We start from the raw sequence: 144,179 nt of genomic DNA, 5'->3' as shown, positions 1-144,179 counted from the left end.
GGGCATAACTCATCATTCCATATCTTTGTGATCAGAGGTAGGAATGCCTCAGCAGATGTATCTAGGTCTGCTTTTATGACCTCAGCTGGGATGTTATCAGGTCCAGCGGCCTTGTTATTTTTCAAACTTTTAATGGCCTCCTTGATTTCCAATAGATTTGGCGCTCGACAGTCAATGTCAAGTGCATCTGAGGGTGGAATCTCAGTATCTTCCTCTGGAACTGGAAGATTCAGCAGTTCAGTGAAGTGCTCTGCCCATCTATTTAGAATATCTTCATCAGTTTTAAGGAGTGAACCATCCTTGTCCCTGATGTGTGATCCTGATTTGTGTACTTTACCTGCAATGCTCTTAGTAATCTCATAGACATCTTTCATTCTATTTTGATTAAAAGCATTTTCTGCTTGCATAGCAAGGTTTTCCAAGTGTTCTTTTTTGTCAATTCTGACACTTCTTTGGATTTCCCTGCTGAGCATCTTATACAGGTCTTTATCTTCTGGAGAGTTTCTGGAGAGTGTCTTTTGTCTTACCTCTCTTCTTTGATCCATGAGATCAATGGATCTTTGAGTGATCCACGGCTTTTGGTTAGCCTTTTTAAAACCTAATTTTTCTTGGCTAGTATCATTATAAACTTTTTTGATACCTTGCCAAATATCTTCAACTCCATCATCCTCTTGAAGAGTCAACAACTCAAATCTGTTCTTTAGAGTGAGCTTAAACTCTTGTAGCTTTTCAGAGTTTTGAAGGGTTGTTAAATTATACTTTTTCCTGGGGTTAGGCTTTGTGTCCTGCTTTTTAAATCTAAGCCGAACTTTAGAAGATAGAAGATAATGGTCTGAATTAACATCAGGTCCTCTTTCAACCCTGACATCAAGGAGAGAACCTTTAAAACGTCTAGATATACAGATGTGATCTATCTGATTAAAGGTTCTTTGATCTGGTGATCTCCAGGTGGCAGTATGAATCTTCTTGTGTTTAAAGATGGTTCCACCAATGACAAGTTTGTTTTCAGTACAAAAACTTACAAGTCTATCACCATTGTCATTTTCCTTGCCATTACTTAAGCCTAGGCCATATCTGCCCATGACTTCTTCTAAATTCTCATTATTACTCCCCACTTGAGCATTGAAATCACCTAGGAGCATGGTCAGGTCCTTTTCTTTATGACCATTCTTAAATACAGAGTCAAGCTGGTCATAAAATTCGTTTTTGACCTCTGTATCTGCTTGTTCTGTAGGAGCATATGATACTATTATTCTCAGATTGATGTTTTTATCTGAGGATTAGAAGTAAGCCTCCATGATTCTTGGACCATGGGGTTGCCAACTGATCATGGCCTGCTCTGCTTGCTTGGTCAGCATAAGAGCCACCCCTTGGTTATGTCCTAGATCCTCATTCATATGGCCTGAGTAAAGTATTTTCAAGCCAGAATGATGTTTAAACTCTCCATTATTTGTCCACCTTGATTCGGTGATAGCCAGGATATCAACCTTGGCTTTAAGCATTTCTCGGCAAATGTTTTCTGTCTGGCCTGACTGAAACATTGTCCGAACATTCCAGGTGCAAATTTTTGCTGGTCTGCGGGAATTCAGAATCATCCGCCTGACTGGTCCTTTAGCGGTTTCCCAGCCAAACATCATATTGTTGTTTCCAACCTCTACTTCGTTCCCGAGCCAAAGAATAAGAAAACGTTATTATAAAACTTTGGGGACTAGTGTAATAAACAGCCCATATTACCCTTCCTTCCTGTGAAAAGGAGCATTTGATTGAAAGATAAAATAAGCAGTTTAGCACATAATAGCTATAATACAAAGTAGAACGATGTCTGTCTGTTTGTTTGTCTGTCTGTTTGTTTGTCTGTCTGTTTGTTTGTCTGTCTGTTTGTTTGTCTGTCTGTTTGTTTGTCTGTCTGTTTGTTTGTCTGTCTGTTTGTTTGTCTGTCTGTTTGTTTGTAGCGAAGGATCTCGCTAACCGCTGAACCGATCGGGTTCTCCTTTACAGGGTAGCTTCTCATAGGTCCAGGGAAGGTTTATAACTATTTTCTTGGGGGTTTGAGACACCCCCAACCCCCCTAAAAATGAATAATAAATGAAACTTTTTTACATTCTTATTTTAAATCTAAAATACGAAAATATGGTTTTATCAAACCTCTTGGGGCCCAAGCCCCTAGAGGCTAGGAGCGAAGCCGCTAGTTACTAAAAAAAGGAGCATACAGACGGATTTAGTAAGCTCAAGCGTAGATGGTTAAGGTCAAGATTTTTCGGTTTTTATCCTTTAATATAAAGTAGTAAGGTGTTTTTTGTCTTAAGGCCATTTTAAATCTTCGAACATATAGCCCCTCTATGGGGGGGGGGGGCAGGTGCTAGTTTTAAAAAAGCAGCTGATTTAGCTTCATTTTCCCTTCGTTATTCATAGCATTCCAGATGCTCTCAAGTCAAAAGGAGAATCTTCATACAAAAAATAAAGATAATACTAAATGATTATTAGATACGTATCAGGTACTTTACTGAGGACATGTTTCACCCTACGCTAAATAGGCTAAAACCAAGCTTTCTTATAGCCTATCAGATGAAGTGACCAATCAGTTAAAAGGTCATATACGACAAATACGCAAACATCCACGATTCCACATGCTTATCATTTAAAATAAATATATGAAATCTCCTTTATCTAATATGCATACAAGAGCTCTTTAGAAACGTATTAAGATAAGTAGAGAGGTTAACCATAAGATATCAGGAATCCAGTGAGGGGTCATTGGATGATAAGTTTACCATTAACTAATTCTGTGTAATATTCAGCGTTTTTAAAAAATTGAGGGCTCTCTGTCAAACGTCAATACATACAATGCATACAATTTAAATTGGTGTATATTAACTAAATGGTATTCTTATGATAAAGTAACAGGATATCTGTTTAGCTGAACCGAATAATCTCGCTAACCGCTGAACCGATCAGGTTCTCTTTTGTAGGGTAGCTCCGCATAGGTCCCGGGAAGGTTTATAACTTTTTTGGGGTAGGGTACCACCACCCTCCCCAGAGAAATCACAAAAAAATCGAAAACTTTAAAAATATTCTCGCCTTTAGTAGAGACTTGAACGCAACATAGACAAGTATTTATCAAATTAGATATTTGAAATAAAAAACAAGCATTTTAAGTGACACTAGAGGCATCTAGGGGCTTACCCGCTGGTTACATATAAGTTGGCATACTTAATATTTATCAAGATGTTATTAATCTTTAATACAAAGTAGAATGATGTCTGTCCGTCAATCCCTTAAGATCTCGGTAACCACTGAACCATTGTTTTTTGTCAACTTTGTGGCATTTAATAAAAGTGGTCACAGCTGACATATAATTGATTCGTAGTCCCTTAATTCCTGAAATAAAATATGCAATAAATATAATGGACAATTTTCCTGCATATCATACCTTTATAGAGTATGAATCCTCTAATATTTAATGGACCAATCATAACCCCCTCTAAACCCATTAAAAAACGTCAAACCCTGGTTAATATATTTTGAAGGAAGGTAGAAATATAGAAATGTGCCTAGTCTAACAACATTGGTTAATGGGTTGTCTAACGCCACCACCCATAACCTTCGCTATACCATTTTCATCATCTTTTTAAAAATTTGGGGGAGGGGAGTGTCGAGTGTCATTTTGTGTTAGGATAGATATTGCCCTCTAATACCTCTTTCAATTATATCTTGCCTTTTCCTTATTCTTTAGCATAAAAATGTACCAATTATGGAAATAAACTGTCTTACCTATACAATCCTTATAATAAAGTAACAGGATGTTTGTTTGTCTGGGTGTCTGTGTGTTTTTCTGTATGTTTGTATCGAAGGATCTCGCAAACCACTCAACCGATAGGGGTTCTCCTTAACAGGGTAGCTTCTCATAGGTCCCGGGAAGGTTTATAACTATTTTCTTGGGGGGTGGGACAACCCCAACCCCCCAAAAAAATGAAAAATCCCCCCCCCAAAAAAAAATTTAATTTTTTTTGCTAAAATCAAAAATGAGGAGGAGGCACGCACCCCCTCCCCCTAAAAAAAAATTTCGCCTCCCAAATTTTTTTTCTCACTTTTTCTTTCAAAATCTAAAATAAGAAATTGGGTTATTAAATTCGACTCTCACCTCCTCAAGTGCCCATAGAGGCCTCTAATGGCGTAGCCGCTAGTAGGTATAAAAGACATAAAGAATAATTAAATTGTGACAAGGATGAAAATATTATAAAAGGCTGATTACAGCCCCTACAATTAATTTTGAAGGGTTCGTTACTATAGGATATCAATTTTTATTCTATAATGTCTAGTATGCATGCATTATCAATTAGAGATTATTATAGTTTAAGCTAAATAATATTACCTATAGTTGAAGTAATATATTTAATTGATTTATAAATGATAATTCCTGGTTTCATTCAAATCAGATCATTCTTTTATGCACATCTAACTCTAACTCCCCCCCACCCCTAACCATACTTTAAGGAGCGGTTGGGATACATCTCCAGCCACTGACTAATACTAAACTCTCCTGAAAATAGGTGAATCTTTGGTCTATCTGTTTTTGAGATCTTATTTGACATAAAGCTACACATACGCACAGCTTACTACTTTAAAAACAAGGATGACAACATCCATAAGTAGCGAAGCACAAAAAATCGTCGATTGGAATACGTAGATTTAAAAGGTTTTTACTAAAATCAAGAATAGATTTATTGGATAAAATAAACATGAAACCTTGAAAAATTATTTTGATACAGATATCCCATAAAAGTTTGAAAATTGCATCAAAATATACAAAGATATGGGGAAATATGTAAAAAAACATATAAAAATAGCCAAAAACCTGATAAAAGGCAGTCTGGCCATCATGGTTGTTTTATTAAAACGACAAAAAATTTAATTTTTAAATCCTTAACTTAAAAAATTTGAAAAATCGGACCAAATACACTGAAGATATGGAAATAAGTGTTAAATATATAAAAATAGCCTAAAACCTGCTAAAAAGGCAGTCTGGCCGTCATTGTTATTTTGTTTAAAAGACGGGAAATTTAATTTTGATATATATAACTGAAAAATTTTGAAATTTGGACTATAAACACTGAAGATATGGAAAAAATGTTAAATATACAAAAAAAAACAGCCTAAAACCGGCTAAAAAGGCAGTCTGGCCGTCATGGTTGTTTTCTTTAAAAGACGGAAAATTTAATTTTGATATCTATAACTGAAAAAATTTTGAAAATCGGACCATAAACACTGAAGATATGGAGAAAAATGTGAAAAATATAAAAATAGCCTAAAACCTGCTGAAAAGGCAGTCTGGCCTTCATGGTTGTTCCTTTAAACGACGGGAAATTTAATTTTGATATCTGTAACTGAAAAAATTTTGAAAATCGGACCATAAACACTGAAGATATGGAGAAAAATGTGAAAAATATAAAAATAGCCTAAAACCTGCTAAAAATCGGTCCGAACGCCAATGATGTATTATAGTCAATTGTGCTCCTTAATGATGGGAATGTTGTCAAAAAATTTCAGCATTCCATCTTTTATAGGAGCTGAGTAAATCCCATTTCCCCCATAGCGTTACGGACTGACGGACTGACTGACGGACTGACTGACGGACTGACGGACGGACAAAGTGAATTATAGAGTAGCTTCGCTACTAAAAAACTTCTTTAATTACATAAATTACATCGATAATGAATGTTATATACAACAGAAACTTAAGAATGAGCAATTATTCTTTTCATTAACATTTATATTAAGCTTGACAAAAGCTGAATTACATTATTAACAGCGAAGCCATCCCTACACTTATTTGTGTCAGTCCCCTCTATAACGTTAAGTGTACTTTTTTACATTTGAAAAGCTTTTCTTTTATGCAAATGCTTGTACTTTTTACAACAGATCTACAGTATATATGTATATACAGATAACTACCTGCCTCTTTTTTCCAAGGACCTTTTTCATCTACTAGCAAATTGTTTTCTGCTACTTGGCTGTGTTAATATTCCCGAAACTATAAGTTGATCTTCAAAGAACCAATTGAGAGTCACCACAAGGTCCTTGGGATGGGGACATACAGCTATTTAACCCTTTTCCTCTCTAGTGGTTTACTCTAATTTGTAAATCAATTAAAATCTTATAATTTGCAAGTTTTTTTACGTAAATACATCATAACTGTGTACCAAATTGCTGTTCTTTTCTCATCTAAACCATATTTAGCTTACTTGTTATTGCTGCGCTACTTGAATCATGCATAATTGTCCTTGTTAACACACTGCAAGAGAATATAAATTAATCTTAATCATGTTAAGTAAAGAATATTAATTTCTCCTACTGATGCATGAAATATAAATATATTTTCTCATAATATTAAAGTCGTAGCTACTCTGCAAGAAAGATTTGTTAATATTTATATAATACTCATATTTTCTATAATTAGAGCCGGTCCGTCAATCCGTCAGTCCGTCCTTCATTCTGTCCGTAACGATTTGCTCTTTTCGGTAAATTAGACATGTTAGAATTTTCCTATTGATTCCAAACTTTGCACGATGATTCCTTTAACAGTTAGGTATAATTTAGAAAGCGTAGCAACTCTATAATCGTTTCCAGAATGTCCATACGTCCATTTAAAACATGTTTGTTTAACCTTTTTGACAACAATTTTTTATGTAATATTCATCTAATTTTTTATAATTCTGATTCCTATTACAATACGGCATAATGTTATAATCAAGTCTTACAAATGTAAGTACTAAGTATATACTTTATCATCTATATAAGCAGTTTTGCAACAAATTCACTTACAATTTTAATCATACTTATACATATATATACCTTGCGTATTCAGTTCTGACACTCTACAAGTGTTAATGATTTTTCGTTCTTTTGTTTCAAAGCTTCGCTGCTATTGAATACAATTGTCCTTGTTTAATGTTTGGTGTGGTTGGTTAAAGTTATTATGTTTTAACATGCTTCATTAACATTTAATTTTCTATGTATTGCAAAATTCAAATGTACTAGTATATTTAAAATTACATAGAATTTAAAAATGTTTCATTTGTGAATGTATTTTATTTCAAAGAAATTTTGCAAAACTTTTTTTTGCAATTGAAGAACCATTACCCCCCTTCTTTCTTTCTTCCTTTTAGTTTTCAAAAAAAGGAGGGGGTTATTGCTGAAATTTTTTTTTAATTCAAGAACGGTGTCCTAAAGACATTTCGGGAAGATATGCGTTTTTTATTAGTACAGTATCTTTCAAAGCTAAGCTATTCTATAACTAGGGTATATCTGTAAGTCCGATCTTCTGTAACTAAAATGTATTTTACTAGCAGATTCGACCCTAGCTTCCCCCCCCCCCCCCACAAAAAAATAGCTTAAAACCATCACAGGTCCAGTAGGTATATTCTCTGATGAGCAGAGCCCAATCGGTTCAGCGGTTACCGATATCATACAAAAAAGGAATACAAAATTACAGTGGGGGGGAGGGGGGTGTCCCAACCCCTAATAAAATAGCTTAAAACTACCACTGGACTAGTAGGTATATTTTCTTAATTATAGTTCCTAATCAGTTCAAGAGGTTACCGAGATTTTAAGCTTAAGACAGACAGACTTCATATTCTTTATGCTTTCTGTTGCTGCGCTACTTATGAACAAAAATCCTTGTTACAAATGTGAACGAGACTGACAGACTTTTTTGAATTTGCTGAAATAAGCAAAAATTGGAAATTTGTAATTATCAGATCTGAAAAAAAAATAAGCCATGTTTAGTTAAGTGTAGGTCAGGCATATTAAGACACACTCGATATATTAAAATTGTGAAAAAAATCAAATTATATAAACCTATTCAACTTTTACAAAAGTAATGCAAGCAGGGATATTTAGAAGTTACAATTTATAACAGGGCTAGCAGCCACGAATAAGCCGTCAATTTAACCAAGGCGCAGCTGACAAGCTTTGATTAAAAGAATTTAAATCAATAAATTACGACATTGACTTTTATTTATAATTAGATTTAAAAATATGAAAACATTAAGTTTTAGCAATTTTTATAATTTTAAATTTTAATGTAGATGATATATGACTTTATTTTTACTTTTGTTCAATAAACAGATCTATACTATAGATTGTATATACAGACAACTACCTCCCTTCCTTTTTCAAAGACCCATTTCTAAATTATTTTCTGCTACTTGGCTGATTTAATATTAGCGACACCATTTGTTGATTTTTAATGACCCAATAGGAAAGTTGCACAAGACGGTTGAGATGGGGAGATACAGTTATTTAACCCTTTTTTCCTCTAGTGTTTACTCTAATGTTCAATAAACTACTAAAATATATATAATAGCCAATATCTAAGTTACTTTTAACGGTTCAATTTCTATATTTATGGTTATATCTATCATTATGAGAATAAAGTTAAATTTATCATTGTGAGTTGTGCTAAAGAATTTTAAAATTACAGAAATGGAATGGTTGTATATAATATGTAACTAATTATAAAGACCTGATTTTTGGAATCTGAATTTATAATTAGAATGTACTCTACTACCACCATCCTCCCCACAACAACAATGTCTTTGTCATACATCAGTTTACTCCAGTTTGTAATAATTCATAACTTGAGTCATGGCGGCGGTTTTTGTGACGCGGCAGCGGGGGCCGCCTCTGGTGGTGGTGGGGAGAGGGAGGAGATCTGCCCCTTTCAAGATATTCCGGACGAAATCAAGAAATATCCGACGCTGCAGCTTGTAAGTTTTACAAGGATAAGTATGTTCAATTACTTTGAGTAGGGGAGGTAAAATTGCTCTCAATGTTGGACGTGTCTTTCTTCTTTAATGCCAAATTGGCAAAGATTTAGTTAGAAATATGGTTAAGGTGTCCATAGAAAGGTTTTTACATCAAAAACTCTAAACATTACATGGTCTATCTCCAAGATTTGAAGTACTTAGAGGGTTCAAATTTTGAGTGATTGGTTTTTTTTGGAACCCCCGTTAACATAATGTCAATATATAATTCATTCATTATAAAAAAAAACGTTGTCTTGGCTTTACATTGTATAAATTTTTATACATTTTCAACACACACACACACACGACCACAAAAAACAGGGATTTGAAATCATTCTTCCTCCAAGAAAATTTTATTGATTATTTTTTATTTTACTTTTTACATTATTTGATGTTTTTCTAACTTTTAAATATTTTACTTTATATATTTTGTATGAAGGTAGAAGGAGGGTATATTTACCCCTGATTAATTCCCGAAACCTTTTTCTCATTTATTTGTACTGCAAAATAACAACAGTATTTAGGCACGCATCCTGTTGTGAATATGGGTATTTGAATATGTTAGGGAACCACTCCTCTGACGTCACAAATTAGCCCAATTGGCTAGGTTTTTAGCTATAACGGCCTTATCCAATGGAATATCTTTATTTGCTTGAGTTATTCATAATGTATATACTTGCACCTTTGATATAAGCTCATATCATATCCAACCTATATTCGCCCATTAATATCTCATCCATACTTACACATTCTGTTTTAACATAAAGGGGGATACACATTCTACATGAATTAGAATCGACAAATATTATTCTCAAATCTCTTAAACATTCTTTAAAGATCAAGAAAGAACTTTTATCCAACCTCTTTTTATAAATAACACTATCAAAGAATGAACTATTCAGAAATTTTCAGCCTAGTTAAATCTCCCTAAAAAATAGGTAGGTTGGTTCAAAGGACAATCAAATTTTACAGGGAAATTGCCTAAAATTTAGTTGACTATAGAAAGGGACGGAAATCAATCAGGGATCTAAAGGGATAAGACAATCACCGATAAATTGAGGTACATACCTAATGATGATGCACAAAATTACCCCTTCTGTACGTTCTGGACATTCAACTGAATGAACCAACCAATTAAAATTGAATAAAGGTCCAAAAAAATTGCTAAGCCAACGATTAAGAAAAGGTTATTATTAAACTTTAGGTACTAGTATAATAAACAGCCCATTGTCCCCTCTATCTCACTCTCTGGAAATTAATGCTGAAATTGTCAATCTTCCTACATAGTACACAAGTCCAGGTCAGGTTTTACAAGATTCTGTCATCTTTATCACACACAGGGAAAAGGGAATGTGATTCTGACAAACAATTCTAAAGGAAAATTTCCCCACAACCCCCTATTTTTTTTCTCCCTTCTTTCCCACTCCCTTTCAGTTACATAAAAAAAAAGTTTTACTCCAACTTTACTCCAACAAAATATCAAATTTTGCGGCATTTTCAATTGGAATTAATTGGCTGAATAGCAGCACCTGATCACATGCATCTCATTTAAATATTTCATTGACAGCTAGTAGAGTGAGGTTTTTAATTCAATTGGTTAATTCCTTTAATCTGCAATCAGAGGTTAGGTTAGGAGAGCCCAATAGGAAATCTGCGAAAATCTATTTGACCTTTTTTCATTAATCAACAATAATAGGGCCTGATTTTTCATCTTGGATTGACTTGCTGGTAACCTTATTAAGAAACTTTTTAGCTGTCTTTATGACCTTACCTTTTTATATGAACAAGGACTTCCTGGCGACCTTACTCTTATTACTAATCTTTTTGTCTTTGTTTTGGCTAGTTACTACAGAATTAAAACAACCCCCCCTCACCCGGGTTTTAAATTATTTCCTTATCCCCCCCCCCCCCATCTCCATCCACCTTTATTTTCAATTTTGTTCCAAACTAAGGAGGGGTTGGCAGTGCTCCAGAATTGAGTTACAAGAAAGTACCCATTAGTCGAATAACACACAATTCAACTATTTTAAAATTCCAGAAAATTATTATTTAGACGCCATACTGTTCAACAGTGAGCATACCTGAAAAGCTGGAGATACCTGACAACCTGGCCTCCCAGTCCTCCATTGTATCCATCCGTCCAACTATTCTTAATGTTTCCAGGTAAAATGTTATCATAAAGAAGAATAATTTTATTATGACTTATATTATTTCAATTTTTTCCGTTAAAGGAAGCCTGCAGGAAAGAAACCGCTTAAACTATTGCAAGACTGTCACAAGTAGTCATAATACCCCAATTTTTTTATTTTGGGCACAAATTCAGAATGCCAGTAACTGATTGAATTTTTACAACAAAATCATTCTAATGTAAAATTAGTTTTTATTATTCCTTTATATCTATGTAAGGCTAAGATAACCCAAGCTCCAAGACTAGCCTATGAAATTTTATATTATTTGTTCCAAAGTTTGACTCTTAGTTAACTTATATTGAACTCACTCTCTATTATACTAGATGCAAATTTATTGAAGTAATTGTAAATCTAGAGATTAAATTTTAAAGTAGATTACAAAACAAGAATTACCAGGTTTTAGATTCTTACAAAATATAAAGTCAAATTTAAATTTATCTTTAAATGCATGTTTTCTAGGTTGTTAATTTAATAATTGTAGTTAAAATGGATTTATTATTACTTGGATCTTACACCAGATTATCAAGTTCTCGAATAAAGTGAAACTTGTTGCTGGCTAAAACTAAGATTTCTTCCTTCAACCCAATCCCCTCCCCCTCCTACTTTATAAGCGAACTGAGCAATATATAATGTCAATGTTAGCAACATAAATTGACGACAATTTTCCCCCTACCATAATATTCACATGTGTTCTACATCCATTAGGTCATTATTAGACGTCTTCAACTTACTTAATACAATAAAATTGTCTACAGTTTTTCTAACAGATCTATAGTATAGATGTATATACAGACAACTACCTCCCGTCCTTTTCAAAGACCTCTTTCGTCTGCTTCTAAAATATTTTCTGCTACTTGGCTGTGTAAAAAATATAAAATTTTAAGAAATATGAATAAAAACGTTTGATGAAAAAGTTTCATAATAAAGTATTATATATATATATACATTATAACTGTGAAAACATATGCTATGATTAATTGAACTTCTATTTCAAAATTCTTGTGCGCTCCTAGCATCAAGGGGACAATCTCCAACCCCTCCACCATAACCCAAACAATCAAAAAGATTAAATTTAAAAAAGACCAAAACAGAGCTTCCCTGTAAATTGAGGAAATATCTTTTCATTTGTTGACACTCGTACATTCGTCCTTCTACTTTATCCTTATAATAAAGTAACAGGTTGCCTGTCTGTGTGTCTGTCCCGAAGGATCTCATTAACCGCTAAACCAGTATGGTTCTCTTTTACAATGTAGCTTTTCATAAGTCCTTGGTAGATTTATAACAATTTTTTTGCTAGGGTTGGGTAGTTTGGTGCCACCACCCTCCGAAGAGAAATTGCCCCAAAAACTACTTTTATTCCCTTTTCTTTAAAAACTAAAATTAAAAATGGGGTAATCGACGCTCCCCCTTATCCCGTACCTCAAATGCTCCTAGAAATATCAAGGGGGCGTAGCTGTTAGTTGTTATAATAATGCTAATTATTATAGTTGATGTTTTTTTTCAGATTTTTTTCTTTTATTATTTATGATATAATTTTTACAGTGTATTTATGATAATTTATTACAGGTGTGTGGGATTTTGCCGTATTTCAACACGCTATTCATGTCAGCCTAAATATACTTACTATAGGTAGATTTATTATTGGTAGCGCTGCTACTCTATAACTAGGGATGTTACGTCTGTATATTTCAACACGCTATTCATTTCAGCCTAAATATACTTACTATAGGTAAATTTATTATTGGTAGCGCTGCTACTCTATAACTATGTATGTTAGTTTGTATGCTTGTACACGCTATTCATGTCAGCCTAAATATACTTACTATAGGTAAATTAATTATTGGGTGCGCTGCTACTCTTTAACTAGGGATGTTACGTCTGTATGTTAGTTTGTATTGAGCAATCATTAAGAACAAATTATGTTAAAGTCAATATTTCGATTAAAATCTGAAACAGGCATTTCTTTGGCGTTTAGGTAAATTTTTAGGTATCCTATTATATAAAACATCAAGCTTTTCTTTCTCTGTAGCGAAGGATCTCGCTAACAGCGGAACCGATATGGTTCTCCTTTACAATGTAGCTTTTTATAGATCCTATAGGTTTATAAGTAGAGGCCTCTAGGTTCGTAGCTGCTATTACTAAATAAAGCATCTTTCAATTCATGTAAACTATATGCTAAAATAACATACCCGTAGCTACCCTGTATTTGTTCATGTTTGATTGTTCTAGTACCTGATTTGTTTTATGGATGTTGTTATCCTTGTTTTTATATAATATTTTTTTCTTCAATTTATCAAGATAAAAGTACTCTAATGAATGTAAAATTTGATAAATTAAATTTAAAAAATTAATCAATTTTTAAATTGGGCCGTCCATGTATCATTTTTGAAATATTTTGTCATTAAATCAAAAACGAATACGTCCAAAATTAAAATAAAACTTGTACGAAGACAAAGAAAGTCGCTCAATGACGTCATAAAAATGAGGGATGAGGAGAGTAGGAGTGAGAAAGATAAAAAAGAGATAGATAATCCCTCGTTTTTCTACGTAACATGTTGATTTTTTTTAGGGATTTTATTCGTCTTCAACTTGTACCCGTAACCAGCAAGCATCCACTCTATAACTCAATTAATCCGCCAGTCTATCGGTGCTGCTCGTATTTCTTTAATATGTATCTTTCTCACTAGTCTCTTCTTATGACCACTGAGCATCTACTTAAATATCCGTCGGTCTGTCTGTGATTCACAATTTTTCTTCTCATCTGCTAGGCTGTTCTTCTTTCCTTTTATATTTAAGCGCTTTACTGCTTATGAATGTTTTTATCCTTGTTTAAATTATTTTTTGAATTTTGATTTTGTTTTTTATTTAGGAATATAACCATCCTAGTTCATTATGAAGATGGACATTGTGTTGAAGCCATTCATCCAGTCAGGTTCGAGTACATTCTAAGCAATGAGATAGGGGACATTGGAATGTAAAATATACTGGTTCCCAAAGTTTTATACGAAGTTATTCGTTGGAGACTTAAATTTAATCTTAATTGATTGATACAAACTATCATTGTCCTAACTATTCCAACGTTCATTTTTAAGAGGGGTTATTTTGTTGATCATTGTCTTATCTCTTGAGATTCCTGATTTTTTAAAAATTTTAAAGTTAAATTTTTCTTAGTGATAGTAATTTTAGTTAGATCAGTTAATGGGTTAAACATTATAATTCTGTAAAAGTGCTCTTTAGAAAAACCGCTAAAGTGCATAATGCTTTAGATCAAAGTTTTCAATAATATTAGTTTTTTCTTTGTTCAGGATGGAAGAGGAATGTGGTTGTTCTTGTTCTACCGTTTGTCCAGAAAATGCTTTTCTAAATACTACCTCATGTTTGTGTCATTGTCAGGTTATAAGCCAAATATTGAAACTTTATAAAGCCTATAAAAATTAGGGATAAAATTTAAAAACTTTTGACCGAAACATCCCGAAAGACGTCATATTAGAATAGTCCATCAATCTAATATGGCGTCATTCGAAATACGTCGTTCAAAACTTTTAAATTTACCCCCTTTTTTTATAGACAAATTTCTGTGTCAGTTTTTCAGAGCAAACCATATGGAGCAACAATTACGAAAAGGAAGGACATTTTTACATCATATAAAGTAATGATTTGATCAAAAATAAATCCATTTAAGTTTCATTAATATTCTAGGACTCGGAGTGCCCTGTAGGAAAAGAATTGAATCCAGGTAATAGATATTTATCATATCGTATCATAGACAGCTTTCCATGATTATTAAAATGAAAAATATAAGATTAAAACCAGTTTTGTTAGCTCCGAGAAGCCGAAGGCCTGGGCTAACATAACTATTATTAATTTTATGATTTTTATTTTTATATTTGTGGAAAATTGTCTGTAATTAGATGCTATGTATGATTTTTTTTGTATATCTGAGAACTGGTTCTAATCCTGCGGATATTAATCGGTTTCAAAGCCATACTGGAAAACATTATTAATCACTGTTCTTAATCTTTATTTTTATTTAAAAAGATTAGTTCTAAAAGAAAACAAATAATATAGAAGAAAATCATCAGCTAAAATTAATTCAAAAGGTTTCGTGATTTTAGCAGTTTTGTGGGGGTTATACCAAAATTTTTTTTCTTTTTACCTATTTCTGCATGCTAATGAAAATCGACAAACTTTACTTTCCATTAATTTGAAATACACACAATTTAAAATTAACTCTAGAAGTTTAAAAAATGAAAGAAATTAATGATATTCATTTTTTTTAAAAATAAAATATATAATATTATTTTAGAAAGTTGTGAATGTGACTGCATAAACAGGTATAAATAACAAAAATTAGGGATTTAGTAACTGAAGAAAAAACAAACAATGCAAAAAGATTACGTTTTTTTATCAACATATTGCTCAAAGAAGATTATAATCATCTTGTATTCTAAAAATATTTTAACCTAAATAACTTAAAACATATTCATATAACGATGAAGCCCAACCTGTCCTACTTTTGATTCCTGTGCGTCATAAAAAGGAGGGAGATGAGAGTGGGAAAAAAACCCTAAAAAATATATGGATAATCCCTCATTTTTTATGACGTCACAGGAATCAAAAATAGGACATAATGGGCTTCGTCTCATTAACCATTTCGGAACTTGGTTTGATTTAGGCATATGCTAAAATATATTCTTTTAATGAAATTTTAATGGTAAATTGGTGTTTTATACATGCTATATATTTATGTGTGTTTTTCATAAATTCTAAATTATTATTTCTCAATATTTCTATTTCATTCTTTCTATATTATTTCTATTTCTATTTTAAAATCCCTTCTTTTGGCATTTTAAGCGGAAGGTATGACACCTCCAAAATGTTATCTTGTTTTAAAGTTTCGGATCTACTGCAGTTCACGGTAAAATATTGCTGGTAACGAATATTGCCAAAAATCTATGAATTTTAAAGGCTGCTAGCTGCCAAACGGCTGAACGTACAGATAATGCTCACTGTTTTAAGCAGCATAAGAAGGCCTACAAATAATGCATAATTATCTCGAAGTGCAGAGAAATGCGCGAAAAATGCCTATTTTACGCGTTTTTTCTTCAGTGAAGCTTTCCCTGTGCATCATTGGATCTTGGCTATTTCATATTATTTGTAGGCCTTCTTATACCGCTTAAAATGGTGTGCGGGTATGATCTGTACGTTCAGCCGTTTGGCAGCTAGCAGCCTGTAAAACTCATAGATTTTTGGCAATATTCGTTACTAGCAATATTTTACCGCGAACTGCAGTAGATCCAAAGTTTCTGATCAAATGTATTGAAACGCAAATATTTTCAGCAAACTATTTGCAAATTCTCTTCTTTCAAACTTGAAAATTAAATTTTCATATTTTTACCACGAAATAAAAAACAACTTTAAAGTGAATATAGAACTTTACAATTTGTGTTTTTATGAAATGTAGATTTTGGCAAAATTCATTTAAAAGTTTGGAATGTATGTAAGATAAAGTTTTATACAGGGCTTGGTAGCTGACATTTTTTTGGGTAGCTGCGGCTTTTAAAAAACAAAATTGGAGGAATTATTATTATATATCAGTACTAGCGATTACGCCCCCAGAGGCGATTAGGTGCCCTTGAGTTGGGGGGTTGTCGACAATTTTTTCAAGGGGCGATCTTTTGGGAGGGTGGTGGTACCCTCCCCCCAAAAAGTTATTAACCTTTCCAGGACCTATGAGAAGCTCTCGTGTAAAGGAGAACAATGTCTGCTCAGTAGTTAGCGAGATCCGTCGGTACACACACACACAGATCCTGTAACTTGCAAAATAAACAAAGTTGGCAACATCCATAAATGCGAAGCACTGAAACGGTATGACAAACGGACATTAACACTTGTATAGTGTCAGAACTGAATAATCATAATATAAATGTATAAGAGTCAAAGCAAAATTGTAAGTAAATTTGTTGAAAAACTGCTTGATTCAGGATAATATTTATGGACATACTTACATGTTTAGGACTTGATTATAGAGTTGCTTCGCTGATTACATTATACTTTGTTGTCCAAGGAATCAATATACCAAAAATCAGATAAATCGGATGATTAGATCACATAAAAATTTGTTGTTAAAAAAAGTAATAAAAAATCAACATGTTTAAAATGGACGTACGGACATTTTGGTGATGATTATAGATTTGCTACGCTTTCTAAATCGTACCTAACTATTAAAGGAATCACCATGCAAAATTTGAAATCGATAGGACAATTCTAACATGCCTAAATTAACGAAAAAAGCTATCCGTTACGGACGTACGGACGGACCGACCCTAATTATAGAAAAGCTTCGCTTTCAAAAATTCTGGCTTTAAACTAGGGTTGGGCCAGATGTCCGGCCGGATATCCGGCCATTTTCAATATCTGGCCGGATACCGGATATTAAAACTATCCGTTTACAGGATATCCAGCTGTTTTTTGACGCCGGATAGCCAGTTATCTGGCCTGATATACGGTAATTTGCCGGATATCGAACGTTGGCCAGATATCCGGCCGGAACCGGATATCCGGTATTGTAAATCAGCCGGATATCTGGTATCCAGCCAAAAAAAGTATCCGACCCAACCCTACTTTAAACTGCATTTTTTTTGGCGGAAATTAATCATCATATAGCGGCTAATTGCGGTTGAATATAGCTGCGGCTGTTGAGCCTTTTTACAACATGTCGAATGAAAAGTTTATTGTTGATTTCAATCAAGGAGCTTTTTCTCTGTCTATAGTGTGTTGGTATGAAAAAGCGAATATTTTGATTGGACAAATTAGAAAAAATATGATATATAAATACATACTATATTTATTGACCTAATTATCTCTTATTTTCAAATAATTTAAAACATGTGTGTAGTAACGTATTTTGAAAGCGAGGCTACTATAAAATTCACTTCATCTGTCCGTCCGTAACGCTGTGGGGGATATTTTTCGGAGGCCATTTATGATAGAAGCTGCTGATTTTTCTGTTCATAGAAACTCTTTCCAAAGAGCATATAGCATACAACTTAATTGGTCCGTCAGTCTGACGGTTACGCTACAAAATTGATTTATTGAAATTTCTTATCCTTCTTTTCCCTCTTTTGTGACTACTAATTATCTGATCTATAACTCACAATTTCCGTTTGTACATGCATGTTTTTTATTCATTGCTACTTATGAATGTTTTGATTCTTGTTTTACCTAGCCGTGTGAGCTGTGGACCAATAACGTCCTGGTCAACAGACTACTGCCAATGTACATTCGATATTTACAGGTAAATTTTCTTCAAATTATAAAAAAAAAATTTAATTTTGTCTGTGAAATTCTGATTTTGAATAAGCTTTTATGGTTTTTTTTTGTTAAAGGCCAATTCGAATTGAGTATAAAAAATAATAATATAAAAAATACTTTAACCAACTAACATGGCTGAAACATTGTCGCTTTTACAATATTTTTTGATAATTATTAATCTCTATGCTAAAAATCACCAAACCTGTTTAGCATATCTCTTAACGTAGCTACTCTATAATTGAAGTAAGTGCATACTTCCTTTCAGCTGTGATCAATCTTAAAAATTTAAGAACATAGATCGCATAATTTGATATTTAACAATAATATCATATTCAGTGATTTATTTACAATACCTGCCAAAAACCTAAAATTGAATTAATAAAATTTCCTGTTGTTAATATAAAATATCATTATAAGCAACACATGTTAGTGGGAGAAAATAAAGAAATATTTTGCAATCTTAGTTGGATTTAGCGAAGTTAGTCTTGAGTTAACTCAGGTAGGATGAAGACAATGGAGAGAAATAATGAAGTTCTTTATAGTGCAAATAAAAATGGGGATAAATTTATAAACGTTTGGACAAAGTATTCCGTATGACGTCTTATTAGAATAGTCAATTATTTTAATATGACGATTAGAGTAAAACACTAGAGGGAGAAAGGGTTAAATAATTGTATCTCCCTATCGCAACCGCCTTGTGCAACCTTTCTATTGGGTCATTGAAAATCAACAAATGGTGTCGCCTATATTAACACAGCCAAGTAGCAGATAATAATTTAGAAGCAGACGAAAGAGGTCTTTGAAAAAGGAAGGGAGGTAGTTGTCTGTATATAGATCTATACTATAGATCTGATATGACGTTCCTCGGGATTTTTAAAAAGTTTTTAAATGTATCCCTTTTTTATAGGCACTATAAAGAGCTTCTTGGGGTTTAGTTTTTTCCTATCCCTAAATCCCTGAGTTAACCACATATTGCAATTAATCCTTTGCTAACTTAATTATACAAGAGCAAGGTAGAGGAAAATCAGATTTAGAAGAATAAAGAATAAAACAAATAGAAAAATATTTGAGTTTTTAAAAATCTTATAATGCTTAAATACATAAAATCTTCACTTTCCTTAAATAAAACAAGAATGACAACATCCAAAAAAGCAAAGCACTGAAGCGGTAGGACAAACGGACATTAACACTTATATAGTGTCAGAACTGAATAATCAGAATATAAATGTATAGGAGTCGAAGCAAAATTGTAAGTAAATTTGTTGAAAAACTGCTTGATACAGGATAATGTGTATGGACATATTTACTTTAGGACTTGATTACAGAGTTGCTTCGCTTATAACATTATACTTTGTTGTCCCAGGAATCAGTATACTAAACATCAGATCAATCGGATGATTAGATCACATAAAAATTTGTTGTTAAAAAAGTAAAAATTAACATGTTAAAATGAACATACGGACATTCTTGTAATAATTACAGAGTTGCTACGCTTTCTAAATCGTACCTAACTACTAAAGGAATTACCATGCAAAGTTTGAAATTGATGGGACAATTCTAACATGCCTAAATTAACGAAAAAAGCTATCCGTTTGTGACGGATCTGTGTATTTCTTTCTGTGTGTACATAAGGATCAAGCAAATCGCTAAACTAAGGTTCACCTTTACAGTGTAGCTTATCATAGGTCCTGAAAAGGTTAATAAATATTTTGGGGAGGGTACAAACACCCTTCCAAGAGTAATCACCCCCTAGAAAAAATTAACCCAACCCCCACAATATTCTTTTGAACTTTCAAATAAACTAGAATTGAACTCGATATTTATTTTTAGTTTGCATGCTGGAGTTTTTGTGAGCATTGGATTTGCCTTGTTCTTGGTTATTTCTCTGTATTATAATTTTATGGGATACAGATACAGAGTACATCTCCAGAAAACTATTGGTAAGTATTATTTTGTGGAGCGTAGACACTCTATAACTTGCTATGTACGTCTTTGTGACCTTTTTCTTTGAACTCATTTTGATCAATATCATAATTAGTTCAAAATTTCAACAATAAATTATTATTATTATTATTAGATATTGTATGTTAGTTTCTTTTTAAAACAAATCTTTTTTAAAATGGAGTGTGATGCACTCTTCCCCCCTCCCCTTCAGAAAAATAGTTCCCCACAACAATTTTTTTCAATTTTTCTTTTTAAATCTAAATTAAAAATTTGGTTAAAATTCAACCACCTCCTCTATCGTCCTCGAGTGCCCCTAGAGGCCACTAGGGGCGTATCCGCTAGTTATTGTTCATGGAACTATTATTTAATATTATTTTAGATGAGAATACTATGGCGGGTATGAGTAAAGAAAAATTAAAGTAAGTTTTAACCTTAAAATATTTAAAGCACAAAGCGTTATTGATAAAGCTCTGACTATTGATTTAAAGGATTAAGAATAACAAAACTTTTCTCGTGTCAAGTGTTAAAAAATTATCATTTTTTATATACTGCTATTAAGCTATTGTTTTTAGTAGCGAAGCTAATCTATAATTACAAATATCCGTCCGTCCATTAGAGACAAAGTAAGGGAAACATGATTTTCTCAGCTCCTATTCAAGATACACGGCTGAAACTTGTTGTCAACATTTCCATCATAATCAACTTTTAAACATCCATGGCGGTCGGACTGCTTTTTGGTTATTTTATATTTTTCATATATTTCTTTATATGTTTGGTGTTTTTGGTAAATTATTAAGTCTATTCTTTATTTTAACAAATGCTCTTTGAATCTCCGTGTCCGTATTGCTTTGTTGGTTATGGATGTTGGCATCCTTGTTTGTTTTGTATTCTCAATAGAATACAACAAGCACAGACAATGTATATTGTAAAGTTTACACACAAAAATATACAAATATGAGCTGGTAATATTCATTTTCTTGCGCAATTTTGAATACAAAAGAAAATAATTTCGTGTTCAATTGTTCGAAAAGTGCTTTACATTTCTCATAAAGGAATCATTCCAAAGGAGGCCTATGAACAAATTGTGAATATAAGATAAGACAAATAAGCAAATTTTCGATTCACCATTTAAATAAAAAAATTTAAATACATACAGTATAAGCAGTAAATAATGATAATGAATATAGAATATACATGGATATGTTAAATGGAAAAAATTTTCGTCAATTTGGGTTACTAACATGGACATTATTTATTGGTCTGTTCGTCATTTATTAGGAGGGGAGGAGATGGAGTAAAGGGGATGGATGGGGGATCGTTATATTAGCAAGCTTTAAATATAGTTATTATCGATTTTGATTGATTTTAATCCTGCAATGTTTTTCCTTTTCAGGGAATATGTGATTATCAAGAAGCGACCAAACCATCTTCGCCAAGATTATGAATTCCTCAATCCGTATTAAAAGTGTTTTAAAGCGGAGCTTTTCTACAAATACGGCATGCACGTCACATGAGAAAACAATGAGGTCTTTGACTTATTTACAATAATCTCTAAATAATAGTTGAATCATTTTGACACTAAATACGTTGTTCTGAAATGATATCATAAAAGCTTTTATGTCGATCATACAATATCTAATACTTAATTTGCTTCGTTTTTATGGATGCTTTCATACTTGTTGAAATTAATCTTTTTTTCTTGTTGAATTTATTATTGTTTTACAAATAAAGAAAAATTAGATTTAGTCACTTTCAGAAGATTTAAAACAGAAAGATGACTTCTTAGGTCCAAAGACTAAGAAACAATGGCTATATACACACACACACCACAGACACATACACACAGAATGGTTCTAGAATTTTAAGAGTACTTTTAAATATAAAGAAAAGAAAAATATTCGTTTTATCTTAATAAACTCTAATGTGAGTGTTTTCATTTTGTGTTCAGAATTTCTTTTTATTTTATAACCTTCTTCTATTTTCTATAAGAACAAGGATGACAACATCCATAAGTAGCGAAGCACAAGTAATTTTTTGTGAAAACAACAGACGGACAGAGTATGTTACAGAGTAAATGGACATAAATCAGGAGGATTCTCTAAATGAATTTCAGAACCCAATCTTATTATGCAGCCGAAATAAAATTCTGAATAGAGATGAAAATCCCTCTTTTGCAATAATTACATTACGACGGGTAAAGTGATTTATAGAGTTCTAGCAGATTCGCCCCTAACCTCTAGAGGTAAATTTTAAAAAATAAGAACCTCTGGTGCTGCAACCACTACATTTAAATTAACTGCCTAAAAAAATTTAGGGTGATTTTTTTGGAGGAGGGGGTTTGGGGTATCTTACCCTCCCATAAAATAGCTTATAACTACCACAGGACCAGTAGATATATTACCTGAAGAGTAGAATCCAATCGGTTCAGTGGTTATTGTTACCGAAATCTTAAGGGACGGGCAGACGGAATTACAGACGGACGCACAGACATCAATCTACTTTGTATTATAAGATATACTCATTGACCAGATAAGTCTTCACCAAAATTGAGCTATCAAAAGTTATTAAGAAAATCTCTTCAAAAGAGATGGGGAAAACCCCCTTTTCTCCCATCTCTTTTTTCTTCCCCCCTTCCCTTTTTTTTCTTTCCCCCTTCCCTTTACCGGGAAAGAAAAATATGACGTAACTGGAACATGTTCCGCAAAAGTTATACAAAATTGGGACAGTTTCCATGGTGTCGTCATAAGTATGTAGGGTAATCTTATTTTCACTATATCAATTTTATTATCAAATTGCTTTTTATCCTTATAATAAAGTAACAGGATGTTTGTTTGTCTGTGTGTTTGTACCGAAGGACCTCACTAACACAGAAAACTGATCGGGTTCCCCCTAACAGGGAAGCTTGTCATGGGTCCCGGGAAGGTATATAACTATTTTGGGGGAGGGTACCACCACACTTCCAAGAGAAATCACAAAAAATCTAATTTCTTTTAAATATTCTCGCTTTTGCGTAGAGACTTGAACGCAACATAGACAAATTATTTTTTTAAACCATTTAAAGTGCCACTAGAGGCCTCTAAGGGCGTAGCTGCTATTCTCTATATTGTTAATTTAAGCTTTGTATAGGTACCAAGAAGGTTTTCATCAATTTTGGGTTAGCGTACCTACACCCTCCCAAGAGAAATCACCTCTAGAAAATTACTATCCAACCCCTCTCCAAGTTTGTTTTTATTTTTTCTCGTAAATCTAAAATTTGAGGTGGTAGGTTGATCTTTTAGTTGCCCCTGGAGAAAGCTTTTGTATAATCCCTGTAAAACAAGGATGACAACATCCATAAAAGCGAAGCACTGAAACGGTAGGACAAACGGACATTAACACTTGTATGGTATCTGAACTGAATAATCAGAATTTAAAAGTATTTGAGTCGAAGCAAAATTGTAAGTAAATTTGTTGAAAAAACTGCTTGAAGCAGGATAATGTTTATGGACATACTTACATTTTTGGACTTGATTATAGAGTTGCTTCGCTTATAATATAGTTCGTTGTTGTCCCAGGAATCAATATACCAAAAATCAGATCAAACGGATAATAAGAACACTTGAAAATTTGTTGTTAAAAAAGTAGAAAAATCAACATTTTTAAAATGGACGTACGGACATTCTGGTAATGATAATAGAGTTGCTACGCTTTCTAAATCGTGCCCAACTACTACAGGAATCATCATGCAAAGTTTGAAATCGATAGGACAATTCTAACATGCCCAAATTGACGAATAAAAGCTATCTATCTCGGACGGACGGACGGACGGACGGACCGACCCTAACCGACCCTATATAATCATTTTTAAAAGCGAAGCTTTTAAAAATGACATTATACTGACCTAACCTACAATTGGTCAATTAAAATTTTTACTGGGCTACCTTTGGAAATTTAGTCTGTGTTTTGACCTTCATTGGTAATTTGTATTGTATGACGTCATTTTTTATAGGCACAAAGCTTGAGTCATTTACGGAGAGTCTAATGAGGGGAGAGGAGGGAAGAACACCAACCACATCATGCTCTGGTTAAAAAAAATATTATTGTTGAACATATGTCTTAATTGCTGGAATCTGGACAGGTAGAATTGATAGCCAGCCGTGATTCCACCATTCCCGTTGATTAAAATGGCGCGCTTTTTATTAAAAGAACACAGATTATCATCAAACCACGAGAGAGAAAAAAATGAGAAGATTATGTGTAAAAAAAGCTTTTTTGTAATTCCGGAAACCCTTAACGTTAAAACTGTTAAAGTGTACAAAAATAATCATTATTCCTAACCCTCAAAATATATGCATTCAATTCGTATTTACATTTAAACTGTAAGCTAACAAAAGTTGTAAAAAAAACTTTATGTTTATTTTGTCATTATGTAGCTCTATGTCAACATTTTTTTCTTTTATTAAAGAAAGTTGGGTGGATGAAAAAAAGTTTGTGTTTAAAAAGATTATCTAAGGTTATCATTTTATACTTCTAGCATGTTTTAAATGACTTTTACTGTTTTCCTGCCTATTCTTTTTAAATAACTGAAGCTATTTATAGTGCCTAAAAAAAGTGACGTCATGCAATACAAATTACCAATGAGAGGCCTATACACATACTAAATTACTAATGGCAGGCCAGCCTACATTTGAATTGACCAATAATGACCAGAATGGCGTCATTTTTTCAATTGAATATTTATAGGCTAAGCATTTATCTAACTCTCGGTAGACAAAGCTCCGATCGCAGCTGGTTTTCGCCAAAAAAGAGTTCGCTCTGCCGTCGCGGTTTATAGAGTCAAAGCAGAAAAATTATCAGCTTTAGTCTCCAAATCCGATATTTTTCGCACCCGTTAAGCTAGCATAAAAGTATATTGACTTAGCTTTTAAAAGGACAAAATATTTCATTCTACCAACTTATTTAATATATTTTAATAACATTGCATAAAAAGCTTTTGTAATCTACCTTTCTAAAATAAAAGGATTTTAGGATTTCAGATTCTTTTTATTAAACTTTTTATTTACAATTTATCACAGAGTTTTTTTAGGTACATACATTTTTTATAAGCATAGAATTTTAGTAGCGAAGCTACTCTTTAATTTACATAATTTAAATATGACTTTAAAGCAAGTTTGTAATATGATTTCTAGTATGGCTTCGAAATCGATTGATATCCGCCTGATTAGAACCGGTTTTTCAGCCATACTAAAAATTTTTGTACATCATTGTAATACAGACAATTTTCCACGAATATAAGAATTTAAAATTAAATCCAGTTCTGTTCACCCGGGCCTTCGGCCCCTCGGGGCTTACAAAACTGACTTAAATCTTATAATATTTCATTTCAATATCAGCGAAATACTGTCTACAATACGATGCGATAAATATCTATTAGAACAATTAAAATATTTTAGATTTTTCTGTGTATAATTTTAAAAAATTATTTGAATTTTTAAAAATTGAGTCGCAGGAAAATACTAAAAATTGTGTAATTAAGCTTGTTTGAAATATTGCTCTTTAGCCTTTTACAAATTTACATGTTATTACATTATATAACTACTAGCGGCTACGAACTCCTAGAAGCCTCTAGGGGGACTTAAGGTGGATGAGGGAAAATTCGCCTCCTCCCATTTTTAATTTGAGTTTTAGAAAGAAAAAGTAAAATATTTTTTTTATGTCGGCATCATTTTTATTGGGATGGTGAGGATACCTTCCCCCAAAATAGTTAAAAAACCTTCCCTGGACCTATAAGAAGCTTCACTGTAAATGAGAACCATATCGGTTCAGTGGTTTGCGAGATCCTTCTTAATTACTTTATATAATAGGATGTATTTTTTTAAATAATGAAATAATTTACATAAGAAAAGACAGAGAAGAAACACAAGAGATCAAAAGTTTATGCAATTTTTGACAATTCGTGAGAAATAACAAGGACATTTGTGTTCATAAGAAGCGCAGCAATAAAAAGTTTTAGATCAACTGCAGTTCACGGTAAAATATTCCTGGTAACGAATATTTCCAATCTATGAATTTTAAAGGCTGCTAGCTGCCAAAAGGCTGAACGTACTGATCATACCCGCTCACCATTTTAAGCGGCATGAGAAGGCCTACAAATAATCTGAAATAGCCAAGATCCAATGATACACAGGGAAAGCTTCACTAAAGATTTGTAGGCCTATTTATGACGCTTAAAACAGTGTGCGGGCATGATCTTACGTTCTGCCGTTTGGCAGCTAGCCGCCTTCAAAATTCATAGATTTTTGGAAATATTCATTAACATGAATATTTTACCGTGAACTGCAGTTGATCCAAAGTTTTTAAATTATCATTTTTAGAACATAAGCTATATAAATATGCATATATTTACAAAGAAGTTTGACATTAATTGATGGAAATATTTTGCTATAAAAGCCGGACAGACATACTTTAGAGCTTTAGATATAGAGTAGCCTTACTGTTATAAAATAATTATAAAATACATTAATGCTAAAACACTCACTATAAAAAATAATAATTATGAAAGCAGTAACAGTTTATAAGATACTCAGGTAACCTTTTTCAATATATTGCAGTTCACTTTTTTTCTAAACTGAGAATAAATCTATATGATAATAAATATTCTGGGACTGAAAGCATATCAAATATCACTTTTTTGATCAAATAACAAAAAGACTCCAAATCACTTATGCCTTTTAACAGCTATATAGTAAATAGGCATACCTATTAAAGGTTCCAGCTTATTTCATTTATTGATAACCATATCCATATCTAAGATCCTGGCCGTAAAGGGAACTGGAGGCCGGGGGATGGGCATAGCATTCATCTATCTGCGGTTGGCCTGGATGAATGGCCATGCTGGGACTCCAAACGGGCGCAGACTGGCCGCCATAGTAGCCAGGATTGTTGTCCATAAAGGTTTCCTGTTTCAGCGGACTGAACTGTTCCGGGCTTGCCGGGGACATTGGGCTGTGCATCATGCCCTGGTTGTTACCGGTAGCGGCTCCGCCGGCCGCCCCGGCTGTCAGCCCCAACGAGCCGCCATGATGGTTGGGACTCATTGTGTTCATCAAATGGGGTGTCGTGCTTGAGACCGCGCCCCTGGCAGGACTCATTGTAGGGCTCATCATGTGGGGGTGGTGGCCTCCTGGTGAAAATTGTTGAGGACTATGGGGATACTTTATAGGACTGTTTTCTAGGGAATAAGGCAGCTGGGTTTGATGATAATAACCTCCCTGCCCTCCAAACTGCATATGATGCTGTTGACCCCTCACAGGACTGCTTGAAGGAGGACTTGACATCTGTTGCGACATCAAAGACTGGGCTATGATAGCACAATGCTGCAACTGGTCTCTAGGACCATTAGAATCAAACATTCCCTCCCATCCGGTCAAGGGGAGGTTTGGTGATGTTCCAGTGTCAATAGATGAAATAGTTTCCTTTAGTGCAAAAATATAATTGTTTGCAAATCGTAGAGTTTCTATTTTTGTAAGTTTAGTTTCATCAGGAAAGGCTGGGAGGGCTGTTCTTAATTTTTCTAAGGCACTGTTCAAGGTTTGCATTCGCACTCGTTCTCGATCATTTGCCTGGAAAAAATAGAATTATAATTTGATGTCAATTTGTAATTTTTTTTCTGTATTGCTTTAAACCCTTCTTTAATTTTTTTAATTGTTTATCTTTGGAGGGTTAATGTCCCTTTTCCTATATCCTAGTTAAATTATATGATTATTTGGGTATAGTCCCTTCCGTGGCAACGCACCTTAAGGGGCGATTCTTCGTATTTTTCACAGTAGGTTTTCTCCTTTTTCTAGCCCCTGCGGGCGGCTCTAACCCTGCGGGGCCAATTGGCTACCCTGTGGAACATTCACCTAACCCAATATAACCTAACCTAACCTAAAATAATCTATGAAAGGCCATTTTAAAAATACGACGAATTGCCCCTTAAAGGGCGTTGCCACAAAATGGACTATTCCCGATTATTTTATTATTTTCAAAGAAGATACTCTATCTTCTTTGATTGTTTAGCGAAAAAAAATCTTTACTCTAAAGCAAAAGCAATGAGTGGATTTTATCCATGTATTTAAAATACTGTCATACTATATGAAAGGAAAGCTGATTATTGCTCTTAGGAAATGCACAAATTAATGATGAGTGTATTGGTAGAAAAACATATCTGACAAGTGATCAAGTGATTTTCCCCCTTTTCGGTGTATTATTACAAAAAAATTGGTAGTTCCCAAAAAATGCCAAAAACGAAATTTATTTTAGGATCAAAAGAGCCAAGCAAATATTGTCATACTAGGGATAGGGTCCGAAAGGATTTGATCTCTCGCATGGGCTAAAAAAAACATGTTTTTTTTTAATTATTGAAAGAAGGGGTATTAGTGGTCCATTTATTTAGTTAGGGATGAATGAAAGCATAAAATATTCCTTACGGACATATGGACAGACAATCAGAAGTAGAGACATGTCCATTCGTCGGGAGAATCTTCACAATAATATTTAAAAATATACATCATTTAGCTACCAAGCAAATTACACGTAGAAAATCAATTATATCTAAAGCGATATTGTCAGACCAACCGATAAAAAAGTACATAACGAATTATATCAGGACTGAAAGACATTTGGAATTATAGAATTGTACAAAATCTAACCATCTAGGAATGGGGGAAGGGGGGTTGGTACACTTGCAAAAAAAATGTGTTTTCCGTCGTATTTAGTGCACACTTGATTAAATCATTCATTGGAATACATAGATTTTAGTGCATCAGTAATCTAATTCATCTGATAAAAGTTCATTTCAATGTACATCAAATAAATCGTAAAAGCGTAAAAACTATTTATTACTTAATAAAAAAACAAGGATGACAACATCCATAAGAAGCTAAGCACTTAAACATGTCCTTTCCTATAAAGAAAATGAATATACTTTCAACTTGCTATTTAAAATTTTATCTCAGAACTAAATTTGCAAAAAGTAATTGAAGGGCGTACAAATTTTATTAAAGAGAAAATGCTCTTTGTTTTGCAGAATTATGACGTACAGATAGTCAAATAGAGCTACAGCATAAAAAGAACAGCTTCGCTACACGGACTAAATTTACCTTTGCTCTCCTAACTTTCTTAACTTTGCTAAGCTCTGTTGGAGATCTGTGCGCCATCTTGTATTTAGAGCCTCGTCGAATTGACCTCCGGTGAAATTTTCCTGTAAACCTAAAACATTAAGAACTTGTTATTAAGGTCAAAATCATAATTTTGTTTAGTTTTAAATTCAGCTGTGCCATAAAGTAGCTATTATTTTCCTCTCTTAAACGACATTACTTTTGTGTACTGCAGCCGAGCAAAATTAAGCTACTCTCAGCCTCTATAAGCTGCATCATTCAGCTGCAAATCATCCGTAACTGCTTTGCTTTTAGAGGGGTAAGACGTGTATAATTATAAAAAGTATGGACTATCTTGACTAATTTCTGGTCCCAGAGAGTCAGAATCAAATATATTTACCTGGAACTAGAGTCTGGACTATCTCTATCATCATGTTTTCCTGTATCTTGACTAATTTCTGGTCCAACACAGTCAGAATCAAAAGCTTTCAGCCGCAAGGACAAAACCTGAAAAAGAAAATTAATTAAAATGTGTAAACGATAAAAGTTTCCGTTAGAAGCGAAGATTAGAAGATTGAAAGGTATATAAAAGGAAAGGCTGTTCAGTATTATTAATGCATTGTTAATAGAACTCGAAATTATCACTAGTGACTTAAACAAGTATGTTTTATATAGACAGCTTGGAAATTTAGCATTTAATTTTATTCCTTTGTAGTCGTTTTAAAATTAATTTTGGAGAACAAATCCCCAAAAAGGGTTACGAATAAGATATTATTATAATATTTTTAAAAATAATAAATTTTGTTGTATTTAATGATTAATCAGATCAAAAGAGTTATTATTAAACCGAATATGCTTTAAAATCACGAAACCTCTCATTGCGCGCGCTGTATTTACTGTATTAAGTACTTAAACAGAATGTGTAACTGTTTGTGCGCTAAGATCATGGAAAGAAAACGAAGTTGCGGGTTTCGTCGTATTTTCACAGTAGCTTTTCTCGTTTTTCTAATCCTGCGGGGCAATCATTAACATTTACTAAACCTAACCTAACCTAAAATAACCTTTCCAAATCTACTGTGAAAATACGATGAAACCCTCAACTTTGTTTTCTTTTCATGACCCAAAAAACATTCCAAAAATATTCGAAAACAGTAACACTAGTTTATCAAATAATTAATATCATTAAATAGACCATTTGTTTTACGTTTTTGCTAAAACCAAATTTTACACATATACTATTAAAAATGCTAATTAGATTAAAATATGCTTAATTAGTAAAATTCATACCAATTTGCTAAATTCACACTTATAATCGAAACATAGAGATTTAAACACTCATTCCTGTACCTACTTCTTAACAACTTTTTAAAATTATTTAAAGCGTAGCTTTTCAATACATGATTTTTTACACGAAAATTTAAAATGCTTGAAACTTAACAGCTTTTTAGAACTGTTAGGATGCTTTGAGGGATTTAAATATACTGCTGTGTTTTTTTTTATAAAATTTAATTATTGTATAATTTTTTTTAAAGTACAATAAAGGGTGTTAAACTAAATTTAATTTTAAAATGTGTAGGGAAAGAACTCGCTAACCGTTGAACCGATATGGTTCTCCTGGCAAGGAACTTTTTTGGGCGTAGGTACCATCCATAATATGCAACCCCTTAATTTTTCTTTTTAAAGGTAACATCGATTTTCCCCCTCCCCCTTCACCCAAAAACCTATAGGCCTCTAGGGGTGTAGCCGATAGTTGTTGGAATATAGAAGCGGTAGATATTGTTTATCTTTAATAAATTTTTTGTTTATAATGTTTCTGTTTAGTTACTGATCTATTATGAGATAATAATAAATATTATACTCCCCATTGATCCCAATACTTACAACATAAAGGATTTAAATATCGACCCAGAACCTATAATAACTATTTCTTCTATTGTGTGCTCAGAAATCGATATCGACCATTTATACAGAAAACTTTTACCACAAATAATTTTTGATACATTAAATAATTTTATTGGTCTATAAAACCGGGAGATTAATTAATTTTTCATATCTTATCCTATTATACCTATAAAGTAGTAGGGTTTCATATCGTATCCTATTTTATAGAGTAGTGTGGTTTTTGTTTGTCCGTAAAGATTGGGAAGCTACATATAGTTACTTGGATAGTTTAAGGCTATTTTATTTATAAATATGCCTTGGGAAGGTTTTATGCTATTTACTGCTTGCCTGTCTATCTCCCCCCCCCCCCTTCTTTTACTTCTATATGTTTAAGGAGAAATTTTGTGTTCTTTAATATAGTTTGGGTTAAGTAGTGTGCATGTGCAAGGATTGCCATACAGCCTGCATGGCTAGTACGTCATATTGAAGAGTAAAACCTTCCCTAATTATTTAAAAGCTGTTCTGTAAAATATACTATATTTTTGTTTGCAAATTTTTCCATTATTGCATCAAATAGATTCACAATTTCGCAGTGCTGAAGAATAATTAGATTACTTATGTTAATTAGCAATGATTAATGAAATACCAATATTGGATCTAAACTTAAAAGCAATGCTTTAGTTTCAATATTGATGACAGGAATTATTTAAATTTGTACTGTACAATAAGGAAAAATTTATCTAAAAGCAAAAGATCTTTTTAATGTCTTAACAGATTCAAGAGACGTGACTTTAGGTAGGTGTAAAAACTCTCTTGTCACAAAGGCTAGTGAAAAATCCCCCGGTTTATCATGTAAAGCAAAACTGCTCTATAAAATGTTTGTGTTTTTTTCTGTCAAAAGTTCCATTGTCTATCTATTCGCTTACCCTAAAAGAGAATAAAAAACGTTATAGCAAAAAAAATATTAAAAGGCATTATTGAAGTAATACAATGCAAGAAAAAACGAGCAAAGACAGTAATTATTTTGCAATACAGATAGACAGACAGACAAACACAGTTGCTTATAGAAAAGCTGCACTAAAATAATGTTGATTCTTCGAGGGAATCACAAACATCATTGAAAACAATATATCTTTCTATATTCTAAGATTTATAAATTTATTTTGAAGTAAGCTAGTCAAAAAGTAGAAAAAAATTTAAGGTTGTAGCCTTTGACTTTTGACACTCCCAAATGGCAGTAAAAACACATACAAACATTAAACATAAAATGTTGATTTATGTACAACTTCAATACAGTTTATGTTGTAAGCTGACACGCAGAGTAAATTAAAATTTGCCAAAACTCAATTTGTTTAATAGCTTTAAAGATTAAGTTACAAACAGGGGCCGCGGAATTATAAATTCTTTTTATTTGTCATTTTAAATTAAATTCTATTATAGGTGTAATTTAATTTAATTTTTGTAATTCCACCTTTGTATATTTATGAAATTCATTTCTAAGTAATTTCTAAAAATGAGAGAAAATTCTGGAAAAAAAATATTTGTATTTAATGATATATTTGTACACTAGTGGCTTCGCCCCTAGCCTCTAGGGGCTTTGCCCCAACAGGTATAATTACATCTTCTATTACTTACCCAGCAGAACGGATCACAAATTTTCGCACCTACCCAGCAGGAAAACATTTTGCGATTAAATTCGCAAAATTCGTAAAATTCGTAAATTTCGTAAAATTCGTAAAATTCATAAAATTCGTAAAAAAAATGGGGGGGGAATTTTTTTGTTTTTTGGGGGGTTGGGGGTGTCCCACCCCCCAAGAAAATAGCTTAAAACCACCGCAGGACCAATAGGTATATACCCTGAAGAGTAGAATCCGATCGGTTCAGTGGTTACTGAGATCTTAAGCTTCAGACGGACGGACGGACAGACAGACAGACATTGTTCTACTTTGTATTATAGATAATTCTTTGATTTGTTTAATAATAATATTTTTGGCCAGTTTGAGTTTAATGTTCATCAGATGATTCTTTCAATGGCTTAAAGTAAATTTAACGCTGCATCTATCATTTCTCCCCTCTCAATCTAACCTTCTTTTATTTTATCAATTTTAATTTATTGCGAATAATAACATTTTTTATTAGCTGTACATAGTAAATATTAATATAGGGTTGTGGTAGAAATACTTATTTTTTGTCATACGTTCGATTTAAATATCCAACAAAATAGACCATCATCTAGTGAACCCAAGAGCATTTGACAGACAGCCAATCCTTTAATTGCATGACCTTTGTTACATCAATGTTGTCATAATTAATTCTGTTTACTAGTAGAACGTAAAGGCCATAATTATATACATCTTCGCTTTTAAACATTATTTAAAATTACCTCTGGTTCGCCTTTACTTGACATTTTCAATGCTTTTCTAAACACCAAGATGTATTGATATTATTTGAAGGATAACTAGACTCAAATAGTAGCTGCACTCAATTTCATATCACTAAATCATATTTTCACAGAGTTGTCATCATTTTAACGAGTTTTTACATCTTAACATTTCAAAATTAATAACACTTTATAATGTTCAAGATGCTTTAATTATAACTTTTATTTCTCTATATTCTCTCTGATAATACAAATGTTTTAACTGAGTTTTATTTTCTTTTTTTTGAATGGGCTGCTGGACTTTAACCCGGAAGTAGTAGAATAGAAATAAAAGCTGGGCAGTCAGTTAGTCTGTCTGTACTGCAGGCAGGGGTTGGGAGGAGCGCTGGGGCTAGCAGGGCTGCTTCAAAAATATCGGTTAGAGAACTTTGGAAATATAACTGACTGATGGGTTACTTATTTTCCCCAGCCCTTCCCCGTTTACCAGCCCCCCCCCCCCTTGTCCCTCCCTACAAGGGGGGGTTGTTCGTCGCATCTGCCAATAGTTCCAGGTGGTATTCCTCCTCATATAGGAGAATATTATTATATGGGGGAAGAGGGGGGGGGGGGAATAAGGGGATTTGGTGGAGGGTTGGGGTATTTAACAAAAAAGGGGTTGCATTGAGTAGGGGTGCAGTATGTATTTACACCAGTGATAAAGGGATGAGACAAGCGAAGAAAAACTAATCTACCCCACATTCCAGATATAGAATATTTAGTGTGTGAAACTAATCTTCCACAATTTCAAAATGATGAATTAATCCTAATTTGAAAAGTATAAAGTTTTTTTAGAATTATATTTTTTTGTTGCTCTAATACAAGTAATTTACAAGGCAAGTATAATACTAGTGGCTGCTGCCTCAGCATCTAGTGGCTCTGTATTCAAAGGGGTAGCCTAAAATCATCCTAAGGATTAAATCTAAAAACAAAATATCCTAAAACCACGCTGAGACCATGTGAAATATCCTTTAAAAAACGATCCCAATTAGTTCAAACGTTATTGAAATCAATTAAGCTTGCAGACGTATAAAACCTTACTACTTTGTATAATAGGATTATAAATATATATAACCTAATTTGGGTCATGTGAAGGAAACAAAGTTGTGGGTTTCGTCGTATTTTCACAGTTGCTTTTTAAAGGTTATTTTAGGTTAGGTTAGGTTATTTTAGGTTAGGTGTCGCCCCGTAAACTTAGTTTCCTTGGTCAATGGTCAAAACATAACTTTGAAAAAAAGAAACATAATACAACAATATAAAATTTAAACATAGATAGAATATTTTAACCCATCCCTCAAACCCTGGTATGTGCACACACGCATATATAGGGGGAAATTTTCACAAGGGCTGTTGTTACATTAGAAATAAGCCAGAGGGGCTCTAGGGGGCAGATGGATGGATGAAGCAAATACTTTTCAGATGAGAATTGTTAAAACAAGGATGACCATGTCCATATGCAGCGAGGCTCTTAAGAATATACAAAATATATAAAAATACTGACTGACGAAGTTTATATAATGCAAATGGTAATGGGAATATTTACGTGAAATATCAAACTTAGTTAGCTGCTGAAATCACAATAATAATTTACAATATCCATCAAAAATAAGAGTTCAATGGACGAATTCAAACAAATAAGTAAAAGCCTAGACGAAGACGAAAAAAGTCCCTCAAAAAATCAGCATGTTACGTCATAAATACGAGGGATTATCCATCTTTTTTTTAGGGGTTTTCTTTCCTTCTCCTCCTCTCCTCATCCCTCATTTTTATGACGTCATTGAGGGACTTTCTTCTTCTTCCCTTTGACTTTTTTAGTTTATGGAAATCATCACAAAAAAAGATTTAAAATGTTTCAAAATATCTCTTTATCAGCAGCTGAGAAATATACGTTTTCTTATGTTTTCATATCTATTTAGAATTTTAACAAAGCTTACAGACGATTATAGATTTGATGCATATGAGTGAGGCTTCATAAGAATTTAAAGACATACAGACAGACGAGCATATGCACAACGGACATGAGGATTTATAGAGTAGCCCCATTACTCCAATAGTAGGACGGGGGGGGGGAGGGGTGGAGTATCGGAGTATGTATGAAGAGGGGAGTGGGTGAAGGAGGGAGGTGGGAGGAGAGTGAAAATTGAATACACTAGTGGGAAAAATAGCCCAACTGGGAATTAACATCTAAAAAATTGTTTAACTTAAAAAAAAAGAAAAAAGAAAGGGGGAGAAGGGGAGGGGTCGTGACGAAAAGGAAGCAGTTACAAATTTTTCAAAACCAGACCCACAACCAGAGGCGTGCAGAAGGGGTGTTTCACCCCTTCCCCATCCTAATGAATATTAAAGGGGTGGATACACAACAAAATTACACATCCAATGTTGACTTTATTACAATCCACCAAAGCTCACTCTCTCCCAATTTTGGTTTAAGGGGGGTGTCAAGGATATTAGAAAAGTGTAAAATTTGAAGGGTGCACTTCATACATCCCCCCCCCCTGACAAAACGCTGTGCACGCCACTGCTGTCACAACACATAAAAATCCTACTTCATGTATCTAACTTAGCCACATTGATATTTCAAGAATTTCCAAAGGAATTTACTACTTTCTTATTTCTTTTTTTTACACCGTTTCCTGTCGTTGATTACTTTAATATATTTGTTCTTTTTTAAAAGCAAAGCTTTTCTATATATTATATAGTCGGTCCGTCCGTTAGTAACGGATAGCTCACAATGTACAATGTTGAAAACAAAGCTTCTCTATAATCAAGTCCTAAAAACGTTAGTAAGTCCTTTAACAGCATCCTGTATTTAAGCAGTTTTTCAACAAATTTATATAAAGTTTTTTATACCTAAACATTTATATTCTGCTTATTCAGTTCTAACACTCTACAAGTGTTAATGTTCGTTGGTTCTACCGTTTTAGAGCTTCGCTTTTATGTAGCTTTTCTACAATTAGAAATTAGGATATATCTTTATGACAGTCCTTTAGTCTTGTCGTTACAAAAAGCTCTAAATAAGTTTAAATATATTAGAATCGCCCTTTCAATTTTAAACTTTGTATTATGGATAAGGTATAATCTTGGAAGAGTAGCAACTCTATAATTATTCTCTATAAGCCAGTGGGTCCATTTAGAGGTGTTCTTTGGCATTTAATTCCAATTTATGACATGATAATCAATTTGACATTTAAGATTTTAATTCCAAGGACGATATGGTATAATGTTAAAGAATTGTCATTTCTGCAATCACAACCCAAAATTGTTAATGTTCGTTTGTTGGTCATCCTGGCTTACACAACCTTAACTGAAGATATTTATTTAAAATTTTCCTAAAATGATATATTAATTTTGAACTAATGAAATTTGATAAATGATGTTGAATATTTTTATCCAATATTAGAATTGACAGCCAGCTTCTTCATGGAGGGATTATATCTAGGGATCTAAAGGGATAAAACAATGGCCGTTAAAGTGATTTACATCCCCGATGATGATACACAAAATCACTTCTTCTAAAGATTACAATAAGTGGTTGAAACGTTTGGCACTCAACTGAATGAACCAACCAATCTTAATTTTTAAAAAGTCCCCAAGGTTGTTAAGCCAAAGAATAATAAAACGTTGTAAGACTTTGTGGACTAGTAAAATTAGCAGTCAAATGTCCACTCCCTCCCTTGATTTTAACAAAATCTTTAAAGTATAAACGTAGCTCCTCTGAAACTAATTGCTGAAATCACATAAAAATATGATGCATGTTTTTTTAAGAAGGTAGATTTAATCTGCATAATAACTAGTTTGCCAATAATATTGCAGCCAGTCCTTAAATATATCCATATATTGATAAAAAAATATATATCATACATAAATAACTATAACTTTTCTTTCAATGAAATATCATCCAAGCAAAAGATTCAAAGTAAAGATTTTAAATACTCATAACATCTTTGATATGATTAATTAAAGAAGGATTTTTGTGGTTACTAGGCTATTTAATTTATTTTAAATTTTATGAAATTAGAGAACATTTCAAACTTTTAGTAGGGGAAGAAATTAAATAAAGACATATTAGCAGCGGTGTGTTAGATTTGGAAAATCTTCAGCTGCAGCCATTAATCACTCAACAATATTTGGATTATAAAAGAAATGGCGATTGGCAGCTACTAAAACTTAAAAATTAGACCTTAGCCGCCAGTTTTTTTGATAATCAGCATCAATTTAGGAAAAACTATTCAAAAATATCCACTTTTCAAAAACAATTAGCAGCCGTGCCTCTTATAGTTTGGCTGCTGCCGAGCCTTGGACAAAATAAATGATTTCCGGGATAATATCTAGAACAGACCCATTTTTATATAAAAACAATTACTCCATCATGATGGATCATTTATTATATTTCATTTCAAAATTGAATTCTAAAATCATTAATTAATCTTTTTACTTTGGCCATATACTTTAAGTGCTTCTGGTTTTTACAATAACTCCCCCCCCCCCCCTATCCCCTAAATATTTTCTCTTCCGTTATCTTATCTCTTTGGAAGCGCAGCTTATCTTTAATTCGCCATATTTTCGTTCTTGTGATACAAGCATTATTTTAATGCTTTTTTACAGAAGAAAAAACTCTTTCATTTTTTAATCCAATGACAATGTCATTATGGCCAATATTAATTCTTTCTAAGAAGTAAAATATACAGGTTAACGCTATTTTGATAATATTATTAACAGCACAAAATATTCGCCGTTTGTTAATTCTAATTGTTTATTTATATTCATAGCATCTTTTACCTAAAATTTAATAAACACAGCTGCGCCACAGAGAGGACGTTGTCATCCTTGTTCCACTCTCTGTATTCATCTTTATTGTTGAGATGTGCCATTAACCACCTGGTATTTTGTTTAGGGGGTGTGTATTCACTTCCGCATGAAGCATCACATTCGCATAATCTTTTATATTCGCAATAATAAAAAATAAGAGGATTAGTTTTCATCATGAGATTAAAATGATACTAGGAACGCTCAGTTTTTGCTGTTGTAATAATTTGTGGTTGCGGTGATTTAAAAATGCGTTGCATTTGCGGAATTGAAGGAACACCGCGCGCGTGCATGCACACAATTTAAATGCCTATTGTGCCAAATAGAAATTGATTGCTTTGGGCCAGATATAATTTTAAACACACCATTTTTACCAATTTGGGAGGTTGAATCTATTTCTCCTTCCTTTAAAAGATATAAACTAATATTTCAATTTTGCTGTTTCATTTAAAACTATTTAATTTATCATAAAATGAGTCGGAAAGGGGTGACTGTCCCCAAAGTATTGTAAAGACTTTCTTTTATTAGTTAGCTTAAAATCTTTGGGTACTTTTAATGTACCTTGATTGGGTTTTACAAACAAGTTGTGACCATTATTTTGGACGGGACAAAGTGTCTCGAAAATCATCCATGTGACGTCATAAAAATGGTGGATTATCCATCTCTTTTTTGGGGGTTTTCTTTCCCACTTCGCCTCTTCTCTCCCACATTTTTATGACGTCACGTAGCTGATTTTTGAGACACTATGTCCCACAACATTATTTTCTTATAGTAATTTAATCTCCAGAAGGGATAATTTTGTTTATGATAACAATAACAGTGATGATTCGTTAAGAATTTTATTGAATAAAATGTAAGTTTATCGTAAGAGAAGAAAAATATGATCAACCTTCCAACTTTTTACAGTTTACCTAACCTCTCTGCTTCTGCTTGTCATATATCATACCTATTTTTTCCGCTCCTATTGTAAGTAGTTATTATTGTTTAAATGCCCGTCTGGTAGTTCTTTGTGAGGTGATTAATTTGATTTGCAGCCAAAACCTTGCCTTAACTTAAGAAATTAAAAAGACACCATGGAAACTGTCCCAATTTTGTATAACTTTTGCGGAACATGTTCCAGTTACGTCATATTTTTCATTCCCGAAAAAGGGAAGGGGGAAAGAAAAAAAAGGGAAGGGGGGAAGAAAAAAGAGATGGGAGAAAAGGGGGTTTTCCCCATCTCTTTTGAGGAGATTTTCTTCCCCCCTTCTCTTTTTCGGGAAAGAAAAATATGACGTAACTGGAACATGTTCCGCAAAAGTTATACAAAATTGGGACAGTTTCCATTTTGTCAATTAAAAATTACTGTTATGCTCGGGTTCGGATCTAAGAAGTTCATAAATCATACTATATTTTGGATAACCTCTGAAGTAAGGAATACACCAGGTTTTGTTTATGTGTATCTCTGAACCAAATCTTGCTAATGAAGTGCATTACTGAGCGACCAACATATCTAAAGACAACCAAGCTTTTTATTATGCCTTGAATGGACTGTAATTCTAACCACTCACAACCCCGACAACTTTTAAACTGTTTTTAACCTATTTTTAAAACGTATATAAAAAATATACTATGACACCAGTAGAATCAGACTGCAGAGCCTAAATTTGAATAAAATCCCCAATAAACTTTTTTGGGGGGATTTAAATATTAATTTTTACTGTTGCCGTGATCATTTTGACCGAAGCAAAAGGTTTTTTTTTATTTGGGTAAAATTCGTAGCTTTTAGAGTGTTTTGCTTCATAAATATTGTATTCTGGTATAGAGTAAAATTAGGCCTTATGATTTTACTATAAAAATTCACTAAAAAGTTAATTCTTTATAATATATCAACGAATTAACATTAACATGTTTGTGTTCTCTCACTTATTTTAAAAACATAAAAAATGGCTGTAAAGGGTTAAATGACAACAAATGTTTATGCAATACAACAAATTTATTTTTGTCACATATACAAATGCGTTATAAAATAAGATTATTCAAACTTATTTTTAAAATAATTTTAAAAAGAATATATCTTTTATGTGTATGGTTTTCATTCTTTCCATTTTAATTAAATAAAAATTATTTAACTACATTGGAAATAAGTCACTTTGTGAAAACACTCTTTTTTTGAATTGTTAGGAATTGAAATAAAACAAGGCTTCTTATTGGTTAGATTTCAGAATTATTTGTTTTATTGTAAATGTTAGATTTTTCAATGAAATTAATTGTTTTGGAAAAAAAATTATTTCCAATGAACAGAGTAATGTTTTTTTTATTGTATCAATATAAAGTGAATTATATAAAAATGTTCTGTAAGCCACAATATTACCCGAAGTAAAAAAAGAGCTTTTGCTCCGGTCAATATGATTACAGCAACACTAAAAATTAATTTATAAATCCCCCAAAAAAAGTTTATTGGGGACTTAATTCAAATTTGGGCTCTGCAGTCTGATTCTATAGGTGTCCTAGTATATTTTTGACCCCCCATTCAAAAATAGGTTAAAAACAGTTTAAAAAGCGAAGCTTTTCTATAATTAGGTTCGGTCCGTACGTCCGTCCGAGATAGATAGCTTTTATTCGTTAATTTAGGCATGTTAGAATTGTCCTATCGATTTCAAACTTTGCATGATGATTCCTCTAGTAGTTAGGTACAATTTAGAAAGCGTAGCAACTCTATAATCATTACCAGAATATCCGTACGTCCATTTTAAACATGTTGTTTTTTCTACTTTTTTAACAACAAATTTTTATGTGATCTAAATATCCGTTTAATCTGATTTTTTGTATACTGATTCCTGGGACAATATTATAAGCAAAGCAACTCTATAACCAAGTCCTAAAAATATGAGTATGTCCATAAATATTATCCTGTATCAAGCAGTTTTTCAACAAATTTACTTACAATTTTGCTTCGTCTATTATACTTTTATATTCTGATTATATTATTCAGTTCAGACACTATACAAGTGTTAATGTCCGTTTGTCCTACCGTTTCAGTGCTTCGCATTTATGGATGTTGTCATCCTTGTTTCTTTAATAGATATACTTGAAATCTATGAAAACCAATATAATCTTTATTTTTTTCTGTAGAAATTAATTTACGTTGCTATAAAAATATTATTCTTCTTTCATCAGAAGAGTTTATTAAGTTTAACAAGGATGAAAACATCCATAAAAGCGTAGCTCTGAAATCAAACGACAGAACAAACGAACCTGAACATTTGAAGAGTGTCAAAATCAGCATTTCAAGGAGCTGCTTCAGTTTCTTAATCGCACCTAAATGTTACATGATTTATCATGCAAATCTTGAAACTTATTGTACAAATCTAACATACCTAAATTGAAGAAAATAACTAACCGTTACACACACAAATTATAGAAAATCCCTCGCTTTTAATAATAAAAAGGAAAAATGGAAAATATATTTAATTGTTGTTCAGTTATATGGAATAAACACAAAATATAAATATTTTACAGAGAGATTGTAATTCTTTAATGCTAAACTGTACATGAATTTTCATAACAGCTCAGAACTGGTTTGTATCCATAGGAAATTAATCCTATTCTAAACATAAAGGTAAATATAGGTCACAGACATTTTTAAAATTTTGATTGGAGGGGGGGGGGGGGGTTAGGAACATGCTAAACCTTAAAGTTTTTCAATTATGATATAATGGCATTTTAAAAAAATTTAGAAATTTTATAATGTAATTTAAGGATTTATGTTATTAATACAATATCATTACAGGATTTATACTGAAATAAAAGATTTACTATTGTAAAAAACCGTTTTTTTATTTGCATGGTTCAGTAGTTTTCTAGACTAGGACAAATTTTCTCTGGCAGCCTGTGGATGTTTAAGCCTATTAGAAACAAGGATAATCATAATCATTTACTTGATTAGCGCAGCAATAACAAGCCAACTACATTCTTTATGACCAGCGGCTAGGGCTCTGGGAACACGTAAAAATGTTTCTTTTCAATTTACCAGCTATTTACCAAAAAATACTTTTCGCCGATAGATGGTGTTAGTTATGGTTTTAGCTAATTGCAAATTAGTCCGCAGGGCGGCGTTTTTTTATTTTTGTCGATTTCTCTGGGGAGGGTGGTTGTACCCTCACAAAAATAAACCTTCCCGGGACCTATGAGAAGCTACCCTGTCAATTAGAACACGATCGGTTTAGCGGAAGCGAGGTCCTTCGGTACAGATTAACAAACACACATCCTGTTACTTTATTATAAGGATTAAAGGAAATTGGTCAGCAAAAATGTTATAGGTTTGAAATAAACGTTCTAACCTTCGTAATATAATTATAGTGTTGTTTTGCTTTAAAGATTAGAAAAACTCACTACAATTATAAATCACAGCTGACGTATAAACATGAAGACATACAAACCCTAATTAAAGAAAAGCTTCGCTTTTCATACATATGATGATTATATCCTTCCCCCCAATTAAAGTATTTGATATGGTTTAGGCAGTCAATAGGATATAAGCAATGTTTTTATATCAAAGTTATAAACTTTAAACTTTATATGACTAGCGAATCTTCTTAATACCTACTTACGTCCGTATGTCTGTCCAATAAAAGACCATTAGTAGTATAATGTAAAATTAAAACTGACAGAAGAAACGTTAATTGCAATACGGTAATAATGTAGTAAATCTAATGGCATGTTTAGTAAATGTAATGTCTAAATGAGAGTTATTCAAATGATAGCAAACCTTCTCTTTTGTCCATGAATGCATATATACTTCTTTATGTGACTGGCGAACCATATGGTCCATGACTGTCTAACATACGCACGGGCATTTCATATTTATAGCTAAGCTTTTTAAAAATTAACAACCACAAAAAAATTGATCAAACAAAACCAAAATGGAGCGGTGCGCATTCCTTGCTTACATGACTAAAATTGAAATACTTTAATTTCATCAACTTTGATTAATAAAGTAGCTTAACCGGATGTATCTATTAGCCGGGGACACGCGAGATCTTTATGTTATATCTCTGCTTGCTTTATCCTTTTCGGGGGTGAAGCTACTCTATGATATATGTCCGTTTTTACGTTTTAACCTTTTACGTTTTTAAAATGTCAGTAATTTTGGAAAATGTTATAAAATAAGAGAAATCAACAATAAAATCAACTATATATTGTAAAAGTGAATATTATAATTTATTGACAATACCCAGGGATGTAAAGAGATAAGACAGCGGCCGATAGATTGATGTACATACCCATTGATGTAGGTTACAATTAGAGTTGACACTCAACTTCATGAACCATCCGATTAAAAATTCAATAAAGCCCCCAAAGTTTTTAAGTTTTTAAGAAAACGTTATTATAAAACTTTGGAGACTAAATATCCCCTCCCTGCCTCGACGTGGACAATACCTGAAATATTTAATGAAATAGCTTGCCTGATGTTTCCTGTACCCAGGACATGCTAGATGTATGATATATATTAGAACACTTTAAGCTTTTCAGGGGCAAAGCTACTTTTGTACATGATATGTGACGTCAGATTGTTCGTCAGTTAAATTTAATCAAGAAAAACAACTGCGTCTTTCTTGTTTATTGTTGAATTTCCATAATAGTTGCTAACTACTAAACCGATTGAGTTCTCCCTTTTATGGCAGCTTCACTTAGGTCACAATATAAATTTAAGCTATTTTTCTTCTCTTCCCTGAAGACAAAGAAAGTCCCTCAAAAAATCTGCGTGTTACGTCATAAAAACGAGTTATTATCCATCTTTTTTTAGCGGTTTTCTTTCTCACTCCTCCTCTCCTCATCCTTCATTTTTATGACGTCATTGAGGGACTTTCTTACGTCTTCCTCTTCCCTACATTCTCAAATAGAGAAATCCTAAAGGCTAGGAGAGTAGCCTCTATTTTTCTAGAAAGTGACCTCTGTAATTGAAACGCTTCTTATTTTTAGTTTTATAGACAAAATTTTAATATCTAGATAAGAAACATAGACAAAGATCTTTTTGGTACTTAACTAACTGGGAGGATGGCAGATGCCTGTTTGAGGTGTGTATTCACTTCCGCATAGTATTTTATTCACATTGTGTTTCTTTTCGCGAAAAGATACATAAGCAAATGGATTATATTGTTGAATATTTTTTTTAAAGGAGAGAGACAGTTTGTGCTGTAATCAGAGGCGTGGGGAAAAGGTTTTTTTTCACCTGGCAAAATTGGGGGAGTAGGTACATCCCTTGATTCCTATCCCCTAAAAAAGTCACGCGTCCCTTATATTCAAGATGAGTTTGCAAAAAAAATTTGCTCGCTTTGCGCATCAATATAAAAGTTAAAGTATGTTGATTGTATCCACCCCCCCCACCCTCCCATAACAATTAAATAGCACCCCTTTCATTGTCTGTATTACATACCCCTAAAGCTCACAAACACTGTGATTCTGGATAAAGGTGATAAAGGTGGATAAATTTGGGTTATACTTTAAACACTCACCTGACAAAAATTTGTGCACGCCATTGGCTTCAATGATATGCGGTTCTGATGATTTTATATTTTGGTGCATGTGTGCGAAAGTGTAGGGACACCCTCCGTTCGCAAATTAATTAGGAACGGTTAAAAGATAGTAAGTAAAACAGAGAAAGGGAGTGGGAAATAAAATTAGATGCGTGCATACAAATCAGCAGATTTTTTGCTCCTTTTTTAATCCTGGAATTGTACGGCATATACACAGAAATTATCAAAAATAAGACTCGAAATGAATATGGATAACAAAAAAAGTTTTTTGAAAATGTATCTATATTTCTGATACTGATAGGTTAGGTTAATAAAGGGTTATTAGAGCCAGGATTATTTAGAGCTCCCGCAGGGACTAGAAAAGATTATTAATGTCGAAAGTAAGGGTTGTAGAGTTTATTTGGTCAACTTTTTAAAGCTACAAAGTTTTATACATTAATATTGGAATAATTAATTATTGTATTTTCTCTGGAACCCAAAAAATTTTACACCTTACTTTTCTTACTTATGTGTTTTTTTTTAAATGTAAGCTTTTCGGCATGAACACTGGAATTAAGAGCTTAGCGTTGGTTACTCGCTGAGTTATCCAAATTTTTCACGGGTTATCCAAAATTAGTTCACATATTTTAACATATTTGTTAGAAGGGAAAATAATAAACATTTCATTTTTTTACTGCAAAATTTGCATACAAAATTTTAGTTCTAATTAAACAGTGTTTAAAGGATAAATTTTCAAATTTCTACACCAGAATTACAAATTTTAAGTAATGTAAGACATTTTCCTAAAAAATAACATTTACGAATATGCTATAATTGAAAAGTAGCTGCACTAAAACAGATTATAAAGTGTAGTATAGATACTCAACTAAAATTGCTAAAAATTTAATTATAGATGTAATCATTATATTGTTACTAGCGACTACGCCTCTAGAGTCCTCTATATGCAATTAAGGGAAATGGGAGAGGTAATTCCACCCTTACCTTTTGATTTAAGTTTTTAAAGAAATGTAAAATAAACTTCAGTGGGGGGGGGAGGATTATTTTTTCTAGGATTGATTTTTCTTGGAATGTTAAAGGTACTCTCCTCAAAAAGATTTAAAACCTTTCCTGGACCTATAAGAAGCCTCCCTGTTAGGGAAGTCCATAATAGTTAATCAGTTACCGAGATCCTACGCTACAGACAAAAAATACCTTACTACTTTCTATTATAGGATAAATATTAAGCCTAAGAAATGTCTTGGCTATAACTAGGAATTCAATTGGTAATAGCTAATGTAGATTTTAGTGTCACAGTTATGGAGAAGCTTTCTTCATCATGGTTTACATAAAAACTTTTGCAATAGTATTTAAAATTAGTCAGCCATTTATAAATCAGTTGATTTTTTTGTTAAAAACATTTTTATGTATTTTTTAAAATTAAAGCGGAAAGGCTTTAAAGTTTGCTAGCGGGTGACCTTTCAACTATACGTGTCAAGTTATTTACAATATATTATGATGTAAATATAATATACTCTATTTTTGTAGATAATTTACAGTATAGATCGGACATTTTCAGTCAGTGATTCTACAAATCTGAAAAAGGCATGTTTGATACTTCAAACGTACTTACTTTTCAAGATATAATTTAAAAGATGCTACGATCATAACATCATTTCTTATCATCTAAGGAATCGACTTTACAAAAAAAAAGTTAAAAGGACAATCACAATTAATTATTTATAAAATCAACCTAATACGACGAACAGACGAAAAGACTCGAATGTAGAAAAGCTTCGCTTTAAAAAATAATATTAACCAACGAAGCTTTACAAATTGGCTCAAAAAATCAGCTATGTGACGTCATAAGAATAGGGGATGAGAGTAGAAGTGGGAAAGAAAACCCCTGAAAAAGAGATGGATAATCCCTAATTTTTATGACGTCACATGACTGATTTTTGAGACTCTTTGTAAAGCCAACAAATAGAAATTTTCATAATTTATGAAAGCTAAAATTAAAAATAAGATGATATCCTATCCATAAAGATATTTTATCTATTGTAAGAAGGAAGTATTGGATGATTAACTGTCTAGCGGTCAACCTATCCCAGCCCAGCTGATCATCAGCCCAATTTAAATTGAAATAAGAGCACAGAGAAAAACAGGATATCCCCCCCCCCCCCTCCGTCCCTCCCCCGTCGTAATCCTATTTATTTTGCCCCTTCTCTTTTTATAATTGATTCTATTTTACTATTTTACATAATATTTCCTATGTCTATTTTTTCTCATGCTTGCAACTTTCCCCTTGATAACTCTTCCAATAAATACGTTAAATAGCCTAAAACCTCCCCTGATTTAGGATATTTCATGATAAACCAATGTAAACTTTCAGAAAATAAAAGATTGGCGACCAAAAGTTTTTCGTTTGGGTAAAATATACTACCCTGTTTATCATCTATTCATCCCTTGAAATAATCTATATTATATTATTGTATTAACCCTATTCTCGGATTAAATTGCATAAAACTTTGTGCATCAACTACAACAATAGAATGGTAGACCCAGTTTAGTTCATCATAACAATCAGAATAATAATATAAAAGCAAAGGATTTACAATATACATCCTTCTTTATACTTAAAAAAAAAGAAAAACACCGTTTGAAATTTGAATAAATTGTTGAGATTTTGTTTCTAAAAAGATTTTACAACACATTTTAATAGCGAAGCTTTTCTATAATTAGGTTCGGTCCGTCCGTCCGTCCGCCCGTGACATTTTTTCGTTGATTTAGGCATGTTGGAATTGTTCTATCGATTTCAAACTTTGTATGGTGATTCCTGTTGTAGTTAGGTACGATTTAGAATGCGTAGCAACTCTATAATCATTACCAGAATGTCCGTACGTACATTTTAAACATGTTGATTTTTCTACTTTTTTAACAACAAATTTTTATGTGATCTAATGTGATCTAATGATCTGAAACATCAAAGTACAATATTACAACGAAGTGTTAATGTGTGTTTGTCCTACCGTTTCAGTGATTCACTTTTATGGATGTTGTCATCCTTGTTTTAGGAAACTTCAATGCCTTTAAGAACAATACTGTAACTTACTGTATCTTCTCTGAAAAGTACAGATATGTAGAGCTATGAAATACGCACTAATAAAATGATTAAATTTGCAGTATTACCTAGAAACCGATTAATATCCGCCGGATTAGAACCTATAATGAACCAAATTGTATTACATCATAATAGAGACAATTTTTCTACGAATACTTAAATAAAATCATAAAATTAACATAAATTATTTTTTATTTTTTAGGCCCCTCAGTCCAACAAAGCTAGACTAAATCATGTAATTTTTTATTTACTATCCGTGAAAAGCTGTCTATAATACGATGCGATAAATGACTGGAATATTGTTCTTATTTTGTTGTGTTTCTTTTGTGTTTTTTGCCGTTGGCAGTCTTATTGTATTTTTTAAAAATTAATTTTGAACATAATTTCTCCTTTCCCCAAACTCATATGTTCAATGTATAATGTATTTATAGGCAGAAAAAAGAAGTAAATTTAAAGGTCCTATGGACGGGCAGATGGTCTTTGCAGGCAAGCACTCCAGGAGTTTAGGCAGATACCAGATCTGGGGAGGGGATATAGGGGGGGGGGGGATTAAGGCATTTAAATTGTAATGGGGAAGGGGGAGAAAAAAGGAAACCTCCCAGGAAAAGGGAGGGGTCCAAGTTGATAAGGAAGGAACTGTAAATTTAGAAACCATATACAAACACATTATAATAATTATTAACTCTAAATTTAAATGACTTCCCCATTAATTAAATTATTAAAATATGTCTAATATAAAATCTCGTAAATGGATTTGTCTTTAAATAGGTATTTAACTTTTAAAAAATATTTATTTGTTACAAATCATATCAATCTACTACAAAATAATTTCTTTAAAACATATAAGCATTTTTTTTATTTTTAATAATTACAAAAATAAGAATTTTTTAAAATTAGTTTTAAATTAACTTTAGACTTTTTTCCCATTAAAATCTATCTAAAATAAGTGGAAAAGAAATTAAATGGAACTTTTTTGTTTTTATAATAAAAATTTCAAGAGCGTGTCTGAATGAGTATGAGTAAAAATCAATAAAAATCATAAACTCCATCAACTTTATCTAGTATTTTTATCTGAAAGATTTTTAGTAGCGCAGCTACTTTATACTTTGTCCGCACATAACTTTAAAACATTTCATTTTCCTAATATAAACCTCTTTATATGCTTACTAGCGACTAACTTCCTAGCATCTAGGGCCATGTAGTCGAAGGGGTAAGGAGATAACAGAAATAGCCTAAACCCATCCCAGGACCTATATAAAGCTTTTCTAATATGGAAAACTCTGTCAGTTCAGTCGTTTACGAGATCTTAGCCGACAAAAAGACATACTACTTCAAACAAGATATGCTTATTGATAAAATCTTTTCCAGGACGGCTTCGAAACCTTTAGTATCCGCAGGATTAGAACCGGTTCTCAGCCATTCTGAAAAATCATGTACTGCATCGTATTTTATCAATGCAGTACATTTTTTTAGAACATCTATAATACAACGATAAATTCTCAGTTTTTATTGTTAAATCTGTTTAAGTTCTTTGTGTACTCCTGGGGACAAAATTATCCTTGTTATTAGAAAAGGAGCTAGGGAAATCATAATGTTATGAAAGAAAAGGGGGAAAATATTTAGGACCCCGTGGCGAAAGAGTGTAGATAAGGGAAGACAAAGGGGGGTGGAACGTATTTGAACTCATGTATATAAATGAGAAACCGGCAAATTAGCTAAAAAATTCAAAATAACAGTTTGATTTATGTATAATGACTATTCCAGTATGGCTTCGAAATCGATTGATATCTGTTGGATTGGAACCGGTTCTCAGCCATACTGAAAAATCGTGCATGGCATATCGTAATACAGACATTTTTAAGAAATATTAAAATAAAGGTTTAGATGACCGAAATTACTGATGTATTTTTTTAGTTAAACCTAAATCTTTACCCAATCTATCGGGGAAAAATATTTTAGTTTTTCTTATGTTTTTCCATAAGAAAATGTCTTTTTCAGCCTTACAGAATTAAATATAGTACCTAAAAGTCGCAATAATTTTCATTTACTGTATCCCTGAACCCCTGATTCAAGGGGCAGATGATAGTTTATTTGGTATTCACTCCATTCTATAGCCAAACTAACTCTATAAAAAGGAAAGGGGGGGGGGAAATTGAGAGAAAGGGACTTGAAAATAAGGGGTGGGGGAAATTTCCCAATATAGGGGGAAGGGGGTAATCATAATAGGAAGCGGGAATTTCAAACTCATAGTTAGGCCTGACAGAATATATATTGAATACTTACATTATAAATATTTTATAACTTATTTATATTTTCATAGATATCAAACATATATTACTCATTTACTCATTTAAGCGTTGTGTTTTATAAATCCTGAAGGAGAATAGAGGATTTATATATCAATCATGAAACAAAAATCACGTTTAAGGTAAAACTTTTTTAACAAAGGCAATTAAACAAAAAAAACTACATACTTTTATATGAAAACTTTTGCCATAATCAAATATTCATAAACTTTTGAAAGGAAAATGTAACGCGTTTCTTATGCCTTTTTTTCCGTTTTCTGAATCATGCAGCAAACCCCAAACAATTGTTGATACTTTTTCGTTTCAAAACTTCGCTTTTATGAATGTTGTCATTCTTGTATGCCTTTAGAATACATTTAATCAAGTAAAATTGCGGTTTCAATTATATTTCCAAAAATAAAACAGTTTTAAAATTTGAATTCAAAGAGAATTATTTTTTTTGCTCAATGTAAGGTTTTTTAAGGGCTCGGCATCCGCTCACGGATTCATATTATATTCTGCATATCTAACAATAACATGGCAATCCTTTAAGCTAAACCAGCAGCTAAATGTTATAAAGATCACTTAGTCGATACTTGAAATTTTAGCTGGAAGTACAAAATCTTGATTTTTATGCTATTTTTTATAAACTAGACCGATTTTACCAATTTAAAAATCAGCTGAGAACGCAGATGGTTTAAAATGTTCTGCTGTAAAATTAGGTACTGGCTGCAACCGCCAAATACATTACTTCTGCCACATAATATACAATAATTTAACCGTCTTATTTTAAAATCTTTTGCGGCTGCCGAGCTTATTTTAAAATCTTTTGCGGCTGCCGAGTATTGTTTTTTTTTAATTTAAATTTAAAAGAGCGAGAAGAAATATTACCATGAATTAGTTGTGTAAATAAATTAAACTGTGAAATTAAATACAGAGGCGTGCTTGAAGGTTGAAGGTGGGGGGGGGGGGGGGGTGGATCGTCTTTTTCCCTTAAACCGATTCTATGAATAACTTGTAGAGTAGCTTTACTGGGGAAAAATCCAACCCATACTTTAAATTATGTATTTATTCTAATGAAAATAAAAGACCATAAAAATATTATCAAAATTAGACAAATTTAAAACAATTTAATATAATTTTTAAGTAAAAAAGCATGTATAAAGACCTATTTATTAAAATAGAGAAATAAGATTTATAAAACGAAGACCCTAAAATGTAATGTTAGAGACAATAACCCTTTTAATAGAATGGTCATAGTACAGCTAAAAAATTATTAGCAAATATTGTCAGTACAAATTAACATTAGTAAAACAACACAAGAATCATAAAATTAGAGGTTTCGTGATAAAAAAACTAAATTAAAAGAGTGAAAATTTGTAAAAATTAAAGAGGACATTGAAAAAACATTACTAGAAAAACTAATTTGAAACCAATAGTTTAATGTATTCTTGATGTAAAATAAAATAAAATGTGATCTTACTAATTTATGAAATGAATATTGTAATTTAGTTGAGATATACACACACTATTAAATGCAAAATCTTAAAAATCAGGTCGCCAATTCCTAATAAAACATAAAAATCAACATAAAAATCAAAGTCATCCTTTTTGCCTCTCTTTTTTCCTTAGGCTTCAGGCCTATAAAAGTAAACCTGGAAGAGAGAAACAGTCAGTCGTTATATGGAATTACTATATCACACTGACTCTTTTCAAAAATTCTAAAATTTAAGGGAAGACTCCCTTCTCTTGCTTTGGAATTTTCTGGAGGGTCCTGGCGGCTCAAACTTAGGATTTTTCATTTAAAACATACCTAAAAAATAAAAAGTTTTGTTAGATAAAATTCATAATATCTTGTTAAATAAATTATAGAATATCATTTTGATGTTGGTCAATTGAGATAAATTTAAGGGTAAGGCCTTCTTAGGGCCTAAAAGCTTAGGCATCCGGACGGATAGTTGTCTCCAAGTTTTGTTCTGAAGAGAACTCCTATAAGCGCGGTACGACCATAAGTCGCAAGCCACTACGGGGCTAAATAGGGATAACATAGGGAGATACGGTGGTGGCTCGGCTACCAACGGTTGATTATAGCTTGCTATCTGACGGCCGATACTAACAACCGGATCCTCCCCATGCTTCTGAAGTCCAGGAAAGTTGGAGATCGTTATCTATTCGGACAATTTAACATTTTCGGATTAGAACTCTGAATAAGTTCACGTCTTAAAGGTAGTTTTACTTTGTTAATACTCTGGAAGATCGGTTCGGAGCTAGCCTAGTGATTTTCTTACCTGACAAAGGTACCTAACAAAGAACTTCACGCCTCACGGGGATACAGGCAGCAGAACGGAATATTGTAGTCATGTTCGCATGACTCTAGTAATCACAGTAGATACTTTCAGTCCAAAAGTGTTGGCAAAGTTAGTTACCTAGGAATAAAAAATTCTTAGACTAAATAACAGTATAAAGTTATCAGTAATGTCTTAGTACCATTTTCGGAATAGGGCTTATAAACAAAAGACTATCTCTTAAGTGTATTTGGGTTTAGGATCGGTGTAAAATAATACCACCATTCTAAGGTTAGATATACTTGTCAAACAGGGATTAATGCGTCGCTGATCTGGAAAGGAGACATTGGTGAGAGATTGTAGTCCTGTGAAGTAGTGATAAAGGATTACATTTGTCCCTGGAACCCGGAGGTGACCCATAAAATTGGTTCCGTTACCGGATAAACCCAGGTAAGATTTAACTTTTCCTTTTAGGAGGGAGAGGGCTTCAAAGCCACTAAATAAGTCTTACCGCTAGATATCCATAGTCAGAATTAACATCGTATTCTTCTAGCCTCGAATATATGTCCTGAAAATGGAAGATAATATTATTGATAATATAGACGAGGATGTATTAAATCCTCCACCATATAACCCTGATTATCAACCTAACTTAGATAATACTGAAGATCAGTATTTACACTTAGAAAATATAAATGATCAAATCGAGGAAATACCTCGAATTCAAACTGAGCCTGAGGTTCACACTATACCAGCCATGTTTGTTTTAAATAACAGACGCAGAAATAGAATCTTGCATAGGCCACAATTACATTTCAACCCCCAAAATGAGATAGAGCATAATATACAAACAATAAAACAAGAACAAACAGGCACAAAGCCTAAAATTAAAAAAGAAAATAAACCATCATCAGATCCACCAGAATATGAATCTGAATCTAGCGACTACTCAGAAAAACGAAAAAATAAAAAACATACAAATAAAAAATATAGACACTATGATCCTCTCAATCCTCATGGCTTTGAGGATAGGCGACATCATAAACATCATGAACACCGTCACAAACAAAAAGACAAACAAAGCGACAGCGACAAAGAGGACAGAAGGAAAGACGATAAAAACTTCTCAATGCCAAAGAGAATGAATAAACGCAGAGACAGTAGTAGTCCAACATCAAGTTCAAGTTCCAGTTCATCTGATACGGAATCAGATTGGGACAGACGAACATCCTCTAACAATAGAGATAATAGAAATAGAGAGGAAATGATCGAAATGAACTTATTAGAAAATAAACTAACCTCTGAACAGATGGATAAGTTGAGGCTCCTCCTCCAAGACTCGCCCAGCCATACAGATCTAAATATTAAAAAAATTATGAAACTTATCCCAAACAATCTAGTATGGGGTACCGCTGAGCATGAGCGCATTTTCCGCCAAATAAAATATCTTGGCAAAATACCTAACCTATACGGGGAGCAAACCAATCCTTATACCTTTTTCAACACTTTTAAATATTTAGAACAATATATAAAACCATTCACCCATAGTTCCTACAACAACATAATAATCCACTATTTTAACCCAGAATCAAGGAACAAATTGGACATGCTAGAAATAGATCCTAATGTGCTAAGTGCACAGGATTTTGTAAAAGCCATCCTAACTACCATAGGTGCCGAAATACTTGGGCCACAGGACTATGAAAGGCGTTTCCACACCTATAGGATAACGACAGAGGACGAAGACAGACCAAACAAAGCTGTTATAAACCTAGCCGCAATGTTGCAAAAAACGGGAAATTCCCACGAGAATCAAATGGCTAAACTTAGAGAAAAAGTGTGTTTTTATCTGGTACCGCAATATTTGCAATCTGCATTTTTGGCAACAACTAATGTACCAAATTGCACTAAAGAAACCATACTAAACTGGTTTAGCAACAATCGCAGCTATTATCATGCAGCTGTGGACAGAAAAAGAAGGATGGAAAAACAGAAAAACGGGAATGTTAATCAATTAGGAAAAAATCGTCTAAATTCCCTAACAGCCAAAAAAGAGACACCAAAAGATAATGGCAAAAACAAAGGACAACAGAATGATAAAAATGCCAAAGATGTATCTACAAAACCTAAACCTGTTTGCGAACATTGCAAAAAAGGACATTATAGCAAACACTGTCTTAAACACCCAGACCCAGCTATAAGGAAAGCTAATGGGGAATGGTGGGACAAAAAGAAAAAAGAGAAGGAATTAGCCAACCGCATAGTTTGCCTGCTATGTAATTCTGACACCCATGGTAGTGCCGACTGTCACTGGTATCCCAATGTGACACCGGCCCAAGAACAATGCCCTAGATGCCTACATTATGGGATACCGAGACGTCATCATCCCCTGGCAGCGTGCACATTACCACTGCCAGCGGAAAAAAACGGCTAAGGCCGCCGGGTACTTCTCAAGAAATCAATAAAATACATAATACGGATTCTTGGGAAATACCCGGCGCCCCTGACAAAGGGAAAAACTCACCTGCTATAAACAAACATCAAATATCCATTCCAGTGGCGGTTACACTCACTCTAAAAACAGAAATAAATAATGAAAATCAAGAAATTAAACTACTGGAATGTTCAACCAATAATGACAAACAAAATAACCCTGTAAATATTCCACTTGATTATGATATTCAAGATGAATTTGTAAATAATAAATCAGCAGCCCCTGGCAGCTTAAACGAAGGTGACCACTGTGATATTGTAAATAATAATAGTATAAGTAATGACCAAATATTAGATATCAATTTGACAGAAACCATACCTGTCAAAGAAATTGTAAAAAAGGGTATATCCGAAAAACTACAAGAACTTAAAGAATCAGAAAACGAACCAATTAATGACAGCAATAGTAGCAACTTACCCATTCCGAGCGAAGATAAAGCCGATAGCACCATACTTGAACACTCAACACTATATCCTAAAATAGAAATAAAAAATGTTAGTAGTAATTCTGATGATACCCAATCTATTGAAGAAAATGACTTAAAAATTCTTTCCGAAGAAAACCCTTCAATGGAAGATACCCCTGAATATGATATAGATGAAAACGATCTATTAACAGATATTACAGGATTAACTAGGGCTGAAATCATGGCCGAAATCGAAAAAATTGAATTAGACAGTGACAAAGACTCTATATCAGACTTAAGTGACTTAGATAGTAGCGATTTTAGCTCAGATGAGGATGAAAAAAATCCCCCATCAATCTCCGAATCCGGATTGGAAAAAATTTTTGAAAATTTCGAGTACCGGGGAGAAAAATCTGTAGAGGAACATTTATTGAATATCAATCAAACCATAGCTAACGTAGATATTGCAAACAAAATAAACACAGATGAACAGACTGAAGTTGAAACTATCGCTACCGGCTGTATTTACCTGGACGAATTTGATAATGCAGAATCTGCCAGGGAACAACACAAAGCCGAAAAAATAGAGCGGTCATTTTTAGAACCTGATGATGAGTCTGAAAGCAGAATAAAACATAAGAAACATTATTTTAAAAATGAATTATCATTGGAGAATTGTGCTAAAATAGCAAAAACAATATCGTTTTTGAGTTATTTACACGAATACCCAAACCAAAATAAACTTATGACAATTATTATGATTGTGCTCACAGCCATGTTATTGGGGAATTATCTTGCTCCATATGGGCTATTGACGATAATTTTCCTGTATGTCAATATACCCAATGGGAGATATTTCCTGCAACTGCTGGCTGAGAGGACAACCGATATAATTGACATAGACAAATTAGAAACAAATTTGGAAATAAAAACAATCCAAAGCCACCTAGGCGTGCTGGACAAGATCCAAATTCCCGTGGCAATTAATGGCAGCAAAATAATTTTTGAACTAGACACTGGGGCCGCAGTAAACTGCGTATCAGAAAATATTTTACTAAAAGTGCTGCCTAATTACCACGAGATGGAGCTTTGTTCAGCCTACCGTTTGTCTTCAGTGGAAGGCAAAGCAATTAGCGTCATTGATGCCCGACGCCTAGGTTGCGAGTTTGAAGGGGTGGGAAAAGTGTTCTTGGACTTCCATGTACTTAAAGAAAAGAATATTTGCCTATTAGGACGCCCATTTTTGATTACTTGCAATATAGGCATGCAAGTAAAAGGGCAAAAGGTCTACATAGAAATAAATCCTAACAGAAGGAAGGTAAAAAATCCTTTTGCAGTCAATATCAAAAAATTAGAATTAGCAAAGGGAGAAGAAAAATTAATAGAACTGGAAGTCAAAGATAAAGACCCAAAACAAGAACACTTTATCCCACACCTTTCAAACATGTATACTCAAATTAAGATAAAATACAAAATGTATTCAATAACCAGGACAGGGGAAAATAAACTCGCGGTGTACGTTGAAAACGTTGGAGAAAATCCATTGATAATCAAACCAGGCGGGTTTCTGATCTCTCTCCTGCCTTGCCAACCTGAAAAAGATAAAAATTTAGAATTAAAAGGTTTTAAAGCACCTAAAATGGGTTCAATTAAATCAATCGCTGTCTTGAGAGGAAACAATGGAATCAAAGAGCAGCTTAATAAAATAAAAAAAGGTTCCAATATTCTGTCAAAGACGCGCGATTATCTAATTAAGCCCATCCTAAATAAAATAAAATATGTTAAGAATAAAGTAAAAAATATTGTAAATAAATTATTGGATAAAATACCATTTAAAATAGTACTAAAAAACGTATAAAGCCCCGCTCTAATGTTGATGTTTTTAAGAAAAATAAAACATATGTTAACATAGATAAGATTATTAAAATAAATAGTGTAAATACAATACAACCAGAAAATGAATTAAGTCTTGAAGAAATAGCAGATATTTTTGGGGATAATAAAGAGGGAATTGAGTTGACTGCGCCACTACCCCCACCGCCGCTAACCTTAGAACAAATATTAGGAAAATTAAGTTACATAGAGGACCAAAATGTAAAACATAGAGTAGCTAATCTTTTATTTAAATTTGAAAGTGGGGCGTCCCACAACTTCGATATTGGGGAAAGCATTGAAGAAATGGATTTCCCTTGCCCTGAAAATTATGATAAGAATACTAAAATATATAATCTCTCCCTAACCGATACGCTTCATCTTAGATATTTCATAGACCTATGCTTAAAAATGGACATAATTGAATGCTCCCCACCCAGCCAGCAGTTTGGGTCACCTGTTTTCCTTACAAGCCGTAAGGATAAACAGGCGCCACCACGCATAATCATTGACTCTAGGGGGGTAAATGCTAGTATTCCTTACAGCGTATCATCGATCACAATGGATCCGATGAATACGCTAAAAAATCTGCTACCTAAAGTAAGATATGGGACTTTTGTAGATATTAAAAATGCATTTTATAATCTTAAACTATCTCAAAAAGTTCTTGATTCGGGAGTGTCCTGCATTGTGACTAGTTTTGGGTGTTTCAGGTTTAAGAGAGCCATTACAGGCTATGCAGGAACACCCAGCCTATTGTTGCATTATATATTATCAAATATTCATTTAAATGATTTAAAAATTAATGACATAATAGAATTGTTACTAGTTTGGTTCGATGACCTCTCAATCTTCTCATGGTATGAAGAAGACATCGAAGAACACCTCGCCAAACTAGAAACTTTTCTGTCCCGCCTTAATAGGCTAAATCTAAAATTAAATTTGGACAAATGCACTTTCTGTACAGACTTAAGCAAAGATAAAGTAGTTGTATTGGGCTATGAAATAGGCCAGGGACGGATTACCGTCCCGGACAAAAAGGTCAAATATATAATGCAACTAAAAGCTCCAAAATCATTAAAAGAACTTCAATCATTTATAGGAAATCTTCAATATTATAGGTCACTTTTACCCCTACCTATCCATGGACATATGAATGCTTTGTTCCCCCAAGTAAGGAACTTTGACTGGAATCCTGAGGCGGATTTCCACTTCAATAAAATCAAAGAAATACTTGCGTCTGATAATCTCAGCAATGAATCAGCAAGAAATATAGATTTTCAGTTGTTATACACAGATGCCAGCAAGCATGCCATAGGATCCAGCTTGCTAGGATTCGAACTTAAAGACCTTTTTCAATCCGAGCTGCCTAACTTTATGGACATGCCTGCTGAATTAAAAGCATATTTTAATGGCCATGAAGAGATAGGGGTACTTTTTAAAGAATCAGATTATCTAAACTTATTTTATCAGATAACTATCTTTTTAAAACTAGATTTTTCAAATTCATATGAAAATTGGTATAAAATTTTTTCAAACAATTTTACAATGTATTCACAATTAAGCTATCTCTTGGAAGTCACCTCTGACGATGTTGTAAGGACTAAACAAGAAATGAATAAAATATTTGTAGAAAAAATAAACCAACTTAGAGCAGGGGCGCTACCATTGAACAATCCATACGTACAAACATTCCTATTTTATTCTTTTTCAATTTTTTCGAAACATAAACTTCGAATAATCTACCTGTCAAGCAAAGACGGATCCATCCTCGAGAACTTGCTCTACCAGCGGTTCACCGAATCCTCCAACTCTGAAATTATAATATTTGTTAATAATGACAATTTTTATTATTTGGGAGTAAAAGAAAATGTTGAAATAAAACAGAGAAAATACAAAAAGACAGTTCAGAATCTAGACGTCAGTGACAGAGAAGTTTATACGTTCCTCGAAAAAAGCATGAAAAATAATTTAAATGATATTAATGTGAGAGGAAAGATATTAGGGTTTTTCTCAAAAACTGTGGCCCCCAAAGTTATGGAGACCACAGGTATAGTATATCTAGAGATCCTGGCCATCTATGAAGGCCTCACCTTCTTTGAGGTGGAGATCAAAGGTACAAGGACCTTAATACTGACAGACAATGTGGCCTGTTATAAGATCCTTAGAAACAAGAAAATTGAAAATCGTAAGAGTAAACTTGATTACTTAAGTCAAAAAATTCTCTATTGGTTTGGAAAAATGGTTTCCTTTCTATCTATTCGGACAGACGAACAGCTGGCTGATTTTAATAGCCGCCTAATGCCCCATGCTACTGAAAGGCTTGACTTTCAGGTGGAGGAAATAAAGCCTGTATATCAAGGGGAGAATTTTGCTATTTTTGATGCAGCACCCATTATACGGGACAAAGAAAACTTTATAAACAAGGACACGGATGTACAAATTTTAGCAGTAACTAGAGGCAAAGCTGACGAAGTCCTTAAGAAATATGAGGAATTAACAACCCGCAATAAAAGGATAAAACCAAAAAACCTAGTAAAAAGGAATTGCAAGAATCAAAAGATCTAGCAGAAAAATTATTAGAACAAGTTTTACCTCCTGTCCCTGCTAAAAATCCGTCCGAAGAAAATATTAACGTGCAGCAGGAAAGTACAAGTAAATCTATCCCTGTCCCCGAGACATCAGATAATATGACACATGTTGAAAAGAGTTCAAATAAAATTGATGACCAAAATGTTAATTTTGATTCAGGGGTTAAAGATACAAATTTAGATAAAAATCAACAACTTTTTAATGACCCAATTCCTATAACAATTGAGGATAATAATCCAATAGATATTGTGCCCGTAGATGAACAATTTATTATTAGTGATCCTATTCCAATTTTTCCCGACGAAGAACAAAAAATAATAGAAGATCCAATAAATAGTCTTCCAGATAACGAACAAATAAAATTTGATAATATAGATCCCTTGACTCCTGACCCTATTGAACAAAATGTTAACACGAGCTCAAAAATAAATTTAAATATTGAAACTACTGAGGATTTAGGGATAAGCATAGATACAAAAAAATCATTTTCTGAAGTCTTATTAAATACACAAGAACATAGTACAGTAGGACATAGCTCAAATAAAGCTATGTCAGATCAAATGGCACATTTTGAACAACAACTTAATAAAAAACCTGACAGGGAAGAAAGGGAAAAAATGAGAAAAGAAATAGTAAATGAATTTCTAAATCAACCCCATGACAATGAACAAAATTTGTCAAATAAAACTAAAAGTCACACCGAATATGAAGAAAGCATAATATTATTACCAAATGCAAATGCTACTTTTGAAAGGCTGCGAATTTTTGAAAAATCTACCTTTATACAATTACAAATAAAGGAAAATTTGTCAAATGACGTCAATCCAGCGACATTAAAATATAAGCAAAATTTATTAATCCTACCCTACCCTCTTTACGGCTATATTGCTGGAAGCATGCACCGTGATATGGTACATGCAGGGATGAAAAGGGTTCGTGATAATATAACATCCACATTTTATGTACAATATAAATCAAAATTGCGGAAAATAATTGAAGCCCATATAAGTTTATGTTGTACATGTATAAAATCCAAAAACAATCATTTAAGATTAAAAAGATTGACCTCAATTAATAGAAATAATAAATTTAGAAATACAGTAGTGGCTATGGATATACTGGAATTTAGTAAGAAATCAAAAATAGATGGAATAAAAGGAATACTGGTTTTTATGGATGTAGCCACCCAGTATATTACATTGCATTATCTACCAGATCTAAACTATGAAGATATTGAGAATGGCATAAGCCAATACATTTTATTACATGGCCATGTCAAAAATTTTTGGGCCGATAACGGCAAAAACATCAGAAATTCTAAAAGTGAATTATTTTTAAGAAAAATAGGCTCAAGATTCTTGGATAGTGCTGCTTATAAAAGTGCCTCGAGGGGCAATATCGAGAATCGTATTAAAGTAATCCAAAATTTAGTACGAATTGCAAGGGCACATGCCGCAGACATTAAGCACAGTAATACATATAGTGAATACCATAAAATTAATAGGGACAAAACTAAGTCCTTATAACCTCCATTACCTTAGTTTGTACGGTTTTGAAGGTGGATTAGTGCAAAATGATAATTTATTTAGACCTAATTTCTCATTCGACCCCAAATCTCTGTCCAAGAGATTTGAGGATTATCAGATTCCTTTTAAGCAATTACATGATGAAACACAAGAATTTATTTTCAACAGACAAGAAAAATTGTTGAAAAAACTTAACAAGAATAGGCATGACCATAACTATAAAGTGGGGCAGTTTTGCGTGCTGCGCCGTGACCGTCTAAAAAAGAAATACTACGCAAAAAATAAACCAGTTTTTGACTTAATGGTATGGATCATACTTCATATAGGAAGACCTTTAATAACCATAAAAAATATTTGGAGCACTTCTACAAGGAAAGTGAACCCCACGCAAGTAAAAATACTGCGTGAGGATTTAATAGGCGACTATCAATTACCCAGAAAGGTTGCTAAACACTTTAAGGTGTTGACCTTGCGGGATATCCGAAAATTTAACAAAATAAATAAAGCAAATAGAATATTGAGAAGTATATCAGACGACAAATCTAGTTCTAAAGTAGATTCACTGTCAAGTATTTAATCTTAGCTAAATTAAAGAAAGACAGATATCCTAGTTATAAAGTAGCTATTCTCCTTTAATATTTAAAAGACCTACCTTTCGTCATTGCGGTCAATTTCGGAAAGCTCAAGCTCGTCGGACTCCAAGGGTAAAGCTTGTCCATCACTTCCTTGTCTTGTAACAGCATCTTGCACTTCGCTGTAAACGTCAAGCTCCAACCACGAGCCGGACAGGCAGATGTTCTGGAGCGAGGTAGGAAGGCTACGGGTTCCGATGGGATACAAGTAAGGCAGAGATCTTGACGTGGCGTTGCGCAGCGACAAGGGGATAATATCCATCTTTTGTTTAGCCACGTCATAACGTCGCTGGTAGTTATGCATTTCAGTCCGCAATCTCAAACATTCTACTCTCAGGCGTTGGGTTTTTGCATTCAAGTTTTTATAACGTTTTTTTAACTCCTCCTCTTCGGTTTTAGATCTCTTCAACAGCTGGCGAACATTCCTCAAGTCACACCAAAGGCTGAGGGAGTTACAAACACAGGTCACCTGAAAATAAAAAATACAAATTAATAAAATAAGTGATTAAAAAACACATTTGTTAAAATAAATGTAATATGTGTCATTCAAAAAAAATAGAAGTAATAAAAAGCAAACAAGTAGTGTCCCCTGATCGCATGGATATATATAGGGAGCTAATAAGATTAATTCAACAGTTGGATTTATTGTACAACGCTGTCATCCAAGCTAAAAAACATTTAAATTTCTGTCAATGCAGAGTTTGTAAGAACTTAAGACAGAGCGAAGCTACTCGGGGATCAGCAGCACATCTTTATCAATACATGGAGTCAAGCTATCAACGTTTGACGCGCCCTTATTTGAGAAGAATCATTCTTAGTTTAGCCGTACAATTTAGGTTAAATTTAGTGCAACAAAACTCTTTAGAGTAGTTAACCAATCACTCACTTAAATAAGCTACACAAATTATTTTCAGTAAAAAATCAGAAAATAAAGACAATACTTAAACTAAGTGAAAAACAATGATGGTTGTGAATTCACCAGAACTTTTTAGATGTTTCCCTAAGAAAAAACTCATGGAACTAGTGCATGATGGTATGAAGGCGGAGGATGTGATTGTACTTTGCTATGATTACATTTTCTACTTCAACGCAATGTTCAGGGACTTGAGATGGGTCCAAAGCGCCACCTCCGATGAGATATTTCATGACCAGCTGAGCGATCAAATTCGAAAGAACGGCGAATGGAAAGCCTTCTTGAAGAATTTGATCGCTTGGTTTCGTGAGTCTCCACGGAGTGAAAGGCTGCCTAAAATTTTCCTTGACCATGCAGCCAGCATAGACCATTCCATAAACAAGTATCACCTAGCCATTAGGGAGTGGGACTCTGCAGTATGGGAGGGACGAGATAAACCTAGCCGGTTTCAGAGAGAACGACACGAGCTCCCCCATCACGAAGGAAACCGACTCCAAAGCCTCGGCCGCCGACAACCTCGAGAACATGAAGATCACCGCGCTCACCGCAACCAGGATAGACGAGATAGACGTTACCAACACCTGCAAGAACGCCGTGCTAACCATTACCAGCACGACACTCGTGACATACTTAGAGAATACCCCAGGGAGCAGCGACAGAGGCCTAGTGGGCTAGCAGCATGGGGTTTCAGAGCCTGGCCAACTAGTGGCGACCTTCGCCAACAACTTGATAGAGGAGCAGGACGTCGCCGCTGTGCCTCGGTTCAACCAGTGCCACGCTATGACCACGCCCCTAGAAGCCACGACAGCTAAGAAAATTAGCACCCATCCACTTAGTTAGTAGTCTAAAGTAGCAACATATTTAATCCTTATCCATGATACCTATATTTAACCATATTATCCTTATTTAATCTTATTTAACCATATTAATATTATAATCATTATATGTTAATCTCTATATAATCAAAATATATTATAATCAATAAGCACAAAATGAGTTAATGTATCGTCTAAAAATAATTATGAATGATTGATAAACTCTACTTAAAAAAAGATAGGGATAAGTTAATTAAAAATTAATTGAAATTTTGATTCCATATTTAGTAAAACGAGAAAAATTACAAAAAGTTTCTAAGCGACAATAGTAGGTTTTGCCTCAAACTAATTAAAATTGTAGCGGTAGAATGTGCGGCTGATGCCTAGAAAAGCTTCGCTCCCAGAAAAATAGAATTGTTATTAAAACGAAAACGCAAATCTTTAGAGTAGCTTATTTCCAAAAAATTTAGTTGATAGGTGTATCTTAATTATACGTTAATACTTAAGTAAAACGTTAACTCTAGAAAAGGGACCGATCCAAAAAAGGTTTCTATAAAAATGTAATAACTAAAATAAAAAAGGTTTTAAACAGAAAAACAACTTTTAAAAATATTTACTACAAAAAATCTATATCGACGAACGAAAAAAGCTAATTTTAAGGAAAGTTTCGCTCCAAAATTATTTTCGTTTGTAAATGAATAAACATCCTTTTTGTAAGAACTAATAAAGGGTTGAAAAAAGTTGACACATGTCAAGTTTGAACATAAAACAGATCAAAATTATTTAAAATTTAATTTAAATAATGCAAGTTTGAATAAGTATGACGCCAACTTGCTTATTTTGAAAATCCAACTTGCGAATTTTTGAAACACACTCACACAGCCTAGTCTACTGGTGTGTGTGCGTCACACAACTCAGTTAGGGGTACGCACAACCTAGTGCCATATAGGCATACGCACACACAGGCCAATTAGCAGTAAAGTACATTTCAGAAGGTCACTAAGGGACACACACACCACCCGTGCCGCACAGGCACACACACACACACAACTACACTTAGCCTAGATAAAACATCAAACATACAAAATACAATCTTTATTAACAAAAAGGTAACAAATTAATTTATAATCATATTAATAAAAAATTCTTCGCGTAGCCGTAAATATTCATCAAAAATAGGTCTCATGCGAATGACAAAGGCCTCGCGATCGTCACCATAGCTGGGATATTGGGAGAGAAAGACACTATATAGGCGTTCCAAACGTGCATGAAATCCAGTAAGGAAACCTTCCCTAACTCTCATAGGCAATTCAGGATTGTTGAACCTAGTCACACTCTCGTATTTGACTTCATCCAACACTTTATCCAATAAAATCTTAATATGAGTCTGCAAATTATCAAAATTAAAATCATTTACAAGTAAGGCTTGAGAATTTGCCAGCACATTTTCTGCAAACGACATCTTTCAAACAGAATATATAAATGATTCAAACACCATAATAACCATTCATTTTATATCCAAATAACCAGGTGCGTAAAGCTAGGGATACGAATCAAGCTCACGAGTAAACCTCATTAACCTGTCATTAACTAATTTCTATTGGACAACAAAATGTTACAGAATAGTGCGCTAAATTACAGCGGCAAGCCTAACATTACAATTCTTTCCAATACAAATCTTACAATATAAAATAAATCTAACCTTTTAATAACAATTATTAATAAATTATTACGCCGTTTAAAACAAATAAAAAACAATTTTCCACAATTTATTGAAAAATTAATTTGGAAACATTAAGAACAATATTTCAAAATCAAGGAAAGCTGCCGCTGGTTTTCTCACAGATCCTGTTGGAAATTGAATCGAATCTTCGACGGATATACGCAATGTAATCATTCGAATATTCGATAAAATCATCCCCAAAAGTAGCAGGTTTAGAATCATCTGGTGTGAAACGGCTGACCCACTCAAATTCTAGATCCAGCAATTCTCTTCTAAAATTATCGCGATCAGTTTGAGAAGCTAAATCTCCGAATTCGCCGTTTTGTAAACCCACCACAAGTTTGGCTATATTTCTAGTGAAATCGCCATAAATAACTTTTAGAGCCTCGCGACTAGCAAATGTAGACATTTTCGCAATAAGCAACCAAACACAACTAAAATCAAACCAAACAAACCAAGCAAACATCAATTAAAATACAAAGATAAACCAATTCACGCGCAAATTAAACGCGCCAAATAACAAAGGTTTAATAGCTACCACACCTGGAGAAATAAAAAACACCCCTTTTTAAACCGATTAAAGTAATAACTAATCTACACAACAGCTGCGGGCAGCTAGACAATAAAAGAGGCGGCAAAACTATTAAAACAAAACAAATCTTAGAAAATATCATATAAAATAAAATAGATAAAATGATTTTCACATTTATTAATGTATATTTGAAACACAAATAATTTGTTTAAACATGAAAAACTCGGAGCTGGTGAATCTCTACATCATTTTCTACAGATCTCAACTTAGCAAGTTGAACAGCCTCAGTTTCTCCTGGCAAAGGCCGACAGAGCAAGACCCTTGCGACTAAAGTTTCTTGAACACCCATTAGTCTAACCACCTCCTGTCTATCAACGGTAGGGTCAGAGGTCTCAACCCTCATTTGTAGATATCTATGTGCATTCCTCATGACGTTAGTCAAATCCTCCCAAATTAATCTAACAGTCTCGCTTACAGCCATTCTTTTTAAATATTCGCTAACAAACTAAAAGTAAAACCAAATCCAACAAACATTAGAACTCTGAGCACACCAGATGAGGATACGCGCGCGCAAGAATAAATAAACCATCCATAGAACGAAAATAAAATAGATCAGAAGTATTCTCGGGCATACAAAACAACAAATAAATAAATATTACAAAATTTATTCATAAAATTATGACAATAAATTTTATAAAACACTACAAAATAAGACTACAAATTTAAATTTTAATATTCTTGCCAAAATTCATGAATACACTGGCCAACAAAGCCCATAGCATCCCGGAAAAATCGATCCAATTGTTCAACCTTTGTGAAGATAGGCTTCATTTTTCGAACAAAAGCCCCCTTGGTTTCTCCAAATATGGGGCGGCTCAAGTTGAAATAGTTGAACTGTACATCCAATTCACGCAAACATTCTTTAGCCAAGATACAGATACCATCACCAGGATATTCCAAATATGCTTCGAACTGCTGTCGAACACAACCAAACTCGTATTCTCGAATGAAATCCCAATCTTCACAGGCACTCTCATACGCATATTCATAACAAACATCCGAATCCGTGGAATCCTTCTCAGACATTTTTATTCCAAAGTTCAATAGAGAATGATAAAATCATAAAGCACAACTTATATTTATACTTAAAATTGTCAATAACACACATACAGATCACAAACATACACACCGATATCAAAAAATTCTAAGTAACAACAAAAAACTTAAACCTTAGAATAAATAGGTAAAATTAAATTCTGTTCCAAAAAGCGTAAAATTTATGAAACTTCTAAATACAAGTTATAATCTTTATAGCGTTAACACACAACAGCAATAGAAAAAATAGCAAAATTAAAAATAACATTTAACCTTGCATTTAAAATGTAATCCTTGCTATAAAACTTTTTAACACTAGCAAAATACGTAGATGTTAAACCATAATAACCAAATAAAATTAACTTCGAATATTAAAACCTCACAACACTCAGCCATTAAAATAAAATACAAATTATACAACACATCATATTTATTAATAAGAAAGAACAAACTAATTTATAATCATATTAGCATAAAACTCTTCACGCAGCTGATTATATCCATCCATAATAGGTCTAATATTAGCAATAAAAGATTCACGATCAACACCAAATACTGGTTGTAGGGCAAGAAATCTCTCATACAGGCTATCCAAACGACCAAAGAATCCAGAAACCCAGAATTCTTCCCTAATTCTTATAGGCAACGTTGGATCATTAAATCTAGTAAAACTATCATAACGGGCTTCATCTTGATATTTATCCAAAAGGAAAATAAAATTCAACTTCAAACTCTCAAACTGGCTATTATTCAGCTCGAAAGCTTCAACTTTCTCCTCCTCTGTTAAAGGCATTTTCAAACAAAAAATCACAACTAATAAAACCAAAACAACAGCAAACTATTTTTATACCAAAATACCCAAGCGCATAAACAAAACACGTGCATTTAACTCGCGAATACACCTCTTAAACCTGTCTTTAAAACGAATTCCTATTGGACAACCAGCCATAACCGAACCTCAAACAAAGAGGAACATAAAATAGCAACAAATTAATGTCCAAATAAAGCAGCAAATAAAATGAAATAGCAATTCCTATCTATCTTTCTCTCGACTAAATCTATATCACTAATACTCAGTCAGCCAAAATTCTAAAATGTCAGTAAAAAAGCGCTACTAGGCTTGAACAAATAATCACTTATAAGATAGATAGAAAATAATTTTTAACAAAATACACCCTCCCTCCCTACATCCCTGGAATTTAAATAATTAAAGGAGATATAAAAGCTACATATATGTCGTCAAAATACCCCTAAAAGGTAATTTTTTTGCCACAGGGGGAGAGTATTTGCCATTGCAAATAACATTAAATCTTTTGGTTAATAAAAAATCTTTAAAGTTTCATTCAAATAAAATAAGGGTAAAAGTATGCATACGGCCTTATTCCTCAATAAAAGAAAAAAGAGGTCTTTTAGCTCAAATGAAAAAGGGCAACTAGCTTCCAAACTTATAAACAGATAAGAATGGGGCAATAGGTCAAACATAGACCAAAAATAACTTTCCAAAAACCCTAAAATAAAAACAGGGAGGAAAATACCATAGGTTATAAAAAACCAAATATATTGAAACTTAAAAAAGATAAAAGGTACTCACCACAATAACCAAAAGAAAACACACAACGCCAGCCCCAACCAGCAAGAGTGCTGGGCAAGCGGACTGAAGGCCGCTCACGGGCGCCTCCTTCAAAGCCGAAACAGGTTCGGAACAGTTAAACAAGACAGGAGACGGCGCTGGATGTTGGTAGCGACTAAAAAAGAAAAAGATAGAATTAATAAATAATACTATTCTTCCTCTAATAAATACTTCTAAAAAAGTACAAAAAATAATCATTACCTACAAATAACATTAACTACAGAAGGCTCAAGACAACGTAAGAAATCCTTATGATAATCCAACGAACGATCATGGAGATCAACACCAGTCTCCTCACTACTATCTTCGTCGTAAATGTAGTTGGGATCCATAACAATAACTAATCAAAAACTGTAAGATTTCAGTGTATAATTTCACTGACTAAATAAAAAAGCAATATATATATCAAATTTTAATTATTACCTCGCAATCTGCTAAACAGCAGATAAATAGATGGAAAAAAGCATACAGCCAAACGGCCAAAGAAAACCCCAGGTAGATCTGGGAAAACAGACAGAAAAATCTGAAAATAACATAAATAAATTAGTAAAGAAATACCAAAAAATATATTAAAAAACTCTTGTTAAATGTCTTTAGATAATAAAACGCTAAAATCGAGATAAAAAATTAGCGGGTTATTGAGAACACTTTATTAAAATAAGTTCGATACTTAAAAAAGTTACTTACCACATAATAGAACAATAAGCTGGGGGAGCATCCTCCGCAGCAACAGCTCCACGCTCAACAGCAGCGTTATTCATAGGGGCTTCGATGTCCTGGAGCTGAAAATCTTCGGTGACCCCTCCCGGACGTGACCGCAGATGAAACACCTGGCCAAACACCAGGGAAAAACGTCGGGAGAAGGCCTTCAACTTGTCCTTAGGCAACACTGAAAATAAATCAAAATTAATAAAACATTACAAATAAATTAAGATAAACCTTTTAAAGATCGGACCAATACTCAATAAATCTATTAACTGATATCATTTTAAAAAGCAATTATATTATTTTTATGTTTCAGCACAGCATATAAATCAGAGATTAAAAGATGGCGCATGCATATAAAAAGCAAAAAGTTATATGCATAGGGGGAAGTTACTTTCAACGAGTAAGGTTCGAACTTGAAAAGGCAGGTTTTATTTTTGTTTTTCTAACAAATGTACAGATGTTATATTCATCAAACTTACCCCCCAGAAAAAGAGAAATAAAAAGAAATTTCTTTAAATCCGTAAGAAATGAATTAAATAAAAACACACTAATACTGTTAAATTTAACAGGAAACTCTCTATTTGTCAACCAATGTAAAAAGGACCACCACAACCCAGAAAATACAACCGGTTTCGACAACGACAAAACAACGTCCTACATACAATGTATGAGGAATCTACTATGGTTTCTGATTAAAAATCTCAAGAGAAAAGGGATGAAATGGTCAGAAATGAAAGAAAGAATCGTGATTCTGCCAACCTCCCCAAGATTTATCTATACGTGTTGCCAAGATCCTGATCACCACACACAAGATTTAAAAACAATCCATGATACAGTGTCATCAATGCAATTAAATTTAAAAAATCATTTTACTATAGCAAATGTACCAATAGTCCGAGTGGTGCCATTGCGCCACTGGATCAACTTCATACTAATCAACCTAGACATAGACGAAATATTTTGTGCAGATATGGAATTTTTGAAAAAACTGTGCAAAAGGAACTTCTCGTTCTCTTTCCAAAATCTAGGAGGGAATAAGACCGCTCAAAAAATAATACTGAAATATGTGTTAGACTTGGAAAAAGACAATGGACTACACATCAAATCAGACTACAACAAATTATGGATCGACTACCTGCACTGTCTGATATCACCTGACTATCCGATTAATGCAGTTGTAACAAGAAAATTGCGTACCCATTATAATAAATTGAAGAATTAGGACGATTAAAAATGTACGACTTTCAGTGGTTACACAAAAAACTAGACGATAAACTAAAAAACCTTTTTCTACTTTTAGGAAATGATTTTGTTAATCCTATCCTTACTATTTGGGGCTAGTAGTGGTGTGTTACAAGGGGAACAGGTCAGTTTTCTCAAGGAATCTCACTACCTACCAGTAGAAAGATTCCCTTCTTATTACCAAGATGCCATAAAATTCAAAATACAAATTCTAGGGGAAAAAGAGTTTAAAAACATCTTTAGAGATCAAATTCAACATGGCTTTTGGCACGCTTTTAAATTCATTGCTAGAAGATATTTCTTAAACGATCAACTGAACCATATTGGTATAGGATTACTAGACTTAAAAAATAGTTTGGATAGAATCAAAAATGGCACTATTACATGTAAATTAGCTAACGTAGAGGATCTGATTATAGAATTGTATGACATGATTATTGCTAGTAACCCTACAACCACTGAAAGTCCTACTAGAAAAAAGCGAAGTGAACCTAAAAAACCACGTCTTGACCCCTCAATTTCTAACAAACCCCCAGCAATAGAAGACCCAGCATTTCCAGCTTTCACTATGAGACAAATATTGGCAATAGTCTTTGATAACGGTTTTGACAATCCACCTACTCAATATAATGATAGACCCAGATCTGAGCAACTAAAAATAAGTATATCAGTAAATTATGGAATCGAAAATTTAAGAAGAGAACAATTATTTAGAATAGGAAAACTAGGAAATTTCGATTTAAAAAGATACAGGAACCAAGTACTAAAAAAGAAAGTAAGAAAAGGCATAGCTAAATTGCTAGGAATGGAAGGTATGCCAGACAAAGTGTTTCGCAAATATGTCAGCGATTCATCTTCTGGTTTAATCAACTTTATGGATTCAAATAATCTTCCATTATTTAGTGCTAATTCAGCTGGCCCTTCTACTTCAAACAATATAAATACAAATAGTGACAGTCAAGACAACGGGGGTCAAAATATGGATGTAGGAGAACTCAATTATAACTATAATGATTATGACAATGACCCAAATTATAATCCTGACACAGACTCTGACGCTCAAATGGATTCTAGCTCTGACTCTGAAAGCGATAGCGATGAAATTGACGAAAGTGAACTAGATTCAGGGGATGAACAACCCCCTTCATCATCCTCAACAGTGGAACCAACATCTGAATCTTTACCTCCATCACCCCCTCCAACACTACCTTCAACACAATCTGAATCTACCCCATCAACGGGAACCCCTCCAACTACTGAAGCTAGCTCTAACCCTACGGAAAAATCGAGCACAGCAACAGTAGCAAGTACAGATCCTACAACAAAAACAGAAACCCCTCCAACTACTGAAACTAGCTCTAACCCTACGGAAGAATCCAGCTCAGCAACAGTAGCGAATACTAATCCTACAACAAAAACAGAAACTCCTATGATCTCTCCCAAACCTGAAGAGCCACAGGAAGATCATAGCCATGCAGCCTCCAATGGAGAACCTCCTTTACCTGGACATTCTCCACCTGTGGAAGAAGAATCACATTTACCTGAAAATTCTTCTCCTGTGAAAGAAGAATCTCATTTACCTGAAAACTCTTCACCTGTAGAAGAAGAACCTCCTTTACCTGAACACACTCCACCCATAAAACCTGAAGAAATCCTAGTTAAACCCGACGTAGAATCTTATCTATCCAGAGACATGGAAAACTCTTCCCCAGATGCCGAACCTGTGAAACCCGAGAACATGATAATTAAACCCGACTTAAATTCCTATCCACCGATAGACATGGGGGATTCCATCTCAAATGCCAATTCTTTAAAACCTGAAAACAATCTTAACACGGAAATGGAGATTGACAATGATGACCCTAATCCAATAAAACCCGAAAATAATCCCGAATCACAAATGGAAGTCAGTGAGGAAAGTAATGCTTCAGTAAAACCCTTACCTAAAGAGGAAAATAATAGAAGGGGATTAAAATGTATACCACTAAATAGGTTGACAGATGAAATAATGGAGGTGGATCTAACAGAGTGTGATGATCCCGACCACGTAAATATACTACAAACTATTTTTGGACTAAGGCAACATTTAGGACAACTTGTTAATCAAGCAGCTAATAAAGATAGCGAAATAGCAAAGTTAAAAGGTCATATAGAAGATTTAGAAAACATCATTAAATTAGAGACACAGGAAAGAACCAAGCTAGAAAATCTACAACGAGATTGTTCAGCAAACTTAGCACATTTATCTTCAACATATCACGAATTAGGTCAAAGGTATAGTGACCTAGAAACGGAAAATCATGCCTTATTTGGAAGTAAATTAACACTAGAAAGTAGAATAACGGCTGAAAAAACAAGAGCTGACACAGCGGAAGGAAGATGGGCAGAATTAAATGAATTATACGAACAAATAATGGCCGAAAAATTAAGTACTGATTTAAGTCTCAATGAACTTAAAAGTACTGTAACATCACTAACAATAGACAACAAAAAGGTTAACAACGATAAAGAACTACTAACAATAAGGTTAGAGAATTGCGAAAAAAGGACAAATACTCTAGAAAAGAAGCTCCAAGAATTAAATCAAAATATACTTGCTTTGCAAAAAGAAATAAATAGACTAGAATTAGAAAGAAATAAAGCTATTAACGAAAAAACTACCGTTCAAAATCAATTAAATACCTTAATATTCCAAAAAGATAGGTTTAAAGATGATAAGGTAAACTGGCTAAATAAAGAAATAAAAGAAATAGAAATAAAAAGGGGTTTATTAGAAAATAAATTGGAAGACTGCCAAAAAACTATCAAAGATCTAACACTAGAAAAAGAAAATGCGCAAAAAGATTATGGAAAAAACATCTTACAAATAAGAGAGAAATTGTCCCAAGAAATTTCAGAATTAAAGGAACAACTTCAATCTGCTACTTCATACATCAATGAAGGGATTGAAATGGAAAAAACTCTGCAAAATGACAAAGCAGTGGCAAAAAATAAAGAACTAAAACTTGTTGCTGAAAAAATTGCATTGCAAAATAGTATAATCTCCATTAATTCAATGTTAAAATCAAAAACATTAAAAAACCGCTATCTTAGAGGCCTATTCAAGAGAACTATGGGGAAAAATAGGGATTTAAGGAAGCAAAATCGTATTCTAAAACGACAAATACTTGAAGGCAATAATTTACCACTCAGCGGACCAAAAGTGGAGAATGAAACTCCCTCATCTTCTGAAAATCCTGCACCACCGGCAGGATCAAGCTCCGAAACACCTCCAGCTAACGATGGAGGACAATCAGGAGCGAACGCAGTACCTCCTGGTAATAGTGAAGCACCTCCAACAAACAGCGAAACACCTCCAGTCAATGCTGGATCATCCCAAGAAAATAACAATGGAGGACAAAATAATAATAATGGAGATCAAAATAATAACGATAGGTCAGAACAATCTGAAAATGGAGACAATGACGAAGATGATGACGAACCTGATTACTCAGACTTCAGAACATCCGAAGAAGTTCTGTCTCAAATTAATCTAACTTATGATGAAATTAAAAAGGTTAAAAGCTTAGTACAAACTCCTGAAACTAGACAAAGATTAATAAGATTGGAAACAAAATATGACACTTTAACTGAAAGTTTAGCAAGATTAACACAAAATAGCGAAAAAATTCACAGTACACTAGAATCTATACCAAATAGTGGATTTACACCCCTCTATTCCAAAATCAATTTTAGAAAAACCTTAAAGTTACAGGAATTTGACTTAAGCCTTAGAATACAAAAAATCTATGACATCTTAAAAGGGACCAAAACACCTTTGAGACAAAGAATATACCACCGTATCATGGAAGAAATAGACCTAATATCAAATTATCTAATTAATATTATCCCATTGGGGGATCAACCTAAAGTGATTGATCCCACCTTACTACGAGAATGCGTGGATTTAGTAGCTGCTGATAAACCTATAGTAAGCATGCTGTACCATGATGATTATTTATGGGCCTTTAATACTGATAAACATTATGGATACAAATACAAAGCGATGTGGTTTGGTGGTGTGCCACAATGGGCTTTGCGAGAAAGGTCGATTTTTTCATCTACCTTTCCCCCAGAGCTCCTTTGTGACAAAACACTAATCCATCATCACTCTGTATATTGCCTAGGGAGACATATAAGAGTAGAGGACAATAAATGCATAAAGGATGTAGTGAAAAGTTGTGACTATACCTTTACATTCTCAGCAGACGCACACACAGAATTAATAGAGGACCTAACTTATGCCTGCAACACTACCTGTGAAATTTACCAACACGAAGGAAATCCTATCGCTAGCTTTATTATGACGCCGGACATTATTAACAAACATTTTGGAAAAACCGGATCTTTCAATGATATTTTAGGAGTAATTTACGATTTTATAATGCAGCACTGGTGGGCAATTTTCGTTTGGATTTCCTTTGGAGGTTTTAACGTGCTCATAGTCATTGTTACATGCTTTAGTAATTATTTCATTAGTAACGAAGGAGAATTCAGATGGTTCCCTTGCACAAAAAATGACGCAAAAAATTTGGCAAAATGTTGTTGTTGCAAAGAACAAGAAATTAGGCATGCTGAATATGAGCTCGTTAACCTCCAGAGGCCAGCCGTTTGAAGGGTCGGCCACCAGTGTGCATTAAAAAATTTTCTAACAAAAATGAATAAAATCCTTTAAAATCTCAATTAATGTCATTGAAAGATCCAGGAAAAAACATACATCCTATTACCTTACTACTAATTTTATTTTTAGGTACCTATATATATATATTTTTAGACCGACAAACTAGGAAACTAGTACAACAACCGCACAGTACCAGAAATTACCAGGATAACCGAAAAAACCATTAAAATTCCAAAAAAGACCAAAAGACAATAATTAGACATTTAAAACGAAAATGACTGCTTTACAAAAAACTACGACACACAAATTTTTAACATTATTATGTCACAAAATCTAATTTTGCTTAATTATAAAAACATATAAAAAACCTTCATATTGTTCTAAAAAATATAAAAGAATAATTCAAAATCAAATTTAAATCAGTTACAATTAAGACTTGAGGCTGGACACATCTATCTGGAATCATACTTAACTTTTGTTGATTATAACTCAAATAGAAATAGTTTTGTAGAAGAACAATTTCTAAGGTGAACCACAGTTTTTCCATTACAAAATAATTTTAATGAGTCATACATGATAAATCACCACCTGATACCTCTAAAACCAATGCTTATTTCTCCATTTTTAACTAAATTTTTAAACAATTTTGATACATCCCAATCACTAATTAATAATTTTCCTATTCTTAATCAAAAAAGGCTAAATTAATCCGGGATAAAGGAATAGACAGAATCTTTAATGATTTTTAAATATTTTTAGAATAAACAATCAGAGTGTGCATTTCCTAAAGACGAGAAGTTATTAGCCGCGGCTGTAAAGTCCCGCAAATACAGCGTCACCGCTCAGGGTGGTTCTACCACCTGTATTTGTCAGGGCATTCCCGCCTATCCCAGCCACGCTCAGGTGGACAATTGAGAGGATTGACAATGGCTGATAATTTTTCAGGAAGGACAGCTCCAATTGAAGGGGTAAATAATTGTATTGGGCAATATGAAACCTATCCCGAAGGACAATACCAATCTGTCCTAACCGAAGCCTTAAGGAAGCTGATGTTATCAGCTGAACATATAGATTTCCCATCCAGAGAACTAATGCAATTGGTTGAGAGGAATTTGACCGTTTATACCCCAAAATACAGACGTCCAATTACCCCATCTGAAATGATAACCTTGTGTCCTAATCAATGGATGGGAGGGGAAGTAATATTTGCCTTTTTAGTGGAAGAACTTGGTCATCTTGAAAATGTCTCTATTCTACATACCTACTTTGGCGAATTTCTAAAAAGTAACAGCCGAGAGGAACTAAACCAAATATATGACGGACAACTAAATACCATGTTAAATCGAGAAGTAGTCCTAATTCCCCTTCACCTAAGGGGAAACCATTGGGCTTTCGTCGTAGTTTATAAATCAAGCAATTTAATAGAATACTATGATTCGCTTCTTCAATGGGACCTAGCAGATCATAGAAAAAGTATTGTTGAAAGTCTGCAAAAACTACACCACATTTTTGTAGAAGAAAAAATTCTAAACACGCCTGTAACCGTTAGTATCGTCAATGATGCGCCACAACAAACAAACCTAACTGACTGTGGCCTTTACGTCTGTAAAACGGCGGTTGCCCTGATCAGGGGAGAACCACTCAACTTTGGCGGTCAAGACCTAAACTACTATCGAAAAACCATAGTCAAAAGCGTTCTTGGCATTGACTGCAATGATGCCCCGGCAAATTCTGCAAATACGCTACAACCATCAGCACCAAGCCTGGAAGAAACCATAGAAACGGAATTAAACCTCACTTTACAGGATCTCCCTGCCTATAGCGAAATGTTAGACGACATCTTTGCTGAAATAGACAAGGACATAGCTAATGCTCCTCAACCAACCCAACAGATAAACCAACCAACCATGGCGTGTACAATGGACCAACCAACCACTATGGACAGCGTTAGCCAACTACCTGTAACAGCCGCGGAGGTTGAAGATCCTTTCCTACTATGGAATGAAAAATACCATGAACAACTAAAATATCTTAGAACAACCGATATCCCCTATCTAGACTTTAACCAAGACAAGATTTTGTGTACACATAACTTTTTAGGAAGCTACAAAGATTGCAGAAAAATGTCAGAAGTTGCTATAATACTAAAACGACAATATAATGTAGTTGGGGACCATAAATGGACCTTCTTGGAAAATGAAGCCAGACGGGACGGGCGTTTCTTCATAAATTGGTTTCTAAAAACCCCCGTGTACGACATAGATGTTGAACCCATGTCTTTTCTACCAGGAAACAGAAAAACTATAAGCAAACTGATAAGAATTACAAAACGCCTCAACAGACACCAACTGGACTGGGCTCAACAACAAATGATAGACAAAAAACTCAATATGTTCCACAATAATCCTGATTACCACAAGACAAAAATACATGAGAACAGGAAGATTCCAACAAAAAGGACCATCAAACGACTACAAAATCAAATGTAATGAAAATCAACCACTGGAAACAAAAACGCAAAAAAGGATTTTATTTTTACCCAAAAACCCTAAACAAAATTTATTTTTAATCAGAACCCAAAACAAAATTTATTCATAACCAAAAACCTAAAGCAAAACTTACTTGTAATCGAAATCCAAAGCAAAATTTTCTACTTTTAAAAAGGGAAAATCTATGAAATTTTAAAGTAAGATAACACGAAAAAGCTAATGCTGGCTAAAAACCACAAAAAACCTAAAGCTAAGAAACTACTCTATAATTAAGTTGACTAAAATAATAAAATACGATAGTATATATAATATATTCAGGGAAATATCTGATCAATGATACCCTTTTTGTCACTGCTAGCTGCTCCTATGTTGATAATATAAGTGGAACAGGGTGACATTGATCAGACGGTTCCTTTGACCAATAATTTAAAATATGGTAAACTGATTGAAAAATACACAAATAAAAAGAGGCTAAATTGTTTGAGTATTTTACTTTCAGCAAATAAAGTAGTAAAGTTAAAATATATTAAAAAATCGGTCAAAATCGAATAAAACGAACTATTATGTACTTACGGAATTTAACAGCAAGCAGGACAATTAACAGAGAGATCAGAGTCAGGGTGGCAATGAGGACGTCGCCAGACACGGGGTCCGCAGGGCTTATCATGTCCAGCCCGGCCTGCTCCAACTTATACAGCACGTCCTGAAAAAAGGAAAATCATTTATTTATCAAAAAAGAATAATTAAAACAGAATAAAATAAATAAAATATAAAATTCAAACACAAAACAATTGTTATGCGATAAGCATGATGCAGGGATGTTTGAAATTTTATATGACTATGAAAATGAAAAAAGTTTCTTTAAAAAATACGTATAAAATTTAGTCCGAAAAAGATATTTATCTACCGCAATAGGGGGACTAAATATTATACAATTCTAATTTATGAAATAGAGAGTTTTTAAAGAAAACTGATAAAAAATGATTTACATTGAAACTAAGTAATAATGACCGAAAATATTGTAATTAATGTAATAACATCTTATGTTTATTAAAATCAGCAAATAAAAGAAGAAAACTAAACCAAAAACAGAAGCTGATTCTAATAAATATAAAATTAATAATATTAAGGGAATATATTATTGTGATTGAAATATTTGTTTGATAAAACATTATCTATTATAGTAAAAAAGTCTCCGTAGAAAAAACAGGATTAAGGATCAGTGCCGGAACAATAAAAAAAAGAATATTTACCTGCAGAAACCGCCGGTCCTCCTCCTTATTCCTGCCTGGCTGCCCTAACATTTCTACCAGCTTACTGCTGGTATAAATGTTTAGGGCATTAAATTGTTGCATGGTGAGATTATACTCGGCCAGGACCGAGTATAATCCCCCCATGGCAACTTCATTTAACATAATGCCTGACAGAAAATAAGATAAGATAAAATAATCGAAAAATCTGAAAAATAGGAATCACTTTTAATAATATCAACATGAAGAATTGATTCCTCATTCGATAAGAAAAAAACTTATCACCGAAGGCTAATTCGAAGGGAAAATATATTGAAATTACCACCTAGCCTTAATTTATGCATTTACACATGCTTTTTTCATATTTTTAACCTATAAAAGATGAATTTTCACTGTATTTTTCCCTTTTTAAAAAATAAGAAATTTCAGCGTGAAGCCACCTTAAAGCAGACTAAAAGCGGCATGGTTATTCAATATGGCGTACTTTGGGGTGTGCGCGGCATTCGCGAAATATGTGAGATAAGACGACATTTAGCCATCGGTATAAGTATTTTTGGTCTCTTTATGTTTATGAAATAAAAACCTTAATAATATAGTAAATATAGTATTTAGAAATTTTTGTACAAAAAACACAAAAAAATCATTAAAATAATAAACGAAAAATATCCTATGATTTAAAACACCTCAAAAAACAAGGCTGTATGAAACACGGGTCATTTTTAGCCTCCTGAAACGTGTTATAATCGAGCTTTTCTTTTTGAGGGGGGTACATGGATCGTCTTTTTCCCTTAAACCGATTCTATGAATAACTTGTAGAGTAGCTTTACTGGGGAAAAATCCAACCCATACTTTAAATTATGTATTTATTCTAATGAAAATAAAAGACTATAAAAATATTATCAAAATTAGACAAATTTAAAACAATTTAATATAATTTTTAAGTAAAAAAGCATGTATAAAGACCTATTTATTAAAATAGAGAAATAAGATTTATAAAACGAAGACCCTAAAATGTAATGTTAGAGACAATAACCCTTTTAATAGAATGGTCATAGTACAGCTAAAAAATTATTAGCAAATATTGTCAGTACAAATTAACATTAGTAAAACAACACAAGAATCATAAAATTAGAGGTTTCGTGATAAAAAAACTAAATTAAAAGAGTGAAAATTTGTAAAAATTAAAGAGGACATTGAAAAAACATTACTAGAAAAACTAATTTGAAACCAATAGTTTAATGTATTCTTGATGTAAAATAAAATAAAATGTGATCTTACTAATTTATGAAATGAATATTGTAATTTAGTTGAGATATACACACACTATTAAATGCAAAATCTTAAAAATCAGGTCGCCAATTCCTAATAAAACATAAAAATCAACATAAAAATCAAAGTCATCCTTTTTGCCTCTCTTTTTTCCTTAGGCTTCAGGCCTATAAAAGTAAACCTGGAAGAGAGAAACAGTCAGTCGTTATACGGAATTACTATATCACACTGACTCTTTTCAAAAATTCTAAAATTTAAGGGAAGACTCCCTTCTCTTGCTTTGGAATTTTCTGGAGGGTCCTGGCGGCTCAAACTTAGGATTTTTCATTTAAAACATACCTAAAAAATAAAAAGTTTTGTTAGATAAAATTCATAATATCTTGTTAAATAAATTATAGAATATCATTTTGATGTTGGTCAATTGAGATAAATTTAAGGGTAAGGCCTTCTTAGGGCCTAAAAGCTTAGGCATCCGGACGGATAGTTGTCTCCAAGTTTTGTTCTGAAGAGAACTCCTATAAGCGCGGTACGACCATAAGTCGCAAGCCACTACGGGGCTAAATAGGGATAACATAGGGAGATACGGTGGTGGCTCGGCTACCAACGGTTGATTATAGCTTGCTATCTGACGGCCGATACTAACAACCGGATCCTCCCCATGCTTCTGAAGTCCAGGAAAGTTGGAGATCGTTATCTATTCGGACAATTTAACATTTTCGGATTAGAACTCTGAATAAGTTCACGTCTTAAAGGTAGTTTTACTTTGTTAATACTCTGGAAGATCGGTTCGGAGCTAGCCTAGTGATTTTCTTACCTGACAAAGGTACCTAACAAAGAACTTCACGCCTCACGGGGATACAGGCAGCAGAACGGAATATTGTAGTCATGTTCGCATGACTCTAGTAATCACAGTAGATACTTTCAGTCCAAAAGTGTTGGCAAAGTTAGTTACCTAGGAATAAAAAATTCTTAGACTAAATAACAGTATAAAGTTATCAGTAATGTCTTAGTACCATTTTCGGAATAGGGCTTATAAACAAAAGACTATCTCTTAAGTGTATTTGGGTTTAGGATCGGTGTAAAATAATACCACCATTCTAAGGTTAGATATACTTGTCAAACAGGGATTAATGCGTCGCTGATCTGGAAAGGAGACATTGGTGAGAGATTGTAGTCCTGTGAAGTAGTGATAAAGGATTACATTTGTCCCTGGAACCCGGAGGTGACCCAGGGGCACACCAAGGATGTAAATAAAGGGATGTTGATTTTCATTGTGCCTATAAAAAATGACGTCATACTGGCCTACCAATGGTCATCTATACTGGCCTGTCATTGGTCAAATAAAATGTATACTGGCATGCCATTGGTAATTTAGTCTGTGTGTTACTGTTACCCTATCATTGGTCATTTGTATTGTATGACGTCATTTTTTTAGGAACTATAAAGCGCTTTCGGGATGTCTAATCTCCCCAAACCAAAACTCATAGACGTCCAAGGGGGGGGGGGGGGTAAAGTGGCGAATACCCCCCCCCAAAAAAATAAAAAATCTCTATAACAAAAAAATTTTTTGCGCGCTTCGCGCGCATTTGTAATATTAAATATTTAATTAAATTTAAATTACCCCCCCCAAAAAAATTTTACCCCGGGGGTAAATTTTGGGGGGGTAAACAAAATTTACCCCTGCCAACAGATTTCAGGGGGGGTAATTACCCCTCCCAAGCAAATTTTACCCCCGGGGTAAAAATTTGGGGGGGGAGGGTAAAAAAAATTAGCGGCGCGCCATTTTAACCCCCCTAAAACCGAATTACCTTCCCCCCCCCTTAAAAAAAAAAACAATTTTGACAATAACTAACATAGCAATAACCATCTTATGAGTATATTTTGCTTAAAAAGAACAGTCAATTATAATTCAGATTAAAGCTGGAAATTTGTATTATATTATATTTTCCTTAATATATGTTTTTTAATGTTAATTGACAAGCAAGAAAAAAAGGTTTCTAAATACTTACATGTCGGATATATTGACCTTAGTTGTAGAAAAGCGAGCTGTAAATAAAAGAAATTAATTTGAAGAATTTTGTATTCGCAAGGTTTCGTGATAATTTTATAAGATTTTACAAGGATGGTTAGTGTTCAATAGCAAGCGAGATCAAAGTATGAAAATTACACTTATAATAGAAAAGATGAGTAAACTTTAATACAGAAAGATGAAGGATACAGTAAGATAAGGATAATATCAAGACATTCTCAGTGACTAAATAAGATTACATATTTACAAAGTCAAGTGCACCGCCATTTTGCAGAAAGATATTTTACAGATAAAAGGTATTTTTAAAATACTGACAGTTAAATAAGACTTGTTGGGTAGCTTTGGAACTAAAATCACACTTAAAATTCCAAAGGCAACTAAAATCTACATATTTAATCACAATGCAAACAATAATTTAGTTTATTTATCACTTGGGAATTGTCTTTTTGGTTAAAACATTTTGTATAGTTTTTGCACAACCACTTTTAAGTGTCTTTGTTTAATGTTTTATAATATCACAACAATATAATATCATCACTGTTTATTGGTCATTTGGAGCATCATCTGCTAAACCTAAATATTATAACAGAAAATAATATTAAATCAGTTAAATCAAGACAATTATGTGCATAAGTAGCGCAGCATTGGAAGTTAATAATAGCTTATATAAGAAAAATAGTAAACCTTGTTAACTAAAAAGGTGTTTTTTTCAGCTATGAAGGAGTAACAAACTGACATACGGATAGTTAGACATAAGAACATACTCTAGGTATAGAGTAGTTTTATTTATCTTTTTTGGAGGGGGGAAGGGGGGGTTGAATGAAAAAATCCTCAAAAATTAAAATCTTTAAAGAACGTGTCCTAACTTTTGTGATTTTTTAACCCTCTGTGACGAGCTCCCAAAGTTCAAAGTTTTGATTCAACGGGGTTCAACAAAATAGATTTTTTCTTCAATAGTAAGAGGTCTACAAAAAAAAACGATGGCATATCTAAATTCTAGGGATCATTTTACATCTACTACTTACTAAAGCACCGACTAACTATTTTTAAAAAATCACAAAAGTTAGGACACGTTCTTTTACAAATTCTGATAATTTTTAATTAATTCGACATTTTACCTTTTTCTTCTTCTCTTAATTGTGACAAAGAATAACCTAAAAAAAAATAAAGTACAAAATTAAAGGGATTTGTAGTGGTTGAAACGTTTGAACACTAAACTTAATGAAACAACCAATCAAAATTCACTTAAGTCCCCAAAGTTGTTAAGTTAACGAATAAGACAAAGTTATTATAAAACTTTGGGGACTAGTATGCCCATTGTCCCCTCTTTCACTCTCTCTGACAAAATCAACTCGGAAAAGAAAAAAACAAGAGCACGATGATGTAATAGTGATTTTAAGGCAAAATTTTTGGACAGTCTCGCCCTTTATTTATGTCTTTTGAAGCATGACCAACAGACAGACTTAACTATGAATAGATTGGATGCGCTTATTTCACAGAAAACTTCATTTACAATTGCAGCTTTCTATCCTCAATGGCAGCCAAGAAAATCATATTTTATCATAGCATCAAGGACTTACTGACTGGCGGACGGACAGACAAAGTGAATTATATAGTGGCTTTGCTACTAACAATACCTTTACTCTGTGAACACTGTATTCTGTGTTCCATATTCTTATTTCTTTCTTTTTTGTACATGAATCCCAGCGCAACTACACAAACTATGTAATTTATCAGCCATTTTCTATATTAACATGTACAGTTTCTGTCTGTCTGTTGGTCATGCTCCGTATGTGCTGTTATTCCTGTGTGTTTTGCCCTTTCTATTTTTTTTGTGTGTGCTTTCCATTTTTCTCTTGACAGGGATGATTTAACTAGGGATCGGCAGCCGCGCATCAGCCGCCTGTAAGCCTCAGGGAAATCAACCTTTTAAAACTATTGAAATCAGCTGGAAGTCTAATTATCACCCAAATATGGTAATCCATTTTTTGAAAATAAATTTTAAAACTTATTTTAATTTGAGGCATAGTCGCGGCTGCCGAGCCCTTGAATCAACCAACTTAATTTGACCTACTTCTGCGGACAAAATCTAGACTTTTTGTTTAAGTCGTTTATGAGATCTTAACGGACACACATACATACAACTAAATACTTTATTATATAGAATAAATTAATAAAATTTCTCACCGAAAAGAACAACTACGACAACAACAAGAGTAACAATTAGTCCCAGAGAAGCTCGGTTTATTACTTGACCTGAAATATTAATACAATCTAGGATGACAACTTCCATAAAAAAGAAGCTCTGAAATCAAACGGTATTACAAACGAAAACGTACACTTGTAGAGTGTCAAAACTTATGGGCGAAATATTAATTTAAAGGCATACACAAAATTGCGTAAATAAAGTATTCTGTTCAAGGACTAATTACAATTTTAGGTCTTAATTATAGAGATTCTTTGCTTAAATATTGTAACTTGATGTCCAAGGAGTCAATGTTCCAAAAATCAGATGAATAGGCTAAATATATCATACAAAAAGTAGCTACGCTTTTTAAATTGCAAGGAAGTGTTACAGGATTAGGACTAGGATTATATTAGGACAGCAAAACAGATGGACAGACAAAGTTAGTTGATCGTATTGGTCATGGAATTCTCTAGACAAATTATCCATCTCCAAAATTGGACAAACAGCCGGACTAGGTGACTTGTACACTAGATTTTCAGTGATTTCAAATTCCGTTTATTTATCTATGTATAAAAAAAACATTGTAAAAATCTGATTGTCGATAGAATATAAAATGTAAAAGACAGTCGGACAAATAAATATTTTAGATGGCTAGAAAAGCTGCGACGATTTTTTTAAATAGTCAGTGGAATCGTGTGTTTTGATTTGGATTGAGGCAGAGGACCTAAAGTCCAAGCTATTTGTAATTTTTAAAGTATACCTGGAAGGCACTGACAAGTATAAATTCCATCGTATTCATATCCTGTGTTACATTTCTTCCATTCTATAACAAATTTTAAATTACATTAGAATGCATTCTGACTATAGGTATATTATTAAAGTTAAAGAATAGAGGGGGCATGAGCTCTATGTAACTCTACCCACAAGTTAAGGATCCTCTGTTTTGTATTGGTTATATTTGAAATCAACTAATAGCGTCGGAAATATAAACACAGCTGACTCCCTCAAAAAGAACAGAAAGCTATAAAACAAAAATGGTTTTCACCACTTGGGGTAGTCGGTATTAAACATCTATACTATTTCTTGTATATTTGTCTTTCTGTAATGCTCAAACCAAAGTCCTACATAAAAGTAAAATAGTCTTCCAAAGATGGAGAAAAATTAAAAATACTTCTTCCAACAATATACCTTTTCTATTTTTTTCTTTTTTCTTTTTATATTTCATTTGTTTTTCCCTCCCCACTTTTGGTAAACCTTCCCCACTTTGTAAGTAAAAGCCAAAGTTCATAGTATTTTTAGTAGCGAAGCTACTCTATAATTGCCTGTCTATCAGTTCTTCCATAAGGCTATGAAGGAAATGCGATTTTCTCGGCTACTATTAAAGATAGAATTCTAAAGATTCTTTGTATCAATGAATATCAAGTATATAATTTACTTTGTCCTTCAGTCTATCAGTCATGCAAAAAAAAGGCATCAAAAACATTTTTTCATAAATGTTTCGTGTGAATTATTGCATATTTGGGTCACCTCCGGGTTCTAGGGACAAATGTAATCCTTTATCACAGGACTACAATCTCTCACCAATGTCTCCTTTCCAGATCAGTGACGCATTAATCTCTGTTCGGCGAGTATATCTAACCTTAGAATGGTGATATTATATTACACCGATCCTAAATCCAAGTTCGCTTAAGAGATAATCTTTTGTTTAGAAGCCCTAATCCGAAAATGGTATCAAAATATTACTGATAACTTTATATTGCTATTTAATCTGAGAACTTTTTATTCCTAGGTATCTAACTTTGCCAACACTTTTAAACTGGAAGTATCTATTGTGGTTACTAGAGTCATGCGAACATGACTACAATATTCCGTCCTGCTGCCTGTATCCCCGTGAGGCGTGTAGTTCTTTGTTAGGTACCTTTGTCAGGTAAGAAAATCACTAGGCTAGCTCCGAACCGATCTTCCAGAGTATTAGCAAAATAAAACTACCTTTAAGACGTGAACTTATTCAGAGTTCTTATTCGAAAATGTTAAATTGTCCGAATAGATAACGATCTCCAACCTTTTTGGACTTCAGAAGCTTGAGGGAAGATCCGGTTTGTTAGTATCGGCCTTCAGATAATGAGCTATCATCAACCGTAGTGGCGGGGCCACCACCGTGCTTTCCCTTTGTTATTCCTATTTAGTCCCGTAGTAACTTGCAATTTAATGGTGCAGGGCACCAAGCTATAGGAGTTCTCTTCAGAACAAAAACTTGGAGATAACTATCCGTTCGGATGCCTAAGCTTTTAGGCCCTAAGAAGGCCTTATCCTTAAATATATCTCAATTGACCAACATCAAATGATATTCTACAATTTATTTAACAAAGTATTTATGAATTTATCTAACAAAACTTTTTATTTTTTAGGTGTGTTTTAAATGAAAATCCTAAGTTTGAGCCGCCAAGACCCTCAAGAAAATTCCAAAGAAAGAGAAGGGAGTCTTCCCTTAAATTTTAGAATTTTTTAAAGAGTATGTGTAATATAGTAATTCCGTATCACGACTCACTGTTTCTCTTTTCCAGGTTTACTTTTATAGGCCCTGAAGCCTTAGGAAAAAGAGAGACAAAAAGGATGACTTTTATTTTTGTGTTGATTTTTATGTTTTAGGGAAATTGGCGACCTGATTATTAAGATTTTGCATTTTAAAAGTGTGTGCATATCTCAACTAAATTACAATAAGCATTTCATAAATTAGTAAGATCACATTTTATTTTATTTTACATCAAGAATACATTAAACTATTGGTTTCAAATTAGTTTTTTTTTTTAATAATGTTTTTTCAATGTCATCTTTAATTTTACAAATTTTCATTCTTTTAATTTAGTTTGTTTATCTCGAAACCTCTAATTTTATGATTCTTGTGTTGTTTTACTAATGTTAATTTATACTGATAATTTTTGCTAATAATTTTTTAGCTGTACTATGACCATTCTATTAAAAGGGGTATTGTCTCTCACTTTACCTTTTAGGGTCTTCGTTTTATAGATCTTATTTCCCCATTTTAATAAATAGGTCTTTATACGTGCTTTTTTACTTAAATATTATATTAAATTGTTTTAAATTTGTCTAATTTTGATAATATTTTATAGTCTTTTATTTTCATTAGAATAAATACATAATTTAAGGTATGGGTTGGATTTTTCCCCAGCAAAGCTACTCTACAAGTTATTCATAGAATCGGTTTAGGGGAAAAGGACGAACCATGTACCCCCCTCAAAAAGAAAAGCTCGATTATAACACGTTTCAAGAGGCTAAGGATGACCCGTGTTTCATACAGCCTTGGTTTTTGAGGTGTTTTAAATCATAGGACATCTTTCGTTTATTATTTTAATGATTTTTTTGTGTTTTTTGTACAAAGAAAAATTACTAAATACTATATTTACGATATTGTTAAGGTTTTTATTTCATAAATATAAAGAGACCAAAAATACTTATACCGATGGCTAAATGTCGTCTTATCTCACATATTTCGCGAATGCCGCGTACACTCCAGAGTACGCCATATTGAATAACCATGCCGGTTTTAGTTTACTTTAAGGTGGCGGCACGCTGAAATTTTTTATTTTGTAGAAAGGGAAAAATACAGTGAAAATTCACCTTTTTTAGGTTAAAAATATGAAAAAAGCATGTGTAAATGCATAAATAAAGGCTAGGTGATAATTTCAATATATTTTCCCTTCGAATTAGCCTTCGGTGATAAGTTTTTTGTCTTGTCGAATGAGGAATCAATTCTTCATGTTGATATTATTAAAAGTGATTCTTATTTTTCAGAATTTTTCGATTATTTTCCGCGACCTCATTTCCTTGATTTGTGCGAACTTATTTTTGTCAGGCATTATGTTAAACGAAGTTGCCATGGGGAGGTTATACTCGGTCCTGGCCGAGTATAATCTCACCATGCAACAGTTTAATGCCCTAAACATCTATACCGGCGGTAAGCTGGTAGAGATGTTAGGTCAGCCAGGCAGGGATAAGGAGGAGGACCGGTTGTTTCTGCAGGTAAATATACCTTTTTTATTGTTCCGGCACTGATCCTTAATCCTGTTCTTTCTATGGAGACTTTTTTACTATAATAGATAATGTTTTATCAAATGAATATTTCAATCACAATAATGTATTCCCTTAATATTAATAATTTTGTATTTATTAGGATCAGCTTCTGTTTTTGGTTTAGCTTTCTTCTTTTATTTGCTGATTTTAATAAACATAAAATGTTACTACATTAATTACAATATTACTTTAATTACAATATTTTCGGTCATTATCGCTTAGTTTCAACGTAAATCATTTATATCAGTTTTCTTAAAAATTCTCTATTCCTTAATTTAGAATTGTATAATATTTAGTCTCCCTATGGCGGTAGATAAATATCTTTTTCGGACTAAATTTTATACTTATTTTTTAAAGAAACTTTTTTCATTTTCATAGTCATATAAAATTTCAAACATCCCTGTATTACACTTATCGCATAACAGTTGTTTTGTGTTTGAATTTTATATTTTATTTATTTTATTCTGTTTTAATTATTCTTTTTTGATAAGTAAATGATTTTCCTTTTTTCAGAATACGTTGTATCAGTTAGAGAAGGCCGGGCTTGACATGATCAGCCCTGCTGATCCCGTGTCCGGAGACGTGTTGATTGCCACTTTGACTCTTATCTCTCTGCTGATCGTCCTCCTTTCTGCGAAATTCCGTAAGTGCATAGTTCGTTTTATTCGATTTTGACCGATTTTTTAATATATTTTAATTTTACTACTTTATTTGCTGAAAGTAAAATACTCAAACAATTTAGCCTCTTTTATTTGTGTATTTTTCAATCAGTTTACCATATTTTAAATTATTGGTCAAAGGAACCGTCTGATCAATGTCACCCTTTTCCACTTATATTATTCACATAAGAGCAGCTAGCAGTGACAGAAAGGTATTATTGATCAGATATTTCCCCGAATATATTATATATATTATCGTATTTTATTATTTTAGACAACTTAATTATAGAGTAGTTTTTTCCCTTTTTTAACTTTAGGTTTTTGTGGTTTTTTAGCCAGCATTAGCTTTTTCGTGTTACCTTAATTTTTAAAATTTTATAAAATTTTCCCTTTTAAAAGTAGGAAATTTTGCTTTGGATTATTGAGTAAGAAATAAATTTTGTTTTGGGTTTTGATTAAAAATGAATTTTGCTTGGGGTTTTTTGGGTAAAAATTTGTTTTGGGTTTTTTGAGTAAGAATAAAATCCTTTTTTGCGTTTTTGTTTCCAGTGGTAGATTTTCATTACATTTAATTTTGTAGTCGTTTGACGGTCCTTTTTGTTGGAATCTTCCTGGTCTCGTGTATTTTTTTCTTGTGGTAGTCGGGATTATTGTGGAACATATTGAGTTTTTTGTCTATCATTTGTTGTGTAGCCAAGTCCAGTTGGTGCCTGTTGAGGTTTTTTATAATTCTTATCGTTCTGCATACAGTTTTTCGGTTTCCTGGTAGAAAAGACATAGGCCCAATTTCTATGTCGTACACAGGGATTTTTAGAAACCAATTTATGATGAAACGCCCGTCCCGTCTGGCTTCATTTGCCAAGAAGGTCCATTTATGTTCCCCAAATACATTATATTGTTGTCTTAGTATTAGGGCAACTTCTGACATTTTTCTGCAATCTTTGTAGCTTCCTAACCAGTTATGTGTACACAAAACATTGTCTCGGTTAAAGTCTAGATAGGGGATCTCGGTTGTTTTAAGATATTTTAGTTGTTCTTGGTATTTTTTATCCCATAGTTGGAAAGGATCTTCAACTTCCGCGGCTGTTACAGGTAGTTGGCTAACGCTGTCCATAGGGGTTGGTTGGTCCATTGTACACGCCATGCTTGGTTGGTTTATCTGTTGAGTTGGTTGAGGGGCATTAGCTATGTCCTTGTCTATTTCAGCAAAGAGGTCCTCTAACATGTCGCTATAGTCAGGGAGATCCTGAAAGGTAAGGTTTAATTCCGTTTCTATGGTTTCTTCCAGGCTTGGTGATGATGGTTCTAGCGTATTCGCAGAATTTGCCGGGGCATCTTTGCAGTCAATGCCAAGAACGCTTTTGACTATGGTTTTTCGATAGTAGTTTAGGTCTTGACCGCCAAAGTTGAGTGGTTCTCCCCTGATCAAGGCAACCGCCGTTTTACAGACGTAAAGGCCACATTCATTTAGATTTGTTTGTTGTGGCGCATCGTTGACGATACTAACGGTTACAGGCGTGTTTAGAATTCTTTCTTCTACAAAAATGTTGTGTAATTTTTGCAGACTTTCAACAATACTTTTTCTATGATCTGCTAAGTCCCATTGAAGGAGCGAGTCATAGTATGCTATTTGATTGCTTGATTTATAAACTACGACGAGAGCCCAGTGGTTTCCCCTTAGGTGAAGGGGAATTAGGACTACTTCTCTATTTAACATGGTATTTAGTTGTCCGTCATATATTTGGTTTAGTTCCTCTCGGCTGTTGCTTTTTAGAAATTCGCCAAAGTAGGTATGTAGAATAGAGACATTTTCAAGATGACCAAGTTCTTCCAATAGAAAAGCAAATATTACTTCCCCTCCCATCCATTGATTAGGACTCATAGTTAACATTTCAGCTGGGGTAATTGGACGTTTGTATTTTGGGGTATAAACGGTCAAATTCCTCTCAACCAATTGCATTAGTTCTCCGGATGGGAAATCTATATGTTCAGCTGATAACATCAGCTTCCTTAAGGCTTCGGTTAGGACAGATTGGTATTGTCCCTCGGGATAGGTTTCAGATTGTCCAACATGATTATTTACCCCCTCAATTGGAGCTGTCGTTCCTGAAAAGTTATCAGCCATTGTCAATCCTCTCAATTGTCCACCTGAGCGTGGCTGGGATAGGCGGGAGTGCCCTGACAAATACAGGTGGTAGAACCACCCTGAGCGGTGACGCTGTATTTGCGGGACTTTGCAGCCGCAGCTAATAACTTCTCGTCTTTAGGAAATGCACACTCTGATTGTTCATTCTAAAAATATTTAAAAAATCATTAAAGATTCTGTATCCTTTCCTTTATCCCGGATTAATGTAGCCTTTTTTGATTAAGAGCAGGAAAATTATTAATTAGTGATTGGAGTGTATCAAAATTGTTTAAAAATTTAGTTAAAAATGGAGAAATAAGCATTGGTTTTTGAGGCATCAGGTGGTAATTTATCACGTATGACTTATTAAAATTATTTCTTAATGGAAAAACTGTGGTTTACCTTAAAAATTGTTCTTTTACAAAACTATTTCTATTCGAATTATAATCAATAAAAGCCAAGCATAATTCCAGATAGATGTGTCCAGCCTCAAGTCTTAATTGTAACTGATTTAATTTGATTTTGAATTATTCTTTACATTTTTTAGAACAATATGGAGGTTTTTTTATATGTTTTTATAATTAAGCAAAATTTGACTTTGTGACATAATAATGTTAAAATTTGTGTGCCGTAGTTTTTGTAAAGTAGTCATTTGCGTTTTAAATGTCTAGTTATTGTCTTTTGGTCTTTTTTAGAATTTTAATGGTTTTTTGGTTACCCTGGTAATTTCTGGTACTGCGTGGATGTTGTACAATTTTCCTAGTTTGTCGGTCTAAAAATATATATATATAGGTACCTAAAAATAAAATTAGTATTAAGGTAATTGGATGTATGTTTTTTCTATATAAACCTGGATCTCTTAATGATATTAATTAAGATTTTAGAGGATTTTATCTATTTTGTTAGAAGAATTTTTTAATGTACACTGGTGGCCGACCCTTCAAACGGCTGGCCCTTGGAGGTTAACGAGCTCATATTCAGTATGTCTAATTTCTTGTTCTTTGCAACAACAACATTTTGCTAAATTTTTTGCGTCATTTTTTGTGCAAGGGAACCATCTGAATTCTCCTTCGTTACTAATGAAATAATTACTAAAACATGTAACAATGACTATGAGCACGTTAAAACCTCCAAAGGAAACCCAAACGAAAATTGCCCACCAGTGTTGCACTATAAAATCGTAAATTACCCCTAAGATATCATTGAAAGATCCGGTTTTTCCAAAATATTTGTTAATAATGTCCGGCGTCATAAGAAAGCTGGCGATAGGATTTCCTTCGTGTTGGTAAATTTCACAGGTAGTGTTGCAGGCATAAGTTAGGTCCTCTATTAATTCTGTGTGTGCGTCTGCTGAGAATGTAAAAGTATAATCGCAACTTTTCATTGTGTCCTTTATGCATTTGTTGTCCTCTACTCTTATATGTCTTCCTAAGCAATATACAGAGTGATGATGGATTAGTGTCTTGTCACAAAGGAGCTCTGGGGGAAAGGTAGATGAAAAAATCGTCCTTTCTCGCAAAGCCCATTGTGGCACACCACCAAACCACATCGATTTGTATTTGTATCCATAATGTTTATCAGTATTAAAGGCCCATAAATAATCATCATGGTACAACATGCTTACTATAGGTTTATCAGCAGCTACTAAATCCACGCATTCTCGTAGTAAGGTGGGATCAATCACTTTAGGTTGATCCCCCAATGGGATAATATTAATTAGATAATTTGATATTAGGTCTATTTCTTCCATGATACGGCGGTATATTCTTTGTCTCAAAGGTGTTTTGGTTCCTTTTAAGATGTCATAGATTTTTTGTATTCTGAGGCCTAAGTCAAATTCCTGTAGCTTTAAGGTTTTTCTAAAGTTGATTTTGGAATAGAGTGGTGTGAGTCCACTATTTGGTATAGATTCTAGAGTATTCTGAATTTTTTCGCTATCTCGTGCTAAGCTTGCTAAAATTTCAGTTAAAGTGTCATATTTTGTTTCCAATCTTATTAATCTTTGTCTAGTTTCAGGAGTTTGTACTAAGTTTTTGATCTTTTTAATTTCACCGTAAGCTAGATTAATTTGAGACAGGACTTCTTCGGATGTTCTGAAGTCTGGATAATCAGATTCGTCATCACCTTCGCCACTGTCTCCTTTTTCAGATTGTTCTGACCTATCGTTATTATTTTGATCTCCATTATTATTATTTTGTCCTCCATTGTTATTATTTTGTCCTCCATTGTTATTATTTTGTCCTCCATTGTTATTTTCTTGGGATGATCCAGCATTGACTGGAGGTGTTTCACTGTTTGTTGGAGGTGCTTCACTATTACCAGGAGGTGCGGTGTTCGGTTCTGATTGTCCTCCATTGTTAGCTGGAGGTGCTTCGGAGCTTGATCCTGCCGGTGTTGCAGGATTTTCAGAAGATGGGGGAGTTTCATTTTCCACTTTTGGTGCGTTGATTGGTAAATTATTGCCTTCAAGTATTTGTCGTTTTAGAATACGATTTTGCTTTTTTAAATCCCTATTTTTCCCCATAGTTCTCTTGAATAGGCCTCTAAGATAGCGGTTTTTTAATGTTTTTGATTTTAACATTGAGTCAATGGAGATTATATTATTTTGTAATGTGATTTTTTCAGCAACAAGTTTTAGTTCTTTATTTTTTGCCACCGCTTTGTCATTTTGCAGAATTTTTTCCGTTTCAATCCCTTCATTGATGTATGAAGTAGCAGATTGAAGTTGTTCTTTTAATTCTGAAATCTCTCGTGACAATTTCTCTCTAATTTGTAAGATGTTTCTCCCATAGTCTTTTTGAGCATTTTCTTTTTCTAGTGTTAGGTCTTTGATAGTTTTTTGGCAATCTTCCAATTTATTTTCTAAAGAACCCCTTTTTATTTCTATTTCTTTTATTTCTTTATTTAGCCAGTTTACCTTATCATCTTTAAACCTATCTTTTTGGAATATTAAGGTATCTAATTGATTTTGAACTGTAGTTTTTTCGTTAATGGCTTTATTTCTTTCTAATTCTAGTCTATTTATTTCTTTTTGCAAAGCAAATATATTTTGATTTAATTCTTGGAGATTCTTTTCTAGAGTATTTGTCCTTTTTTCGCAATTCTCTAACCTTATTGTTAGTAATTCTTTATCGTTGTTAACCTGTTTGTTGTCTATTGTTAGTGATGTTACAGTACTTTTAAGTTCATTGAGACTTAAATCAGTACTTAATTTTTCAGCCGTTATTTGTTCGTATAATTCATTTAATTCTGCCCATCTTCCTTCCGCTGTGTCAGCTCTTGTTTTTTCAGCTGTTACTCTACTTTCTAGTGTTAATTTACTTCCAAATAAGGCATGATTTTGCGTTTCTAGGTCATCATACCTTCGACCTAAGTCCTGATATGTTGTAGATAAATGTGCTAAGCTTGCTGAACAATCTCGTTGTAGATTTTCTAGCCTGGTTCTTTCCTGTGTTTCTAGTTTAATGATGTTTTCTAAATCTTCTATATGATCTTTTAACCTTGTTATTTCGCTATCTTTACTAGCTGCTTGATTAACAAGTTGTCCTAGATGTTGTCTTAGATCAAAAATAGTTTGTAGTATATTTACGTGGTTGGGATCATCACACTCTGTTAGATCCACCTCCATTATTTCCTCTGTCAGCCTATTTAGTGGTATACATCTTAGCCCCTTTCTATTATTTTCCTCTTTAGGTAAAGGTTTTATTGAAGCATTACTTTCCCCACTGACTTCCATTTGTGATTCGGGATTATTTTCGGGTTTTATTGGGTTAGGGTCATCATTGTCAACCTCCATTTCCGTGTTAAGATTGTTTTCAGGTTTTATAGGATTGGCATTTGAGATGGAATCTTCCATGTCTCTGGATAGATAAGATTCTACGTCGGGTTTAGTTAGGATATCTTCAGGTATTATGGATGGAGGGTGTTCAGGTAAAGGAGGTTCTTCTTTTACAGGTGAAGAGTTTTCAGGTAAATGAGATTCTTCTGTCACAGGAGAAGAGTTTTCAGGTAGATGAGATTCTTCTTTCACAGGTGGAGAATGACCAGGTAGAGGAGCTTCCCCATTGGAGGCTGCATGGTTATGACCTTCCTGTGGTTCTTCAGGTTTGGGAGAAATCATAGGAGCTTCTGTTTTTGTTGTAGGATTAGTATTCGCTACTGTTGCTGAGCTCGATTTTTCCGTAGGGTTAGAGCTAGTTTCAGTAGTTGGAGGGGTTTCCGTTTTTGTTGTAGGGTCTGTACTTGCTGCTGTTGCTGTGCTCGATTTTTCCGTAGGGTTAGAGCTAGCCTCAGTAGTTGGAGGGGTTTCCGTTGATGGGGTAGATTCAGATTGTGTTGAAGGTAGCGTTGGAGGAGGTGATGGAGGTAAAGATTCAGATGTTGGTTCTACTGTTGAGGGTGATGAAGGGGGTTGTTCATCCCCTAGTTCATCTAGTTCACTTTCGTGAATTTCATCGCTATCGCTTTCAGAGTCGGAGCTCGAATTCATTTGAGCGTCAGAGTCTGTGTCAGGATTATAATTTGGGTCGTCATAATCATTATAATTATAATTGAGTCCTCCTAAATCCATGTTTTGACCCCCGTTGTCTTGACTGTCACTATTTGAATTTATATTATTTGAAGTAGAAGGGCCAGCTGAATTAGCACTAAGTAATGGAAGATTGTTTGAATCCAAAAAGTTGATTAAACCAGAAGTTGAGTCGCTGACATATCTGCGAAACACTTCGTCTGGCATTCCTTCCATTCCTAGCAATTTAGCTATGCCTTTTCTTACTTTCTTTTTTAGTACTTGGGTCTTGTATCTTTTTAAATCAAAATTCCCTAGTTTTCCTATTCTAAATAATTGTTCTCTTCTTAAATTTTCGATTCCATAATTTACTGATATACTTATTTTTAGTTGTTCAGATCTGGGTCTATCATTATATTGAGTAGGTGGATTGTCAAAACCGTTATTAAAAATTATCGCCAATATTTGTCTCATAGTGAAAGCTGGAAATGCTGGGTCTTCTATTGCTGGGGGTTTATTAGAAATTGCGGGGTCAAGACGTGGTTTTTTAGGTTCACTACGCTTTTTTCTAGTAGGACTTTCAGTGGTTATAGGGTTACTAGTAATAATCATGTCATACAATTCTATAATCAGATCCTCCACGTTAGCTAATTGACATATTATAGTGCCATTTTTGATTCTATCCAAACTATTTTTTAGGTCTAGTAATCCTATACCAATATGGTTCAGTTGATCGTTTAAGAAATATCTCCTAGCAATGAATTTAAAAGCTTGCCAAAAGCCATGTTGAATTTGATCTCTAAAAATGTTTTTAAACTCTTTTTCCCCTAGAATTTGTATTTTGAATTTTATGACGTCTTGGTAATAAGAAGGGAATCTTTCTACTGGTAGGTAGTGAGATTCCTTGAGAAAACTGACCTGTTCCCCTTGTAACACACCACTACTAGCCCCAAATAGTAGGGATAGGATTAACAAAATCATTTCCTAAAAGTAGAAAAAGTTTTTTAGTTTTTCGTCTAGTTTTTTGTGTAACCACTGAAAGTCATACATTTTTAATCGTCCTAATACTTCAATTTATCATAATGAATACGCAATTTTCTGTTTACAATTGCATTAATCGGATAGTCAGGTGATATCAGACAGTGCAGGTAGTCGATCCATAATTTGTTGTAGTCTGATTTGATGTGTAATCCATTGTCTTTTTTCAAGTCTAACACATATTTCAGTATTATTTTTTGAGCGGTCTTATTCCCTCCTAAATTTCGGAAAGAGAACAAGAAGTTCCTTTTGCACAGTTTTTTCAAAAATTCCATATCTGCACAAAATATTTCGTCTATGTCTAGGTTGATTAGTATGAAGTTGATCCAGTGGCGCAATGGCACCACTCGGACTATCGGTACTTTTGTTATGGTGAAACAATGTTTTAAAGTTAATTGCATTGATGACACTGTATCATGGATTGTTTTTAAATCTTGTGTGTGGTGGTCAGGATCTTGGCAACACGTATAGATAAATCTTGGGGAGGTTGGCAGAATCACGATTCTTTCCTTCATTTCTGACACTTCCATCCCTTTCTTCCTGAGATTTTTAATCAGGAACCTTAGTAGTCTTTTCATACATTGTATGTAGGATATTGTTTTGTCGTTGTCGAAACCGGTTGTATTTTCTGGGTTGTGGTGGTCATTTTTACATTGGTTGACAAATAGAGAGTTTCCTGTTAAATTTAACAGTATTAGTGTGTTTTTGTTTAATTCTTTTCTTAAGGATTTAAAGAAATTTCTTTTTATTTCTCTTTTTCTGGGGGGTAAGTTTGATGAATATAACATTTGTACATTTGTTAGAAAAAGAAAAATAAAACCTGCCTTTTCAAGTTCGGACCTTACTCGTTGAAAGTAACTTCCCCCTATGCATATAACTTTTTGCTTTTTATATGCACGCGCCATCTTTTAATCTCTGATTTATGTGCTGTGCTGAAACATAAAATAATATAATTGCTTTTTTAAAATGATATCAATTAATAGATTTATTGAGTATTGGTCCGATCTTTAAAAGGTTTATCTTATTTTATTTGTAATGTTTTATTAATTTTGATTTATTTTTAGTTTTGCCGAAAGACAAGCTGAAGGCCTTCTCCCGGCGTTTTTCCCTGGCGTTTGGTCAGGTGTTCCATCTGCGGTCACGTCCGGGGGGGGCCGCCGACGATTATCAGCTTGAAGATATCGAAGCCCCTATGAACAACCCCGCTGTTGAGCGCGAAGCTGCTGTTGTGGAGGACGCTCCCCCAGCTTATTGTTCTATTATGTGGTAAGTAACTTTTTTAAGTATCGGACTTATTTTAATAAAGTGTTCTCAATAACCCGCTAATTTATCTCGATTTTAGCGTTTTATTATCTAAAGACATTTAACAAGAGTTTTTTAATATATTTTTTGTTATTTCTTTACTAATTTATTTATGTTATTTTCAGATTTTTCTGCTTTCCCAGATCTGCCTGGGGTATTCTTTGGCCATTTGGCTGTATGCTAATTTTACCATCTATCTTATCTGCTGTTTAGCAGATTGCGAGGTAATAATTAGAATTTTGATATATATATTGCTTTTTTTATTTAGTCAGTGAAATTATACACTGAAATCTTACAGTTTTTGATTAGTTATTGTTATGGATCCCAACTACGTTTACGACGAGGATAGTAGTGAGGAGATTGGTGTTGATCTCCATGATCGTTCGTTGGATTATCATAAAGATTTCTTGCGTTGCTTGGAGCCTTCTGTAGTTAATGTTATTTGTAGGTAATGATTATTTTTTGTACTTTTTTAGAAGTATTTGTTAGAGTAAGAATAGTATTATTTATTAATTCTATCTTTTTTTTTTTTTTTTTTTAGTCGCTACCAACATCCAGCGCCGCCTCCTGTCTTGTTTAACTGTTCCGAATCTATACCGGCTTTGAAGGAGGCGCCCGTGAGCGGCCTTCGGTCCGCTTGCCCAGCACTCTTGCTGGTTGGGGCTGGCGTTGTGTGTTTACTTTTGGTTATTGTGGTGAGTACCTTTTATGTTTTTTAAGTTTCAGTATATTTGGTTTTTATAACCTATGGTGCTTTCCTCCCTGCTTTTTATTTTAGAGTTTTTGGGAAGTTATTTTTGGTCTATGTTTGACCTATTGCCCCATTCTTATCTGTTTATAAGTTTGGAAGCTAGTTGCCCTTTTTGATTTGAGCTAAAAGACCTCTTTTTTCTTTTATTGAGGAAATAAGGCCGTATGCATACTTTTACCCTTATTTTATTTGAATGAAACTTTAAAGGATTTTTTATTAACCAAAAGATTTAATGTTATTTGCAATGGCAAATACTCTCCCCCTGTGGCAAAAAAAAATTACCTTTTAGGGGTATTTTGACGACATATATGTAGCTTTTATATCTCCTTTAATTATTTAAATTCCAGGGATGTAGGGAGGGAGGGTGTATTTGTTGAAAATTATTTTCTATCTATCTTATAAGTGATTATTTGTTCAAGACTAGTAGCGCTTTTTTACTGACTTTTAGAATTTTGCCTGACTGAGTATTAGTGATATAGATTTAGTCGAGAGAAAGATAGATAGGATTTGCTATTTCATTTTATTTGCTGCTTTATGTGGATATTAATTTGTTGCTATTTTATGTTCCTCTTTGTCTGAGGTTCGGTTATGGCTGGTTGTCCAATAGGAATTCGTTTTAAGGACAGGTTTAAGAGGTGTATTCGTGAGTTAAGTGCACGTGATTTGTTTTTATGCGATTGGGTTTTTGGTTTAAAAATAGTTTGCTGTTGTTTTGGTTTTATTAGTTGTGGTTGTTTGTTTGAAAATGCCTTTAACAGAGGAGGAGAAAGTTGAAGCTTTCGAGCTGAATAATAGCCATTTTGAGAGTTTGAAGTTGAATTTTACTTTCCTTTTGGATAGATTTCAAGATGAGGCCCGTTATGCTAGTTTTACTAGATTTAATGATCCAACGTTGCCTATAAGAATTAGGGAAGAGTTCTGGGTCTCTGGATTCTTTGGTCGTTTGGATAGCCTGTATGAGAGATTTCTTACCCTTCAGCCAGTATTTGGTGTTGATCGTGATTCTTTTATTGCTAATATTAGACCTATTGTTGATGGATATTATCAGCTGCGCGAAGAGTTTTATGCTAATATGATTATAAATTAGTTTGTTTTTTCTTTTTAATAAATATGATGTGTTGTATAATTTGTGTTTTATTTTAGTGACTGAATGTTGTTTTTATTTTAATATTCGAAATTAATGTTATTTGGTTATCATGGTTTAATATCTATGTGTTTTGCTAATGTTGACAAGTTTTATAGCAAGGATTACATTTTAGATGCAATATTAAATATTATTTTTAATTTTGCTAATTTTTTCTATTGCTGTTGTGTGTTAATGCTATAAGGATTATAACTCACATTTAGTAGTTTTATAAATTTAACGCTTTTGGGACAAAATTTTAATTTTACCTATTTATTCTAAGGTTTAAGTTTTTTGCTTGTTATTTGATTTTTTTGATATCGGTGTGTGTGTTTGTAATCTGTATGTGTGTTATTGACAATTTTAAGTATAAATATAAGTTGTGCTTTATGATTTTATCATTCTTTATTGAACTTTGGAGTAAAAATGTCTGAGAAGGATTCCATGGATGCGGATGTTTGTTATGAAAATGCGTATGCGAGTGCCTGTGAAGATTGGGATTTTATTCGAGAATACGAGTTTGGTTGTGCTCGGCAGCAGTTCGAAGCATATTTGGAATATCCTGGTGATGGTATCTGTATCTTGGCTAAAGAATGTTTGCGTGAATTGGATGTACTGTTCAACTATTTCAGCTTGAGCCGCCCCATCTTTGGAGAAACCAAGGGGGCTTTTATTCGAAAAATTAAGCCTATCTTTAAAAAGGTTGCAAGATTGGATCGATTTTTCCGGGATGCTATGGGCTTTGCTGGCCAGACTGTTTATGATTTTTGGCAAGAATATTAAAATTTAAATTTGTAGTTTAGTTTCAGTTTGTAGTGTTTTATAAAATTTATTGTCATAATTTATGAATAAATTTTGTAATATTTATTTATTTGTTGTTTTGTATGCTCGAAATATTTCTGATCTATTTTGTTTTTGTTCTATGGATGGTTTATTTAGTTTTGCGCGCGCGTATCTGGTGTGCTTAGAGTTCTAATGTTTTTTGGTTTTGGTTTTACTTTTAGTTTGTTAGCGAATATTTAAAAGAATGGCTGCAAGCGAAACTGTTAGATTAATTTGGGAGGATTTGACTAGCGTCATGAGGAATGCACATAGATATCTACAAATGAGGATTGAGACCTCTGATCCTACCGTTGATAGGCAGGAGGTGGTTAGACTATTGGGTGTTCAAGAGACTTTAGTCGCAAGGGTCTTGCTCTGTCGGCCTTTGCCAGGAGAAACTGAAGATGTTCAACTTGCTAAGTTGAAAACTGTAGAGGATGATGTAGAGTTTCACCAGCTCCAAGTTTTTCATGTTTAGACAAATTATTTGTGTTTCAAATATGCATTAATAAATGTGAAAATTATTTTATTTATTTTGTTTTATTTTTTGTTTTGTTTTAATAATTTTGCCGCCTCTTTTATTGTTTAGCTGCCTGCAGCTGTTGTGTAGTTTAGTTATTATTTTAATCGGTTTAAAAAGGGGTGTTTTTTATTTTCCAGGTGTGGTAGCTATTAACCTTTGTTATTTGGCGCGTTTAATTTGCGCGTGAATTGGTTTATCTTTGTGTTTTAGTTGATGTTTGCTTGGTTTGTTTTGTTTAATTTCAGTTGTGTTTGGTTGCTTATTGCGAAAATGCCTACATTTGCTAGTCGCGAGGCTCTAAAAGTTATTTATGGCGATTTCACTAGAAATATAGCCAAAATTGTGGTGGGTTTACAAAACGGCGAATACGGAGATTTAGCTTCTCAAACTGATCGCGATAATTTTAGAAGAGAGTTGCTGGATCTAGAATTTGAGTGGGTCAGCCGTTTCACACCAGATGATACTAAGCCTGCTACTTTTGGGGATGATTTTATCGAGTATTCGAATGATTACATTGAGTTTATCCGTCGAAGATTCGATTCAATTTCCAACAGGATCTGCGAGAAGACCAGCGGCAGCTTTCCTTGATTTTGAAATATTTTTCTTAATATTTCCAAATTGATTTTTCAATAAATTGTGGAAAACTATTTTTTATTTGTTTTTAAACGGCGTAATAATTTATTAATAATTGTTATTAAAAGGTTAGATTTATTTTATATTGTAAGATTTGTATTGGAAAGAATTTTAATGTTAGGCTTGCCGCTGTAATTCAGCGCATTAATATGTAGCATTCTATTAACCAATAGAAATTGATTAATGGCAGGTTAATGAGGTTTACTCGTGAGCTTTACTCGTATCTCTAGCTTTACGCACCTGGTTATTTTGGTATAAAAATGAATGGTTATTTGGTGTTTGAATCATTTATTTATTCTGTTTGAAAGATGTCGTTTGCAGAAAATGTGCTGGAAAATTCTAAAGCCTTACTTGTAAATGACCTTAATTTTGATAATTTGCAAACTCATATTAAGGTTTTATTGGATAAAGTGTTGGATGAAGTTAAATACGAGAGTGTGACCAAGTTCAACAATCCTGAATTGCCTATGAGAGTTAGGGAAGGTTTCCTTACTGGATTTCATGCACGTTTGGAACGCTTATATAGTGTCTTTCTCTCCCAATATCCCAGCTATGGTGACGATCGCGAGACTGTTGTCGTTCGCCTGAGACCTATTATTGATGAATATTTACGCCTACGCGAAGAATTTTTTATTAATATGATTATAAATTAATTTGTTGATTTTTGTTAATAAAGATTGTATTTTGTATGTTTATGTTTTATCTAGGTTAAGTGTATTTGCGTGTGTGTGTGTGCCTACATAGCACGGGTGGTGTGTGTGTGCCTTAGTGACCTTCTGAGATGTACTTTACTGCTAATTGGCTTGTGTGTGTGTATGCCTATATGGCGCTAGGGTGTGCGTACCCCTTAACTGAGTTGTGTGACGCAAACACACCAGTAGGCTAGGCTGTGTGAGTGTGTTTCAAAAATTCGCAAGTTGGATTTTAAATAAGCAAGATGGCGTCGTACTTATTCAAACTTGCATTGTTTGAATTAAATTTTAAATAATTTTGGATCTGTTTTATGTTCAAACTTGACATGTGTCAACTTTTTTAACCCTTTATTAGTTCTTACAAAAAGGGATGTTCATTCATTTACAAACAAGAATAATTTTGGAGCGAAACTTTCTCTAAAATTAGCTTTTTTCGTTCGTCGATATAGATTTTTTGTAGTAATTATTTTTAAAAGTTGTTTTTCTGTTTAGAACCTTTTTTATTTTTATAGAAACCTTTTTTGGATCGGTCCCTTTTCTAAAGTTAGCGTTTTACTTAAGTATTAACGTATAATTAAGATACACCTATCAACTAAATTTTTTGGAAATAAGCAAGTTTTAAAAATTTGCGTTTTCGTTTTAATAACAATCCTATTTTTCTGGGAGCGAAGCTTTTCTAGGCATCAGCCGCACATTCTATTGTTACAATTTTAATTAATTTGAGGCAAAACCTACTATTGTCGCTTAGAAACCTTTTTATAAATTTTTCTCGTTTTATTAATTATAGAATCAAAATTTCAATTAATTTTTAATTAACTTATCCCTATCTTTTTTAAATAGAGTTTATCAATCTTTCATAATTATTTTTAGACGACATATTAACTCATTTTGTGCTTATTGATTATAATATATTTTGATTAAATAAAGATTAACATATAATGATTATAATATTAATATGGTTAAATAAGATTAAATAAGGATAATATGGTTAAATATAGGTATCATGAATAAGGATTAAATATGTTGCTACTCTAGACTACCAACTAAGCTGATGGGTGCTAATTTTCTTAGCTGTCGTGACTTCTAGGGCCGTGGTCATAGCGTGGCACTGGTTGAACCGAGGCACAGCGGCGACGTCCTCTGTCAAGTTGTTGGCGAAGGTCGCCACTAGTTGGCCAAGCTCTGAAACCCCATGCTGCTAGGCCACTAGGCCTTTGCCGCTGCTCCCTGGGGTATTCGCCAAGTATGTTGCGAGTGTCGTGCTGGTAATGGTTAGCACGGTGTTCTTGAAGGTGTTGATAACGTCTATCTCGTCTATCCTGGTTGCGGTGAGCACGGCGGCCGAGGCTTTGGAGTCGGTTTCCTTCGTGATGGGGGAGCTCGTGTCGCTCTCTCTGAAAACGGCTGGGTTTATCTCGTCCCTCCCATACTGCAGAGTCCCACTCCCTAATGGCTAGGTGATATTTGTTTATAGTATGGTCGATGCTGGCTGCATGGTCAAGGAAGATTTTAGGCAGCCTTTCACTCCGAGGAGAATCACGGAACCAAGCGATCAAATTCTTTAAGAAGGCTTTCCATTCGCCGTTCTTTCGAATTTGATCGCTCAGCTGGTCATGAAATATCTCATCGGAGGTGGCGCTTTGGACCCATCTCAAGTCCCTGAACATTGCGTTGAAGTAGAAGATGTAATCATAGCAAAGTACAATCACATCCTCCGCCTTCATATCATCATGTACTAGTTCTATAAGTTTTTTCTTAGGGAAGCATCTAAAAAGTTCTGGTGAATTCACAACCATCATTGTTTTTCACTTAGTTTAAGTATTGTCTTTATTTTCTGATTTTTTACTGAAAATAATTTGTGTAGCTTATTTAAGTGAAGGATTGGTTAACTACTCTAAAGAGTTTTGTTGCCCTAAATTTAACCTAATTTGTGCGGCTAAACTTAGAATGATTCTTCTCAAATAAGGGCGTGCCATACGTTGATAGTTTAACTCCATATATCGATAAAGACGTGCTGCTGATTCCTGAGTAGCTTCGCTCTTTTTTAAGTTCCTACAAGCTCTGCAATGACAGATTTTAGCTTGTATGACAGCGTTGTACAATGAATCCAACTGTTGAATTAATCTTACTAGCTCCCAATATATACTCATGCGATCAGGGGACACTACTTGTTTGCTTTTTATTAGGTCTATTGTTTTTGAATGACACATGTTACATTTATTCTAACAAATGTGTTTTTTAATCACTTATTTTATTAATTGTATTTTTTATTTTCAGGTGACCTGTATTTGTAACTCCCTCAGCCTTTGGTGTGACTTGAGGAATGTTCGCCAGCTGTTGAAGAGATCTAAAACCGAAGAGGAGGAGTTAAAAATTCGCTATAGAACCTTGAATGCTAAAACCCAACGCCTGAGAGTAGAATGTTTGAGACTGCGGACTGAAATGCATGGTTACCAGCGACGTTATAACGTGGCTAAACAAAAGATGGATTTAATCCCCTTGTCGTTGCGCAACCCCACTTCAAGATCTCTGCCTTATTTGTACCCCATCGGATCCCGTAGCCTTCCCACCTCGCTCCAGGACATCTGCCTGTCCGGCTCGTGGCTGGAGCTTGATGTTTACAGCGAGGTGCAAGATGCTGTTACAAGACAAGGAACTGATGGACAAGATTTACCCTTGGAGTCCGACGAGCTTGAGCTTTCCGAAATTGGCCGCAATGACGAAAGGTGGGTTTTTAATTATTAAAGGAGAATAGCTACTATATAACTAGGATATTTGTCTTTCTTTAATTTAGCTAAGATTAAATACTTGACAGTGAATCTACTCTAGAACTAGATTTGTCGTCTGATATACTTCTCAGTATTCTATTTGCTTTATTTATTTTGTTAAATTTTCGGATATCCCGCAAGGTCAACACCTTAAAGTGTTTAGCAACCTTTCTGGGTAATTGATAATCGCCTATTAAATCCTCACGCAGTATTTTTACTTGCGTGGGGTTCACTTTCTTTGTAGAAGTGCTCCAGATATTTTTTATCGTAATTAGGGGTGTTCCTATATGAAGTATTACCCATACTATTAAATCAAAAACTGGTTTATTTTTTGCGTAGTATTTCTTTTTTAGATGGTCACGGCGCAGCACGCAAAACTGCCCCACTTTATAGTTATGGTCATGCCTATTCTTGTTAAGTTTTTTCAACAATTTTTCTTGTCTGTTGAAAATAAATTCTTGTGTTTCATCATGTAATTGCTTAAAAGGAATCTGATAATCCTCAAATCTCTTGGATAGAGATTTGGGGTCAAATGAAAAATTAGGTCTAAATAAATTATCATTTTGCACTATTCCACCTTCAAAACCATACAAACTAAGGTAATGGAGGTTATAGGGACTTAGCTTTGTTCCTATTAATTTTATTGTATTCACTATATGTATTACTGTGCTTAATGCTGTTTTAATTTTTATATCTGCGGCATGTGCCCTTGCAATTCGTACTAAATTTTGGATTACTTTAATCCTATTTTCGATATTGCCTCTCGAGGCACTTTTATAAGCAGCACTATCTAAAAATCTTGAGCCTATTTTTCTTAAAAATAAATGACTTTTAGAATTTTTGATGTTTTTGCCGTTATCGGCCCAAAAATTTTTGACATGTCCATGCAATAGAATGTACTGGCTTATGCCATTCTCAATATCTTCATAGTTTAGGTCTGGTAGATAATGCAATGTAATATACTGGGTGGCCACATCCATAAAAACCAGTATTCCTTTTATTCCATCTATTTTTGATTTCTTACTAAATTCCAATATGTCCATTGCTACTACCGTATTTCTAAATTTATTATTTCTATTAATTGAGGTTAATCTCTTTAATCTTAAGTGATTGTTTTTGGATTTTATACATGTACAACATAAACCTATATGGGCTTCAATTATTTTCCGCAATTTTGATTTATACTGTACATAAAATGTAGATGTTATATTATCACGAACCCTTTTCACCCCTGCATGTACCATATCACGGTGCATGCTTCCAGCCATATAGCCATAAAGAGGGTAGGGTAGAATTAATAAATTTTGTTTATATTTTAATGTCGTTGGATCGACGTCATTTGACAAATTTTCTTTTATTTGTAATTGTATAAAGGTAGATTTTTCAAAAATTCGCAGCCTTTCAAAGGTGGCATTTGCATTTGGTAATAATATTATGCTTTCTTCATATTCGGTGTGACTTTCAGTTTTATTTGACAAATTTTGTTCATTATCATGGGGTTGATTTAGAAATTCATTTACTATTTCTTTTCTCATTTTTTCCCTTTCTTCCCTGTCAGGTTTTTTATTAAGTTGTTGTTCAAAATGTGCCATTTGATCTGCCATAGCTTTATTTGAACTATGTCCTACTGTACTATGTTTTTGTGTATTTAATAAGACTTCAGAAAATGATTTTTTTGTATCTATGCTTATCCCTAAATCCTCGGTAGTTTCAATATTTAAACTTATGTTTGAGCTCGTGTTAATATTTTGTTCAATAGGGTCAGGAGTCAAGGGATCTATATTATTAAATTTTATTTGTTCATTATCTGGAAGACTATTTATTGGATTTTCTATTTTTTGTTCTTCGTCAGGAAAAATTGGAATAGGATCATTAATAATAAATTGTTCAGGAAAAATTGGAATAGGATCATTAATAATAAATTGTTCATCTACGGGCACTATATCTATTGGATTATTATCCTCAATTGCTATAGGGATTGGGTCATTAAAAAGTTGTTGATTTTTATCTAAATTTGTATCTTTAACCCCTGAATCAAAATTAACATTTTGGTCATCAATTTTATTTGAACTCTTTTCAACATGTGTCATATTGTCTGATGTCTCGGGGACAGGGATAGATTTACTTGTGCTTTCCTGCTGCACATTAATATTTTCTTCGGATGGATTTTTAGCAGGGACAGGAGGCAAAACTTGTTCTAGTAATTTTTCTGCCAAAGCTTTTGATTCTTGCAATTCCTTTTTACTAGGTTTTTTGGTTTTATTCTTTTTTGCCCTTTTATTGCGGGTTGTTAATTCCTCATATTTCTTAAGAACTTCGTCAGCTTTGCCTCTAGTTACTGCTAAAATTTGTACATCCGTGTCCTTGTTTATAAAGTTTTCTTTGTCCCGTATAATGGGTGCTGCATCAAAAATAGCAAAATTTTCCCCTTGATATACAGGCTTTATTTCCTCCACCTGAAAGTCAAGTCTTTCAGTAGCATGGGGCATTAAGCGGCTAATAAAATCGGCCAGCTGTTCGTCTGTCCGAATAGATAGAAAGGAAACCATTTTTCCAAACCAATAGAGAATTTTTTGGCTCAAGTAATCAAGCTTACTCTTACGATTCTCAATTTTCTTGTTTCTAAGGATCTTATAACAAGCCACATTGTCTGTCAGTATTAATGTCCTTGTACCTTTGATCTCCACCTCAAAGAAGGTGAGTCCCTCGTAGATGGCCAGGATCTCTAGGTACACTATACCTGTGGTCTCCATAACTTTGGGGGCCACGGTTTTTGAAAAAAACCCTAATATCTTTCCTCTCACATTAATATCATTTAAATTATTTTTCATGCTTTTTTCGAGGAACGTATAAACTTCTCTGTCACTGACGTCTAGATTTTGAACTGTCTTTTTGTATTTTCTCTGTTTTATTTCAATATTTTCTTTTACTCCCAAATAATAAAAATTGTCATTATTAACAAATATTATAATTTCAGAGTTGGAGGATTCGGTGAATCGCTGGTAGAGCAAGTTCTCGAGGATGGATCCGTCTTTGCTTGACAGGTAAATTATTCGAAGTTTATGCTTTGAAAACATTGAAAAAGAATAGAATAGGAATGTCTGAACGTATGGATTATTCAACGGTAGAGCCCCTGCTCTAAGTAGATTTATTTTCTCTACAAATATTTTATTCATTTCTTGTTTAGTCCTTACAACATCGTCAGATGTGACTTCCAAAAGATAGCTTAATTGTGAATACATTGTAAAATTATTTGAAAAAATTTTATACCAATTTTCATATGAATTTGAAAAATCTAGTTTTAAGAAGATTGATATCTGATAAAATAAGTTTAGATAATCTGATTCTTTAAAAAGTACCCCTATCTCTTCATGGTCATTAAAATATGCTTTTAGTTCAGCAGGCATGTCCATAAAGTTAGGCAGCTCGGATTGAAAAAGGTCTTTAATTTCAAATCCTAGCAAGCTGGAACCTATGGCATGCTTGCTGGCGTCTGTGTATAACATCTGAAAGTCTATATTTCTTGCTGATTCATTGCTGAGATTATCAGATGCAAGTATTTCTTTGATTTTATTGAAGTGAAAATCGGCTTCTTCATTCCAGTCAAAATTCCTTACTTGGGGGAACAAAGCATTCATATGTCCATGGATAGGTAGGGGCAAAAGTGATCTATAATATTGAAGATTTCCTATAAATGATTGAAGTTCTTTTAATGTTTTTGGAGCCTTTAGTTGCATTATATATTTGACCTTTTTGTCAGGGATGGTAATCCGTCCCTGGCCTATTTCATAGCCTAGTACAACTACTTTATCTTTGTTTAAGTCTGTACAGAAAGTACATTTGTCCAAATTTAATTTTAGATTTAGCCTATTAAGGCGGGATAGAAAAGTTTCTAGTTTGGCGAGGTGGTCCTCGATGTCCTCTTCATACCAACTGAAAATTGAGAGGTCATCGAACCAAACTAGTAACAATTCTATAATGTCATTAATTTTTAAATCATTTAAATGAATATTTGATAATATATAATGCAACAAAAGGCTGGGTGTTCCCGCATAGCCGGTGATGGCTCTCTTGAAGCGGAAACACCCAAAGCTAGTCACAATGCAGGACACTCCTGAATCAAGGACTTTTTGGGATAGTTTAAGATTATAAAATGCATTTTTAATATCTACAAAAGTCCCGTATCTCACTTTAGGTAGCAGATTTTTTAGCGTATTCATCGGATCCATTGTGATCGATGATACGCTGTAAGGAATACTAGCATTTACCCCCCTAGAGTCAATGATTATGCGTGGGGGCGCCTGTTTATCCTTACGGCTCGTAAGGAAAACAGGTGACCCAAACTGCTGGCTGGGTGGGGAGCATTCTATAATGTCCATTTTTAAACACAGGTCTATGAAATATCTAAGATGGAGCGTATCTGTTAGGGAGAGATTATAGATTTTAGTATTCTTATCATAATTTTCAGGGCAAGGGAAATCCATTTCTTCAATGCTTTCCCCAATATCGAAGTTGTGGGACGCCCCACTTTCAAATTTTAATAAGAGATTAGCTACTCTTTGTTTTACATTTTGGTCCTCTATGTAACTTAATTTCCCTAATATTTGCTCTAAGGTTAATGGTGGTGGGGGTAGTGGCGCAGTCAACTCAATTCCCTCTTTATTATCCCCAAAAATATCTGCTATTTCTTCGAGACTTAATTCATTTTCTGGTTGTATTGTATTTACACTATTTATTTTAATAATCTTATCTATGTTAACATATGTTTTATCTTTCTTAAAAATATCAACATTAGAGCGGGGCTTTATACGTTTTTTAGCACTATTTTAAATGGTATTTTATCCAATAATTTATTTACAATATTTTTTACTTTATTCTTAATATATTTTATTATATTTAGTATGGGTTTAATTAGATAATCGCGCGTCTTTGACAGAATATTGGAACCTTTTTTTATTTTATTAAGCTGCTCTTTAATTCCATTGTTTCCTCTCAAGACAGCGATTGATTTAATTGAACCCATTTTAGGTGCTTTAAAACCTTTTAATTCTAAATTTTTGTCTTTTTCAGGTTGGCAAGGCAGGAGAGAGATCAGAAACCCGCCTGGTTTGATTATAAGAGGATTTTCTCCTACATTTTCACAGTACACCGCAAGTTTATTTTCCCCTGTCCTGGTTATTGAATACATTTTGTATTTAATCTTAATTTGAGTATACATGTTTGAAAGGTGTGGGATAAAGTGTTCTTGTTTTGGGTCTTTATCTTTGACTTCCAGTTCTATTAATTTTTCTTCTCCCTTTGCTAGTTCTAATTTTTTGATGTTGACAGCAAAAGGATTTTTTACCTTTCTTCTGTTAGGGTTTATTTCTATGTAGACTTTTTGTCCCTTTACTTGCATGCCTATATTGCAAGTGATCAAAAATGGGCGTCCTAATAGGCAAATATTCTTTTCTTTAAGTACATGGAAGTCCAAGAACACTTTTCCCACCCCTTCAAACTCGACCCCTAGGCGTCGGGCATCAATGACGCTTATTGCTTTGCCTTCTACTGAAGACAAACGGTAGGCCGAACAAAGCTCCATCTCGTGGTAATTAGGCAGCACTTTTAGTAAGATATTTTCTGATACGCAGTTTACTGCGGCCCCAGTGTCTAGCTCAAAAATTATTTTGCTGCCATTAATTGCCACGGGAATTTGGATCTTGTCCAGCACGCCTAGGTGGCTTTGAATTGTTTTAATTTCCAGATTTGTTTCTAATTTGTCTATGTCAATTATGTCGGTTGTCCTCTCAGCCAGCAGTTGCAGGAAATATCTCCCATTGGGTATATTGACATATAGGAAAATTATTGTCAATAGCCCATATGGAGCAAGATAATTTCCCAACAGCATGGCTGTGAGCACAATCATAATAATTGTCATAAGTTTATTTTGGTTTGGGTATTCGTGTAAATAACTCAAAAACGATATTGTTTTTGCAATTTTTACACGATTCTCCAATGATAATTCATTTTTAAAATAATGTTTTTTATGTTTTATTCTGCTTTCAGACTCATCATCAGGTTCTAAAAATGACTGCTCAATGTTTCCGGCTTTATGTTGTTCCCTAGCAGACGCTGCATTATCAAATTTGTCCAGGTAAAAACAGCCGCTAGCGATAGTTTCAACTTCAGTCTGTTCGTCTGTTTTTATTTTGTTTGCCATATCTACGTTAGCTATGGTTTGATTGATGTTCAATAAGTGTTCCTCTACAGATTTATCTCCCCGATACTCGAAATTTTCAAATATTTTTTCTAATCCGGATTCGGAGATTGATGGGGGATTTTTTTCATCCTCATCTGAGCTAAAATCGCTACTATCTAAGTCACTTAAGTCTGATATAGAGTCTTTGTCACTGTCTAATTCAATTTTTTCGATTTCGGCCATGATTTCAGCCCTAGTTAATCCTGTAATATCTGTTAATAGATCGTTTTCATCTATATCATATTCAGGGGTATCTTCCATTGAAGGGTTTTCTTCGGAAAGAATTTTTAAGTCATTTTCTTCAATAGATTGGGTATCATCAGAATTACTACTAACATTTTTTATTTCTATTTTAGGATATAGTGTTGAGTGTTCAAGTATGGTGCTATTGGCTTTGTCTTCGCTCGGAATGGGTAAGTTGTTACTATTGCTGTCTTTAATTGGTTCGTTTTCTGATTCTTTAAGCTCTTGTAGTTTTTCGGATATACCCTTTTTTACAATTTCTTTGACAGGTATGGTTTCTGTCAAATTGATATCTAATATTTGGTCATTATTTATACTATTACTATTTACAATATCACAGCTGTTACCTTCATTTAAGCTGCCAGGGGCTGCTGATTTATTATTTACAGATTCATCTTGCATATCATAATTAAGTGGAATATTTACAGGGTTATTTTGTTTGTCTTTATTGGTTGAACATTCCAGTAGTTTAATTTCTTGATTTTCATTATTTATTTCTGTTTTTAGAGTGAGTGTAACTGCCACTGGAATGGATATTTGATGTTTGTTTATAGCAGGTGAGTTTTTCCCTTTGTCAGGGGCGCCGGGTATTTCCCAAGAATCCGTATTATGTATTTTATTGATTTCTTGAGAAGTACTCGGCGGCCTTAGCCGTTTTTTTCCGCTGGCAGTGGTAAAGTACATGCTGCCAGTGGATGATGGCGTCTCGTTATCCCATAATGTAGGCATCTAGGGCATTGTTCTTGGGCCGGTGTCACATTGGGGTAATAGTGACAATCGGCACTACCATGTGTGTCAGAATTACATAGTAGGCATACGATGCGATTGGCTAATTCCTTCTCTTTTTTCTTTTTGTCCCACCATTCCCCGTTAGCTTTCCTTATAGCTGGGTCTGGGTGTTTAAGACAATGTTTGCTATAATGTCCTTTTTTGCAATGTTCGCAAACAGGTTTAGGTTTTGTAGATACATCTTTGGCATTTTTATCATTTTGTTGTCCTTTATTTTTGCCATTATCTTTTGGTGTCTCTTTTTTGGCTGTTAGGGAATTTAGGCGATTTTTTCCTAATTGATTAACATTCCCGTTTTTCTGTTTTTCCATCCTTCTTTTTCTGTCCACAGCTGCATGATAATAGCTGCGATTGTTGCTAAACCAGTTTAGTATTGTCTCTTTTGTGCAATTTGGTATATTTGTCGTTGCCAAAAATGCAGATTGCAAATATTGCGGTACCAGATAAAAACACACTTTTTCTCTAAGTTTAGCCATTTGATTTTCGTGGGAATTTCCCGTTTTTTGCAACATTGCAGCTAGATTTATGACAGCTTTGTTAGGTCTGTCCTCGTCCTCTGTCGTTATCCTATAGGTATGGAAGCGCCTTTCATAGTCCTGTGGCCCAAGTATTTCGGCACCTATGGTAGTTAGGATGGCTTTTACGAAATCCTGTGCACTTAGCACATTAGGATCTATTTCTAGCATGTCCAATTTGTTCCTTGATTCTGGGTTAAAATAGTGGATTATTATGTTGTTATAGGAACTATGGGTGAATGGTTTTATATATGTTTCTAAGTATTTAAAAGTGTTGAAGAAGGTATAGGGATTGGTTTGTTCCCCATATAGGTTAGGTATTTTGCCAAGGTATTTTATTTGGCGGAAAATACGCTCATGTTCAGCGGTACCCCATACTAGATTGTTTGGGATAAGTTTTATAATTTTTTTAATATTTAGATCTGTATGGCTGGGCGAGTCTTGGAGGAGAAGTCTCAACTTATCCATCTGTTCAGAGGTTAGTTTATTTTCTAATATGTTCATTTCGATCATTTCCTCTCTATTTCTATTATCTCTATTGTTAGAGGATGTTCGTCTGTCCCAATCTGATTCGGTATCAGATGAACTGGAACTTGAACTTGATGTTGGACTACTACTGTCTCTGCGTTTATTCATTCTCTTTGGCATTGAGAAGTTTTTTTCGTCTTTCCTTCTGTCCTCTTTGTCGCTATCGCTTTGTTTGTTTTTTTGTTTGTGACGGTGTTCATGATGTTTATGATGTCGCCTATCCTCAAAGCCATGAGGATTGAGAGGATCATAGTGTCTGTATTTTTTATTTGTATGTTTTTTATTTTTTCGTTTTTCTGAGTAGTCGCTAGATTCAGATTCATATTCTGGTGGATCTGATGATGGTTTATTTTCTTTTTTAATTTTAGGCTTTGTGCCTGTTTGTTCTTGTTTTATTGTTTGTGTATTATGCTCTATCTCATTTTGGGGGTTGAGATGTAATTGTGGCCTATGCAAGATTCTATTTCTACGTCTTTTATTTAAAACAAACATGGCTGGTATTGTGTGAACCTCAGGCTCAGTTTGAATTCGAGGTATTTCCTCGATTTGATCATTTATAGTTTCTAAGTGTAAATACTGATCTTCAGTATTATCTAGGTTAGGTTGATAATCAGGGTTATATGGTGGAGGATTTAATACATCCTCGTCTATATTATCAATAATATTATCTTCCATTTTCAGGACATATATTCGAGGCTTAGAAGAATACGATGTTAATTCTGACTATGGATATCTAGCGGTAAGACTTATTTAGTGGCTTTGTAGCCCTCTCCCCCCCTAAAGGAAAAGTTAAACCTTACCTGGGTTTATCCGGTAACGGAACCAATTTTATGGGTCACCTCCGGGTTCTAGGGACAAATGTAATCCTTTATCACAGGACTACAATCTCTCACCAATGTCTCCTTTCCAGATCAGTGACGCATTAATCTCTGTTCGGCGAGTATATCTAACCTTAGAATGGTGATATTATATTACACCGATCCTAAATCCAAGTTCGCTTAAGAGATAATCTTTTGTTTAGAAGCCCTAATCCGAAAATGGTATCAAAATATTACTGATAACTTTATATTGCTATTTAATCTGAGAACTTTTTATTCCTAGGTATCTAACTTTGCCAACACTTTTAAACTGGAAGTATCTATTGTGGTTACTAGAGTCATGCGAACATGACTACAATATTCCGTCCTGCTGCCTGTATCCCCGTGAGGCGTGTAGTTCTTTGTTAGGTACCTTTGTCAGGTAAGAAAATCACTAGGCTAGCTCCGAACCGATCTTCCAGAGTATTAGCAAAATAAAACTACCTTTAAGACGTGAACTTATTCAGAGTTCTTATTCGAAAATGTTAAATTGTCCGAATAGATAACGATCTCCAACCTTTTTGGACTTCAGAAGCTTGAGGGAAGATCCGGTTTGTTAGTATCGGCCGTCAGATAATGAGCTATCATCAACCGTAGTGGCGGGGCCACCACCGTGCTTTCCCTTTGTTATTCCTATTTAGTCCCGTAGTAACTTGCAATTTAATGGTGCAGGGCACCAAGCTATAGGAGTTCTCTTCAGAACAAAAACTTGGAGATAACTATCCGTTCGGATGCCTAAGCTTTTAGGCCCTAAGAAGGCCTTATCCTTAAATATATCTCAATTGACCAACATCAAATGATATTCTACAATTTATTTAACAAAGTATTTATGAATTTATCTAACAAAACTTTTTATTTTTTAGGTGTGTTTTAAATGAAAATCCTAAGTTTGAGCCGCCAAGACCCTCAAGAAAATTCCAAAGAAAGAGAAGGGAGTCTTCCCTTAAATTTTAGAATTTTTTAAAGAGTATGTGTAATATAGTAATTCCGTATCACGACTCACTGTTTCTCTTTTCCAGGTTTACTTTTATAGGCCCTGAAGCCTTAGGAAAAAGAGAGACAAAAAGGATGACTTTTATTTTTGTGTTGATTTTTATGTTTTAGGGAAATTGGCGACCTGATTATTAAGATTTTGCATTTTAAAAGTGTGTGCATATCTCAACTAAATTACAATAAGCATTTCATAAATTAGTAAGATCACATTTTATTTTATTTTACATCAAGAATACATTAAACTATTGGTTTCAAATTAGTTTTTTTTTTTAATAATGTTTTTTCAATGTCATCTTTAATTTTACAAATTTTCATTCTTTTAATTTAGTTTGTTTATCTCGAAACCTCTAATTTTATGATTCTTGTGTTGTTTTACTAATGTTAATTTATACTGATAATTTTTGCTAATAATTTTTTAGCTGTACTATGACCATTCTATTAAAAGGGGTATTGTCTCTCACTTTACCTTTTAGGGTCTTCGTTTTATAGATCTTATTTCCCCATTTTAATAAATAGGTCTTTATACGTGCTTTTTTACTTAAATATTATATTAAATTGTTTTAAATTTGTCTAATTTTGATAATATTTTATAGTCTTTTATTTTCATTAGAATAAATACATAATTTAAGGTATGGGTTGGATTTTTCCCCAGCAAAGCTACTCTACAAGTTATTCATAGAATCGGTTTAGGGGAAAAGGACGAACCATATTTATCAACTTGTCTGTGATTCAATTTGTCTATTTGTCTTTCCATGATTTTTTAGTTCTTTGCTGCTTATAGATGTTGTCATTCTTGTTTTAAATTATGATTAATCTCTACACTTGAAAAGTTTAAAAACTTACGATCTTGTCTACATCTACATGTGCAAGAATTTTCATCCCAAATCTGAAAAAAAATGTACAGTAAATATAATATTCCTATGTTAGACGGCCTAAATTACCAATGTATTTGTAATTTTAATTTCTTTAAAGAATGGTCTATATTTTTTTTCTTACAATATATCAATTTCGACTGATAAGATAACTGCACTGAATGCTTTACAAAAAGGCAATACTTCAACAATCATTGCTGCGTTATAAAAAGACGTACCTTATTATATACATTGTCCTCTCATAGAACTATTCTTACAGATACAAGAACATCTACTAGAACTTACCTTATTATATTGAGCCATACATTGGCCTCTGACAGAACTATTCTTACAGATACTAGAACATCTACTAGAACTTACCTTATTATATTGAGCCATACATTGGCCTCTGACAGAACTATTCTTACAGATACTAGAACATCTACTAGAACTTACCTTATTATATTGAGCCATACATTGGCCTCTGACAGAACTATTCTTTTAGATACTAGAACATCTACTAGAACTTACCTTATTATATTGAGCCATACATTGGCCTCTGACAGAACTATTCTTTTAGATACTAGAACATCTACTAGAACTTACCTTTTTATATTGAGCCATACATTGGCCTCTGACAGAACTATTCTTACAGATACAAGAACATCTACTAGAACTTACCTTATTATATTGAGCCATACATTGGCCTCTGACAGAACTATTCTTACAGATACAAGAACATCTACTAGAACTTACCTTATTATATTGAGCCATACATTGACCTTTGACAGAACTATTCTTACAGATACTAAAACATCTACTAGAACTAACCTTATTATATTGAGCCATACATTGGCCTCTGACAGAACTATTCTTACAGATACAAGAACATCTACTAGAACTTACCTTACTATATTGAGCCATACATTGACCTCTAGTAGAACTATTTTTACAGAAACAAGAACATCTACTATCCATATTACATTGAGCCATACATTGGCCTCTGACAGAACTATTCTTACAGATACAAGAACATCTACTAGAACTTACCTTATTATATTGAGCCATACATTGGCCTCTGACAGAACTATTCTTTTAGATACTAGAACATCTACTAGAACTTACCTTTTTATATTGAGCCATACATTGGCCTCTGACAGAACTGTTCTTACAGATACAAGAACATCTACTAGAACTTACCTTATTATATTGAGCCATACATTGACCTCTAGTAGAACTATTCTTACAGATACAAGAACATCTGCTAGAACTTACCTTATTATGTTGAGCCATACATTGGGCTCTGACAGAACTATTCTTACAGATACAAGAACATCTACTAGAACTTAACTTACTATATTGAGCCATACATTGACCTCTAGTAGAACTATTTTTACAGAAACAAGAACATCTACTATCCTTATTACATTGAGCCATACATTGGCTTCTGACAGAACTATTCTTACAGATACTAGAACATGTACTAGAAATTACCTTATTATATTGAGCCATACATTGACCTCTAGTAGAACTATTCTTACAGATACAAGAACATCTACTAGAACTTACCTTATTATATTGAGCCATACAATGGCCTCTGACAGAACAATTCTTACAAATACAAGAACATCTACTAGAACTTACCTTATTATATTGAGCCATACATTGGCCTCTGACAGAACTATTCTTACATATACAAGAACAACTTCTAAAACAATAATAAAACATTTAATACAAGGGATTAATTTAAGTTGAATTGCTTTATCCAGTCAGAAAATTGAACAAAATCATACAATAAAAAGTATTGACATTATAATATTAGATGCAACATTCATTTTTTGTACAATTCATAAAAATGCAAAATGGTTAAACTTAATGAGATGCTGATCAAGCATCATACGAGTCAGCATTCCAAAAATCAAAATAATTTTATAGTTCAATAATGTCAAAATAGCTATAAAACAAAATCAAACATTTAAATGGACACACGTACTTTCTGGTAATGTTTACAGAATTGCTACGCCTACAAAAATCTGTATGCAAGATATAAAACTTATCATTATTTATGATCAGATCCTAAAAAATCTCTTTTAAAATCAAAGAAGTGCACAGGTTTGTGGTAGGGGGAAGTGAACCTGGTAATTTGACCATTGCCCTTAATTATGCTATGGGGGTGATTTCAAACACCCCCTCACCCCACCTCTGCATGTCTGTGTTTAAAATATTTATACCTTTCATTGAATTCTTGTAATTCATTGCATTCTATATCTCCACATCCACAGCTACATGATCTTAATAAAATAGAAAATTAGAATGTTTTTCAACCGATTTTTAATGAAAATACGCTATTATAAGACATGAAGATATTTTTCAATTTTAGCAATCATTTTCATTTCATTTTGTGTATTGTAGAAATGAATCAAACAATATATTAGCTTGGACGTTTTAGAAAAGTGTATTCAGGTGGTAATGGTTTCACATTTAATGCTTCTATTCAAAAGAAAAAAATAACCCGAAGTAACATGCTCTAACATAATATAAAAGCAAATATAACACTTACACATGGACTTCAAGTTTGACAGTGCTACAAACTTCCACAGTCGACTGTCCAGATATAGTCTCCAGAATAACTGGAACATCCTGCAGTACTGTCTCATTAGCTTTGCAACTAAATATAGAATTTTATGTTAGTAGCTACTCTATAACTAGAGTTTAACTGTAGAGTGTCCAGAAATAGTTTCCAGAATAACTGGAACATCCTGCAGTACTGTTTCACTAGCTTTACAACTAAATATATAATTACAAAAATTACAGCTAAGTATTGACATTGATAGGAGGTTCAAGTTAAGTTTAAAGAAGTAGAAATCTATATCAAAAACAAATTTTGTCCTAAAATAACAAGAACCAGACATATTTATCCCTAAAGACATTGTACTTTACTATTTGTGTTAGACTTACAGATTAGATGTTATTTTATAAGCTACGCTTGCATACTCTTTGCTCTCAAACTAAATAAAATTGTGAAATTTCTACTTTGTAAATTTGCATCATAATTGTCGTTTGTAAACGTAGGTAAACTGTGTACTTTGATCTCTGTGTATATTTAAATTGTTTATGTACATACATGTTAGGCTGTTGACATATTTTCTAATAAAAAATTAATCTTCATTCAAAGTGCCTTGTTGAACACAGACCCCTCCCACCCGTCATTAATTTTAAATAAGTGGAATTGGAGGTTGCAGTTTATCGTTTATTACTTTAGTTCAAGTTAAGTTAGATTATAATGAACTAGCGTCTTCGCCCAATAGGTATTTTCACCTCCTGGGACCCCACCCTTATTTTCATTAATTTTATATTACGATATTAGAGGGTAGTGGGGGGTTTATTACTCGCAAGGCACTTAAAGGAAAATCACCGAAGTTAGGTTTCAAAATAATTTTATCGATGAACATTGAAGCCTCTATCAAACTAAGAAACATTAAAAATTTATTTCACATGTTACACATGTATTACCCTAAAACAAAAGATAAAAGACTACTCTTTAAGAGATATGAAGAGTTGTCAACATCCCTACCCTATGTATTGAGTCATTTATTGGAAGACCGACTATATTTACAAATCAAACAACTGCGCGTGACGTCACAAATTTACTTTTAGAAATCAATCATTTCTGCTGAACATCAAGTTTTCTTGAAATGAATAAAAGTTAACGGAATCATTATTGGAATTTTAACAAGAAGTGTATTTTTATTGTAAATAGGTTGAAAAACGTTCTAAATTTGAAATATAAAACAAGAAGAAAAACATCCATACATGTTATGAAACTTATGAAAAAACTAGCGGCTACACCCATAGAAGCCTCTACAAGCACTTAAAAAGTGTCAACCCCTCTCAGTTTCAAGTTAATTTTTAACAAAAAATGTACTTTTTGGGGGGGATTGGGGGCTTTTTTGGGAGGGTTGATATATACCTTTCCAAAAAATAGTTTTAAAAAACCTTCCCTGGATCTATAAAAAGCTTCAATGTGTAGAAGAACAATATCGGTTCAGCAGTTAGCGAGATCCTTCATTACAGACAAAATAGGATACTACTTTATAAAATAGGATAAGTCCTGAATAAACTGGATGTTTAATGCCACACTAAAATATTTCAGTGATTTTTCTGGAATTTATAGAACCCTGAATGATATGTTTAAGAGGTTCTGGAAACCATACATAAGATACAACCATCAGAAGGTATCAAAATCATCACATAAATACTAAAATCAATCACACGTAGTCACAAAAGTACACTTGTAGAGATGCTACTCTTCAAACTATACCTTTGGTAAAGATGTCCATTTTCATAACAGGCTCCTGAACACCGAGGCAGCTCAATACGATTAGGAAAATACTGAAATTAATGTTATAATAAATATTTTTACAATAACAAATATAAATGGGATGTTTGCCTAATTATTTGTTTGACTATAGGTAAACCCAAGATATCAGTGTGTCTAACTATGTGTACTGAAGGATATAGCTAACCGCTGAACCGATATGGTTCTCCTCTACAATGTAGCTTCTCATAGGTCCTAGGAAGGTTCATGGGAAGGTATCTACACCCGCCAAAGAGAATTTTTCTACTTTTCTTTTCAAACTATAATTCAAAGTGGAGGGTCGATTCCCGCCTCCCCAACCTTACCTCAAGTGACCCTAGAGGCCTCAATTGACGTAGTCGCTAGTCATATTTTAAATTAGTTAGGTTTTTTTCTGTAAGAAGCTTAAGACTTGGGGTGGTTTTAGGCTATAGATCTGCCCTTTATAATCCATTGAATACAACGCCCCAAGATGGTAAGGAAAAAGCAGCTAGTAAAACTAAGATTAATATTTACTTTTTACCTGTATTACATTTGGATCTGGAGGAAAAGGAATTGCAATTGTTTCATTTCTAAAAACAGTATATTTTATAAATTTACATCGGATCTATTCTACACAATTTACATAAAGGTGTGTACGTGAATTCTTGCAGCTTGTATAACAAGAAACTTTATAATCATAGTTGACTTGGTTAGATAATAGACAGCTTAAAAGGAAAAATTAATTGATTAATTCCAGTTATTCTCCGAGGGGCCGAAGGCTTGGACTGCTATCATTCATCTTTTTTATTCTATTATTTGTAGAAAATGTCTGTAATACGATACGATACTTGATTTTTCAGTTGTGCTCAGAACCGGTTCTGATCCAATCAGTTTTGAAGCCATAGAAATAAGTTTTAAACATACTCTGGAACAACATCATAAAATTATTCTATTCTATTTCAGATTCCATTTACTTTAATCTTCACTACCTGGATGCTCTACTTATGAACAAAATTGTTATTGTTTAAATTTTTCTTACTTTGGAAGACATTTTGGTAATCTATTCCAGATCAAATTCCTTTTATCCTCATTACATTCTCCAGATAAAACATTTGTTGATTCCCTAGGAATAAAATAGACTTATTTTTTTGTAGCAAATCTACTATATAGCTCACAATTGCTCAAATTATAGTAGATTCCCCTGACCAATGGGCTCATATTTAACATAGAATAAGGAGGAATTTAACAAGCATACTTAATTTCGCATTATAACTGAATGGTTCCTACTGCTGCAGTGTCATATGAGCGACAATTAAATGACAGACTAGGGGGAATGCCTTGGCCCAAATCAGGCTTTTATACCCCCTGTGTAAATTAAAATTAATGGTTATTTTCCCCTCCATCCTGTTTCTTAAGAAATAATATTCAATTAATGTTTATTTGAGATTATATCCTTTAAATTTTTGACAACATTGTTTTCTGGCCAAAAAGAATATTGTACGTTTGACTGTCTGTTAGTAAATAATTATATGAGAAAATGAGATCTTTATCTATTAAATTATACCCAACCACTGAAATTGGTTACGTATATGTGACTTTAAATAGCAAACTTTTATGCTTTGAAGTCTGCAAAGTTAGGAACATAAAATACTTTAATGGTTATTTCTCGCATCGTATTATAAACAGCTTTCCGCGGATGCAAAATATACAATTATAAGATTAAAATCAGTTGTTTTAGATGCCGAAGGCACGGGCTAAAAAAATTGGTTTTAATCTTTTGATTGTACATTTTTATATTTGTAGAAAACTGGATATAATACGATGCTAGACATAGTTTTTTCGTATAGATGAGAACCGGTTCCAATCCACCGGATTCGAATAAATAAAGAAATGTGTTTTACTCACCATTCTGCTTGTTCAATACCATTAACTGAAGTGTCCCCGAACCTAAAAAGTGCATAAATATCGATAAATGTTCTTTTTATGTGTTTTTTATGATATGTTAAAATTGTAAGTTATTTCAAACTCTCCCTTTTACATTTATTTTTAAAAGAAAAGCTTTTCTACAATTAGGGTAGGTCCGTACGACCAGAAAGGATAGCTTTTTCGTTCATTTTGGCATGTTGATTTCAAACTTTGCATGATGATTCATGTATTAGTTAGGTACGAGTTAGAAAGCGTAGCAACTCTATAATCGTTGCCAGAATGTCCGTACATCCATTTTAAACATGTTCTTAACTTTTTTTAACATTAACTTTTATGAGATATAATCATCCGATTGGTCTGATTTGTGGAATACTAATTCCTAGGAAATCAAAGAACGATATTATAAGTGATGCATCTCTATAATCAAGTCCTAAAAATGTAAGTATGACCTTAAACATTATCCTATATTTAAGCAGTTTTTCAACAAATTTACTTGCAATTTTGTTTCAACTTTTATACATTTAAATTCTGATTATTCAGTTCTGACACTTTACAAATTTTAATGTCCGTTTGTCCTACCGTTTTAAGACTTTGCTTTTATTGATGTTGTCATCCTTGATATATAATCTTTAAGCATGCTACGTGTTTTAAAATGATCATACAAAATTTTACCTTAGAGATGGATGTAATAATATGATGGAATAAGTAGTTATAGCTAGGGCAGTCATGCTTAATAACATATCCATCAACACAATTAATAAACAACAACATCTGAAATCAAATAAAATTAATTAAGGATGACAACATAAGTAGCAAAGCACAAAAAAAATCCTGGAATCGACTTATAGCAGGGATAAGGGATAGGAAACCTGGCCATTAATTAGGTCCCGGCCTAGATTCTAAAGGGATATTGCAACTATTACAAATTCCTATCAAACTGGCGGACGCTTCCAAGTAGCTATCGCTCTAAACCAATAAGAATCGGCCTGTTTTGTATCAACCAATCACCAATTGGCGGAAATTTAGAAGCAGACAATTCTAGAAAAAATAATGATTTGTCTGCTACGAAAAAATAAATATAAATGGTGTTAGATCACATTAGTTTAATTATTAGATCTGCTTAGAGTTAAACATTAAAAAAGGGCCATATAGAAAAAACAAAAATAATGGGATTATTTTTTGGGAAGGAAGGTAGCTACGAATTTTCATTTGGTAGTTTATAAATTAGATGTTGTATTTTGAATTTTAAAAATTTAATACAGAATTGATACAACACCTTAACCCTAATATTTGTACAATACAACACAGTACAGATATATCATTACAATATAGTATCCAAAGAACTTGATAGAATGTTACCCAAGTGCATATTTTTAGTAGCGAAGCTACTCTATAATTCACAATGTCCGTCCGTCCGTCTGTCCGTCCGTCTGTCCGTCCGTCTGTCCGTCCGTCCGTCTGTCCGTAATTAATGAATTGGGGGAAACGTGATTTTCTCGGCTCCTATTCAAGATAGACAGCTGAAACTTTTAGTGAAGATTCCCACTATATATGCCCATCTAATATATACATTGTTTTGTCCGTCTGTTTGTTATTTGGGGTGCTAGATCGATTCCTAGATTTTACGGTTTTATGATTTTCTCAACTCCTTTTTAAGATAAAGGGCTGAAATTTTCAGGGATTAATTAATATTATATTCTACATATTTTCACCAAGTTTTATTAATATTTTATTATTAATTGGGGTGCTAGATCGATTCCTAGATTTTTTAGGTTTTCATGGTTTTCTCAATTCCTATTCAGGATTGGCGGTTGAAATTATCAGGGATTGAGTATGCTTATGTTCTACATATTTCCATTAAGTTTCATTAAGATTTGTCTATTAATTGCGGTGCTAGATCGATTCCTAGATTTTTAAGTTTTCATGATTATAAGGTTGCGTGATTTTAAAGGTGTGATGATTTCCCTATTTTACCAATATTAATATTTATCATATGACACTGCTTTATAGTATTTTTTTCCTGATATACAATCATAAATTTTGAGCTTCGCTACTTATGGATGTTGTCATCCTTGTTTTATTTATTTTGAATTTTAATTAGCAATGAAATTTTCAAAAAAAATTTTTACTCATTAATAAAAATGCAAATAATACAAACTAAAATCTGTCTGAGGGAAACCCAACGATAGCTTTCTGACAGTTCAAATTACCAAAGTAAAAGATAAAAAAATTTTGGGAGAGAAAAACTTCATTTTAACAAAAGCCATTAATTTATAGGTTTATAAAAAGTTATGTTTTTTACTTCAAACTAGCTACCTGAATTTGATTCTATACTTTATCTACACACACACACACAGCTTTTTCATTAGCGTTTAGGACGAACCACTGCGCCATCCCAAAACTGGTTTATTAGGCCTAGGCTTGAAATAGGCCTGAAATAATATTTTCCTACGTTTCCCATCCCTTATTCCTGACTTATGGGCAAATTGAGTTATAGAGCAGATGTTCAGTTGTCATAACAAAGAAGAGTAAAAGAGATGAAAAACAAAAACTTTTAATGATAAGGTTTATATCTTTTGGAGCATTTTTCATAGGACTCTTAAATGAAAATTTCAACTGTCTATCTTCATTAGCTTCCGAGAAAATCACGCTTCCTCCAAAGCTGTAGGGACTGACGGACAGACAAATTGACTATAGAGTAGCTTCGCTACTGAAAAAGTTAGGCTAAGAAAATCTTAAGACAAATACAGAAATTGTAATAAAAAAGTGTATGAGTAGTCTTGCAGCTAGTGTTTTTAACGGATTTTTTGTTTCTGAAAGTTAGTAAATGTAAAGTACCCGCGATGCAAAAATAATAATCGTTATGATAAAGAAGTCTTTAAAAACTTTTATAAACAACATTCTTTTAAATGAGAAAAAGTATATACCTATTGTCACCTACTGTTAGGGTAAGCTCAGGATCAAAACAACCATACACATAATTCTTCTTACCATTATCTAAAATTTTATAAACTTAATGTCTAAAGTTAACAACAACAAAAATAATTATAAAATGTAGAAAGATTTTTTTCTTCTGAAGTATAAGATCTCAATGGCTACTGGACCAATCGGTTTTTTAATGTTTAAGATAAGCTTAAAATATTCTAGTGATGGTTTAAGGCTATTATAATTTTAGATCTAAGTTTTAAGCTATTTTTCTCTATTATGGATGTAGCCATAAACGTCTACAGGGGGTTAAAGAGGTGTTTACCCCCTCAAACTTTTTAAATCCCTTCATTCTACCCCACTCAAAATAAAAACTTGACAAGTCACTGGACGAAGCCGCTAGTAATATAAAACTAAAACTAAAACTTCTCTACATTGTAGTCTTTTTATACCACATCTTTGTTTTAACTTTCATCGCTAACTTTGTACTAGCAAATCGATGACGTATGCAATAAGAGATATAAGTTTTCCGGAATTTTAATGTAGGGAGTAGATTTGAAATCTGCATCAAATTTTAAGGATTTTTTATAAAATTCGTTTTTTGTAAAATTCTTTATCTAAAAGCGGAAATACATTTTAAGTTAATTAATTTTGACCAATAGGATAGGTGGATTTTAAACTACCTGCGCTCTAATTGGTTGAATGATGTACGACATCCAATCAGAGCGCAGATTTTTTAAATCCACCAATCACGGATGCCAAAATTAATTAACTTAATTTGTATTTCCGCTTTTAGATAAAGAATTAAACAAATAACGAATTTTATAAAAAATCCTTAAAATTTGATGCAGATTTCAAATCTACTCCCTAGATTACAATTCCGGAAAACTTATATCTCTTAGTATGCAATGCATGTATAATATGTCACAAAATAAACAAATTCTCTCCAAAACCTATTTGTAATCAAATTGAGTGGTTTCAGACAACTGAGACAGATATGTCGACACGGCAAGAAACGGTTGACATGTTTTAATGGTGAAATATAAGGGAGCAAGAACGATAAGGTACAATAATGGCGCAGCTGCATGAAATACAATATCAAAAACTTTTAATTGACAATGAAATGTTTTATATACAGCTGCCGTGTTATCTGTATAGGGCAGTACTGTAATTGAAACAGAAGCTTTTTATAGTGCCTATAAAAATTACGTAATACTGGTCTGCCATTGGTCAGTTAAAATGTATACTGGCCTACCATTGGTCAATTAAAATGTATACTGGCCTACCGTTGGTCAATTAAAATGTATACTGGCCTACCATTGGTCAATTAAAATGTATACTGGCCTGTCATTAGTAATTTAGTCTGTTTATAATGGCCTGTCATTGGTCATTTGTACTGTATGACGTCATTTTTATAGGCACTATAAAGAGCTTTATTGAAACATTTAAAAGAGATATTTAGTCATACACAATACTAACAAAAACAGGTAAGGTCGGTAGAAAAAACAATAGTTGAAATTGAAGAATTAAGAATTGATTAAGAGAAACAAAATTACCCAAAGTATTTTGGTGGAAAAGTTTGGACATTGTTAGTTTGTAAACCAAATCAAGAGTCCCCAAGGTTAAAAATCAAGCAAGTGTTTACAAAAATAAATTAGAAGCAGTATGATTTACAGTCCAATTTTCTATCCCTCCCTGGCATAGAAATGTATTAAATCAACCCAAACATATGGAAAAACTTGCAGAGTAGCTTTGTTGTCCACTATCAACCTGTGTGTTTGTTTATTAGGGTAATTAGAAATAGAGGACAATTACTTCTAAAATAAAATTCAGTCAAAATCCTTATTACCTTATTTTTTAACCAGCGGCTTCCCCCCTAGCCTCTAGGGGCTGTGCCCCAAGAGGAAATTTTAAAAAGAAAAATGTGAGTATGGGAATCATTACATCTTAAATTACCTACCCAGTCGAAAAATTTGCTTTTATTTTTGAAATTACATTACAAATAAATTGTGGCTGCGACCCTGCCAACTATGGGCTCCGTATTGGAAGAGGTTGGGTTGCATGGAAGGAAAAGTAGCCTAAAACCATACAAAAACTAAAATCTAAAAAAAAAACATCCGACAAATTTAAGAATCGTTGCAGTAGTTTTCGATATCTTGAGCTACAGACTAAAACCTACAAAACTTGCAACACTTTTTGATAAAATGATCATTTTAAAGAAGCATACTCTAAATTTGTTTAAGACTGCTAAAGTTATCTATTTATAATATATCTTTTCATTCGGCTAATTTAAAATTCCATGACTGAAGAAATAAGTTGTATTTGATAAAACCATATTTGGTTATGTAACATAGAAAAATATGACAGAAAAATATTTACAATTGTAGAAAATATTTAAAAAGGGTTTTGTAATTTTTTTTATTTATACAGCTGTAAAAGGTCTTTTTGAATGATTTTAGAGATCACTAAAATATTTTAATATGTTCCTGTATTTACAGTAGTAAGGTTTTAGGCTATTTAGTGGGTTGCTGAGAGTGTTCAAGGATTTAAAAATACTCTTTTTTATCAGTTTTATTTACTTGGGACTTCTAGACAAGGGTCGTGCAATCAAAGAGGTGGTTGTCTTAAGGGCGTCATATTAATTTGGTTCAAAGTTATGCGTATCAATAGACCCTGTATACTACCCCTACAGGCTAGTGGCGACACCGCTTTAATTTACAACATTTCATCAGCCTATGCACACTTGGAGCAAATATTCATTAGTTTCAGTGGTCTATGATGATTTGCAATTTTTTGTTTTGTTTGCAAACACTGTAGTGTAGTAAGATCCTGTCCTAAGGTTTTCCTTTTAGTAGCGCTGCTACTCTATAATCAAAGTATGATTTAAAGGCGAGTCAAATACGGCTTTTTTTGCAAAGGGCACATAAGTTTAAAGCAATTGACTTATTGAATGTTTTTTGTTGTTGTAACAAAAACTTTTATTAAGACTTCATATAATATTTCTGTGTTAAAGTTGTTCAAATTATATACTCAATCAATTTATTATTCCTTTATTTGCTAAAAATCTATCAGTCTTTATGTTGCTGTGCTTCTTTAATACTTTGCTGTGCTATTTATGTACATGATTAACATATATTGTCAGTTTTAAAAGTGCTTTCAAAAATACCAATATTTTAATTCCAAGTTTGGTTCAACAAATCTTCGAAAAACAACGTTTCAAGGCTTTAAACAAAATTACCATTAAATAATTAGTAAAGTGGCTTTAAAGGATCTTTTATGTTTGTGTGGTATTCGGCAACCGTGAGCCATGCCTATGGCACCCCTGACCGGGGTTCGGGGAAGGGCCAACGGCCCTCCCCCGAGTCCTGGGGAAGGGGTCTGCCGACCCCCTCCCCATGTCTAAAATTAATGATTGAATCTGTCAAGCTTTATTATGGTTAAAACTGTATTGTTAATCCCCCACCCTTTCCAGGGATGGGGGATCATTATTGCCCAAACTGACTATTGTATATGTATTATAATGCTTTTATGTTATGATTATTTATTCCTATCTGTGTAGTTATTGTTTGTTGTATATAGCTTTAGTACTCTTTAGACCTTCAATAAAGTGACAACTGAAATAGATGTTGATTATTATTTAGTGAATGCTAGAGAAGCGTAGCTTCTCTATAGTAAGGTGTCCACGTCTGTCACACTGCCGTAATCTAATTGAACTCCGGTGTCTGCCATTTATCCTCGGTGGATACCACATTTGGACATTAGTGGAAATCAATGACGCAACAAATACGTCATCAAACTTAATCTAAAAATTTGTCAACAATTTATCAACCTCTGTTTCTTATGAAACACATTTAATTGGTCCCTAGATATTTCTTTCATGTTATTGCTTCTTTCCTGGCCTATTTACTGAAGTAACAGGATGTCTATCTGTGTATATGTCCAGTAAGATGAATTGTTGTAAGTTTTGTAATATTCCAGAGCAGGTTATATGTCACTTTCAGGGGGAAGGGGGGTGGCTACAGATATGGATACATAAATTAGCTCCCCACTAGAAATAAACTAAGGGGGTACCCACCTTCATTTCTCATCTTAAGAGAAACCTAGCTAAGCAAATACTTTTATAAATGGTGAAATTGAATGAATGAATCTAATATGTGATTCATGATTGTGGTCACTTTGCTTCACATTATCCAAGCGCTGCGCAGCTATTCTATAATCAGTGTTGAAAGAACATTACTGCGATTAAGTTAAGGAAAATTGACAATATCAGTACAGATATAAAAAAATAAAAACATGTTCAATCTGTTTTATATACAAATAAAATAATATCATATTTTTCAAATTTACTATTACATATCTGCAAAGAATTAATTTTTCAATTACTATCTTCTTATTCGCTTAATTTTACCATTTATTTTTAAGGAATATAACTTGCTCCGACTGGTACTCACTATTTATTATCAACATGATTATGTTTTAACTTTATCCAAATCACTTCAATTTTTAAACGTCTATCTTTGAAAAATATTATATTATTGTTTCATCGCTAATTATGAACTTAATTGTCTCGATTTTATTTGAAATTAACCGATAATTAACATTTGCAAACATTTGTAATGATTCATGATTTATTTTGCAATTAAAATACTAATCATAGCAAATAGTTTTAAAGATATGAATGATATTTTACAAAATTTTACATTTTTATATCTAAATTATGATATATCTTTGATTTAAGAGGAGAAATATTTTAAAATTATGATTTAAAATTGCAAATGAAATAAAAATCTAATGTATTTTTGCAAAAGATAAATAGTGTAATTATAAAGAAATTTTAATGACCTTTCAACTTTTTTTTTATAGTAATAAAGTCATACTTTAAGAATGGAAATATTTATTAATTATACTATGTTCAAAATGTATTTGGTGAATTTATTTTCAAAACTATCCTTACATAAAAGTAAAACAAGTCTGAGTGTGTGTCTGTCGGTTTGTCTGTACCGAAGGATCTCGGTAACCGCTTAACCGATATTGTTCTCCTTTACAATGAAGTTTTCATGGGTCCAGGAAAGGTTTACCTATTTTATTTGGATGTTTTAGGTTATTATATTTCCACCTTTTAAAAGATTTCAGGGGCTACAAATATTCAAAAACTTTTTCTGGGCCAAATCAAAGCTTCACCAAAACCTGAGACCTATTGGTTCAGTGGTTTTCGAATCTACTGGATGAACATACTTTCGTTTTGCTACTTTAATATTTATAGCGGCTACGCCTCTAGTGTTCTATTTTTTTCCACAGGTGATTTCTTTTGGGAGAGTGGTGGTACCCTCCCCAAAATAGTTATAAACCTTCCTCAGAAGCTACCCTGTAAAGGAGAACCACATCAGTTCGTTGGTGAGCGAGATCCATCAATACAAACAGACAGACAAATAGACAGACAAACATCCTTACTTTTTTTATAAGAACGATATTCAAGGAAATAAAAATATACCTGAATTCTAAATAAGGAAAAAATATTTTCACAGATTAAATTGGATAAAACTTGATTTACATGAAATTCTGGAGAACACTCATTAACCACTGAATAACTTCTTTTGAAAACTTTAGAAGTGAATAGTTGAATACACACTCTATATTCATTAACTAAATAATCTTGGCAGTAAAAATTGTTCTAATTACTAATACATGCACTCCTACAGTTTTGTTTAACAAAGATAAGAAATATTCATGTATATATGTATGTAATACATTTTATATAAAACTAGCGGCTTCGCCCCTAGCCTCTAGGGGCTTTGCCCCAAGAGGTAATTAAAAAAAAGAAATTAATTACCTCTGGTGCTGCAACCACTAATTTTAATTTAACTACCTAAAGAAAATTTGTTTTTTTGTTTTTTGGGGGGTTTGGGGTGTCCCACCCCCAAGAAAATAGCCTAAAACCACCACAGGACCACTAGGTGTATTCCTTGAAGAGTAGAATCCAATCGGTTCAGTAGTTACCAAGATCTTAAGGGACGGACGGACAGACATCAAGCTACTTCATATTACAGAAGAACGATTATGTCCAATATTGGCATAGATTATGCAACAATTAAAGGTTATTTGTTATGGAAGTTTTAATTTTTCCAGGATATTCTGGACCTATCCTAGTATATAAAGTACTAAGATTTTTAAAAGCGAAGCTTTTCTATAATTATTAAAAGCGAAGCTTTTCTATAATTAGGGTCGGTCCGTCCGTACGTCCGTCCGTCCGTCACGGATAGCTTTTTTCGTTAATTTAGACATGTTAGAATTGTCCTATCCATTTCAAATTTTGCATGGTGATTCCTTTAGTAGTTAGGTACGATTTAGAAAGCGTAGCAACTCTATAATCATTACCAGAATGTCCGTACGTCCATTTTAAACATGTTGATTTTTTTTACATTTTTTACAACAAATTTATATGTGACCTAATTATCCCATTGGTCTGATTTTTGGTATACTGATTCCTGGGACAACAAAGTACAATATTATAAGCGAAGCAACTCTATAATCAAGTCCTAAAAATGTAAGTATGTCCATAATCATTATCCTGTATCAAGCAGTTTTTCAACAAATTTACTTACAATTTTGCTTTGACTCTTATACATTCGCATTCTGATTATTCAGTTCTGACATTATACAATTGTTAATGTCCGTTTGTCCTACCGTTTCAGAGCTTCGCTTTTATGGATGTTGTCATCCTTGTTATTCTAATACAAAACTGATTGAGTTCTCCCTTTTAGGTAAGCTTTACATAGGTTGCAGGCTATTTTTTTGTATTTAGGGTTAGTGATGGCTTTATGCTATTTTTCTAGCACCTCACTGGCTCTTTGAATAAAGATAACCTAGATGCTAGGGTTGCAACCGCTAGTGTAAGATAAGGTAACACGCTTTTTTATCGGAGGGGTTGGGGGATTTTCCTCCCCAATTGCCATAGCGTGGCGATAATTATCCCCATAAATTTTTTGGAGATGTCAAAAGTTTATCTGAATTGTAAAACAAATTCTGGAGTGTATCATAGTTTGTAGCTTGCATATTTAGCATAAAGTTTGAATATTATTGTATTTTTTTTTATATAATGTATTTAATGAAGGTGCTTCATTTATATTGGCAGTGATTATTTACTAAGTATATTTGCGATAACTTTTATTTAATGAAATCTTCCAATTTTCAATTTGTACAAAACGGCCTGCTTAATTGCTTCAAGATCCATGTCAGATCTATATAGGAAATAAATGTCTATAAACGAGCTCAAGTTTTCCAAGGACTATTCGTTGAAAACTCATAGTGCTCCAATAATCCATAATAAACTCTCATTGCCCAGAACGATAAGACCCATTATTTTACTTTATTAAAAACAAATTCATTTTTTTCATTTCATGTTGCTATTTACATTATAATGAAGTATTTAATTTATAATCATAAAAAAGAAAATTTAAATTTATGATATAATAAATTTAAGAAAACTCTGTTTTAAAAGAATTCGATTGTGGCGACACTTTGTGTGTTCAAATAGTGAACTAAAATTGTAATCATATAATTAACCCTTTGGTGATGGAAATGTAAAGAAAAAAATATAATTTAAAAGATCTTTTTAAGATCATTTAAATTATTAAATATATACTTCCGTTTAAATAGTAATGCCGGGTGAGGAAAATAGATTTTTTGAGAAATATAAATATATATGCATATAGAAAACTACCCAATAGGGAGATAGTTATGTCGAGCCAACTCTAGTTATTTATATCTATCTGTATGGCTTACTATTGTAGGAATAAATTTTCTTGATTTGTTCAATAATCAAGCAAATTTTCAGTTTTGCTAAATAATTCTAACAAAAATTCAGGATAATACGGAATGCACGTTGTAAAAAAACTTTATTCAACCAGAAAACATTATTTAGTATACAACTTTAATGGTTTATTTTGACAATATAGTATTTTTAAAGAGGGGTAATAACTGACCTGATATAGACTTCCTCGTAATACAGTTCATTGGCCTAATTTAAATTGTCGACATTGGTCGTTTACTTTCAGCATTCCTTCCAAAAAAAATTGTATTTGAATGCAAATAAAAGTATATGCTTGAAATAACTTTAAAAATATTTAGAGGAGTGGTTTTCATGCCCTTGACTAGTCTTTTATGCATTGCAACAAAATAATTATCTTATCTTAATGTAATAAGCTTTTTATTAATTAAAGATTGAGAGGATTATTACAAAGATAAGATTTATTTGTTAAATTGTTTATTGATCCTTATATAAACATGTTTGTGTGTCTCCTACGTATTTTGTTACAAAGGATTTCGCTAACCGCTGTACCTATATGGTTATCGTTTACAGTAAAGCTTCTTTGGTTCTATCGGGAGTTTTTATGTCTTTTTAAAATTTCCATAAAGAACAAAAGTGCTGAAATGGAAACTATAAGGAAGGAGATAAAGAAAATATTTTCCAGCTTCCAAAAGCAGAATTCCTAACGGTAGAATATAAAAAATAGATTTTTAAAATAATATAGGAAATCTTTTTATCCAATAATCTATTCACAAAAAAAAGGGTTTAAAGTTTTTTTTCAATTATTTTTATTAACTCCAAATCCTTATACCAATTGTTGAATTTTTAGAAAGTTTGTCTCCAACTTTTATTTCCTTCCTATTTTCATGGTAGAAAAGAATTAAAATTGTTATCAAATAAAATTATTTACTTTTTATTACATTATAAAAATCAATAAATCTTCATTTTGAATTTTAGTGTTGTAAAAATTCAAAATAACAGAATAAAATTTAACTATTATTTTTGGGGGAGAAATGTTGAAGCTTATTTTGTCCATTAAAACTTTCTTCTGCATGAAGGTCGTCTTCATCCACACATGATTTGGCGCGAAATTCTTAGTAGTCGAAAGTTTGTTGTTGTTCGTCATAGTCCAACCACCCGGCGTGCTGATTTACGTGAGAATGAAGGGTTAATAGATATTACATTGAATTAAGAGACTTAAGATTGTTTAATACGTGAAATTTATTAATTTTCTTTTTATTTGGCGTAATAGTGGTTCCTTTTGGTGTTAAATTCGCCACTACGGCATGTACATAGGATAAAAAGATTAGAAAGGGGGGGGGGTGCTTGAAACAGCCTGAAATACACTGAAAAAGGCTTCCCTGAAAAGAAAATCTAATCAGATCGACAGCTTATGAGATCTTTGGCTTTTAATATAATATGTTATTACTTTTTTAAAGAAGGATATTGAATTATTCAAACAATAAAACATGATTCAGATATAAAATGTCAAAGAAAACTGACTACGCGGCGGTGAAACAGAAGTTGAAAGAGTTTCTTGCTGACTTTCAAGTTTTAGACGAGCAGGGAAGGAAGGAGTTCAAATATGCCTCCCAGATCACAAACATCGCTCACAGGTACTTGTGTCATGGATTATAAGGGTTAGGTCAATGAATTATAACTTGATCATTTTCTTAGTACGTATATTCTTTTTCTTAGTACGTTTTTTGAACTGAGGGGTTGGAGGGACACCTCTAAATGCATTAAAAGGATGAAAGCCCCTCTAAAATTAATATAGGGGGTAGGCCGGGGAACCTCTACCATCTCGCTCTGAACTTTATATCTCCTAGAGGTTAGGGACGTACTAAACTTTAATAAAAAGTTTTGAATGTGTCGGAAATTGAAATTAAAAGAAATTCTAATATTCTCACTCTTCTAAAGGGGTAGTTTCACGAAATGCTTTTAAACTTAATTTAGTGAACCACATATTTTTTCCTGGTTTATTGGTTGAACTACATTTATATATATGGCATATATTTGAAAGACTTTCAATTTTCTACCACGTAGTTTGTAAAATTTCAAGACTAGAAAATAGGGTTGGCAATCCGGATCCGGAATCCGCCCAATTTTTGGGCAAATTTTAAAATCCGGATCCGGAATCCGTTTTTTAATAGCTGATTCCGGATTCAGGCATGCTAAAATTAGCGTCTTTAGTTTTTTCTTTCAACTCTCGCTTTTTGAAGGCAAAGATTATCATCATTACATTTAAAAGGGGGGGGGGGGGGGGCGAAAGTGACACTTTTTGAAACCAAAACTAAAAGTCAACAAAGGAACTCAACTAAAAAAAGAGTTACAGGTCTGAGATTTTGCATGGCAGTTCCATATTGTACCCCTTTAAAGCAACTGCCATGCAAAATGTCAGACCTGTAACACTTTTTTTTTTTAGTTGAGTACCTTTGACTTTTAGTTTTGGTTTCAAAAAGTGTCACTTTCGCCCCCGCCCCCCCCCCCCCTCCCCTTTTTTAAAATCTGGTTCGATTCTCGGAAGTGAATTATAGAGAACACCAAGAACATTAATTTTTAGGACATATGTAGCACTTAATTTTTAAAAAAAAATTTAAAAGCCTTTAAAAATACTGCTAGAATCCGGAATCCACAAGGAATCCGCCACTTTTTTTGACGGATTCTTTTAAGAATCCGAATCCGGCCCAAAAATTCGACGGATTGCCATCACTACTTGAAAATCGTCTTTTTAAAATGCATATATCACAAGACGATTTTCAAGTCTTGATATTTTCAAAACTACGTGGTAGAAAATTAAAATTCTTTCAAATATATGCCATATAAATATAGTTTAACCCAGTAACTAGTAACAAAAAAGTGGGGTTTACTAAATTGAGTTCACATGCATTTCTTGAAACTACCCCTTTGCTTGTTGTCCTTAGTTTTTAGATACTTAAAATGTTTTGAATGAAGGAAGGCTAGTGTTGAATAATCAAATGTTTTTTAGAGAGCAAGAAAGTCTTTCCATTGACCTAGACGATGTTGCTGAATTTGACGCAGACCTGGCACAAGAGATCAGAGGCAACACAAGGAGATACGTGCTTCTGATGCAGGAGGCCATTGAAGAACTTATTCCAAACTATAAAGAAAGAGAAGCAATCCCCAAAGATGCTTTGGATATTTACATTAAACACAGGTATAGAACAAAATTCTGTAACTCGATCTTGTCTCAGAAATTCTCTCCAAGCTTTAAGTTCCATGCAAATAATCACATTTAATGATTAAAAAGTAAAAGTTGGCGTTAGAATGATATTGATTAGTAGATAAATTAATTTCTATCGATTGTTTCATTATTCTTTTTTGTCTTGAACATCTGAAATTTAAGTATGAAATGTTTCAGTCTGATGATAACCCAGACAGTAAGAGGTGAGGAGCCAGACCTAACAAGAGCAAACAATAACAAAATTCCTCCCCAGCTCACCAGAAGGTTTGATGTCACATTCAACAGTTTGTCCTCGGAAAAGGCCATCGCCATCAGAGACATCAAAGCTGAATACGTCGGCAAGCTTATTACCATGAAGGTTAGAGTCCAATATTAGCCTTCGTTTATCTTGGCAAAAAATACATCGTTAGTGCAGCATTAACAAGCTTATATTTTGAATGCAATTAACAAATGTTTTATCAAATAAACTGGACGGCTCTAAGATAAACTGGCTCAGTCTTTTAAACATTTGTTAGATTTTCAGTGCTTCTGACGAGACCTGTAGAATGTGTACTTTAATTTTTGCATCCATGAAATACTCATCTTTAATTTATTCTGGTCTGTCGTTGAGCGAATGAGATGCAATTATTAATTTGATTAAAAATAAATATTTAGGGTATTGTGACGAGAGTAAACGAAGTGAAGCCCTTGATGCAAGTAGCCACCTACACCTGCGACCAGTGTGGTGTGGAGACATACCAGATCGTGTCCGGTACCTCTTTTATGCCTCAGCAACAGTGTAACGGTGAGGACTGTAGGGTTAACAGGTCTGGCGGTAGACTCTCCCTCATCACTCGTGGCAGCAAGTTTACAAAGTTTCAGGTAAAAATAGATATATGATCAGGATTCAGGGGTGTAAATTCTGCATGGTTGAACCTGCTTAAGGGGGCCCCTTTTTTAATAAAAAATATGTGGTTGGGGAAAAAATTTAAAAGTTTATAATCTGTAAACATTTTTCTCCTTATTTATCTCATCCTTGCTGAAAATAGAAACTAAAAGAATATGTGCGAGGGCCGGGAGGATAATTTGAATAAAATAAACTTGTTTTGAAAGTGTTTTTCAATTTTTCCCTTCCTTGCTGGAAAAAACTAGGAGGGAAAATGGATATAATAAAAATTAAATTGCAGCAGGGAAGAAATAATGAATCTTGTGCAGAAAATACACCCCTGAATCTTATTCTCTCGGGGCCATATCTCTTTGGGAGTTGATATACCTCTCAGTCAAATAATCCAAAACCTGTCCTGAATTACAACAAAACAATTTTCCCTGAAAATTAATATAGACAAAAATACTACGGACATCCTATTAATTCAAGTTAGCCTTGTATTAAATGTTATATCTAGGAAGTCAAAATTCAAGAGCATTCCGATGCTGTACCAACTGGTGGTATTCCTCGTCACGTGTCTGTGTACTGTATGGGAGATCTTACAAGGTAAGGATTTAAATATGCATATTATTATTGACTTTTGGTTATGGCTAGGGTTTAATAAATAAAGCTGAAATGTAATTTTTGGTTTCGCCCGAGAAAAGCACAAGAAAAATAATCCGTCATTATTTTATATTTTAAAAGAACAGTTAACTTTTATACTGCAGTATAATCATGTGATTTTTATCATGAGGCCGAATTCTAGCATTTTAATTCAATTTGAAATTCTGGTTTAAAGAAAGTTTTACCTACTTCGAATTGTTTTCGAGAATACTGGTTTCTTGTTTTTTTAGCCCGTGCCTTTGGCATCTCGTGGCTAACAAATCTTCTAATTGTACATTTTTTATCCGCGGAAAGCTGCTTATAATACGATGCGAGAAATAATGATTCTGATAATGACATACTTTTTTAGACAATGTACTCCTGGTGACCACGTGAGCGTGACTGGTATCTACTTGCCACTCAAGAAGGAGGGCTTCATGGCTATGCAGAGTGGCCTTGTCTCGGAAACCTTTATTGACGCACACAAAATTGTAAAACTGAACAAGACAGAAAGTGATGCTGCTCTCGACGAAGAAGAGCTTTCAGAGGAGGAAATTAAAGCTCTTACTGAAGATGACTTCTACAACAAACTTGCCAATTCCATTGCACCTGAGATTTATGGTCATGAGGATGTTAAGAAGGCCCTGCTGCTTTTGTTGGTCGGTGGTGTGGACAGAAATCCTTCCGGTATGAAGATTCGTGGTAATATTAATGTCCTGTTGATGGGAGATCCTGGAGTTGCCAAGTCTCAGCTGCTGGGCTTTATTGACAGGCTGGCCCCGAGGTCCCAGTACACAACTGGCAGAGGTAGCTCCGGTGTTGGTCTCACTGCTGCCGTCACAAGGGTAATATTTTAAAGAAATTTTATTAAATAAACAATAAAGCAATCATATTGATTTTACCTACTTCTACAGGGATGAAATATTTATTATCTTAATCTAGATATAAAAAAAAGAATTAATGTAATGTTTCTTTTCTCTAGGATCCTTTGACTGGTGAAACAGCTTTGGAAGGAGGTGCCCTAGTTCTAGCTGATCAGGTATATTATTTTAACACAATATCCAAGTTTTAACTTAAATAATAGTTAATTCATTACTCACTCATGGAAAGGAAGTGATATTTAATATGAGATAACTTTTTAAATTCATGTTTATTGTTAAATTAACAATGTTAATCCAATTCAAAAATAATAATTGTTGTTTAAAATCATATTTCTTTATCTGAAGTAGTTTGGTTGAAATATTAATTTCTAAGTACTGATAGTTAAAAAATCAAAAAAATTGTAACATTGTAATCACAATTGAGAAAGAAATGAAATATTTGATCTATTTGAAGTCTCTGTTGGTGGGTGAAAGTCTAGTTAATGTTCATAATTTAATTGACTAGATTTACACTCATCAATAGCGACCCACAAATCCTCAAAAAGAACATAAAACAAAATATTTTCTTCAAGCATAGTCACTCTTTCAATGACTGTGTGTCCTTGCTCTTTCCCATCCCCTCTCTTTTTCACTTATGATAATTCTAATTCAATTTATCACCCCCTTTTTTGTAAAACTTCGTTAATCCAATCAAGTACCTACTTTTACAAGTAAAATTTTTCCTCAAGTAGCACAGAAATAAAAAGCATTTTTAACTTAGATCTTTAAATAACATTTACTAATTTTTCAGCAATAGGTATGAAACAGAATTTTAAATTCAACGATAACAAACATTTATGTCTTTTAATTGGGATGTCGTCGGTCCTTATCAATCTGCTAAATAATGTATCCTCTGCTCACATGAGTGAAAATTGAAGTTGAAACAACGAGAAGAGACATATCCAAAGGAAGAAAAATACTGATGTAGCTAGTTGGTGGGTGATAGGGTAGTCGGTGTTATATTATTTGAATCTACTGACTAGACCTAACACTCGCCAACTATGTACATTACAACCACAATCATCATAAGTACAGGGGTGTATATTCTGCACAAGATTTTTTTTTTCTTTCCCTGCTACAAAATTTTTTAATTTTTTTCCCCCCTAGATTTTTCTGAAAAAGTAGGGGGGGAAATAGAAAAATATTTAAAGAACTCTATATTTTATTTATTTTATCCCTCCTACCACACATTTTTTAGTTTTTTTAACCAAGGAGGGGGGCGAAATGGAAAAAATGTTTTCAGTTTTCTTAATTTTTACATTTTTTTTCCCTCCAACCACTTATTTTTTATTTTTTCCCCCCCCCCCCTGAGCAGGGGATCCCATGCAGAATATACACCCCTGCATAAGTATATTTTTAATATCAAAGATAATCTATAATTAGGTTTTGTTCGTACTTACGTCCTTAAAATATATTTGTTTAATTTATATCACCTTCTTTTCCCGTAAGATATTGATCAATGTGCTATAATTTAAACAATCGATTAGTACTATATTTTATTATGCTATAATATTTGACTTAAAGTATTAATGGTTCTTTTTATATAAAAAAAGTTTCTCTTAATCTAAAATGGTAAAAAATGAACATATTTTTTTATTAGGGTGTGTGTTGCATTGACGAGTTCGACAAAATGGACGAAGGTGACAGAACCGCCATCCACGAGGTCATGGAACAGCAGACCATTTCCATTGCCAAGGCTGGTATCCTGACCACTTTGAATGCAAGGACCAGCATTTTGGCGGCTGCTAATCCTGCCTATGGTCGTTACAACATGAAGCGTAGTATTCAGGATAATATTAACCTGCCCGCCGCTCTGCTTTCCAGATTTGACCTGATATGGCTGATTGCTGACAAGTGAGTATTTCATAGTACGATTCAGTTAGAAATTTAACATACCTAGTTTAAAATGTATCAAAGAAATATAGTTAAATTTAATCTGTCCGTTCAGAAATCTCTCACAAACGATCCGATTAAGCTCTCTTTTTAAGGGGTGCTTTATAAATTCTTGGCAATTTTATTTTTTTAGGGTATTTATGATAGGCTATTTATGCTGCCGTTTGTATAGTTTAAAGTAAAAAAGACTGTCTTTATCATTTGAAACATTTAACTGCTTTTAAAAAACGATCTTTTAAATAAGGAAAGTTTACAAAATGTATACTAATATTAAAGCAAATTATGACACTTAAGATTCCTGCAATTATTGTGTACAAAATGTAACTACTATTTCTGTACAGGTCTGACCGGATGAATGACCTGCGCCTAGCCAAGCATATTGCTTATGTGCACCAGAACAGCACCACCCCAGAGACAGACATCAATCCTCTGGACATGAAGACCATGAGAAGATATATTGCCCAGTGCAAGAAGAAAATGCCAATTATTCCCAAGGAGTTGACTGAATACATCACTGAGAACTATGTTCTTCTCAGAGAAGAATCCAGGTATAGAAAAATATGGGTTTTTTTAAGTTTCTAAATATTCTTATTTTTATTTAATAATTTCAGTTTTAAAACATTTGTATTATTTTATGCTCCCCAAGATATTTTCAAGCAGTTAATACTTTTAATGATATTCCTTTTGATTGCTAAATTAACAAAAGATCCTGATACTCACCTTAATTTTATCATAGAAAATATCCGATGCACTAGACAAACAATCATTCATATTTTATAAAAAAAATTGAAGCATAAAAAGCTTACCCTATACATTGGACTGTTATATTGCAGGTCCCAGAGAAAAGCTGGACAGGGTCTGTTTACCTCTGCCAGAACCTTGCTGGCCATCCTCAGGTTGTCCACGGCCCTGGCCAGGCTCAGGCTGGTCGACGTAGTGGAGAAGGACGACGTGAAGGAGGCCATGAGACTGATGGAGTACAGCAAGACCAGTATGAAGGACGATGAAACCAACAGAGCCGTGACCCGCGTAATTGACAGAATCTACCAGGATATTATCAAGCTGAAGCAGGATGGACAGAAGTCAATGAAAGTCAGTGATATTCAAGAGAGGTAAGGTTTTATTGCTCTAGTTACTCAGCATATTTATAATACACGATAAGTTGAAAGTTTTTAAATTTTCATACCGTACGACACTAGAAGGCTTCGATGTCCGCAAAAGAAATGCTATATCTATTTCAAAAATTGACTTAATCAAAAGGGGGAGGTAGGTTGTGCTAAAATTCAGTAAAGTTTGGAGTTTTAAGGCTAAAAAACAGTAGTAGAACGATAATAAATATTCACTAAATATAAATAAGATTTTTTCTCTATGGTTCTATTCAATAAGGAATACACATTTTGTAGTAAATACTATCTTTCTGCTACTGTTTTAAAGCCTTAAAACTCACATCTTAACGGATTTTTAGCACAACTTACCTCCCCCTTTCTTTCTATCCTCCGGTTAATCACCTACTTATTATATAAGAATTTTATTATGAATGGGTTATGTGATTTAAGGACACACTAAAACTCCAAATTTCGATTACATATTGTGACTACTAATGCCAATTTCTCTTCTGCTGTTCAAGTTCTTGTTTTCTGTGTTCTTCACCATTAGGTACTTTGAATTTACATTCTAATATCTTATTTGATCCTAAGTTTTATTATTAGTTATTAAAATTTTTATATATTGCAGATGCCAGGCAGTTGGTTATAAGCCTACAGATATCAACGAGTGCTTGGAAGCTTATGAAGAACTTGACATTTGGCAACTCAATCAAGCAAAAACAAAGCTTACTTTCATCAATTAATTTTACCACAACACTAAGTACAATTATTTTAAGATTTTATTTTTTATAAAAATACTTATGGTTACTCTAAGAAATAAAACCTATTTACTTTTTATTTTGATCATGTAAATCGGAAATATATATTACAACATTAATATTTCATTGTTATTTTTCTTTAGTTGAAATATTTGATATCACATGTATTTTGAGTCAGTTGCATTTTCGTCAGACCTCTTTTCGGTTTATGTATTAAAACCTTTATGTCCAAGCCCAACCTAAATACGTTAACCTTTTTGTGTATATAAACCAAATTGTATCTTTTCTATACGTTACAGTTTTAAAGATAAAACACTGGCGTCTTTACTGTATCTGTAGTTTTAAAAAGATCAATATTCAATAATCTTCAGAAGCATGCAGTAAAATAAATGTCACTTTTTAGATAAAAACTCGGGAACTTTCCGCCAAAAGTTTTTTTTTTGGGTTAATTAGAACTTTTATAAAAAGACTTTCTAATAAACCAAGAGATTAAAACTGATAGGTTTTGGTATGTTATTAACTCTAACCTACTTTTGTGTGAGATTAAACTAACATTTTTGTAATTCTACGGAAATTGAGAGGAAAATGTGCAATTAAATGTAATAATAGTTATTTCTCGCATTGTATTATAAACAGCTTTCCGCGGATATAGAAAGTACAATTATAAGATTAAAACCAGTTTTTTAGCCCCGAGGTGCCGAAGGCACGGGTTAAAAAACTGGTTTTGATTTACATTTTTATATTCGTAGTAAGCTGGATATATTACGATGCTAGACATAGTTTTTTCGTATGAATGAGAACCGGTTCCTATCTACCGGATTCGAATAAATACGAGAATAGTTATTTCTCGCATCGTACTATAAACGGCTTTCCGCGGATATAGAATGTGCAATTATGAGATTAAAAGTAGTTTTTTTAGCCGGCGCCTTCGGCACCTCGGGGCTAAAAAAACTGGTTTTAATCTTATGATTGTACATTTTTATATTCGTAGAAAGCTGGATATAATACGATGCTAGAC

At 33.3% G+C, this 144,179-nt stretch overlaps 4 protein-coding genes across 6 annotated transcripts; 2 read left to right on the top strand and 2 right to left on the bottom strand.

Annotated features, from left to right (window-relative positions):
- The first annotated feature begins 8,506 nt into the window (after positions 1 to 8,506).
- On the top strand, positions 8,507 to 20,321 carry LOC145328201 (uncharacterized). Its single transcript, XM_080171799.1, has 9 exons — positions 8,507 to 8,768; positions 10,861 to 10,970; positions 12,563 to 12,625; positions 13,866 to 13,928; positions 14,302 to 14,389; positions 14,696 to 14,732; positions 15,303 to 15,330; positions 18,225 to 18,293; positions 20,141 to 20,321. Exons 1-9 carry the CDS (start codon positions 8,556 to 8,558, stop codon positions 20,319 to 20,321), a joined length of 852 nt encoding a protein of 283 aa, XP_080027925.1. The 5' UTR covers positions 8,507 to 8,555.
- Positions 20,322 to 26,727: 6,406 nt separating this feature from the next.
- Positions 26,728 to 33,661, bottom strand: LOC145328192 (uncharacterized). Its single transcript, XM_080171788.1, has 4 exons — positions 33,638 to 33,661; positions 29,774 to 29,880; positions 29,377 to 29,485; positions 26,728 to 27,855 (listed from the first exon to the last, which is right to left on the bottom strand). Exons 1-4 carry the CDS (start codon positions 33,659 to 33,661, stop codon positions 27,019 to 27,021), a joined length of 1,077 nt encoding a protein of 358 aa, XP_080027914.1. The 3' UTR covers positions 26,728 to 27,018.
- A 48,913-nt stretch (positions 33,662 to 82,574) lies between these two features.
- LOC145325348 (uncharacterized) lies at positions 82,575 to 131,657 on the bottom strand. 3 transcript variants are annotated; one of them, XM_080168351.1, is made up of 16 exons: positions 131,457 to 131,657; positions 125,968 to 126,037; positions 123,713 to 123,811; positions 123,020 to 123,061; positions 122,154 to 122,237; positions 121,656 to 121,704; positions 121,097 to 121,167; positions 119,336 to 119,443; positions 119,007 to 119,066; positions 118,420 to 118,483; positions 116,768 to 116,810; positions 85,487 to 85,549; positions 84,726 to 84,794; positions 84,176 to 84,259; positions 83,657 to 83,692; positions 82,575 to 83,111 (listed from the first exon to the last, which is right to left on the bottom strand). In XM_080168351.1, the coding sequence occupies exons 3-16, from the start codon at positions 123,784 to 123,786 to the stop codon at positions 83,080 to 83,082; spliced, it is 879 nt and encodes a 292-aa protein (XP_080024477.1). In that variant the 5' UTR covers positions 123,787 to 123,811; positions 125,968 to 126,037; positions 131,457 to 131,657; the 3' UTR covers positions 82,575 to 83,079. The 3 variants fall into 3 exon arrangements, with proteins under 3 accessions (XP_080024477.1, XP_080024492.1, XP_080024484.1); XM_080168366.1 differs by having other exon boundaries at positions 84,176 to 84,250; positions 131,457 to 131,642; XM_080168358.1 differs by lacking the exon at positions 125,968 to 126,037 and having other exon boundaries at positions 131,457 to 131,606.
- Positions 131,658 to 135,220: 3,563 nt separating this feature from the next.
- Positions 135,221 to 143,280, top strand: Mcm7 (minichromosome maintenance 7). Its single transcript, XM_080168341.1, has 11 exons — positions 135,221 to 135,388; positions 136,762 to 136,950; positions 137,155 to 137,335; positions 137,632 to 137,838; positions 138,360 to 138,448; positions 138,855 to 139,329; positions 139,467 to 139,523; positions 141,005 to 141,258; positions 141,639 to 141,845; positions 142,131 to 142,409; positions 143,032 to 143,280. The coding sequence occupies exons 1-11, from the start codon at positions 135,258 to 135,260 to the stop codon at positions 143,144 to 143,146; spliced, it is 2,184 nt and encodes a 727-aa protein (XP_080024467.1). The 5' UTR covers positions 135,221 to 135,257; the 3' UTR covers positions 143,147 to 143,280.
- Positions 143,281 to 144,179: the final 899 nt, after the last annotated feature.

Source organism: Acartia tonsa, chromosome 1 (genome assembly GCF_053477335.1).
Source record: "Acartia tonsa isolate MP-2025a chromosome 1, ASM5347733v1, whole genome shotgun sequence".
In the NCBI taxonomy this organism is placed as follows: domain Eukaryota; kingdom Metazoa; phylum Arthropoda; class Copepoda; order Calanoida; family Acartiidae; genus Acartia; species Acartia tonsa.
Note: the sequence above shows the minus strand (reverse complement) of the source record. Positions and strands in the feature narration are given on the sequence as shown.

Bases quoted from the DNA above. Each gene is read 5' to 3' on its own strand.
- LOC145328201 (XM_080171799.1), top strand. From the start codon at position 8,556: ATGTACTCTACTACCACCATCCTCCCCACAACAACAATGTCTTTGTCA. The intron at 10,971-12,562 runs GTAAAATGTTAT...AATTTATTACAG, and splicing joins ACTATTCTTAATGTTTCCAG to GTGTGTGGGATTTTGCCGTA. The intron at 14,733-15,302 runs GTAATAGATATT...ATATTATTTTAG, and splicing joins AGGAAAAGAATTGAATCCAG to AAAGTTGTGAATGTGACTGC.
- LOC145328192 (XM_080171788.1), bottom strand. From the start codon at position 33,661: ATGTCAAGTAAAGGCGAACCAGAG. The intron at 29,881-33,637 runs GTAATTTTAAAT...TTTCTTTTTCAG, and splicing joins CAAGTAAAGGCGAACCAGAG to GTTTTGTCCTTGCGGCTGAA. The intron at 29,486-29,773 runs GTAAATATATTT...TTAATGTTTTAG, and splicing joins AGTCCAGACTCTAGTTCCAG to GTTTACAGGAAAATTTCACC.
- LOC145325348 (XM_080168351.1), bottom strand. From the start codon at position 123,786: ATGGATATGTTATTAAGCATGACTGCCCTAGCTATAACTACTTATTCC. The intron at 116,811-118,419 runs GTAAGTTCTAGT...ATTTTTTTTCAG, and splicing joins GTATGGCTCAATATAATAAG to ATTTGGGATGAAAATTCTTG. The intron at 85,550-116,767 runs GTAAGTTTTTAA...AATTTGTTATAG, and splicing joins ATGTAGATGTAGACAAGATC to AATGGAAGAAATGTAACACA.
- Mcm7 (XM_080168341.1), top strand. From the start codon at position 135,258: ATGTCAAAGAAAACTGACTACGCGGCGGTGAAACAGAAGTTGAAAGAG. The intron at 137,336-137,631 runs GTTAGAGTCCAA...ATAAATATTTAG, and splicing joins GCAAGCTTATTACCATGAAG to GGTATTGTGACGAGAGTAAA. The intron at 141,846-142,130 runs GTATAGAAAAAT...GTTATATTGCAG, and splicing joins CTTCTCAGAGAAGAATCCAG to GTCCCAGAGAAAAGCTGGAC.